The following is a 121896-nucleotide window of genomic DNA, read 5'->3' as shown; positions in this document are numbered from 1 at the left end:
GCTGCGCCCCGCTCCCCTGAAGCTTTTGCGTGGTCTAGCCCGCGGGAGGCGGAGTAGGGCCTGGGGGCTGGACGTGCCGGCCCTCCAGATTCTCTGCATCGTCTCAGAGCTGCCGCCCAAGCCTCCCCCTGGACTGGCAACCGCAGGACTGAGGAGCCCTGCACAGGGACGAAGGCCCACCCCAGGCAGAGGCTCCAAGGCACCCTTGCCTCAAGTATTCTCCGTGCCTAGTGACTTCAGAGAGGATCCCTTCCCACAGGCCCCACTCCCACCTCCGACGGGATCCCCTCCCACTGATCTTGCTTTCCTCTCCGTCAGGACCCCTCCTCCGCCAGCTCCAGCCTTAGGCCCTGCTTCCCTCCTTCTCAGCTCAGACAGGACTCCTCTCTCCCCACGGACCCTGCCCCACCCCCGTTTCTCTCGAATAGGATTCCTCCTCCAGGCCTAGCTTCCCCCATCTGACAGAATTCTCACCAGACACTCTACGTCCTTCCTCAGACGGGAACACCCTCCCCGCACGCAGATCCTGCTCCCCACTGAGGCAGGCTTCCCCTCCCTACAGATCCTGCCTCTGCCCACAGATGGATCGCCCCACGCAGACCCTGCTTCCCTCTCAGAATTTCCCCACTGTTGCGGTTCAGTCCGCCCGCTTGAAGAGCATCAAGGCCAGCGCAGTGGCGGGCTAAAATATGGCAAGGGGCGCTTGCAGGGCCAGGCGGGATTTCAGTCTCGGTGTTCTGAGCCCCGTGGGATCTATTTGATTTAGTCAGGTTTCAGTGTTGCTCATGTTAAACAATAAAAAGGTTAAAACCCCAAAGTCTAAGTCCCGGTTTAGAACAGTACTTCCTCCACGGGATGGGGACCCTTCGCCCCTCTCCCTGGGCCCAGCATCTTCCCTAGCTCTCGGCCCCGCCCCCTCTAGGGAACGCTAGTCGACGCAGCAACTGGAGACCTCCCCAGGCGGGCAAAGGGGCGGGGATCGAGGTGGAAGAACGGACTGCCGGCGCGCGTGCGGAGTAAACGGCCTGGAGCAGGGACTACAATAACGGACGCGAGCCCGGCCGGTGGACCAGGCTGCGGCGGCGACGACGCAGGTGCCCCGCCCCTGCCGCACGAGCGGCGCTGCGGGTGGTGGAGGCGGGGGTGGGAGGAGCCCGCTCAGGCGCGTGCGTACTCATGGCCTCCCCCGCCCCGGCCCGCCCCGGCCCCGCCCCCGGGCGGGAGGCGCCCAGTGCGCGTGCGCGACGGCGTCGGCGCCAGTTATTTCTGTCCCGCCCCCCAGCCGCGGCTCTTTCTGCGAGCGGGCGCGCGGTCGAGCGGTTGTGCGCGTGCCGCGTGGCGCTGGTTTCGGTCGCCGCTGAGAAGGAAGCGCGGGCGGCGGCGGAGACAGGAGAGCGGGCAGCGGCCGGCCGGGCCTCGGCAGCGCCCCGCGCGCAGCGGGCGGCGACCTAGGCGGCGCGTGGCGGCGCTAGGCCTCGCGGCGGCAGCGGCCCAGCCGTTGGCGGCGAGCGCGTCTGCGCCTGCGCGGCGGGCCCCGCGCCCCTCCTCCCCCCCTGGGCGCCCCCGGCGGCGTGTGAATGGCGGCCTCGGCGGCGGCGGCCTCGGCGGCGGCAGCGGCTGCCTCAGGCAGCCCGGGCCCGGGAGAGGGCTCGGCGGGCGCCGAGAAGCGCGTCGCCGCCTCCTCGGCCACGGCCTCGGCTTCTGCCTCGGCGGCGGCGTCCGCATCGGCATCGTCGCCCGCGGGGGGCGGCGGCGAGGCGCTGGAACTGCTGGAGCACTGCGGCGTGTGCCGGGAGCGCCTGCGGCCCGAGAGGGAACCGCGCCTGTTACCCTGCCTGCACTCGGCCTGCAGCGCCTGCCTCGGGCCCGCGGCGCCTGCCGCCGCCAACAGCTCAGGGGACGGAGGTGCGGCGGGCGACGGCGCTGGTGAGTGCGGTGGGGCCGGGGGCGGCCCCTCCCCCACCCCGCAGCCTTTGATCCCTTTGAGGCTCGGGGACTGGGGGTCGGTTCCCAGCGTGACGATGGCGGGAGTCGCCTGGGCGAGAGGATGGGGACCCGAAGAGTGGCCGGAACGTGTGTGGGCAGTGGGCTGTGTCCCGGGTACTGAGATGGGGCGACTGTTTAAAGTTCGGTAAAAGAAGGGTTTGGTTCTTTCTCCGGGAGGGGAGGGTCGTCTCGGCTCGGCAGGGGATGGAGTTTGGGGCCCAGTGGGGGGATGCGCTCACCATGCGATGGTTTTGTTTCTTCGTGTTCTTCGTAGTGGTGGACTGTCCAGTATGTAAGCAGCAGTGTTTCTCCAAAGATATTGTGGAGAATTACTTCATGCGCGACAGTGGCAGCAAGGCTGCCACCGATTCCCAGGATGCGAATCAGGTATGTCTCGCCCAAGCAACCCCCAGGAGGTCTCTGGCCATGAGTAGGGGTCACTAGACCAGAGCGCGGTACCAGCTCCAGGCTTTACTGTCCCCGTAGTAGAAAGCTTAGAGCAGGTTGTCTAGGCTAAGTAAGGCCCCCACCTTTCTTCATGTCGTATTTCTTGGTTCTAAACGCAGATTTCTTTGGTGGTTCTGTCTCTTCTGACTCTGCCTTTGCTCAGCAGTGCTGCACTAGCTGTGAGGATAATGCCCCGGCCACCAGTTACTGTGTGGAGTGCTCTGAGCCGCTGTGTGAGACGTGTGTGGAGGCACACCAGCGGGTGAAGTACACCAAGGACCACACTGTGCGTTCCACTGGTACGCAACGTGCAGGGGGCTGCCCTTGCTGTTTTCCTCTCTATGCCTTCAGTTGCTTATGATGGTAGTTGCAGATGGTGGAAGGATCTCAGGGAGTTTCTCTGCGGGGTACCAACTGAAGGGCCTGAGGGCAGAACTCAAAAAGGGGGAGGCTGGGGCTCTGGTGGGCAGTCTCTGCAGGTCCAGTGGCAGGGGAAAAGCCACAGGCAGGGAGTGGGGGGAGTTCACAGGGGATCTCATGGTGCCGCAGGGGGTGTATAGAGGGCTTGAGGAAGCTCATCAGGGAACCCCCCTAGGCAGGGGATAGGCCTCCAATGGTAGAGAGATCCGCATGTATGGATAGGGAAATGCAGGGTGTTGGGGGAATGATGTGAGGGACCTCCTGGACCAGAGGTTCCCTGGCACCTGTTTTTTTTTTTTTTTTTTTTTTTTTTTTTCCTGGCACCTGTTTTAAGCCTCTGTAGGGGAAAGTGAGATCTTTGGGCCTTGTGTCTTAACAAGCTGGTAGAGTCATCAGACTATCACTGACCAGCGAGTGCTGGAAGTGTTCTTATCATTGGGTCACAGGTATTTCACAGCCTAGCTTGGTATTTCCAGATTTTTCTGTGAGTGTGTTGGAAGTGCTATGGAGAGGGGCTTGCGCTTGGTGTTTGGCCCAGGACTCTCCATGAGTGGCGTCTTGGTAGTCACTGTGGCTGCGCCAGCCCAGAGGACAGTTTTGATGGGAAACCTTGGGTAGAGATGGTTTCTGTGGGGCATGAGGAGCCAGGAGAGAAGGGCAGGGGTCTCCAGGGGGTCCTGGGTTCCAGGCAAGAGTCAGGGTGCAAGAGGGGGCAATATCTAGAGGAGCTGAGGCTCGGTTTATTTGTATCGAAATGTTGCTGTGTCTCACGCTGGGTTGGTGTAGTAACGAGACATGATAGGGATTGGGGAGGAAAGAAGGATGGATGTTCTCGGTTTTCTAGTGGCAACAGCCTCTGGGGAGGGCTGGGGGGTCAACGTGGTGTGTTAGTCTTTGGGGAGTGTTGCTCTGAGCCGTAGGACCTTTGTCCCAGTACAGGGGCCTGACGCCTTTGCCTCTCTGAGGGTCCTGGTCTGATATCGTATCTCTCCAGCCTGAGAAGGCTTTGCAGGTTCCCCCGTGGGTCGTTAAGATGGTGTGGTCTCCTTTTAGCAGAGAAGAGAGGGGAGGTCACCAGGCATAGCTTATGAGGAAAATGTATCTGACGGTCTCTTTAAGCCCTGATTTGCATTTTGTCTGAGCCAGAAAGCAAATGTTGTGTGTGCTGGGATGCCACAGTAGCCAGAATCCCCTCCCCTGCTGGACAGAATCTTCTGTGAGCGGAGGAGAAAGGGAGCCCAGTGGCGGATGGGGGCAGGGCTTCAGAGGTGGAGGAGCTTTCTTGAGTGTCCACCTGGAGGAGGTTTCAGCAGAGGGAACAGCGGGGAGGTCTCTCCTGCCAGAGGCCGTCAGTCAGTCTACGTCAAGCTGTCACCTCCAGAAGCTGAAAGGAGAGGGGTGTGACCCTCTCGGTCAGGCTGAGGGCAGAGGGTTTTGAGAGCAAGGATCTTTGCTCCTCCCTGTCCACTGCTGTAGGCCCTCTGGGTCCTTCCGGCAGATAGCCCAGGGTTGCAGGACAGGCAGGAAGTGAGGCCCTGATCTCTGTCCGCTCCTCGAGCTGGAGGTGGTGAGGATGAGCTCCCGCTTCATAGATCCCATTCCCCAGGACCAGCCAAATCGAGGGACGGTGAGCGCACGGTGTATTGCAACGTGCACAAGCACGAGCCCCTTGTGCTGTTTTGCGAGAGTTGCGACACCCTCACCTGCCGGGACTGCCAGCTCAACGCCCACAAGGACCACCAGTGAGTCCTGAGGCTTGGTGGGTGGGTGCTGCCTGTTCCTGTGCTGGGCGCCCGGGCCCACCTCTATCTGCCCTCAGGTACCAGTTCCTGGAGGATGCTGTGAGGAACCAGCGCAAGCTCCTGGCCTCCCTGGTGAAGCGCCTCGGGGACAAGCATGCGACATTGCAGAAGAACACCAAGGAGGTTCGCAGCTCGTAAGTGTGGGAGCCTGTGCTGTGCTGGGGCGGGGGGTGGGGTGGCTCTGGGTGAGCAGCTGCCTGAGTGGCCCTGACCTCACCCACTCTGCTACCCAGGATCCGCCAAGTGTCTGACGTACAGAAGCGCGTGCAGGTGGACGTTAAGATGGCCATCCTGCAGATCATGAAGGAACTGAACAAGCGGGGCCGTGTGCTGGTTAACGACGCCCAGGTACCCGCTGCGTGGTCCTCTGTTGGCAGCTCACTCTACCTCAGGTGGAATCGTCCTGGGGTTTGGCGCCCTCTGCTGGCTGCTGATGCCCTCCTTGGGTGGGGAGAGGTTCTGGTGCTTTGTCCTTCCTCCCTGACCCCATCTGCTCTCCACCTGCAGAAGGTGACTGAGGGGCAGCAGGAGCGCCTGGAGCGCCAGCACTGGACCATGACCAAGATCCAAAAGCACCAGGAACACATCCTGCGCTTTGCCTCATGGGCTCTGGAAAGTGACAACAACACTGCTCTGCTACTCTCCAAGAAGCTGGTGTGTGCTGGTGGGCACCCAGGTGGTGGGTTCCAGGTAGGCACCTCCCAAGACCCTGGAGCCCTGTTCACTGCCCGTGTGCTCATGTACTGCCCACCCCCAGATCTACTTCCAGCTGCACCGGGCCCTCAAGATGATCGTGGACCCTGTGGAGCCACACGGTGAGATGAAGTTCCAGTGGGACCTCAATGCCTGGACCAAGAGTGCAGAGGCCTTTGGTGGGTTTTTGTCTTTCTCTCGCTGCACCCTGCCATCCCAGGCACTGCACTCACTTTCTTACACTGTTTTACTTCTTTACTGCAGGCAAGATCGTGGCAGAACGTCCTGGCACCAACTCCACAGGCCCTGTACCCATGGCCCCTCCTCGGGCTCCAGGGCCTTTGAGCAAGCAGGGCTCTGGCAGCAGCCAGGTGAGCCAGGGAGGGGACCATAGTGGGAGGAAAGAGGCACGGGGTCCTGTGGGATACCTGTCCACTGAGGTCCACTTGCTCTGCCCACAGCCTATGGAGGTGCAGGAAGGCTATGGCTTCGGGTCAGGTGAGTGATTCTGCCCCCCCAGTAGGTGGGAGAGCTGCAGTGCCCTATGTCCACCCCAACCTGTTTTCTGTGTTCCGAGCAGATGACCCTTACTCGAGTGCAGAGCCCCACGTGTCAGGGGTGAAGCGGTGAGTGTGGCTGCCCTTTGGTGGTTATAGGGACGGGGTGGCCATAGGGGTGGGGCGCTCACACCAAGCCGCGCCCACAGGTCCCGCTCAAGTGATGGTGAGGTGAGTGGCCTCATGCGTAAGGTGCCACGGGTGAGCCTCGAACGCCTGGACTTGGATCTCACGGCTGACAGCCAGCCACCAGTCTTCAAGGTCTTCCCAGGCAGCACCACTGAGGATTACAACCTCATCGTCATTGAGCGAGGTGCTGCAGCTGTTGCAGCTGGACAGCCTGGGACTGCGCCCCCAGGGGCCCCTGGCGCTCCGCCCCTGCCTGGCATGGCCATCGTCAAGGTGAGCCTGCCCAAGTGACTGTGGCTGGGAGATGAGGATCTACTGCCCAGGCCGGCAGCCCACTGAACACCCCTCACCTCCTCACAGGAGGAAGAAACAGAGGCTGCCATTGGGGCCCCGCCTGCCGCCACTGAGGGCCCCGAGACCAAACCTGTGTTGATGGCCCTGGCCGAGGGCCCCGGCGCCGAGGGCCCCCGCCTGGCTTCACCCAGCGGCAGCACCAGCTCAGGCCTGGAGGTGGTGGCCCCTGAGGGCACCTCAGCCCCAGCTGGTGGCCCAGGTGCCCTGGATGACAGTGCCACCATCTGCCGTGTCTGCCAGAAGCCAGGCGACCTGGTCATGTGCAACCAGTGCGAGTTCTGCTTCCACCTGGACTGCCACCTGCCTGCCCTGCAGGATGTGCCAGGGTGCGGGGCTGCGCGGGGTCTGTAGGGCGGAGGGCTGGGCCAGGCCCCGCGCAGCCCTCACGGTCCGCTCCCTCTAGGGAGGAGTGGAGCTGCGCGCTCTGCCACGTGCTACCCGACCTGAAGGAGGAGGATGGCAGCCTAAACCTGGATGGGGGTGACAGCACTGGTGTGGTGGCCAAGCTCTCGCCAGCCAACCAGCAGGTGAGGGGGGGGCCCACTCCCTTGGTTTGGCCAGCAGCACCCCAAGTCCCCTATGACTCTGATGTTCATGTAACGCCTGCAGAAGTGTGAGCGCGTCCTGCTGGCCCTCTTCTGCCATGAGCCCTGCCGGCCCCTGCACCAGCTGGCTACTGACTCCACCTTCTCCCTGGTGAGTTCTGGGACTTGGGAGGGGGGGAGGTGCAGGGGCTGTTTGGCCTCACCTTCAGCCTGTGGCCTCTGCTCGAAGGATCAGCCCGGCGGCACCCTGGACTTGACGCTGATTCGAGCCCGCCTCCAGGAGAAGTTGTCACCCCCCTACAGCTCCCCCCAGGAGTTTGCCCAGGATGTGGGCCGCATGTTCAAGCAGTTCAACAAGCTGACAGAGGTGAGGCTGTTGGGGTGGCGATGGGTTGGGGAGGGGAGGCTGGGGGCAGAGAGGTGGGCGACCTAGGACCCATCCACTGTCATTTGCCCGGCAGGACAAGGCCGATGTGCAGTCCATCATTGGCCTGCAGCGCTTCTTTGAGACTCGCATGAACGAAGCCTTTGGTGACACCAAGTTCTCCGCTGTTCTGGTGGAGCCCCCGCCGCTGAGCCTGCCTGGTGCTGGCCTGAGCGCCCAGGACCTGTCCAGTGGCCCTGGTGATGGCCCCTGAGGCTGGGCAGCCCCCGAGCCGCTCCAACCTGGCTCTGTTCTCTGTTCTGTCCTGTCACCCCCTCTTCTCTCTCCTCCTCTTCCTCCGGTGGCCTGGTTCCCACTCCTTGGTGGCCCACACCCCAGCCCCTCACAATATGGTTTTTACTTCTGTGGATTTAATAAAAACTTCACCCGTTACTCAAGCCTTGGTTGGTGGGGGCAGTGGTCCTGGGGGCCTGGTCTCTGGCTGTTACCGATCCCTCACCAAACCCTGTTGGGCCAGATGGGGGTGGGGCACTTGTCTCCGGCCACCTGGGTGTCCAGGGAGCGGGGAGCAGCATCCCTCCGGGGCCCTTTGCGATCTGGGGAGTGTCTGGTGGGTAGGAGGGTCACCCGGTAGGTAGGCAGACCCAGGCTAACCTGTGGGCAGGCAGGGTGAATCCCCAGGTAGGTGCTGCACGGCAGCTCATTCTCCCCGAGAGCTTCCTGGACTGGCTTGGAACTGTTTCTCGCAACCAGCTCATCAAAGTGAGCTGGGTGGGCTGGGCTAAGCGGAGTTGGGCAGTGTATCCCTGGGGGACAGGCCTGCACTCCTGGGATGCTACCAGGATGTCTGGGGAGCCTGCCTTCTTGGGGGTGCTGGGCCAGTGTCTGCTGCTCATTTTCACATCCCATGCCCTGAAGACGGGTGGGCTTGGTCTGTCCACTCCCGCCAAAACGAGAAAACCTCCAGCCCTCTGTCTTATACCCCAGCTAATGTGGCACACATGACCAAGCCCTGCCTGAGCAACTCCTGTCAGCCCTGTCACCAGACTCCCAGCCTGGCTCACATCAGGCCACTCACACAGGCCCAAGACTAGTGGCCAACTTCTTTTATTGCAGAAGGTACAATGAAAATGCTGGGCCCTCCGCTGGCTCCCTAGGGTGGCACGGGGGTGTGTCGTGTGTGCAGTCAGTCCCTTCGAAGGTTCTTGAGCCGCTCCTCCAGGTCTGCGTCTGCATCGACTAGGGCGGAGGCTGCAGCCTCTGCTTTCTTTCCACTGGCAGCCACACTGAGGGAGCCTCCAGTGGAGGGGAGGTCTGCAGAGAAGGGGGGTTAGGAAGAGAGCCCCTGCTGGAAGGAGTAATGCTGGGAGAGGGAGGGTCTGCGCGATGGCTGAGCTGCGCGCAGGACAGGGCCCAGGGTCTGGACACTCACTTGACAGCTCATCGGTCAGGCTCAACCCCAGCTCGTCCAGGACCTGGGCTACAACAGCGTCACTAGGTAAAAGAAAAAGAACTATGAGGGCCAGGCACCCGGAGGGCCAGGCATCCCCTCTGTCCCCACCCTCCTGCCTCCTGTCTCCAAACCTCTCCTCTTCATCGTCCTCGTCACCCATGGCATCGTCAATGGCATCGTTCATCATCTCCTCCTTCATGTCCATAATCTCCGCCTGCCGCTCGAACTCCATCATGATCTTCTGGATCTGGGGCAACTTCAGCTGGAAGTGGGAGGAGGGTGAGTCTGGCCCCTGAGGTTAGCAGGGGTAGGGAGGGGGATCGGGAGAGGCGCACCTGTCTGTTCATGGTGCCCATGGCCTTGGTGACGCCCTTCATGGCTTGTGCCATTGAGTTGTTAGACTTGAGTGTCTGGATCTTGAGGGACACAGCTTGGATGTTGGCCCGCATCAACACAAACTTGCGCACGTACCGCCTTGTGCGCACCAGGTCTCTTGCCATGATACGCACAGCGTCCTGCGAGGGGACAGAGGTGGCAGGGAGCCAGCCTTGGGAGTGTGCTCACTGCCACTCCACCATGCCCACTGAGGCTTTCAGGGGCTCCTATGTGCCTGCTCCCACTGGCCACTGTTCCCTCTCGCCCTCATGCCTCTTGGGTCACCACTGCACAGACTCCTCCGCGGCCTTCTCATCTCTGCTCCAGAAATGAGAGGAAGAAAGGTGGGGCCACCCTTGAGGGGTCCTTTTCTCTCCATGTCTATAGAGTCAACACCCATTCCTGAATTTCTCTCCTGGCCAAAGAATGTGTGTCTCCCTCCACCTCACACAGGCCCTCACCTCAAGTACAGGATCCTGATTCACACACGAACACTTCCAAACCTCACCTTTTCACTTCCTCCCCAGAGCTCTTCCTTGCTTTGCCCATCCCAGGAAATGGCGCCTCAACCCACCTGCTCAGGCCAAAACTCTGTCGCCCATCAAAGGTGCTGCTCCCCAGCGGTTCAGGCTGTGCCCATCTCTCTGCTCACTGGCCCCCAGGGCCAGTGCATGCCATGCCACGTGGGCTCCCACTGTGGCCCACGATTCCAAGTGGTCTGGCCCACATCCACTCCTCTGAGCTCACCCATCACTCTCTCATGGAGCATCTGCTGTTCTATCTGACACACTTGCCACTTGGATCTTCACGGGCTCACTCTCTTCCTTACTCAACGTTTGGCTCTGTTACCACCTCCACAGAGGCAGCCTTTTGGACCCTGAAACTAGGGAAAGCCCCACTCAACCCTTCATTTCCCTAGAAGCACCTCCCTGTTGGTGCTCAGCATGTCCAGTTTGCTGCAGCCCCAGTGTCTGAACAAGCAACAGCACTGGCCTGTGTCCCAGGCTGTGCCCAATCGAGCTTACCATCTGGCCCTGCTTGGCCATTTTCTTGATGTCTGCAATGATTTTCTTCTCCTGGGTCTCTAGCTTCTGTCGCTCACGGTCCAGCTCTCGCATGGCGCGGTTCAGGGCGCGCTGGTTCTGCCGCAGCAGCTCCTCCGGCGTCTTCCGGCGCCCAAATAGCAGGTCCATGGCCGCAGGAGCCCACCGGCAGGACTGGGGCAAGTGTGAAGCCTTACTGAAGAGTGGTGTGAGGCCCAAAACGAGGGCATGAGGCAGAGCTGGGGTCACACTGTGTATGGGCAGGGACAGATGGGGGCTCCCAAAATGGAAAGGGCCGAGCAGGGAGAAAAGGCGTGAATGGAAGGCCAAAAGAGTGGAGTCTGGAACTTGGGTAGCCCCAGGGACATGAGTGGGGACAACGTGCCCACCCCAACCCCTCCTCCATCACAGTGCCCCCACAGAGGTTCAAGGCTTCCACCTCGTCCTGCAGACCCTGCGATGAGGCCCTAGCGTGTTCGGTGGACTGAGACTGGAGATGGCCGTGTGTGGGCTGACGGGGGTAGGGGGCACTTGGAACCCTGAGCGCCAAGGACAGGGCACTTGAGAGGGTCCCTGACAGGAGGTGGTGGAGGCTGCGAGTGCTAGAAACAGGGTGGATGGGGGCGGCCCTGAAGCTGACAGCGTATGCATGGAATTCGGTTTGGGGCGGGGGTCCTAAATGCTGAGGGAATCTGGGCGCGGAGAATAAGGTTGGGGGGCGTTGCGGACTCCTGTACAGAGGGAGGGATGCTAAGTGTTGGGGTGCCTTGTTCACGCAGGAAAGCCTGGGGGGCCATTCGGGGTGTTGACCACTGAAGGCAAGACAGCATGGGGTCCTCTGATGATAAGGCCGGGTCCCAGAGAGGGGCGAGGCCCTCGTACGCCGCCACCCACGCGTCCACCCAGGGCCCGCACCCCAGTAGGGGCCACTCACCGGAGTTGCGACAGGGACTCGCTTCCGTTTCCGGGTCACGCTCTTCTCGCTGGGAGCCCCGGAGCGCCCACCAACAGACCCTCGGTTCTGTCGCGTCGGCGGTCGCCGCCGTTTCCGGATTAAACCACCTGACGTCACACGCCCCGCCGGCGCCCGGAATGCTGGGCGGGGACAACAGCGCGCGTGCGCACGCGCCGGGGACCAGCCCGGCCCCAGGCGCATGCGCACCAGCTTCCGTGTCCCTGCCGCAGACTCGGTGTTCCACAGGTTCAAGTCCAGCCTGAGGGAGCCGAGCCACGGCCGGAGTCCTGGTCCTTGTGGGGTTGGCGCCCTTCCGGGCAGCCACCCGGAGGCCCTGCACCCCACCACGTTACCCACTGTAGGGCCCAGCTCATCTCAGGGACCCAGAACTCTCGCTGATGTTTCTGGACCTCAGGCACCCGGTGGCACCAGACAGCGTTCTCCTCGTCAGGCCCTCCCATGGCAGAAGGGGGCAGAACAGGAGATGGTGCGGACTTTCTTGTATGTTGGCTTACTGGCCAGGAAGCCTGTGGTTACTGGATCCTGCCCCTCCTTTGTTCCGGAGTGGGATTCATCCCACCCTGCCCGAGGCCTGGGGCTTGGTCCCCTCACGACTCCCAGGGCTGCCCCAGGCACTGGGCAGCCTGCTGATGCGGGGGCGGGGGGGGGCCCCCTAACGCCACCTGTGATCACACAACTCCCACCGCGCTTGCTGCAGGAGCCCTGGTGGACATCACCTGCCCCTCCCACCCCACAAAAGGAAGAGGCAGAGGCCATGCAGTAACATTCCCCTTTAATAGCCTGGCGGGACCTCCAGTGGTGCAGGGGTGGGGTGCCGGGTGCCCAGCCACCCTTGGCCTCCCACCCCAGAGCCCAGATTAGGGGGGCTGGACAGCACCCAGCGTGGGGCTAGACAAGCCAATTCATTTCCCATCGCTGAGCGGGTCGGGGGAGGCAGCGCCGACCTCAATCACATGGTGGTTTAAAAAAAAAAAAAAAAAACTAGGAGCGGGTGGCAGGGAGGGGTGGCAGGTCAGGGCATGGGATTCCCCCACCGGCTGCCCCATGCCCCCCCCCACCTGTGGCCCCCAATAAATATTTGCAGGGGACGCCGGGGCTGGTGGCCCTGGCAGGGGTGTGTATGCGCCAACCCTATTTCAGGCAGCGCTCGAAGTAGGTGGAGCCAATATAGCCACCCCGCATGGAGCGCTGCACGTTCTGCTCAAACAGCCTCCGGTTGTTCTGCAGGACCTCGGCGGCTTCCTTGTTCAGTGGGTCTTCAGGGTTGGGCTCCTGTGGCCGGTATGGGTGGGGGTCAACAAGCCCAAGGGGCAGAAGTCCAACCTCCCCCAGCCCCAGCGCCCCCGCCCCTACTCACCAAGAAGAGATACTGCAGGCCATAAATTATGGAGTTTATCGTAAGGACTGGCTTCCAGTCCTCTCTGTGGGCAGAGAACATCATGATCAGGGGCTGGTGAGTGGGAAGCCGCCAGAGGCCCTGCTGGGACCGGACAGATCAGGCCCAGGGCACGGGACAGTGCGGATGGGAGAAGCTAGCAGGAGGGTGCAGAGAAGGACAGACCATGGAGAAAGCCAAGGTCAAGCCACGAGGAAGAAAATGTGGAGATGAAGAGACAGAGGAACACGCACCACAAGGGGTAAGGAATGGACAGAGACTGGTGTAGTGCAAGGCCATGAAGGGTGCCTGGCAGGCAGGGCTGGGGGGAGCTGTGGAGGGCTAGTGCCCTCACCTGAGAATGTTGAGGCAGACGTTGCCCTCGAGGTCAATGTTGGGGTGATAAACCATCGTCTCACACTTCACCTTGGGGGGGTCATGCGGGTAACCCTGGCCCACCTGGCTCCAGGAAAAGAGAGGGGAGGTGGATAGGTGCCCCAGCAGTGCCTGGCCGGGGCCTCAGCTGTTGCTTCCTCAGCCCAGGGAGCCACCCCGGCCCACCGAGACTCACCTTAAAACTGAACACAAACTTCCCGCTCTTGTAGAAGCCCTGTGAAGGAAGAAAAGAGGAGCTGGGATCCCATCCAGCAAGGCCTGGCAGGTGAACCAGGTATCCCTACTTGAGGTGGGGCCACCCGCCGTGCCTGGGAGTCCAGCTGAGTGTGCCCTCACCTCATCAGGACAGATAACCAGCTTGAAGTTGAGGAGGTCGTCTGGATCTGAGAAGCTGATGTCGCACGTCTTGGGCAGATTCAGCTCGTTTATGTCTAGGTTTTCACAGCAGAAAAGGGAAACAGAGAGAAAGAAAGAGGGAGAGAGAGGAGGGTGTTCAGAGCAGGTGCAGGTGCCAGCAGAGCCTCCATAGCCTCCTCCAGGACCCCAGCTTTGTCCTGGGCAGTGGGACACATCCCCAACCCTCTCCCTGCTCTTTCTGCTCCCCAGTCTCCAGGCAGGCTCTTCTGGATCTACAGAACACCACAAACACACATGTTCAATTGTGACTGTGCTTGAGCTCCTGGCCCAGGGTAAGTTCCAACTCTTCTGAATCCACAGCCCTAAGTCCCAGCACCCAACAGCTGGGTCCCCCCGCAACCCAGCTCCTAAATGCCCCCACTCCCATGTGCCCTCCAAGAGCCTCTGACTACCCCACACCCAGGATCCCTGGCCATAACCCCCACCTTCTAGAGGAGTCCCCAATTCTCTGCCCAAACTCAAAGACCTTTTTCCCCCTCCACACCCTAAATCATCCCCCCACCAATCCCTGGTCCCCAAGGTCCATATACTCCTCTTTCTGCCTATCATCCCAAACCCAGGTTCCCATCTGACCCCCAGATCTGTTAGTTCCCAGCCCTCCTACCTTACACTGTTCTGACTATAAGATTTCCAGCATCTCCAGCACCATGGTCTAAACCCAACTCTACTCCTATCTCTAATCTCTGGCACCCACTGTCCCTCCCTCCTCCTCCTGTCACCCTAAACCCCAAATTGCCATGTGACGCCCCCCCCAGACCCACGAAACCCAGGCCCCAGAACGTACTTCACCACGCCTGACTCTGATTCCCACTGACCCCAGCATAAAACACTAAATCTCCCACTCGGATCCTCAATCCTCGGCCCCCACTATCCATATCTCCTCTGCCTTTCACCCAGGTTCCCGTCTGACCCCGCAGACTCTCGAGTTCCCGGTCCCCCCACTACACTGCCACCCTCAGATTCTCAGTCCCTAATATCAGACATCTGGCTTTCCAAATACCTTCAGTGCCCCATCCTCGGCCCCCGCATCTCTGACCACTTCAGTGACTATTACTCCACCCCTGATCCCTCAATCCCCAGGCCCTGATCTCCGATCCCCACATCCGCGGCCCCCCCATTTCTGACACCTCTGACCCCTGGCGACCGCATTACCCCAAGCCAGGCCCTGACCTCCGACCTCCACCCCCATCCCGACTCCTTACCCTTCTGGATCCGCAGCTGCGCCGCCGACGCCTTCTTGCTGCTGCCCTTGGTGCCGCCCGCCGACTCCTCCTCCTTCTTCTGCTGCTTCAGCGAGAACAGCTTGATCATCCTGCCGCCGCCGCCGCTGCCGCCCCTGCGGGGCCCGGGACCCCGGCCACCCGGCCCCCCGCCGCCGCCGCCCTTGCCGCCTCCGCCACTCGGACCCGCCGCCGCGGCCTCTTCGGCTGCTGCCGCCGCCCGCCCGGCCTGCCGCGCCGCTCCGCGCCCACCGCGCGGCCCGCGTCGGCTCCCGTAGTCGGCTCCGGCCTGGCCCGGCGCCTCGGGCTCGCTCGGCAGCACTCGGGCCCACTCGGCTGTTCTCGTGTCCGCTCGGCCCCGCCCCCACCCGCCGCTCCCTCCTCCCCCTCGCCCGCCCCGGTGTCCTCAGGCCCAGCGGCGGCTGCGGACGCGGGGTCCTCAGGCCGCGCCACTGGCCCGTTCACTCGCTCCCTTCCCGAGGGGGTTGCGGCTCGGGTCGGAAGAGGGAGGCGGGGGCTGCGGTGGCGACGGCCGTGTACTGGAGGAGGGTCGGCTTCCGCGGCAGCAACGGCTTCAGCGCGGAGGTCCGCAACGGCCTCGGGCGCCCCACCGCTTCGGATATTTCCGCCGCCTGCCCGCTTCGGCTCTTTCCGCCCGGCCTGCGCTGTGCGCCTGCGCAGCCGCCGACGCCACCGCCCCGCGTTGCTCCGCGATGGGACTTGGGGATCGGGCTCCTTCGGCTAGGCTCGAGTATTTCCGTTCGCGCAGGCCGGGCCGGCCGGTCACTTCCGGGGACGCCCGCGGGTCCAGGGAGTGGGGCGGTGTTGCCGCCATCTTTAAGTGGGGCAGACGCGGGCAGCTTCGCTTGCGGTCCAACCATTCCCACTTGCACCTGTGCAGACGGCGGCGTAGGCGGGCCAAACGAAGTACTTGGCCCCGGGGGTCACAGACTGAGGCTGGGTCAGGTCAGAGCCTGAGCAAGGCAGGGGCGTTGCCTAGAGGATGCGTGGTCCAGCACTTTCGGTGTCCCATCGCAAACCCAAAGAACCCTCTCGCAGAGAGTCTGGTTGAGGTAAACTAACAAATAAAACGTGTATTGTGTCAGAGAGTAGGAAGCACTGTGGAGGTTTACACAGGCTGACACACTTCGGAAGCGGAAAGTGGGGAGGGCCACGCTCTGCGCGGCTCTACAGTTCCAGCGGAGGTGCCCTACGACCTTCCGCCGGCTGCGCGTGAGATGTGGGCGGGGCCAATCTCCCCTCCAATCACGGCTCAGCGTGCCTCGGCGGGGCGGGAGGAAGCGGCGCGGAGCGGTTCTGCGATTTCAGGCTGTCACCAAGGGAACCGTCAGGCGGTGAGCGGTGCCGCGAGGGCTGGTTGGGGCGGGGGGCCGGGCCCGTGGGGGCGGCGGGGGCTCTGTCTCTCAGCCTGCCCGCGTCCGAATGAGGCTCCTGCCGCACGTCACATCCAGTCGCTGAGGCCACGTGCCGCCATCATACGGACCACCAAGGGAGAAGTAGTCGCGGCGGCCCAGTTGGGCCCGCGCTGGGGGTGGGCAGGCTCAGTCCATGGCCTCCTCTTGGCGAACGACCCCGGCCCCATCCTCACCCCAGGGAGTCGGCTCTACGCCTTCGGGTCTTGATTTGGCGTCCATCCCGGCCCCAGCCTCCTCAGAGGCCCTGCCCAGGTATCCTCGGCGTCTTTGGGCTCCGTGGACTGATCCCAGTGGTGTCTGTGCAGCCGCTCCCCCTTTTGCCCCTTTCCATTCTCTTTCCACCATCCCACACGCCCCCCTTCAGCCCTGTAGTTGTCCTAGCTTCACACTCCCAGCTTCGTTGACTCCCCTGAGAGCTGAGTGCTGGAGAGGCGCCGGAGTGAGGATGGGAGATCAGAAGCTGCAAACGGCTCAGGTTTGGGGCTGACAAGTTGCAACCATCCCAGGGTTCTCAGGCTTCAGACATGGCTGGTCCTGGGACCCAGAGGGCTCTTCCAGACTCAATTTCCCTCTCCCTCTCCGTTCTTCTCATCCGCTCTGCTCTTGCCAATTATTTATTTTTGTACAGGACGTGAGGGTTGATGACCGTACTGTGGTTTCCAGCCAAAGTCTCAGGGGTGGTTTCTATTGGCCAGCCTGGTTCATGTGCCCATCCCCAGGCCAGTTGCTGAGGCCCTTCCGCTAAGGTCCCATCTGGGGATGGGGAATTAGTTCCCTGGAGAGGACTAGCCAAAGCTTGACTCACATGATCTCTGATCTTGTGGCTTCCCCACCGTCCAGTGGGGGAAGACTTGACCATGCAACAGAATGCTAGGCAAAGGGGGCCATGGTTTCTGGACCAGGGAGGAGGGGATGGCCTCATCCCCCTCATCCCCTCAACCCAGGGGGCTGGGTTGGAAGTGGTGCAGCTAAGCTGTATATTCCTTGTCACCTGCGTGGCCCCCACTCAAGTGGCAGAGAGGCACAGGTGGTTTTGGTGGCAAAGGTGCCTGTGGCCCTTGGGCCTGCAGCCTCTTAGGATGCAACCTAGGGCTTAGCGCCTGCAGAGGTCCTGAGGGAAGCTGGGGCCAGTGCCTTGGAGGGACTGGGCAGAACGTGGCGGGTGAGTTGTGAGGGTGGAAGTGCACGTAGGGTTGTTAGCGTAGCCTCTGGGAGCTGACGCTGGGAAGAAAGGGTCTGTTTGGGGAACGAGGGAGCAGGAGTAGGCAGGGAAGAGAGGCTGGGTGCCATGGGCCTCCAGGCTGGAGATGGACGGCTGGGATCAGAACAGTGCTGGGGGGTGGAGAGAAGTGGATAGATTCGGGAGGCTGGGCTTCTGGTGAGAATAATTGGATGGACGTGGCATGGGGAGGCTGGGCTTGAGAGTGAACAATATGGGCTCAGGTACAGACAGTCCAGGGACAGGCTGGCTGGGCACTGTTGTAGCTTTCTTAGATGACCAGTACTTAGGTATTCGTCTCCTGGGTTCCTCATATGGCTCTGGCCAAGTGGGGCGAAGTGGTCATTCTGTCCAAGCCCTCAGCCCTTGATGATAGTATGGTAACACTTGGGTTCTCGACCTGCAGCCACATGACTGGATTGCAAAGGTGTGCCTGACCAGCTGCAGAAATGACCTTTCATGGGTGGCCCTCACATAGCTGTTCATGTTGACTTCTTCTCAGAGGGTTGTTTTGGCAGGTGGGTCCATGGACTTCTCAAGGCTTCGGGTGTGGGGCCCTGGCTGGATGTCTCCATGCTTTTCATGTTTGCTGTAATTTTTCCTGTGTGGAATTTCATGTTTTTATGTAGTTGTGTCTGCATAGATTTCCCCTCATGATTAACACGAAGATGATCAAAGATGAGAGCTTTCTTGTTTTCTTTGTTTCAGATTATAAAAGTCATACAAATTTTAAAAAATAAAATATATATATATAAGCCATGTTACAGGATTTATAAAGTTCCGGCAACATTCCTCCAACCTGAGACCACTGGCTACCTCAGTGTTCATTCATGTGCCTTCCCTGATCTGATTCTCCCAGCCCCTCCCTGCCTTCCTCTCCCCTCTGATTCTACAGATTCTAGACCAGGTTTCCTAGAATCCCCTTTGTGATCAGAGAGAACCGTGAGTGCTGTCAGAGGGTCCGGGGACGCCCCACCCCTGACTGTGCCACACAGGAGTGCCCCTGCATGGGGGGGCTGCTGACTTTGCCAGACGCAGTAGATGCCAGAGTGGCTCTGGTCTTGGCTAGGGCTAGACTAGCGGGGAGGTGGGGAGAAGAGCGGAATGGGGGAGGGGAGGAAGGGGGGCTGAGGCAGGGAGCATGCCTTCTCTAGCATGTCTGTAGGAAGCCTCTGGCCCGGGCTGGCTTGTCTTTCCCTGATACCAGGGCCCAAGTCTTGAGGGGATCAGGGTCACTCAAAGTGGCAGGGGCGAGTCCAGCTGCACTTCTGGAAGAAGCTTGGACACACAGGCCTAGAAGGGCTGTTCTGGAACCTCTAGGCCAAGGGCAGGCTGACACCCTCCTAGAGTGGGGTTTAAGTCCCAAGCCAGACCCTGCTGCATGAAGATGCCCTCTTTGGAACTGCCTTTCTCCATTGTCTCTGGCACTTACAGCACCCATGGGTGGAATGGGGGACTGTGTCAAGGCCTGAACAATAGGATGGAAGGGGAAGATAGGGCAAAAGAAGCAGTGGCACAGGAAGAGGTTGGAGCGTTCCAGAGACACCGGCCCTCAAGTCTGCAGGACACTGAACTGGAACTGGCAGTATCTGTCCATCTTCATGAAAGCCGCTGCCAGCTGTGCTTCCTGTGACTAGTTACTGAACACACGATAGATACCTCCCACTGTGCGGGAGCCCTTAGGGGCTGTGCGTGGGGCCAGGGAGGGAGGAGAATGGCGCATGATGGCAATGATCACCAGAGGGCTGGGGAACTGGCCTGGGGCTTGCAGCCACCTGCGGGTCTCGGACTGGCTGGAGTCTGCGGGGAACAGAGGAAAGCCTTGAAAGAATATGGATTCCCAGGTAAAGCCTTGTAGCTTTTACACCTAAGAAATGGCTCCCTAGGTTTAAAGTTTCATAAACACATATCCTCAGGCCGGCTCTGGCATGCTGGACACCAGTTTGATACTTCAGCACCTGATGACACTGGCTGCCAGTCCACGTCCTCATCTGGCAGTTGGCTTGGCCGGCAGACGTGTGGGTCGAAGGGAACATGGGCAAATAGTACAGGAGCCGTGGTGCAAGGAGGGCACCCCACAGATGTGGCCAGGCTCTGCTAGGGGCCACATCTGCAGGGGGCTCTGGCTCTTACAGGAATCATGTGGTTGCAAAGAAAGTGGTGGACCTGTGGGGTGGGCAGAGAGGGACCCAGGCAAGTGGGGAGGAACTGAATTGGTGCAGACCCAGACGCAGGTTCCGTGTACTGTTTATTGAGCACCTACTGGGCACCGGGCCCTAAGAGGGCTGGCTTGTACCCACGTGATCACAGGCCTCACAGCATCCCCGCGAGGTAGGTGTTCTGCAGCCCCCCCCCGCACGAAGGAACGAGGTGAGGGCGGAGAGGGGGTGCAGCGCACACTGGCTACTCTGCACTGTGGACGCGCTGATGCTGGATGAGCTTGGTGCTCTGGTGGAAGCAGCGGCCACAGTCCTGGCAGGCAAAGGGCTTCTCGCGCCGGTGGGTGCGCAGATGCTGCGTGAGCGTGGGCCGCTGGCGGAAGGCTTTGCCGCACTCAGGGCATGCGTACGGCCGCTCGCCCGTGTGGATGCGCCGGTGCTGCGTGAGGTTGGCGTGCTGCCGGAAGCTCTGGCCGCACTCCGGGCAGGCGAAGGGCCGCTCGCCTGTGTGGATGCGCTGGTGCTCGGTGAGCCGCGAGACTTGCGTGAAGCCCAGGCCACACTCGCTGCAGTGGTAGGGCTTCTCGCCGGTGTGCGTCCGCTGATGGCGAGTGAGCTTCAGACGCTGGCTGAAGCGCTGGCCGCACTCAGGGCAGGCGAAGGGCTTTTCCCCCGTGTGCACGCGCAGGTGCTGCGTGAGCGTCGGCCGCTGGCGGAAGGCCTTGCCGCACTCCGCGCAGGCGAAGGGCCGCTCGCCCGTGTGGATGCGCCGGTGCTGCGTGAGGTTGGAGCGCTGCCGGAAGCTCTGGCCGCACTCAGCGCAGGCGAAGGGCCGCTCGCCGCTGTGCACGCGCCGGTGCTGCAGCAACACCGAACGGCGGCCGAAGCGCTCGCCGCACTCCACGCAGCCGAAAGACTTGTCGCCTGTGTGCACCGCCTGGTGCTCCAGCAGCACGGCGCGCCGTGCGAAGCTCTCGCGGCACTCGCTGCACGGGAAGGGGCCTGGGGGCTCCGGCGCGCCAGGAGGCGCCGGGGGTGCCGCGCCGGGGCCCGGGGGGTCGCCGTGGATACGCTGGTGCTGCAGCAGGTTGGAGCGCTGCCGGAAGCTCTGGCCGCACTCGGCGCAGCGGAAGGGCTGCTCGCCCGTGTGCACGCGCCGGTGCTCCTCCAGGCGCGCGCTGCGTACGAAGCCTTGGCCGCAGTCGCCGCACACGAACGGCCGCTCCTCGGTGTGCGTGAGCTGATGGCGCAGCAGGTGCGAGCTGCGGCTGAAGCTGCGGCCGCACTGGCCGCACACGAACGGCCGCTCTCCCGTGTGTATCTTCTGGTGCCTCAGCAGGTTGCTGCGTTGGCTGAACACCTTCCCGCACACGTCGCAGCGGCCACCTCGCACGGCTCCGGCGCCTGTGCTGGGGCGACCTCGACCCCGGCTCCGGCCCCTGGCGGCACGCCAGCGAGCGGCGGCCAGCCCGGGGCCCACGCCCTGGCGGGGATCGTACGTGGGGTCCTGCTCACCTCCCGGGTCGCTGGAGAGCACCAGCGCGTGTGAGAAGCCACCTTCGAGGGAGGGTGGCTCGAGTCGGCCCGTGAGGCTGGCCACGCCGAGGTCCCAGGGGAGGTGGATGTGGGGGCTCACAGTGTCTGGGCCAGCAGAGATGCTGTCCATCTGGAGTGTAAACCCTGCATTGCAGAAGGGGATCCACTCATTCATGACAGAGAACCCACTTGTGCCCAGAGCCACTCCAGCCCTGCAGAAACGGTGCGAACTAGAGCGACCTGAAACTGACCAAGGAGGCAGACAGAAGTGACGTGGGCAGGGGCAGGGGTTGTATCTGTGCAGGCTTCCCTAAGGAGGTGACAATAGGACAGACCCTTGCAGGAGGTGGAAGACTGAAAAGCTGGGGACAGGCTTTCCAGGTCTGACTTAAGTTTGTAAAAACCGCCTTTCTGGAAGGGCTGTAGGGCAAAGGTGGGGCAGGTGGCCCTTGCACTGTCCGGGTGGGTGATGATGGTTTCCACAAATGCAGAGCTGTGGGTGGGTCTGAGGGAGGCTGGAAGTGGAGCCAACAGGAAGGGAATAGGGCAGGGGGCAGAGGCAGGGAATGCAGGCAACCAGGACTTTTGTCTGCCGTGCCTTCCTTGAGATGCCACGGGACTCCCGAGGGACAGAGGGCACGCACAGGCTGTGGGGCACAGGAGTCGGGCCCAGTCTGCCGGGAAAGGTGAACACGGGTGCCGTGGTGTGTACATGGCCTATGGAGTCCTGGGCCTGCATGTGATCAGACAGTGGTGGGTGTCTGCGGATAAAAGGAGCAGGTTCCAGCCACGCTGTGAGCACTCCATCATTAGATGTTGGGGAAGGGAGGCGATGTGAGCACAGGCAACGGAGAAGAAGGAAGTTAAAGCAAGGAGACTGGGAGACTAGCAAGGGCTTCAGTAGGTGACAGAAGACCTATCAGATGCCAAAGAAAACTCAGAAAAATTATACTGTGTCAAAGGAAATCATCTGTGCACAGCAAAAACCCTCCGAGTCAAAAGACGAATGACAAACTGCGAACTCTCCAGAGGCAAGGGACTAAGTAACCAGAGTAAGGTGCGCCGGTCAATCAACAAGAAAGACGGACAACCTGACAAACGTGGGGAAAGGGCAGGAAAAGAAAGGAAATGTCACGGATGCTTAAATTCCGTAAAATATGCTCAGGCCCCTCCTAGGAAGCAAAGTGCGTATTAGGGCCGTGCTCGTTACCGTTTCCACAGCCTAACTCCAGGAACCCAAGCATTCGTGTGCACCGCTCGCCAGCATAAACAGAAGCCAGTGTGGCAAAGGGCATCAGAATGTCCAATTTCCCACCCTCTGATCCAACAGTTCCACGTCTAGGTACTTCTCCACCAGTTGTGTTCCCCCTGTGTGAAATGGTCGGTGTAGGAGGTTTCTCAGTTCTCACTGAAAAGTAACCCAAAGGAATGTCAGTAGGGGCCTGGATGGCTAAACAAGTGTGTCCACGGTGAGCCCCAGTGGGCTCTATGCAGCTGTCCAAAGAGGAGGGCGCTCGCTGCTGTGTGTTCAAGTGGGAAGATGCACGAAAAATGTCAGGCGTGGGACAGTGTGAAGATCAAGCATCCACCTGTGTTTTAAAAACGGGAAATGAGTATGCACCTGAATTTGTGTTTGTTCTTCTATGCAGAGAATCTTTCTGGAAGTACGCACAGAAAACCGGTGATGTTGGCTGTTGGGGTGCAGGACCATGTGATACAGGCAGGAGAGGGGCATTCCACTGTATACTCCCTTGTGCTTTCTGAATTTTCTAACACGTGAATGTCCTAGCAATTCAAACTGTTCTCCTGATAAAAGCACTGGCTGCACAGAAGATGTTCGGTTGAGGGCAAGGGGAGCAGCCAGGAGACCTTATGGGGAGGCCAAGGTGGCTGAGGTGAGCTGTGGTTGTCTGGGGAAGAGTGCAGCCTGAGGAAAGAATGGGGCCGCAGAGAAAGAACCCGCCGAGGAGCCTGGGGTGGAACTGCCGGTGTGGCTGGAGAGAGCAGAGAGACTGTGGGGCTGTGGGCTGAGAGAAGCAGGTCCAGGCTGGAGTGTCAGCTACACAGCATGAGGCAAGCCCGGCCAGCCAGCTGAAGACTGAAACAGCAGAAGGGGCATGTATCACATGCTACTCTCTCAGCTTCAACATGCGCAACTGACAGACAGAACATACGAAAAGAGCTTTCAAAATACGTGGGGCAGCTCCAAAGCAAGAAAGGACGGTGAGATTCAGGAATCCAGAGCCTGGTGCATGGTGCTCTACAGTGCCAAGGCTGTGGAGACTGAGGATGAGAGCCAGGCTCTGTCATGAAGTTGGGGGTTGAGGACATAGCCTGGGTGAGCCCAGTCCATCCATGGACCTTTTGCTTTCAGTGAGGCTGCAGAGGTATCTCCACTGAATGGCTAGGGGCCCAGATGAGCCTTCCAGTTGAGTTATGATGGACCCTGTGGCAGTCCCTCAACCCAGGATGATGCTTAGGGCAGGGACAAACAAGAAGCCCCCAGAGCTGAGCAGGGCAGGCTGTCCACGTGCACCCAGTGGGAGCATTCACACCCAAGGAAACCAAGCTAACTAACAAGGCCGGAAATAACATAAGGTACTTGCAAATTCTCAAAGGATGGATCAGTATCCACAAAACAAGGACGCTATGAAAAAAGAATGAGTTTGGATCCTTGTTGATAAAAAACAGCAAATGGGGACTTCTGGGGAATAATGGTATCTATTTAAATTTGTTTCATTGTGCAACAACATTAAAAACCACCATAAAGGTTTTGTTTTATTCTTTCAAGGCATAAAATCTACAGGGATGAAGAGAAGAAGAGAGGAAACAAACAAATCCCTGATATTTTCTACTCTGGAAAGCAAAATGGGCAAATGGTAACTGTACAGCAGACTGGAGAAGGCGAATAGTAAGTCAGCAGTGGGGAAGACTGAAAGAAATCAACCCGTTTTACCGCAGACGTTGAAAAGTTCAGGAGCTGGAGGTACCAGGTACCTCTGGCCACGCAGGTGAAGGGGCAGGGGCACTGGGCGGGCTGGGGAAGCTGTTTCAGAAGCTGAAGCTGAAGCTGGGCAGGGCTACTGCAGGGAACAGCCCTGGGTCTGTCTGCACAGAATTCTGAGGAAGCGGTGGGCAGTGCTGTAGCTGTGACTTTTGGACCTCCTCTCGCTTCCTGGCAAAGGGCTGGGTTGAGGGCGGGAGAGGACCCTGAGGGAGTCAAGGGAGTTAAGGGAAGTCACACTGGGCGCCGCGACGCTAGCCTCTCTCCCGGGATGCTGGCAAGAGGCTAGGAGTGCCTTCTTAGAACACTCAGAGGAGAGAACTGAAGATCCTCACAGCAGGGGTACCTTCAAGCAGCCCAGCCAGACTGCCCTACGACTGCTTCAGTGGCATCCACTCATGCTCCACCCACCCACTCACGTTTCCCAAGAAGTGAGTCTCCTTGGGGAGTGAACCCCTCACCCTCCCCTTCCAGCCCTGATTTGTTGTCCTGGCCGATAAGACCCTCACCCATCTGCTCAGAGCTGCCAGAGGGACCAGAGACCACACTGGGAGAAGAAAGCTTAAAAAACAAGTTATCGTTATCCTCAGAGAAATAAGGAAAGATGTTACAACTGTAAGAATAACAGAAAGTGGTTAAAAAAAATGAACGATCAGGGAAAGAAGACGCTCCTGGAAATTAAAACTCTGCTAGCAGATATGCAAATCTCAAAGGAGGGTCTGGAGGCTATAACTGAAGACATTTTCTGGAAAATAGAGCAGAAAGAAAGGGATGGGGAAATCGCAGTGAAGAGAACATTGGAGGATCTGTCCTAGAGTCCAATAACCAAGTAACAGGCATTCCAGAAACAAGAGAACAGAACAATGGAGGGGAAGGAAATCAAAGAAACAATGCAAGCCAGTTTCCCACAACTGAGAAATGTGAATTTCAAATTTTAAGGGCTCACCAACAGTGGTGCTAAAAAATGTTTTGACCCGGTTTCACAGCAATTAAAAAAAAATGTTTTGAGAGAGAGTTAATAAAAAGAATTCTTCAGCCAAAATTCAGTGTAATACAAATGTGTTTCAGATATGGACCAGAGCTCAGAACTTTACTTCCCACACCAGAGTTCACAGGAAGGTTCACCAGAACAAGGGGGTGGGACTTCCCGGGTGGCACAGTGGTTAAGAATCCGCCTGCCAATGCAGGGGACACGGGTTTGATCCCTGGTCCGGGAAGATGCACATGCTACGGAGCAACGATGCCCGTGTGCCACAACTACTCAGCCTGCGCTCTAGAGCCCGCGAACCACAACTACTGAGCCCGCGTGCTACAACTACTGAAGCCCATGTGCCTAGAGCCCGTGCTCCGCAACAAGAGAAGCCTCTGCAATGAGAAGCCCGCCCACAGCAACAAAGAGCAGCCCCCGCTTGCCGCAACTAGAGAAAGCCCGCACGCAGGAACGAAGACCCAACGCAGCCAAAAAAATAAAATAAATAACGAGGGAGTAAACCAACGTAGAGAAGGGGTCCAGGGAACAGGGAGCCTGGCCGACGGCAGACCATTGTAGGCTGCGTGGCTGAGGTGGACAGCACAGGGCATCTGGCCTGAGAGCAGGGAACCGCTCTGTCTTGCCCAGTCCCCACCCTGTGTCAAGGTCCCCCCTGTCTGACTACCCTGTGTACTGACTGCTGTCCCTCTCTGCCCCGCCCCCCAATCAGTGGGATGCAAGCCCAGAACCCGGGGGCCATCCAGGGTGCCGGGGCTGGGAGCGGACATGGGGAGCACAAGTCCTGCTCTCAGGAGGTTTTACTGGGGGCGGGGAGCAGCAGCTGGAGGGGCCATGAGGTTAGTGGGGGGCTTGGCTCTCGCGGGCAGGAGATGCTAAAGCAGGTTGAACGCTGCAGGCGATGGAGGAGCTCGGGGAATGCCGGAGTAAGGGGCCCATCTGAGCAGGGCCAGGAGTGGGATGGTCCGGGGTGGTGCTGCCCGTGTGGAGGGCCCCATATAACTCACCCGGGGAGAAGATGCTCCCAGCTGCCTCCTGCCACAGGGCCTCAGGGTGCTCCGTCCATGAGGACCCCTCAGGCCCAGTCTCACTATGGGGAGAGGCCTGGTCCAGCGCCACGCCACAGCCCTGAAACCACAGTGGTCACTGCTCGCCTGTGTCTGGCTAGGCCCAGGGAGGGACCTACCCAACCCCCACCCACTGAGGCTCCCAGAGCAGGGGCTCACCTGGGCCTCCTCAGGTAGGACAGTGGAAGTGGCCTCCTGGGGGTTGGTTAGAGGCCCAGAGTCCAGAAGCTCTGGAGAGGAAGGGTGGGGTCAGGCAGCTCCAGGGGCTCCCCACCCTGCTGCCCTCTTCAGTGGTGTGCCAGGTGCTGGGGTCCAGATGGGACAAGAGCCGGGTGTAGACTTGGGGCTGGGCATGTCGAGGGGGCTCTAAGTGTCCACACAGGAATGGCAGAGAGTGTGGGTGGGCATGTCTGACACTTGTCTGGGAGGCGGATGAGAGAAGGGAATGCTCCCCAGCACTTTGGGGTCCTCCCTCCGCTGTGCCCACCCATACTCCAGCCTTCTGTCTGCTCTCGAGCAATCGGCTAATGTCCCCCAATGGATCTCCTCAGGGAGTGAACCCCACATGCCTCCCACACCAGGAAACCCCAATAGTCAGCTCCATGCCAGCTGAGAACATGGAAGGAACCACAGTGGTGACAGTCGGGCTTGGCACGTGAGGGATAATGACGGCCACTGGCTGGGCGGGATGTGGGGACCGCCAATGCATGGGCACGTTACCTACCCTCACCTGGATCCTCTGTAACCCCAGGCTCCTCTTTCACCCATAGGCCCAGTGACGACTCCTGTGTGGCCCCACGGGGCATCTCAAGTCCAGGTTCTGGAGTCCGAGGTGTGATTTGAGGGAGGGGCTGGAAGTCGGAGGGCTCCATCTTCTCTGATAGCACCTCCTGGCCTTGCACCTGGACTGTGACCTGGGGAGGTGCCCCCCACCATCAGGAGCTCAGGTAGGGAGTTCATGGGCATCCACCCTATCTTGGGACCCCAGGGGTCCTGACTGACTAGGTCCTCTAAGGACCCATGTCCACCAGGGACAGAGCAAGGAGCAAAGGGACCACCTGCAGTTGCTCTCCTGCTGCTGACACCCACCCTCTCTCCCCACCCTGCATCCCTTGTCCATGCCTCTAGGTGATGGAGGGATGGGCCAGTGATGCTGGCCCTGGAACCCCGTCTGCCCTCACACAGGGTCTGCTGCAGGTGACCACTTCCAAACCACAAGGGGCCAGTGTCCGGCTGAGCATAGCACCTCCCAGGAAGAGGCAGAGATGCATACTGTTCCAGCCCCGACCCCAGGGCCACTGACTCACCCATCTCCGGGGCCCTCCTGGCTCCCGGCGCAGGCCCTCGACCAGGGCAGCGGCCTCCTCAGGGCTGCCTGGCTGCTGTCCCCGCACGCGGGCCTGGATCTCGGGGGGCAGCGCGCCCAGGAACTGCTCCAGCACCAGCAGCTCCAGCATCTGCTCCTTGGAGTGCACCTCGGGCCGCAGCCACTGGCGGCAGAGTTCACGGAGCCGGGCCAGCGCCTCGCGGGGACCCACTGCCTCCTCATAGTGGAAGTGCCGGAAACGCTGTCGTGCAGCCTCTGGGCCGGGATCCCATGGGGCGGCTTCACCCTCCTCCTCAGACTCCTCCAGCTTCACCGTGATGGGCCCCTCATCTTCTGGGGGTGCGTGGCCCGGGGAGCCCAGAGCTGTGGGCCTCATTGGAAAGACCAGGCTGGCGCTCTGAGGCCAGTGTCTCTCCCTGGGGGAGGAATGGGATGAGGCTGCTGCGATGAGGACAGTAGTGACAAATGCTTATTGAGAGCCTACTGGATGCTGTGCTGTTGAATCCCGAGACCTGCCAAGTGGAAGGAGGATGAGGAAACTGAGGCACAGAGGCAGTCCCGTACCAAGGAGCTGTGGGGCTGGTGAGCCCTCGGTGAGCCTCTCTAGCTGGGCCTGTGCAGAGTCTCTGGTAGCCCCCTGTTCCTGGGCTGCTTCTTAGGCCCAGAAGGCACCTCGTCTCTCCCCCAAAGCCCATGCTTCTTCTACATGCACCACCTAACCCCTGCTCTGCATCCCTCTCTCTACCAGGTGAATGCCACCTACAACATCCACTGCCTGGGCATCTACACCACTACCACCCCTCCCCCACCAACGCCAGTCTATCACTGCAGCGTCCACTCTCCCGCCTTGTCTCTCAGACCACTCCCCTCCCAGCGCGGTTTCACAGCGCAGCCTGACTGCACCTGCCCCACCCCACACCTGTGCAAGGTCACCTGTATGGCCCAGCACCCAGACACCATTCTCCCCCCATTCAGCCCCGTTCTCTGAGCCCGACTTGTCACAACACGCAATGCCCCACTATCTCCTCCGTTTCCTGATTTAGGTGGGACTAGGAGGTAACAGGGGAGTTTTCAGAGGGGAGCTACAAAGGAGCCAAGACCACTGGACTCGGAGCCTGCAAGGAAAGTCGGAGATTCTGCCCAGCCTATTTGCCACGTAACCTCGGCTTGTCGCTGTGCCACTGTGAACCTCCGTTTCCCCCACCCCCACCACACTCGCGCTGCTCCTTATGCAACTGGAGGTACAGTGCAACCTTTGTAGAGAGATCTGAGTTTATTAAGGAAGTGGATTCGATTTCGAGGGCCGCCTGATCCCGTGGGTCTAACCTTCGCTCCTCAAGGTTCCAAGTCAACCTGAAACCCCAGGAGACGGCTGGGCCTCCGTAATCTGGCCGGCCCTGCGGAGCTCCCTGAACTACATTTACCAGAAGCCTGGGCGGGCACCTTCTGCTTTAGGGAGCCGGGACAGGTCCGGGTGCCGCCATGGCAACTGGGGGCGGGGACTCCAGATTCTGTCGCCGTGGCAACGCGCAGTGATTGACGAGCCGCGCGCGACAGCGCTGGGCCCGGCCACGGGGGACACCCAGGCCCCTGTCCTACGCTCCCGATCCCGCTGGGCCGCCGCCCCCGTCCCCGCCCGAACCTTCCCGGTTGAGGGGCCCCCGCCCTCACCTCCGCGCTCAGCGGGCCGCTCCGCGCTCCTGAGCATGCGCACTCGCCGACCTTCCCTCCCCGGCCGGACTATGTCTCCCAGAACGCTCCACGCACCAGCCGGAAGCGCCGCCTTGCCCGTCCCCCACCCTCGCCTCAGTTTCCACCCTCCTCCCGCTGTGCCCCGGGGCAGCGTTGTTCGCAACGATCGGGTCACACTCCGGGCCGCGTCTTCCCGCGCTCCCAGCCTCAAATCCAGGCGTCCAGGCGCCCGTCGACGCGAGCAAGCTTCTCAGGGGGTAACGGGCGGCCGCACCGCCTTCCCAACCGCGCATGCCGCCACCAAGTCTCCCTGAATTCTCTACGGGGCTTCCGGGGATTAGCAGGGCTCTGCACCAATCACGGCCCTCGCTAGGACGCCGTCAGCCCCTGTCTCCATGGCAACCCCCTGTGGAGACCCGGCCACCCCTTCCACCGCCCTCAGGACCGCAAGCGAGCCTCTCCCACTTTCGCCTTGGAGAGAGGCTCGGCCGGCTCCTGTCCGGGAGGAGGTCAGCCAGTCCTCCGCGCGCGTGCGCGGCGCGATGACAGTTTTTTTTTTTTTTTTTTTTTTTTTTTTGCGCTCGTGGGCGGTAGGCGGGCCCGGGCGTCTTCATGGTAACCAGTGGGCCGTGCGGGCGGTTTCCAGGGCAACCTTGGGTACCGGCCGGCGTCTGAAAGAGGATGGGAGAGGTAGGCTGAGGGTAGAGATGCGGAGCGAGAGAGACAGGACAGACAGACACAGACTCGGGGGCGCGGAGAGTTGTGAGGAGAGACAGTGAAAGTAAGTGAACAGACACAGGGACAGAGACACGGGCAGGACAGAAAGAGACCTAGGTCAGAGAGTCAGGGCTGGGCAGACATGTGTGTCAGAACAGTTAACAAGAGGGAGAGCGATCAGGGCGGGATGGAGAGGAAAGGAGAGACAAAGATTTACAGCGACAAGACGTGCAGCTCGAGATTCAAGGGACAGACAAGGATCAGGAGTACAGAAGCAAGAGGGGAGAAAGGGACAGACATTAGAGATACAGTAAAGTGGATCGAGAGTTTTTAAAGACTCAGAGAAGGGTGACAGCAAGAAGAGAGAGAGACGGAGCGGGAGGGACACATGTTAAGAAAACTTATCCAAAACTTGCCATTAAGAGAAAAAAAGATGACTGGAAGAACTAGCACCGTCTCTACCAAGCCTGCTTCAGGTCATCTGATTCCCTAAGTGAAGCAACTTTTTTTTAAGTTAACTGCTTTTGATCAGAGTCCAGATACTGTGAAGTTAGATGCTAACGAGTAAAAGGTTGATAGGTTGTAAATGCTTTCTGTCCAGTAGAGAAGAGTACCCCAAGTTTTTTGTCACCCAGTAGGACACTAAGCAGGACACTAAGATGCCTGCCCACTGCCCCATGGTGCACTACCGATCCGACTTGGAGCTTTTATTTCACTGTTCGTTCTTTCACCCTTTCTGTTTTCCTTCTCTCTCATCTTCCCGGAACCACCTATGTCATCCTGCTAGTTGCCACCGGAGGTAAATAGATATTTGACGTGTGCTCACGGAGTTTGTTTTTATCTGTTTCGAAAATTATATCTTGACAGTCTGAAGGGAACCATTTCTCCGGAATGGGGGACAGACAGGGAGAAAGAGAAAACAGTGAGACAGACCCAGGAAAGGAAAGGAGGTAGCGAGGATGGTGGGAAAGAAAGAGACCAGGTCTAGGCGCGGAGGCTCCGGTGGGCCTCGCAGTGAGCTGGGCCCTGACTCATCCCGCGTGGGGAACGCGAGCCTCAGCCGGGCATGAGGGTGACCCTCGGGGCGGCTGGTCCAGTCATGGCAGACTACTGGAGGTCACAACCAAAGAAATTCTCTGATTACTGCAGGTGCTGGATTGCGGACAATAGGTCTAGTGTTGAAGTTCATGAAAGAGGAAAGAATCATAAGGAAAATGTGGCAAAGAGGATCAGTGAGATTAAACCGAAAAGGCTGGATAGGGCAAAGGAAGAAGAGAAGGCATCAAAGGAGTTTGCTGCAATGGAGGCAGCTGCCCTGAAAGAATACCAAGGGGATTTGAAAAGCCTTGGCTTGGAGTCAGAAACTTCAGAGCCAAGCATATCACCAGTAACCAGCACTATCCCATCCGCCTCTGCATCAAATCAGCAAAAGAAAAAAAGAAAAAAAAAGACCCTTCAAAGGGCAGATTGGTAGAAGGCATAACCTCTGAGGGTTACCATTACCACTATGATCTTATCACAGGAGAATCTCAGTGGGAGAAACCTGAAGGATTTCAAGGAAATTAAAAAAAGACGGCAGTGAAGACTGTTTGGGTAGAAGGTTTAAGTGAAGATGGTTATACCTATTATTATAATTCAGAAACAGGGGAATCCGGATGGGGAAAACCTGATGATTCCATTCCACACTCTGGCGATCTGCTTTCTAGTAAAGTCAATGAAAAGTCACTTGGTACCCAAGAAGAGTCCAAATCATCAGATTCACGTTGTGATTCTGATGTGGAACACCAAGCAGAAAAAGGGGGGGGGGACAGGGGGACTTCCCTGGTGGCGCGGTGGTTAAGAGTCCGCCTGCCGATGCAGGGGACACGGGTTCGAGTCCTGGTCCAGGAAGATCCCACATGCTGCGTAGCAACCAAGCCCATGCGCCACAACTACTGAGCCTGCACTCTAGAGCCCGCGAACCACAACTACTGAGCCCGCGTGCCGCAACTACTGAAGCCCGCGCGCCTAGAGCCCGTACTCCGCAACAAGAGAAGCCACCGCAATGAGAAGCCCGCGCACAGCAATGAAGAGCAGACCCCGCTCGCCGCAACTAGAGAAAGCGCGCGCAGCAACGAAGACCCAACGCAGCCAAAAATAAATAAATCGAAGAAAAAGGGGGGGGGAAGGAGAAGTCTCTACAGAAATGCAAAAGCTAGAAGTAAAGTTTAAAGAAAAAAAATAGTGATAAAGGAACTGAATCGGAAACACAGAAAGAAAAAATGCCCAAGGTTATTCATCAGGTCCAAATGAAGAAAAATCCAAAGCTCATAAAAAATCAGACCCATATGGAAGGACTTCCCTGGTAGTACAGTGGTTAAGACTCCGTGCTCCCAATGCAGGGAGTCCAGGTTCTATGCCAGGGAACTAGATCCCCTATGCTAAAACTAAGACCTGCCATAGCCAAAATAAAAGTAATAATAATAAAGAAAGCTCCTCTGTGTTTGTTTTACATTACTTAATGCTAACATTTTAGACTTATTCTGAATGTATTTTATGTGAATTTAAAATAACTCTTTTTTCGTGTGAAATTGATTTTTGTTCCTAAAATGGAAGCCTACCACATTGCATTGTAATACAGTGTATTATGTTCAGTGTCTAAAAATTGCTAATTACCTCATAATATAAGATGCTATGTATCTGTTATTTAAAACATGGAAAAGTAAGGCCGTTATTCAATTCTTACTCGTATGAATATACTTGTACTGCACTGAAAATGCATTACTTTTTGAAAAAAATATTTATTTATTTGGTCTCACCAGGTCTTAGTTGCGGCAGGCAGGCTCCTTAGTTGTGGCATGCGAGCTCTTAGTTGCAGCATGCATGTGGGATCTAGTTCCCTGACCAGGAATCGAACACAGGCCCCCTGCATTGGGAGCATGGAGTCTTATCCACTGCGCTACCAGGGAAGTCCCGAAAACGCATTACTTTTGCACACTGGTATTATTCAAGAAATAAGAATTAGACCACGTAAGAGAAGATTCACAACCTGTGATAATTCAGTTCTGAGGATCCTGTCAGAAGGCTGATGTAGAAAGTGTATGTATATTGGCTTACCTTACTCAATTTAAGGTCAAGGGCCAAGAACTGGGACTGCAGCTCAGGTCATGCTTAATATGGAATGAAAACTGGACCAAAGATGTATCTGCCTGGTTCAATGTAAAGCGGCAACCATTGCTTAAGCATTTTCACCTTGAGCCAGGCACTATGGTAGGAACTGGAGATGTAAAGGTGAGCAAGACATATCTCTGTTCTTCATGGCTTCTCATTCTGACGGAGTCCTTTTTTCCCTAGTCGTGCGCTCTGTGTAGAGGCCTTACATATACTGGAAAATATTATTTAGGGTTTATTTAAAACTATGGAGATGAAGTCTTGAACAAAAATAGTAAGTTCTCTGACTTCAGTAAAATGTTTTGGTGTTCCTTTAGAGAAATTGGAAAGTTCCCATTTCCTGGTTAAATTTCTTAAAAAGTGGAATTTTCTTATTTAATCCATTTGAAGTAGGTACCTTCCCTTTATTATTCCAAATTCTTAAAATTATATGTTTTTGTAAACTGTACAGTAGTTAACATTTGATAGTAAATATTTGTCTTTTTAAGGTTACTAGTGTACATGTAAGAAAATTATAGGTTATTAAAAACTTTATGAAAGAAGAAAAAAAAAAGAAAGAAAAGAAAGAGACCGAAAGTAGATGGCAGGAAAGACAGGAGAGAGAAATTAATAGGCGAGAAATCCGGCCTTGGGCAGAGGCGGCCTTGGGCGACCCCGCCTGGACTCTGTGCTCGGCGGCCTCGTCGCTGAACTACGTTTCCCGGTAGGCCCTGGGTGACTGGACGCAGCACCTAGAGCGCCGTCGGGGGCGGGGCCCACGCTGCCTCCTCCAATCCCAGCCGTCGCCCGGCAACCTCCGCCTCCGCCGCCAAGATGGAGGCTGGATTCGGCCGCCGCCGGGAAGCGGCGCCTGAAGCCGGAGATGGGGAGGGGCCGCAGCTCAGTCGGCCCACTTGAGGAAGCCGGCCTACGTCGCGGTCCGGAGGTGAGAGCGGTCGGGCGCGCGGGAGCCCGGGCTCCGGGGGGAAGGGGCCGAGGCGCCTATACCCTTGGTTCCCGTGGGGGGAAGGGAACGGACGCGCGCGAGGGGGCCAATCGGGGGCCTCCGGCGGCCCCGCGGCCTTCTGGGAAATGTAGTCTCGAGCCTTCCCCGTGGGCGGGCTTGGGGACTTTCTAGAGCGGGAGGGTGAAAATGAATGAATTTAATTTAAAATTGTGGGTGAGGGACTTACCTGGTGGTGCAGTGGTTGGGAATCGAACCCTGGTCGGGGAAGATCCCACATGCCGCGGAGCAGCTAAGCCCGTGTGCCACAACTACTGAGCCCGCGTGCCACAACTACTGAAGCCCGCGCGCCTAGAGCCCATGCTCGTCAACAAAGAGAAGCCACCGCAGTGAGAAGCCCGCGCACCTCAACGAAGAGTAGACCCCACTGGCTGCAACTAGAGAAAGCCCGTGCCGTGCACAGTTACGAAGACCCAACGCTGCCAAAAATATATAAATAAATAAATTTATTAAAAAAAAAATTGTGGGTGAGCAGGCGAAGGCAGGCATGTGGAGAGGGAGGGATGGGCGCGTGAGTGGTTTGGAATTTGGGGCCTCCTTCCAGGCAGGAAGCCTTCCCCATGCCCACCTCCCCTTTAAGCCAGGTGCAGCCCATGGGTCCCTGAAGGTACTCTTCCTCGGTGCCATAGACACTCCCAAAATACAAAGACCTGTCAGGTACTGTCCTTGTTTTTCACACGCATTCCTTCAAAAAAAAACTTTTACTGTTTTGATCAGGTGCTACTTTCACATGGTTTGAAATGCAAAAGGGACAAAGCGAGAAGCCTGCCTCCATCACTATACTTCATTAAATAATTCAGTCAGCAAGTGACTGTTGGATGCCTCCAAAGTGCCAGGCTCTCTTCCTGGGCCTGGAGACCCAACAGAGTGCTCAGTAGGTACAGCTCCTGCCCTCAGGCAACGTGTGATGGATGCATAATAAAATATAGGTGGGGAGGGCCTCTCTGATTAGGTTACATGTGAGCAGAGACCTGCAGAAGAGGGAATAAGCCATGCAGATTACAGGGAAGGGCCCCCAGTGGGCCAAAGAGCCACAGTATCTAAGGCCCCTGGGTCGGGAGTGCCCTTAGTGTGCCCTGAGGATGTGGTCAGGAGTACGCAAAGGACAAAGGAGGCCCTTGACAAAGCTGGTGATGATTGTGGCTTTGACTCAGAGGTGGGAGGCCTGGGAGGGCTCTGAGCAGAGGAGCCACTGTTTTGTTTGCTTTTTTTTCTTTGCCGCGCCGTGCGGCTTGCTGGGATCTTAGTTCCCTGACCAGGGATTGAACCTGTGCCCCCTACAGTGGAAGCCCGGAGTCCTAACCGCTGGACCGCCAGGGAATTCCCCCCGACTTGGTTCTTAGAGAATCATTCCGACTGCTGTGTGGAGAACCACCTTCCTCCTCTATCCCCAGGTACTCCACGGTGGTGGCAAGAATTAAGGAGGTTACCTTCTGTGTTAGTTTCCTGTGATTGCTTTACCATATTACTACAAGCTATAGTGGTTTATTTATTTTTAAATTAATTAATTAATTAGTTTATTTTTGGCTGCGTTGGGTCTTCGTTGCTGCATGCGGGCTTTCTCTTGTGGCAAGCGGGGGCTACCCTTCGTTTCGGTGTGCGGACTTCTCATTGCGGTGACTTCTCTTGTTGCGTAGCACGGGCTCTAGGCGCGCAGGCTCAGTAGTTGTGGCTCGCGGGCTCTAGAGCGCAGGCTCAGTAGTTGTGGCGCATGGGCTTAGTTGCTCCGCGGCATGTGGGATCTTCCCGGAACAGGGCTCGAACCAGTGTCCCCTGCGTTGGCAGGCGGATTCTCAGCCACTGCGCCACCAGGGAAGTCCCGACTTAGTGGTTTAGAACAACACAAATTTATTATCTTAGGGTCTTGGAGGTCTGAAATCTGAAATGGGGCTCCTGGGCTAAAATCAAGGTATTGGCAGGGCTGGTTCCTTCTGGAAGCTCTAGGCTTCAGTGGTCACATTGCCTTCTGACTGAGTGAAATCTTCTGTGTCCTCTTACAAGTATCCCTCTGATTACGTTTAGGGCCCACTGGGATAATCCAGGATAATCGCCGCCTCTCAAGATTATTAACTTAATCACACCTGCAGTGTCCCTTTTGCCCTGAAAGGTAAACTTACTCATAGGTTCCTGGGATTGGGATGTGGATGTGGGTGTGGTTAGGAGCCATTATTCAGCCTCCCACACTGATGTTCCATGTCTCTGAATAGCATGGAGATGTTTCTGCTCATCAGTGTCTGAGAGATGGGTCAGGATTTCTAGACTCTCTTTGCATCTCCTTGTGGTTGCAGGAGGTTTTCTGGGGGAAGAACAAAGTCTCCCCACAGCACTTTTTTTGGTCTCATAAGCTAAAACTAAATGAAATGCTCATCTACACGCAAAGTATGCTCGGAAGTGTGTATGCAGTGTCTTTAGCCTTAGGGAGAGAAGGGACTGGGCCTGCCTCTGAGGCAGTGCTCAGCAGGGCTGGGGGCCTTAGGTCAGAGCATGGGAAGGCCAGGCAGTGGTCCAGACTCTCAGGTACTCACACATTAATGCCCATGTGTTCTCCTCTTCAGGCAGAGGCGGGCGTGGCAGGAGAGGCCCAGAGGCCATCGTGGGCACGGCAGTAGCTACCGTGGACGGGCAGTGGGGAGAGAGCTTGTTGAGGTGCATGGCTCGGGGAAGCGGCATGAAGACAACTCCCCACCCGCAGGTGCTGGGGAAGGCGCCCCTTGGGATTGGCCTCCGCCACAGTGCCAAGCGGGACCGGAAGTCCATCACCCTGCATGTGAAGTTGGAGGTGCTTCGGAGGTTTGAGGAGGGTGAGAAGCTGACGCAGATCGCCCGGGCCCTGGGACTGGCCACCTCCACGGTTGCCTCGATCCGCGTGAACAAGGATAAGATCCGGGCCAATTCCCAGGCAGCCACGCCCGTCAGCACCACCCAGCTGACCCGCTGCCGGGGTGTGCTGATGGGCCGCATGGAACGCCTCCTGAGCCTGTGGATTGAGGAGCAGAAGCGGCAGAACCTGCCTGTCAGCACGCTGCTTATCCAGGACAAGGCGCGCCGGCTCTTTGCCCAGCTGCAGCACGAGCAGGGCAGCGGCGCCCAGGCCGAGACGTTCGGGGCCAGCAATGGCTGGTTTGCCCGTTTCAAGGTTCGCCACAACGTGCTGTTGACGGATGAGCCGGCTGTGGCCGACGCCCAGGCTGCCGCACGCTACCCCGTGGTGCTGCGCGCCATTGTGGAGGAGGGCTGCTACTCACCACGGCAGGTCTTCAACGTGGACGAGACGGGCCTGTTCTGGAAGCGGCTGCCTGAGCGCATGCTTCTGGCACTGGAGGGGACAGCTGGGCCTGGGCCCAAGGCCTCTAAGGACCACCTGACCCTGCTGCTTGGTGGCAATGCGGCTGGGGACTTCAAGCTGAAGCCCCTGCTGGTGTACCCCTCGGAGAACCCGCGTGCCCTCAGGGGCTGCTCCAAGGCCAGCCTGCCTGTGGTCTGGCGCTCCAACCGCAATGATTGGTTGACCCCTAGCATCTTCCAGGAGTGGTTTACTGGCTGCTTCTGCCCAGCTGTGGAAAGCTACTGTGCTAGCCATGGCCTCCCACACCGCGCCCTGCTGCTGCTGGACAGCGCACCCTGCCACCCTGTCCACTTGGGTGGCCTCTCAGCCCATGTGCGTGTTGAGTTCCTGCCCAAGAACACGTCAGCCCTGATCCAGCCCATGAACCAGGGTGTCATCGCCGCCTTCAAGGCCCATTATCTGCGCCGCACGCTCAGCCAGCTGGTCCAGGAGACGGCGGGTACAGACCGGCCCTCCGTGCGGGAGTTCTGGCGCACCTATACTGTCATGACCGCTGTAGACAACATTGCTAAGGCCTGGGCAGAGCTGCAGCCTGCCACCATGAACAGTGCCTGGAGGAAGCTGTGGCCCGAGTGCGTGCCCGCTGGTGCCCCCGAGCCCAACGCCCTCCCCCAGCTCCGTCACAGCATTGTGACACTAGCCAGCCACGCAGGCCTCGGGGATGTGGCTGAGGCCGATGTTGCCCACCTGCTGCAGGCCCATGGGGAGCCCTCGTCCCGCAGCATCCCCCAGGAGGTGGAGGTTGGGGGTGTCAGTGACTCTGGGCTGCCCTGTGAGGCGCGGAAAGGCTTGGCCTCCAGAAGACCAGAGTCAGATCTCATGGAGGCCATGGTGGGTGTGGAGACTGAGGAAGTAAGTGTGGGTGCACTGCGCCCTGAGCACCTGGCCCAGGCACTGTCCCACTTTGCTGCTGGCCTGCGAGTCCTCATAGAGAACGATCCCAACCGGGAACGCAGCCTGCGGGTGTCCCGGGGTGTCCACTGTGCCCTCGCCCACCTCCGAGAGCTGCAGCGGGAAAGGAGGCGACAGGCTCGGGCAGTTGCGGGGCCTCAAGGGGCCCCATGATGGTGGCAACAAAGGAGTTGGCAGAAAGCCTGCACTCACCCCAGGTGGGGCCCACAGAGGGTGGGCAAGTGGCCAAGGGCACAAACCCTGAAGGACAGACCTCTTTGGCTGTCCTGTGTGATTTAGGGCTTGGGCCTGACCTCAGATGAGCTTTGTCTGATGATGCTTTGTTTCTGGAGGGTAGACACTGCCACTTCTCACCCATGGTTCTCATACCTCATGCACTGCCATCTTTGTACAGTGGCACCCAGAGTGTCAGGCTTGGGGAACAAGAGGGTGGTGTTCTCTGATTGGCAGATGAGCGGCGGGACCCAGGAGTGCCCATCCGTGTCAGAGACACACCCTGTAGGACAGCGGTTGCCAAGCACAGCCCACCAGGGTAGCCTTCCTTGTGGTGAGGGGCCAGGGTTGAGACAAGCCTCTCCTATTTGCCAGCCCTGACCTGTCCGTGCACCGTTGTTACTCTTCGTAGCCAACTCTAGGTGGGGGTTTCCTGCTCTCCTTGCTCACCTTCCGTGCTATCCTCACTCTTTCTGGCTTCCACGGTTTGTGTTGTCTGAGGTTTCTGGTACCTTCCCTGTGCCCGAGCCTATGGGCGTGTGTGGCTTTCCTTGGTTTGGAGATGTTTTCTTCCCTGGGTTTCTGTGCCGTGGTTGTCTTGGCTTCCCTCCAGCCTCTGAGGCTGAGCCTTCTGACACTTCGATGGTCTCCCAGATCTAGAGCTCTTTGGAAAATCTCAGCCATTTTTGAGGGCTCAGTGTCTACCTCAGGGTCAGCTCCCAGCACATTGGCTGCAGCCCAGCCTCTCCCCAAGGTTAGAAACATGGCTCCAATTCCAATGGATTGGCTCCTTGGACGGTCTTGTTATCTCCGTCATTCCAGCTTGTTCTCCTGTCCCCCTAGATTGTAACAGCAAGCACACTGGGGTATCCACTTGACTCTGTAGACATACCATATGGGCCACCAAAACCCAGAGAGTCATCAAGGGAAGGAGTTCTTGTACTCCAGCTAGGAGAGCCACAGGCGGTGAGACAGGGCTGCCTGGCCTCCTGGACTCCTTTCGACACAGGTACCTGCATGTGTCCGTGAACGTGTGCGCGCGACACACACACGCATGCCAAGAGTAAAGTTGGGAGAAAGGATTCCTTCTACCTCTGTCCCAGCTAACACTTGAAGTGCTGGGCCTGCTGTCAATACGTAAAAGGGGCCGGAGGTCAGGGAGGGGTTCCAGGGTCCAGCCTTCCTGGGAGAAAGGTCAGATGAGGCCCCTTGTTTGCTTTCTTGGGGAGAGTGGCAAAAGGGATGGCAAGGAGAAGTAGAAGAGCTTTTCTTAGGAGCCTGGTGACTGACTGGATTAATAAACTGCACAAATTATAAGCACTTGTAATGTGCTAGGTGCTGGGGAGACCAGGGTGGGAGAGACTGGCTTCAAGAGCTGCCGGTCCAAAGGCTGTTACATTCTGTGTGACGACGGCTATGACGGGCGACTTGTGAGGGACCTAAACCTAGCTGGGGTCAGAGGAGAGGACATGATAGGGAAGACTTTTTGGGGAGGTGCTGCCCCAGCTTTTGGAAACCGGTCATTTCAAAATGCCAGGCATCACAGAGGGGCCTGTTTTAGACGGCCCAGCACGGTTTGGCTGGTGAAGCCCTGAGGACGGGGAAGCAGGAGCAGCCTCGATGGAGGCGGAGTGCGGCACAGCAGCTGAAAGAGGCAGGTGACCAGGTAGGAGGAAATGCCACATCCGCCGGGCGGGAGTAGAGAGGCAGCTGAGGGGCAACCTGGCACAGTCGAGCGGACGGATAGCGAGGGGAGCTGAGGTCGCGCGGGCAGGGCGTGGTGGAGACAACGCGCGGACGGGCCCATCTGGCTCCATAACTCTTTACCTCGGAACCCGGGACACCGCCAGTCGCACCACTGGCGCCCCCTTGCAGGCCCCTGAAGAACTCCATTTCCCGGCGGCGCCGAGCGCTGGTGCTCGCTGCCTTCTGGGAAATGTAGTGTCTATAGGTCACCCGGGCTGTTGCTGTGGCGGGCCAAGGACTACATTTCCCAGAGGGCTTCGCGGACAGGGCCGGGCTTGCGCACGTTCCACTTCCGGGCGCCGGACGTCGCCAAAGAGTTGCAGAAGTATACTGTTACCTCCCCTTCACCTCCGTGCGCTGGCCTGTCGTGGGGAGGTGGGTGGTTGCTAGGGAAGGGAGGGAAGGGGCGGGGTGGGCACAAGGCACCGGAAGTAGTCCTTGGGACGGACGGAAGCTCGTGGTCCTGGGGCCCCAGGGTGGTTGGTCTTTGTTCCAGCACGGTGTCGTTTGACGCCGTCCGCCTGGCTTCCTGGGGCGGTGAGTCTGGGCGCGACGCGGTGGAGGCTTCGGAAAAGCCCGGGGTAGGGTGTGCAGCTGGCCAGAGGGCGGCAGGAGAAGGGGGGCGGGGGAACACCAGCTGCTTTCCGAGGACTCCGGCGAGTCCACGGGGAAGGGCGGCGCGTGGGCTGCTGGGACATGGAGTCCGGCGGGGCTGGGCCTGCACCGGAAGTGATTCTGGGCCGAGCTGGGCTCTCGCCACGCCTCGGGGGTCGTGCACGTGCACCCGCGCTAGTCCCTTTCTCGGCGGAATTCCTGGGCTTCTGTCCACCATTCCACCCAGCTCCCCCTAAACTCACCTCCCCTGGAAAGTCTTCCTGGATTTCTGCAGCTCAGACCACCTCTTTGCTCCTGCTGCACCTGCGTGCGTCCCTCTATAAAGTGAGAGTGCGGGCGGGGTGGGGGGGACGCTCCCCGCACAGGGGGATTAAATCCAGATCCTTCCCTGGCCGAAGGCTGTGCAAGTTCGCCCAGGCCACACAGCCTTCGCATTTGCTGATTCCGCTACGTAGACCGTCCTCCACTTTAGCTGTCATCTCAGGGTACTTGGGGGTGAGAGCCGGGGGTTGGGGGCTGTTGGATGGGGCGACCTGGTTCAGGGGAGCCCTGACCAATGCTTTAAAGACGTGCATTGGCATTGAAAATGATCTGTGTTCTTTTTTCTTAAATACTTATTTATTTATTTATTTTTTGGCTGTGTCGGGTCTCAGTTGCGGCACGCGGGATCTTCATTGCGGCGCGTGGGCTTCTCGTTGCGCGCGGGCTTCTCTCTAGTTGCGGCTCGCATGCTCAGTAGTTGTGGCGCGCAGGCTTAATTGTCCCGCGGCATGTGGGTTCTTAGTTCCCGGACGGGGCATTGAACCCACACCCCTTGCATTGGAAGGCAGATTCTTAACCACTGGACCATCAGGGAAGAAGTCCCAATCTGTGTTCTTTTCTGAAGTTACAGTGGTAGCAAATGGCCGTTGGCAGAAAAATTCAGGCGCTCTGCAGACATTACAAAAGAAAAAGCAGATGTCCTCCCCCAGTTCCTTTCTCCAGAATTGCCAGCTGAGGCGTTGCTGGTTTTCAGGATCCTTTTCTGAACACTTGTAGCAGTAGCTCCTGTTTTTTGTTTTGAAATTTTAACATTAGTGGGAAATTTAACATTAGTCAATTGAGGAGGACCACAGCTTACTTTCTTGTTTAGCACTGTAGCGTGGACGTCTCTCTCACTGTCCATTGTTGACCTTGCCTAGTTGAGTTGGGCCAAGCCTCTCAGGCCCCATAGGATTGTGCCATGAGGGAAGGAAGTCCTTCCAGTGTAGGAACCAGCTCTTGCTCTCCCTGTGCGGCTGCACTGCAGCCGTCCCCACTACCATCTTGGCCTTCCAGCCTGTCCCCCACATCACTCTTTCTAGTGCCCCACAGACTGCATCCTTCACTTGCACGGACCCTCCCTGGGCACTGAGCCTCTGCAAGTTCCCGCCAGCACCTCTGCTTGGCTGCTGATGGGGTTCTCTCCACCCCTGAGACACTGGACACGTCCACGCCCCATCCCCAGGAGCAGCCCTCCTACTGGCCCAGTCTGGCCTGAACTCCTGAAGGCTTCCCTGCAGGAAGCGCTCCCTCACTGTCCTAACCAGATTCCCAGTGTGAGGCATCCTCTTGAGGGCACAGATAGGGAGGTCGAGGCTGGAGGTGTTCCCCCTGCCAGGTTGTCAGCTGGCCAGGTGTGGGGACAGTTTCCGCCACAGCAAGTGACCTTGCAGGCTATGAGTCGGTGGAGGGGTGTGGGTGGCCCATGGCCCTGATTGGTTGGGTGTGTGTCCCAGGAAGACGGTGTGTGTGGCCTGAGTGAAGGCAGAGAGGCCAGCTTCCCCAGGTTTCGCCATGGCAGCCGACCCAGCACCCATCGGTCAGGAAGAGCTCGTGATCATCAAGATGGAGGAGGATGAGGCCGCCCTGTGGGATCCTGAACCGTTCTTCAAGCCTCAGCCCCAAACCCTGTTGCCTGGGCTTGGTAGGGACCCCCGGCAGTGCTTCCGGAGCTTCCGCTATGAGGAGGCAGCAGGGCCCCGCGAGGCGCTGGCCCGGCTCCGGGAGCTGTGCCGCCAGTGGCTGCGGCCCGAGGTGCACTCCAAGGAGCAGATGCTGGAGCTGCTGGTGCTGGAGCAGTTCCTGGGCGTGCTGCCACCTGACACCCGGGTCTGGGTGGAGTCCCAGTGCCCCGAGAGTGGCGAGGAGGCTGTGGCACTCGTGGAGGACCTCGCTCAGATGTTGCAGGAGACTGGTGAGCCACGGGGGACTGGGCTTGGGGGCAGGGAAAGTGCAGGGGGACACAACTCATGACGCCGGGTCCTGAGTGCCTGCCCGCTCTGCCCAGGCCCTGTGTCCTCATCTCTGGGAAGAAGACTCAGAAGCTGTGACATGTTTGGAGACTTTTCTAGACTCTTAGCCTCCCAGAGGTGTGAGCCTGGGGTTGGCGTAGCATTTCCTCTGCTCAGGTGCACTGGCCTTCTTTCTCTTCCTTTTCTCCTTCCTGACAAAGTCACGGAGTGCGTGCCATGTGGCAGGCCCTGTGGGTCCAGCAGGGAAGGGAGAGAGGCAAGGTCCTTGGCCTGTTGGAGCCCAGTCTGGTTTGAGAGTTGGGACAGTGAGACCTCCAGTCACAAGTAGGGTGTCTTTCTTTCTCTAGAGGGGGTGGAGGCAAGAGGAGGTGGGCACAGAGGTCGGCCCGGCCAGGGGTGGCTTTGCAGTTCGTGCTGTGTGATGTCTTCACCTTGGACGTGTGCTTCCGCACCTGTGAGGAGGTGACAGCCGTGCAGCAGGGAGGAGAGATGGTTGGTTACCACCTCGGTCCACCCTGGCGTGTGTTTACTTATTTACTCGTGTATTTGTGCAGTTCCTTTTGCCTGCTTGGCCCCTTGTATCGAGGGGTGGAAACCATAGCACTTAAACAAGCAAACAAAAACCCAGCTTTATTAGGCTCTAACCCACATAATCAAAAAATTGTACACTTAGTGGGTTTTAGTATAGTCACAGGTTTGTAGAACCATCACCCGTGTCTAATGTCATCACCTTCAAATAAACTCCGTGCCCGCCAGCAGCCACTCCCCATTCTTCCCTTTCCTAGTGCCTTGGCAGCCAGCAACCTGCTTTGTGTCTCTGTACACTTCCTTATTCTGGACGTTTTATTAAATGGTATCATACATTTGCTGGAGTCATACATGGCTCTTTATGATGGGCTGCTTTCATCGAGTGTCATGTTTCCAGCGTTCATCCACAGTGTAGTACCTCAGTCATCTTTATGCCTAGTCATATTCCGTTGTGTGGTTATACCACATTCTGTTTATTCATTTATCTGTTACGGTTATTTGGGTTGTTTGTACCTTTTGGCTGTTACGATTAATGCTGACGTGAACTTACGTACACTTTATTCTCTTGGTTATATAGCTAGGAGTGGAATTGCTGGATCACACGGTAACTCTGGCCTTTTGAGGAACTGCTAACACACCAGTTGTTTTAAGAGAGGGGACTTAATGTAGAGAGTGTAACCTAGGCATTGAAGGAGTGAAAAAGTACAGAAAGAACTCTAAGGTGTCATGGCGGTAGGAACTGCAGGGAACTGTGTCCGCTCCGGGAAGAGGTCGGAATTATGACAGTTAGAGACTCAAAGGAGGGGCTGGGAGGTGGGGCTGCTGCTGGATGGTGCTGGGGTCTCCCAGGGGGACAGCATGCAGCTGGTTCTGCGCATGTTGGAAAAACTGCAAACTGGATCTAGCTGCTGCTAAAGAAACCCTTGATAATGCACGACTGGTTTTCACCCAGGCATGAACGTGAGGTGCAGGTGAGACACCTTGTACGCATGGGTCCACGGTCCTCCCAGGGTGTCTGGCTGTCGTGCTGGGCTGTTCTCTGAGCCATGGGCAGCGTTTGTCGTCTTACGGGACTGTTCTTAGGGAACTGTACCAGTTCCCAGCTTCCCACGGAACGGATGCTTAGGTGATGCACACTGTTAAAAGAGATTTTGCATCGTAAGAGTGTGGACGTTGGCAAAGCAGCCTGCTGGCACTGAACGGACTTAGGCCTGGTGCTCTCGAGGATCCTCTGGGGCATGCATGGTTATGTCCACTCAGCCCTGAAGCCGCATGGTCTCACGTTTACACGAAAACTCCTGCCTTTGCTCCGTACCCTTACCTGCTCTCAGCCTGTTGCTGGCCCCTTCGATGTCCCCACATGGGAGAGGGTAGGGCCCGGCCCTGGCTTTCTCTGGGTGGTTTTGGAGATGACTGCTCTGATGCTATCAGGGAGACCAGGATGATGTCCCAAGCTCTTCCTTGGCTGTCACTGTTGCTGTGTGTTCGGGGGTCCCAAAGACCCCCCTTAGCCTCAAGTGATTTGCTAGGAGTCACAGAATTCAACAAGGCTATTATATTCGTGGTTGTAGTTTTATTACGGTGAAAGGATACAGATTAAAGTCAGCGGTGGAAAAAGGTGCCTAGTCTGGGAGATACCAGGCACGAGATTCCGGGTGTCCTTTCCTGTGGGAGTCGTGTGGGTCGTGCTTAATTCCCACAGCAGTGATGTGCGACGACACGCACAGGATGCTGCCACTGGGGGGCTCCCCTGCAGTGACGTCCAGGATTTTTACTGGGGGTCAGTCACCGAGTTACGGAACATGACTGACCTTAGTTACTCAGCCTGAACTCCCGCCAGAGGTCAGAACTGTACAGTGTGGCCCAGGGTTACTACCATGTCACATTGTTAGCATGAACTATCTGTGTGACCCAAGAACTTAGGTAAACAAAGATGTTCTTATCAGGCAGAATCTTCCAAGGGCTTAGAGGTCTCCTCCCAGGAGCAGGTCAAGGGCCAGACTTTCGTTTGGAGTGTGGAGGGTTTGGACAGCTCAGGCCTGCTGAGTCAGCCCTTTACTGACCACCCAGCTGCAGCTGAAGGAAGCTTCTAATGACTATCTCCTTGGTGTTTCAGTGACTTGGGTTTCAGGGGCCTTGGGTGTGTTCTTGAGGTACGTATGTGTGTGTGCATCGGAAGGGGCTGCCTGTCAGCCAGGGTACGGTGTTCTCTGTGAATCAGAGGACAAGTGGTGTGTCATCTGGCTCAGAGCGTCTGGCCAGTAGGACATGTTGACCTCCGGATTGATTAATGGGCTTGGGTGCCTCACCCCTTTGTCCCCAGGGTGGGCCTGCAGACACTAACACTGCTCTTTCCCCTCAGCCCTGGCCCAGGCCCCTCCCGAGGACCAACGGTTTGGAGACCTGGCAGAGCCGGCCAAGCCCTTCACGGATGGAGCTCAGGTGAGCTGTGAGTTCTCCAAAGTCAGAGATGCCACATCCTGCGGGACCCAGCCCGCCTCCCACCCCCCCTTCACCCCAGGCCGTGGAGGGTCACATTCAGCAACTGTGCCCAGCCCCCACCCCCACCACCCCTCGCCCTCAGGCTGGGCTCAGGACCTGCCCATCACCCTCTCCCAGCTCCTGGGTCTGAGGATGGGGCCTCCCCAGGCTCACACCATTTGAATACAGAGTACAGTAAGTCCCCTACACGCAAACCTCCAAGTTACGAACTTTCAAAGATGCGAACATGCGTTCGCATGTCCAATCACGTAAGTTAGTTCACGTGTCTGGCGTACATTGTCATGTGCGTGCATCCTCTACAAGTGGTTGTGCTTTTGTGTGCTTTACAGTACTGTATAGAGTACAGTAGTACAGTATCTTTATTTCAAGCCCAGGATGTCCGGAAGCAAGCGTAAAAGCAGCGGTGATGTAGCGGGTACTGCTAAGAAGCGCCACGCGATAACGATGGAAACAAAAGTGAAAATAATTGAGAGAGTGGAGCGAGGCGAAAAGATGGTAGACGTCGCTCATTCTTACAACCTGAATCGTTCAACCATCGGCTCAATCGTAAAGAACAAGGACAAGATCATGGAACATGTGAAGTCTGCTATGCCGATGACGTCCACAATAATAACAAAGAAGCGTGGAAAAGTGATGGAGGAGATGGAGAAACTTCTCAGTGTGTGGATGCAGGATCAGCGTCAGCGTCGAGTCCCACTCAGCTTAATGCTGATTCAAGAGAAAGCCAAGAGCCTTTATGAAGACTTGAAGAAGAAACACGGCGAAGAATCAGAGGGCAAATCTTTTAACGCCAGCCGTAGCTGGGTTCACCGGTTCAAGGCTAGAGCCAAACTTCACAATGTAAAAGTGAGTGACAAGGCAGCGAGTACAGATACAATAGCTGCCCGGGAGTTTCCTGAAACGCTTCGAGAAATTATCGATGAAGGCGCGTATTTACCCGAGCAGGTGTTTAATGTGGACGAGACAGGACTGTACTGGAAGAGGATGCCGGACCGAAGTTACATCAGTAAGGAGGAAAAGTTGATGCCGGGCTATAAAGCATCAAAGGATAGGCTCACGCTGTTGTTTGGTGGCAACGCTTCTGGTGATATGAAGCTGAAGCCTCTGTTAGTTTATCATTCGGAGAACCCAAGAGCCCTTAAAAACATAGCCAAGGGCTCTCTTCCTGTTGTGTGGAAGAGTAACCCCAAAGCCTGGGTTACACAGGCCATTTTCCAGGACTGGTTTTTCCACCACTTTATCCCGGAGGTAGAGAAATACTGCTTGGAGAAGGACGTCCCATTCAACATTCTTTTGCTGCTTGACAATGCTCCGGGCCACCCCCCATTCATGGACGACTTTCATCCCAACGTCAAAGTAGTGCATCTGCCACTGAATACTACGGCGCTCATCCAACCTATGGACCAGGGAGTTATAGCGACTTTCAAGAAATATTACTTACGTCACACTTTTCGTCAGGCAGTAAAGGCGAGTGACGAATCAGGAACAACCTTGCGACAATTTTGGAAGGACTATAACATCTACAAGGCCATAAAAAACATTGACTTTGCCTGGAGTGAGGTTACGGCCGTCACCATGAATGGGGTTTGGAAGAACCTTTGCCCGAAGTTTGTTCACGATTTTCGTGGATTTGAGAAGGTGGATGAGGAGTCCAAAGAGGTCTTCAGCAACTTAGTGACCCTCAGCGAGAAGCTGGAGCTAGATCTGCAAGAGGACGACTTCATTGAACTCCTTGCCGTGCAACATGAGGAGCTCACTAATGAAGACCTGATGGAATTGGAGGCCCAGAGAAAGGATGAAGAGGGACAGGAGGAAGAAGAAGTAACTGAAGAACCGAAGAGATTCACGACGCAGGAAATGGCAAGGGGGTTTTCTTTATTTGAGGAGGCGCTGTTGGTGTTTGAGGCACAGGACCCGAATGTAGAACGGTACACGAAGGTTGCAGCAGCCGTTCAGAATGCAATCCAGTGCTACCGTGTCATCTATGACGAGAAAAAAAGAGCTACTACGCAGACATCACTGGATCGTTTTTACAAGAGGGTGGATAGAATTAAATCCAGCAAGGAACCAGAGCCTGTGCCATCCACGTCAGGCGTGAGTGAAATTGCAGCTTGCCCTCCGTCTCCTACTGCTGACGATCCTTCAGCCCTCCCATCTCCCACCTCCTCTTCCTCCTCCAGTCAGTAACTCTTCCTGCCTGTTCCCTTGATGCCAGCCCCTGGATGCCAGCTGTTGTACTGTACTACGGTACTTTTCAAGGTACTGTACTGTAAGATTAAAAATGTTTTCTTTATTTTTTGTGTTTGTTTGTTATTTATGTATTATTCGTGTGAAAAGTATTATAAACCTATTCCAGTACAGTACTGTATAGCCGATTGTGTAAGTTGGGTACCTAGGCTAACGTCGTTGGACTTACGAACACATTGGACTTACAAACGTGCTCTTAGAACGGAACTCGTTCATACGTAGGGGACTTACTGTAGTTGTCGTCTCTCTTGCACAGAGATAGAAATACAGCAGTCATTATTTATCCTCCCATTTTAAAGAAAAATTTTAAATGTATATAAAACATGTATATGCATTATAAAGTAATTCAAACCTTAAGAGAAGCACATAACGTTGAAACCCCACAGCCAGTCTTCCTCTCTGGAGATGGCCACTGCCACCCATCGTACACCCTTCCTCTTTCCTGTACACACGTGCAATTCACACACATGGGCGTGTGTATGAACGGGGCACACAGACATTTCCAAAGGAAGCCCATTAACGCTCTGCACCTCACTGATTTCACTTCGTCTTGTGTTGAGGTCCCTTCCAGTGGCACAGGCAGCTCCAGCCTTTCTTTTTAGTGGCTATCTTGGAGTCATGTGCCCAGCCCCGCTAGGGAATGTGGGCCGCTGTTGGTTTCTCATCCCAGAACACACACCCTCATCTTGGCTGCTGCCCCTCTGGCTCTTCTGCCCCTGGGCCTGCCTGTCCTCTGGGTGGCCTCAAGACACAGGGACCAAAGCTTATCTCTGTGTCACGGGGTGCCTGCATGTCTTTGATCCTGGTGGGTAACCCAGGGGGCTTCCCCAGGAGGACAGAGGGACTTGCTCACACGTGGGAAGGAGGGCAGACCAGCCAAGGAGCATGGCTGGGGTCTCCTGCCAGGTGAGGGGGGAGAGTGGACCACACCCTGGCCTTTCCCACCCTTGACTGCCATTCCTGGTCTTCCTGAGACACTGCGAGGCCTGGGAACGCCTGCGGTGGCCCTGCCTAGATCTGCCCAAGTCCGGCTCAGCCGGTGTCCTGCCGGCAACTCTCAGAGAACACCCAGGGCTGCTTTACTGTCAAACTCCCATCACCAGTCGAGAGTGTAGAGCTGGGCTCTGAGAGATGCTGCTCCTGGAAGAAACAAGGTGCTTGGCCCACCCCCCTGTGGAAGGACACTGGGAAGTGGGTCTCCTTGGCCACCTCGGGGCCCCAAGGCTGGAGGCAGGCCTGCCCCTCGCCGGGTTCTCCAGGAGCCCGTCTGGGTAATTGAACCCTGCACAAGTATTTCCTTCATTAAAAAAACCAAAAACAGGGACTCCCCTGGTGGTCCAGTGGTTAGGACTCCGCTCTTCCACGGCAGGGGGCACGGGTCCGATCCCTGGCTGGAGAACTAAGATCCCCCATGCCGCGCGGCTTGGCCAAACCAACCAAAAAATCAAAACAACACACAAAACAAAAACCTTGAGTCCTGACACCCTTAATTAATGACATTGCTCAAGGTCTTGCGAGCTCGGGGCCATGAAGCGTGTTGGCTCCATGGACAGCTCGTTCCTCTGCTTTCCCGGGTTGCCACCAAGCTCTGAGCTGAGGTTTATACACTGTGGCTGCCCGTGCCTGGGCCCGGCTATGACGTGCTGGTAATTTCTGGGTTCTGTATTTGGCCTGACATCAGTTTGTGGTGTATTACGCCACCCTGGATGCTTCAGGAGGCCGGCGAGTAGGTGACCGGGGATGGTGGTGTCAGCGGGGAAAAGTGGTAGAGGGTTTTCAGAAAAAAGTGGAAGAGTGGAAGGAAAGTGGTAGAAGGTTTTCAGAGGCTTGCTGCAATCCTGGGGGTGGAGTTTATTTAGTCCACGGGGCCAGAACTCATCGAGTGGCCGGATGTGGCCCCGAATCTCCCACCTAAAGAGAGACTAGTCAGGGACCTCTAAGGGTTTTACCCAGGCCCTTCAGCACTTCCCACCGGTAAACGTTGTCTCCCCATTTTACAGCGGGTCAGGGCTGGGGCGGCAGCGGCCCTGAAATCAGCGGGCTCAGGGCGGGAACATAAATATTCTGTTGTGGTGTCCGGAGAGAGTGATGCGGGCCCGAAGCCCCCCCTGAAGAGGCCGCCGAGGGCGGGCCAGCGCCCAAGTGCCAAGCGGGACCGGAAGGCCATCAACCTGCAGGTGAAGCTGGAGGTACTGCGGCGCTTCGAAGCCGGAGAGAAGCTCAGCCGAATTGGGAGGGCACTGGGTCTCTCCACCTCCACTGTGGCCACCATTCGTGACAACAAGGACAAGATCCGAGCGAGTTCCCAGGCGGCCACCCCGCACGCGGCCTGTAAGCTGACGCGCAGCCGCAGCCTGGTGATGGAGAACATGGAGCGGCTGCTGAGCGTGTGGATCGAGGACCAGAACCGGCGTGACGTGCCGGTCAGCGTGGTGCTCGTCCAGGAGAAGGCCCGCAGCCTGTTTGAGGAGCTCAAGCGGGCGCAGGGTGAGGGCTCCGAGGCGGAGACTTTCGGCGCCAGCCGCGGCTGGTTCGCGCGCTTCAAGGCGCGGCACGGGCTGCGCAGCCTCGGGGCCGGAGGCGAGGCGGCGCGCGCAGACGCAGAGGCTGCGCGCAGGTATCCGGCGCTGCTGCGGAGGGTGATCCAGCAGGGCGGCTACACGGCCCGGCAGGTGTTCAACGTGGACGAGACCCGGCTCTTCTGGAGGCGGCTGCCGGGCAGGACGGGCCCTTCCATGGCGGAGAAGCCAGGCCCCGGGTTCACAGCCGCCCGAGATCTCCTGACCCTGCTGCTCGGCAGCAACGCCGCCGGCGACTTCAAGCTGAAGCCGCTGCTGGTGTACCCCTCAGAGAACCCGCGCGCCCTCCGGGGCTTCTCCAAGCCCAACCTGCCCGTGCTGTGGCGCTCGCACAGGAAGGCCTGGGTCACTGTGAGCCTCTTCCAGGAGTGGTTCGTGCACTTCTTCTGCCCCGCTGTGGAGAGGTACTGCGCCCGGCACGGGCTCCCGTATAAAGCTCTGCTCGTCCTGGACAGCACTCCTGGCCGCCCAGGGAACCTGGACGACCTCTCCGACCACGTGCGCGTGGAGTACCTGCCCAAGGACACCACGGCCCTCATCCAGCCCATGACCCAGGACGTGGTCGCCACGTTCAAGGCCTGCTACCTGCGGAGGGTCTTCCGCCTCTTGGCGGCGAGGGCGGGAGGCGCTGGCGAGCGGTCAGCGGCCTCGGACTTCTGGCGGGACTATAGCATCCTGGACGCTGTGCACAACATCTTCGAGTCCTGGGAGGAGGTTCCGCCCGCGACGTTGAACCGGGGTTGGAGGAAGCTGTGGCCCGAGTGCCTCCAGCACGACGCCAGCCCCCGACCCGGGGAGGCCCTCCCGCAGATCAGGCGGGACGTCGTGGCGCTGGCGCACGGCTTGGGTTTCGGGGAGGTGGCAGAGGCGGATGTGGCTGAGCTGCTGCAGAGCCAGGGCGCAGACCTGTCCAACGAGGAGCTGGTGGGGCCGGAGCAGGAGCTGGCAGCCGGGGAGGAGGGTGAGGACAGCTCGACGGCTTCCCGCCAGCTCACGGCCAGGTACCTGGCCAAGGCCCTAGCACATTTCGATGCTGGCCTGCAGATCGTCAGGGACAACGATCCCAACCTGGAGCGCAGCCTCCGCGTCTGCCGGGGCGTGAACAACGTGATCAGCTGCTATCGGGAGCTCTTCAAGGAGAAGAGAGGCCCCAAATAGTGTGTGTTGAGGGGGAGGGGGTGTTGGGAGTTCTGAGGCCTCCGGACTTTGTTGGGGAGAGGGGGTCCTCCCTCCCCATCTTTCACATGGAAGTGACACTGGTCTGCATGTTTCCATTTCATTATATTAATCCCTCAAATGTTTTTCTGTCAGCAGATAATTTAGTGTCTCAAGTGAACTTCTCAAATACATGGTTTTAGAAGCCTTGATGAATTCTCAAGTGACTTTATTGCATCCTGGGCCCTTTTGGAGCAGTGCATCCTCGGTTTCCTAGTGGAAGCCCATGAGGAAGCCGGAGTCACCGGGTAGCACCCCTGGCACGGTATTCCTGCCACCTTGCTCACTGCGCTGAGCTCTTCCTGTATTCAGAGCTGGGGCTCACGGAGCTGAGAGGGGTTCAGAGAGGGGTTCTGCTTGTTTTATGGCCCGCTCACCCTTCAGCTGGGCTTCAGGACCTGCAGGCGGCAAAGGCTGACCCCGGATGAGCACCCAAAGAGACTCAGGGATCCAGAGAGTGGGCCTGGGTGGGAGGAGTGTCCGGCCACACACCTCCCATCTCTGTTCTCCCGGGACACTGGATGCGTCTATGTCATCCTGTTCTGTCCTCTGAAATGATGCTGTGCCCCTGCTGACTGGCCGGGGGGGAGGGGGGCCGGGAGGAGAGACTACATCCCGTTGTGGGTGAGCTGGTGAGGCAGCACATTCGCCAGGCTCCCCGGCCCCGGCGCGGGCGTCCTCACGGCTGCAGGCCCGGCTGCAGGCCTGCTGTTAACTCTCCCTCTCTTCTTGTCTCTCTCCTCTGCTGCTCCCTCTCTCCACCAGTTTCCGTTTGACTCCTGCCATGCCCCTTTGACTCTTCTTCCCGTGGACACGGGCTCATTCCAGGCAGTGGTGGCATTTGGAGACAAGGCCCCGGATGCCATGTGGGAAGACTGGGAGGCACACGATGCCCCACAGAAGGAGGGGTAAGGATGTGGGTTTTGGGGTAGGGTTGGCCTTACTGCAGGACGCACGGGTCCTCAGGTGAGTGGTCCCTGTCTCCAGCCAAGGGGCCCTGTTAGAGGAAGCCTTCCCTGAGCCTGCCTTCCTTCTGCAGGAGGTGGGGGGCAGGGGGTGGGCGGGCTAGCCCGGGAGATTGGTTGGGGGCTAAATTTGGCCTGAAGGTTTTGCTGGGGAGCCCAGGTGCCCTCACATCTCCCATCTGCTGTCCGTACACCCCGGTGTACACCTGACTGAGGTATGCCCAGAGCCGACCTCTGATCCCATGCACAAAGCAAGCACTCCCTGCTGGCTGGACCTCTTGGGCCATCGTGGGTACCCGTAGCTCTAGGTTCTCCTGGGGGTGGCCACTGTGGGTGTACCTGACCAGGGATGCTGGTCTGCTCCTGCTTGGCTATCTGCACCATTCAGTGTAGAATCAGAGCCAGAGGAGAGATTGACTTTAAAGGACACTTCTGGGCATATTAATCACGTTAAGGCTGTACACGGGTCTTCTCTTCCTGGCTGGGGTCTGGCTGGACACGGGGTGATTTCCAGCGGTGCTGGGCACGGAACCGGGCCCCGGGCGCTGGGGCCGGAGCGGGACCCAGTCCCCGGGCGCTGGGGGCGGAGCCGGGCCCCGGGCGCTGGGGGCGGAGCCGGGCCCCGGGCGCTGGGGGCGGAGCCGGGCCCCGGGCGCGGAGCCGGGCCCCGGGCGCGGAGCCGGGCCCCGGGCGCTGGGGGCGGAGCCGGGCTCCGGGCCGCTGGGGGCCCTTCGGCTTCGGGCCAACAAAGAGCAGCCCGGATACCCACGCCCACGGCTGGGCCTGCTGGTCCCTCCGTCCTTCTGTCGGGCACAGTGTTCACCTCCCCCTGCTGCCCCGGCTGGCCTGTCTCCTGTCGGGTGGTAAGCTCTTCGTCCCAGCCGCCATCTCCCGCAGCTAACACCCCTTCTCCAGCCTCGGGGATGACCCAGGACCCTCCCTGGGCTCCCCGCCTGCCCCCCTTGGTCGGTGGCCTCAGTCCCCCTGTGCTGACAGGTGAGTGTTCCCTCCAGACGCTCCCAAACGCTTCACCCCAACATCCTCCCCGGGGTCGGCCCCATGTCCTGTCGGGATGTCCCCTGTCACCAAGCCCCAACTACATGGCGAGGGCAGGCATCGGGCTTGCAGCAGGTACCGCTGTGTATCCTGCTGTATACACAGGCATGACCCTGCCCCAGGGTGCAGGAAAGGCAGCCCTATCTCAGGATATGGGGAGACGACTGACTGACTACAGGGCGGACGTCAGCTCTCGGCGCACTAGGCAAGAGCAGCCGGGTTCTCGCTCCCTGGACCCTTTCTCACCTGACTGTGACCCGGCTTTGTTCCCACCCCCGTTGTCCCTCCGTTGGCCTCGCTCTTGTGAGCAGAGCAGGACAGTGTGGTCAGCGGTCACAGGCTGAGGCACAGGGACACTGGCTGACCCGCGTGCACCCATGCTGACCCCACGGAACGGGCATTGCACCAGCCTGTGTGGTGCAGGTTCACCTGCCCACAGAGAGGCCGGGCCTCTGTCCTGGCTCCAGAGGTCACCTTGAGTCTGACGGGAGTGTCCGTGCTCCATGGGCCTCGCTCCAGGCTGGTCTGTGCTGACGGCGTGATACACAGTGGGGCTTCCTTCCCCGGGGGCTGGAGGCCGAGGTCGGGCACATGGTGGTCCTCATGTCGACATGACCGACCCCAAAAACCCTGCACCTCAGGATTCAGGAGGGCTTCCCTGGGTGGCCACACCCAAGGGACCCCCGATGCTGCTCCTGACCTCTGCCCTCGGCTGATTTTAATCTACACCCTAAGCAACTCTGTGCCAGCTGCAGAGAGAGGGGGCTTGTTCACGCCCCCCCCCAGCGCACGGGGCCCTCGTGGACAGGCCCCTCCCAGGGTATGGAGCTCACCTGGGCAGGTACCCAGCAGCCCACGGGGCCCTCGTGGACAGGCCCCTCCCAGGGTATGGAGCTCACCTGGGCAGGTACCCAGCAGCCCACGGGGCCCTCGTGGACAGGCCCCTCCCAGGATATGGAGCTCACCTGGGCATGTACCCAGCGCACGGGGCCCTCGTGGACAGGCCCCTCCCAGGGTATGGAGCTCACCTGGGCAGGTACCCAGCAGCCCACGGGGCCCTCGTGGACAGGCCCCTCCCAGGATATGGAGCTCACCTGGGCATGTACCCAGCAGCCCACGGGGCCCTCGTGGACAGGCCCCTCCCAGGATATGGAGCTCACCTGGGCATGTACCCAGCGCACGGGGCCCTCGTGGACAGGCCCCTCCCAGGGTATGGAGCTCACCTGGGCATGTACCCAGCGCACGGGGCCCTCGTGGACAGGCCCCTCCCAGGATATGGAGCTCACCTGGGCAGGTACCCAGCAGCCCACGGGGCCCTCGTGGACAGGCCCCTCCCAGGGTATGGAGCTCACCTGGGCAGGTACCCAGCAGCCCACGGGGCCCTCGTGGACAGGCCCCTCCCAGGATATGGAGCTCACCTGGGCATGTACCCAGCGCACGGGGCCCTCGTGGACAGGCCCCTCCCAGGGTATGGAGCTCACCTGGGCATGTACCCAGCGCACGGGGCCCTCGTGGACAGGCCCCTCCCAGGATATGGAGCTCACCTGGGCAGGTACCCAGCAGCCCACGGGGCCCTCGTGGACAGGCCCCTCCCAGGGTATGGAGCTCACCTGGGCAGGTACCCAGCGCACGGGGCCCTCGTGGACAGGCCCCTCCCAGGGTATGGAGCTCACCTGGGCATGTACCCAGCGCACGGGGCCCTCGTGGACAGCCCTCTCCCAGGGTATGGAGCTCACCTGGGCATGTACCCAGCAGCCCACGGGGCCCTCGTGGACAGGCCCCTCCCAGGATATGGAGCTCACCTGGGCATGTACCCAGCGCACGGGGCCCTCGTGGACAGGCCCCTCCCAGGGTATGGAGCTCACCTGGGCAGGTACCCAGCAGCCCACGGGGCCCTCGTGGACAGGCCCCTCCCAGGATATGGAGCTCACCTGGGCATGTACCCAGCGCACGGGGCCCTCGTGGACAGGCCCCTCCCAGGGTATGGAGCTCACCTGGGCATGTACCCAGCAGCCCACGGGGCCCTCGTGGACAGGCCCCTCCCAGGATATGGAGCTCACCTGAGCAGGTACCCAGCAGCCCACGGGGCTCTCGTGGACAGCCCTCTCCCAGGATATGGAGCTCACCTGGGCATGTACCCAGCAGCCCACGGGGCCCTCGTGGACAGGCCCCTCCCAGGATATGGAGCTCACCTGGGCATGTACCCAGCAGCCCACGGGGCCCTCGTGGACAGGCCCCTCCCAGGATATGGAGCTCACCTGAGCATGTACCCAGCAGCCCACGGGGCCCTCGTGGACAGGCCCCTCCCAGGATATGGAGCTCACCTGGGCAGGTACCCAGCAGCCCACGGGGCCCTCGTGGACAGGCCCCTCCCAGGATATGGAGCTCACCTGAGCAGGTACCCAGCAGCCCACGGGGCTCTCGTGGACAGCCCTCTCCCAGGATATGGAGCTCACCTGGGCATGTACCCAGCAGCCCACGGGGCCCTCGTGGACAGGCCCCTCCCAGGATATGGAGCTCACCTGGGCATGTACCCAGCAGCCCACGGGGCCCTCGTGGACAGGCCCCTCCCAGGATATGGAGCTCACCTGAGCATGTACCCAGCAGCCCACGGGGCCCTCGTGGACAGGCCCCTCCCAGGATATGGAGCTCACCTGGGCAGGTACCCAGCAGCCCACGGGGCCCTCGTGGACAGGCCCCTCCCAGGATATGGAGCTCACCTGGGCATGTACCCAGCAGCCCACAGGGCCCTCATGGACAGCCCTCTCCCAGGATATGGAGCTCACCTGGGCATGTACCCAGCAGCCCACGGGGCCCTCATGGACAGCCCTCTCCCAGGATATGGAGCTCACCTGAGCAGGTACCCAGCAGCCCACGGGGCCCTCGTGGACAGCCCTCTCCCAGGATATGGAGCTCACCTGGGCATGTACCCAGCAGCCCACGGGGCCCTCATGGACAGCCCTCTCCCAGGATATGGAGCTCACCTGAGCAGGTACCCAGCAGCCCACGGGGCTCTCGTGGACAGCCCTCTCCCAGGATATGGAGCTCACCTGAGCAGGTACCCAGCAGCCCACGGGGCTCTCGTAGACAGCCCTCTCCCAGGATATGGAGCTCACCTGAGCAGGTACCCAGCAGCCCACGGGGCTCTCGTGGACATGCCCCTCCTAGGATATGGAGCTCACCTGAGCATGTACCCAGCAGCCCATGGGGCTCTCGTGGACATGCCCCTCCCAGGATATGGAGCTCACCTGAGCAGATACCCAGCAGCCCACGGGGCTCTCGTGGACAGCCCTCTCCCAGGATATGAGCTCACCTGAGCAGGTACCCAGCAGCCCACGGGGCTCTCGTGGACAGCCCTCTCCCAAGATATGGAGCTCACCTGGGCATGTACCCAGCAGCCCATGGGGCTCTCGTGGACAGGCCCCTCCTAGGATATGGAGCTCACCTGAGCAGGTACCCAACAGCCCATGGGGCTCTCATGGTCAGGCCCCTCCCAGGATACAGAGCTCGCCTGGGCAGGCACCCGGCAGGGCTGGGCACGCAGGAACCGTGCACATAGCCCTCATTGCAGAGCACCCCCAACTCACCTGTTGGTCAGAGCTGACCCTGAGCACCTCAGAGCAGGACCTGAACTAACAAACAGCAGCTCCTGGACAGGTCTGTGACCCTGGGCTTCACTCTGTGTGGCCTCCCTCCACCGCGTCTTCCAAAGGCTTCCAGTGCCGCCGGGGCACCAGGCCTCTGTCTCCACCCACCACCCCTCCTCTCCCTGACTCCTGGGTTCCTCTCATTACGAGAGGGTCTTCTTAAAGTTGTCTCCCATTCATGGACCAGATAAAATGATTAGAAAACAGGACTTCCCTGGTGGCGCAGTGGTTGAGAGTCCGCCTGCCGATGCAGGGGACACGGGTTCGTGCCCCGGTCCGGGAGGATCCCACATGCCGCGGAGCGGCTGGGCCCGTGAGCCATGGCCGCTGAGCCTGCACGTCCGGAGCCTGTGCTCCGCAATGGGAGAGGCCACAGCAATGAGAGGCCCACGTACCGCAAAAAAAAAAAAAAAAAAAAAAAAAAAAAAATTAGAAAACAAGCCAGAGCTGCAGCCCCTTGTCTATCCTGACTCAGGAGCCCACACCTGTTCCTTGGACCTGGCCGGTGCAGCAAGGCCCATTTTCTGCAGCTATGAGCCCCTGAGGGGCGAGGATTGGCTGACCTGGGCAGCCTGACCGTGCCGGTGAGCCCTCCCCAGGTGTGCGTGGGCTGAGGTCAATATAAACACCGCTCCAGGCAGCAAGAGCCCCTGCAGCTGTGCCTGACGCCATATTCTCTGCCCCGTCAGCAGTCTCGGGGCTGGGCTGCTGGGAGGGAGTGAGGGGCCACGGATTTGTGGGTGACCCGGTGTGAGTGGGGCTCTGCTGGACTTTCTGCAGGAGTTGCCGGGCTGCCACCTGCTAAAGAAGAGGATGTGTCACCCATACCTGCCGCTGGAATTTCTCCCCGGGCAGAGGTGAGGAAAGAAAAAAGCAGTGGGGGCCGGGACAGGAGGGGTATCTCAGGCAGGGAAATGGAAAGATTCCAGAAGAGCGCCCGCGGCCAGTACCATCCCGGCTGGCCTGCAGGCACCAAGTCGGCCTGCGTGCTGTGGCTGGGGTGGCTCCACGGCCCTTCCTGTAGGCTTTCAAGTCCTTGCACACATTCGGGTGTTTTACCTGGGAAGGGTGGGAACAGTTCAGCAGCAGCTGGCCTGGGGCTCAGCTCACGTTTACTCAGAGACGCCTCGGCACGGTCCCCCAGCTTTGCAATGAGGACGCTCCTTGCGGGGTGGGGGGCTGCTGGCTGCATGCGAGACGATTCCCCACCTCTGACCATCTTCAGAATTGTTTACTGCTGGAGCAAGTGCCCTGATAGAGTTTTCATCTGTATAACTGGTGGGTTCTGTTTTTTTTTTTTCTTTTTTGGTTCAAGGTAGGTTTTATTGCTCTTTTTTGTATTTATAGATATAAGCATGGAAATAATTCATTCATATAAATACATCTATGGGAAGGGAAGAACTTTATTTTCTGTTTTATTTTTAAAATTTTATATATTTTTAAAAATTTTTAAATTTTATTTTTTTTATACAGCAGGTTCTTATTGGTTATCTATTTTATACATATAAGTGTATACATGTCAATCCCAGTCTCCCAATTTATCCCCCCCACCCCCCGCCATGGCGTTACCCCCTTGGTGTCCATACGTTTGTTCTCTACATCTGTGTCTCTATTTCTGCCCTGAAAACTGGTTTATCTGTACCATTTTTCTAAGTTCCACATATATGCATTAATATACAATATTTGTTTTCCTTTTTCTGACTTCACTCTGTATGACAGTCTCTAGATCCATCGACTTCTCTACAAATGACCCAATTTCATTCCTTCTTATGGCTAATAGTCCGTTGTATATATGTACCACATCTTTATCCATTCGTCTGTCTGTGGGCATTTAGGTTGCTTCCATTACCTGGCTATTGTAAATAGTGCTGCAATGAACATTGTGGTGAATGTGTCTTTTTGATTTATGGTTTTCTCTGGGTATATGCCCAGTAGTGAGATTGCTGGATCATATGGTAATTCTATTTTTAGTTTTTTAAGGAACCTCCATACTGTTCTCCATAGTGACTGTATCAATTTACATTCCCACCAATCGTGGAAGAGGGTTCCTTTTCTCCACACCCTCTCCAGCATTTGTTGTTTGTAGATTTTCTGATGATGCCAATTCTAACAGGTGTGAGGTGATACCTCATTGTAGTTTTGATTTGCATTTCTCTAATAATTAGTGATGTAGAGCAGCTTTTCATGGCTTCTTGGCCATCTGTATGTCTTCTTGGAAGAAATGTCTATTTAGATCTTCTGCCCATTTTTGTATTGGGTTGTTTGTTTTTTTAATATTGAGCTGCATGAGCTGTTTATATATATTGGAGAGTAATCCTTTGTCCATTGATTCGTTTGCAAATATTTTCTCCCATTATGAGGGTTGTCTTTTCGTCTTGTTTGTAGTTTGCTTTGCAAAAGCTTTTATGTTTCATTAGGTCCCATTTGTTTAGTTTTCTTTTTTATTGCCTTACTGTAGGAGGTGGATCAAAAATGATCTGCTGTGATTTATGTCAGAGTATTCTTCCTATGTTTTCCTCTAAGAGTTTTATACTGTCCGGTCTTACATTAAGGTCCCTAATCCATTTTGAATTTATTTTTGTGTATGGTGTTAGGGGGTGTTCTAATTTCATTCTTTTATATGTAAGTGTCCATTTTTCCCAACACCACTGATTGAAGAGACTGTCTTTTCTCCATTGTATAGTCTTGCCTCCTTTGTCATAGATTAGTTGACCATAGGTGTGTAGGTTTATCTCTGGGCTTTCTTTTTCTTTTTTTTTCCTTTTACACCTTCATTGGAGTATAATTGCTTTACAATGGTGTGTTAGTTTCTGCTGTATAACAAAATGAATCAGCTATACCTATACATATATCACCATATCCCCTCTCTCTTGCATCTCCCTCCCACCCTCTGTATCCCACCCGTTTAGGTGGTCACAAAGCACCGAGCTGATCTCCCTGTGCTATGTGGCTGTTCCCAGTAACTATTGATGTTACATTAGGTAATGTATATATGTCCATGCCACTCTCTCACTTTGTCCCAGCTTACCCTTCCTCCTCCCTGTGTCCTCAAGTGCTTTCTCTACGTCTGTGTCCTTAATCCTGTCCTGCCCCTAGGTTCTTCATAAACTTTTTTTTCTTTAGATTCCATATATCTCTGTTAGCACACGGTATTTATTTTTCTCTTTCTGACTTACTTCACTGTGTAGGACAGACTCTAAGTCCATCCACCTCACTACAAATAACTCAGTTTTGTTTCTTTTTATGGCTGAGTAATATTCCATTGTATATATGTGCCAGATATTCTTTATCCATTCATCTGTCGATGGACACTTAGGTTGCTTCCATGTCCTGGCTATTGTAAATAGAGCTGCAATGAACATGTTGTACATGACTCTTTTTGAATTATGGTTTTCTCAGGGTAAATGCCCAGTAGTTGGATTGCTGGGTCGTATGGTACTTCTATTTTTAGTTTTTTAAGGAACCTCTATACTGTTATCCCTAGTGGCTATAGCAATTTACATTCCCAGCAACAGTGCAAGAGCGTTCCCTTTTCTCCAGTAAATGCCTCTCCAGCATTTATTGTTTGTAGATGTTTTGATGATTGCCATTCAGACTGCTGGGAGGTGATACCTCACTGTAGTTTTGATTTGCATTTCTCTAATGATTAGTGATGTTCAGCATCCTTTCATGTGTTTGTTGGCAATCTGTATATCTTCTTTGGAGAAATGTCTGTTTAGGTCTTCTGCCCATTTTTGGATTGGGTTGTTTGTTTTTGTGATATTGAGCTACATGAGCTGCTTGTAAATTTTGGAGATTAATCCTTTGTCAGCTCCTTCATTTGCAAATATTTTCTCCCATTCTGAGGGTTGTCTTTTCGTCTTGTTTATGTTTTCCTTTGCTGTGCAAAAGCTTTGAAGTTTCATTAGGTCCCATTTGTTTATTTTTGGTTTTATTTCCATTTCTCTAGGAGGTGGGTCAAAAAAGGATCTTGCTGTGATTTATGTCATAGAGTGTTCTATGTTTTCCTCTAAGAGTTTTATAGTGTCTGGTCTTACATTTAGGTCTCTAATCCATTTTGAGTTTATTTTTGTGTATCATATTATGGAGTGTTCTAATTTCATTCTTTTATGTGTAGCTGTCCAGTTTTCCCAGCACCACTTACTGAAGAGACTGTCTTTTCTTCATTGTATATCCTTGCCTCCTTTGTCATAGATGAGTTAGCATAGGTACGTGGGTTTATCTCTGGGCCTTCTATCCTGTTCCATTGATCTATCTTTCTGTTTTTGTGCCAGTACCATATAGTCTTGATTACTGTAGCTTTGTAGTATAGTCTGAAGTCAGGAAGTCTGATTCCTCCAGCTCTTTTAATCTCCCTCAAGACTGCTTTGGCTATCTGGGGTCTTTTGTGTCTCCATACAAGTTCTAAGATTTTTTTGTTCTAGTTCTGTAGAAAATGCCACTGGTAATTTGATAGGGATTGCATTGAATCTGTAGATTGCTTTGGGTAATATAGTCATTTTCACAATATTGATTGTTCTAATCCAAGAACATGGTTTATACCTCCATCTGTTTATATCATCTTTGATTTCTTTCAGCAGTGTCTTATAGTTTTCTGAGTACAGGTCTTTTACCTCCTTAGGTAGGTTAATTCCTATGTATTTTATTCTTTTTGTTGCAATGGTGAATGGGATTGTTTCCTTAATTTCTCTTTCTGATCTTTCATTGAATGCAAGAGATTTCTGTGCATTAATTTTGTATCCTGCAACTTTACCAAATTCATTGATGAGCTCTAGTAGTTTTCTGGTGGCATCTTTAGGATTCACTATGTAGAGTACCGTGTCATTTGCAAACAGTGACAATTTTACTTCTTTTTTTACAATTTGTATTCCTTTTATCTCTTTTTCTTCTCTGATTGCCATGGCTAGGACTTCCAAAACTATGTTGAGTAATAGTGGTGAGAGTGGACATCCTTGTCTTGTTCCTGATCTTAGAGGAAATGCTTTTAGTTTTTCACCATTGAGAATGATGTTTGCTGTGGGTTTGTCATATATGACCTTTATTACGTTGAGGTAGGTTCTCTCTGTGCCCACTTTCTGGAGAGCTTTTTTTATATCATAAATGGGTGTTGAATTTTGTCAAAAGCTTTTCCTGCATCTATTGAGATGATCATATTTTTATTCTACAACTTGTTAATATGGTGTATCACATTGATAGATTTGTGTGTATTGAAGAATTCTTGCATCCCTGGGATAAACCCCACCTGATCATGGTGCATGATCCTTTTAAGGTGTTGTTCAATTCTGTTTGCTAGTATTCTGTTGAGGATTTTTACATCTATATTAATCAGTGATATTGGTCTCTAATTTTCTTTTTCTGTAGTATCTTTGTCTGGTTTTGGTATCAGGGTGATGGTGGCCTCATATAATGAGTTTGGGAGTGTTCCTTCCCCTGCAAATTTCTGAAGAGTTTGAGAAGGTTGGGTGTTAGCTCTTGTCTAAATGTTTGATAGAATTCACCTCTGATGCCATCTGGTTCTGGACTTTTGTTTGTTGGAAGACTTTTTTTTTTTAGATGTTGGGAATAGGAGTTTATTAACTTATTTATTTATTTTTGCTGTGTTGGGTCTTCATTTCTGTGCGAGGGTTTTCTCTAATTGTGGCAAGCAGGGGCCACTCTTCATCGCATGGGCCTCTCACTATTGCGGCCTCTCTTGTTGTGGAGCACAGGCTCCAGACACGCAGGCCCAGTAGTTGGGGCTCACGGGCCTAGTTGCTCCACGGCATGTGGGATCCTCCCATACCAGGGCTCGAACCCGTGTCCCCTGCATTAGCAGGCAGATTCTCAACCACTGCACCACCAGGGAAGCCCTGTTGAAAGATTTTGAATCACAGTTTCAATTTCATTACTTGTGATTGGTCTGTTCATATTCTCTATTTCTTCCTGGTTCAGTCTTGGAAGGTTATACCTTTCTAAGAATTTGTCCATTTCTTCCAGGTTGTCCATTTTATTGGCATAGAGTTGGTTGTAGTAGTCTCTTAGGATGCTTTGTATTTCTGTGGTGTCTGTTGCAACTTCTCCTTTTTCATTTCTAATTTTATTGATTTGAGTCCTCTCCCTCTTTTTCTTGAGTCTGGCTAAAGGTTTATCATTTTTGTTTATCTTCTCAAAGTACCAGCTTTTAGTTTTATTGATCTTTGCTATTGTTTTCTTTGTTTCTATTTCATTTATTTCTGCTCTGATCTTTATGATTTCTTTCCTTCTACTAACTTTGGGTTTTGTTCTTCTTTCTCTAGTTCCTTTAGGTGTAAGTTTAGATTGTTTATTTGAGATTTTTCTTGTTTCTTGAGGTAGGCTTGTATTGCTATAAACTTCCCTCTTAGAACTGCTTTTGCTGCATCCCATAGGTTTTGGATCATCGTGTTTTTGTTGTCATTTGTCTCTAGGTAGTTTTTGATTTCCTCTTTGATTTCTTCAGTGATCTCTTGGTTATTTATTAACGTATTGCTTAGCCTCCATGTGTGTGTTTTTTACGTTTTTTCCCCCCTGTAATTGATTTCTAATCTCATAGCCTTGTGGTCGGAACAGATGCTTGATATGATTTCAGTTTTCTTAAACTTACTGAGGCTTTATTTGTGATCCAAAATGTGATCTATCTTGGAGAATGTTCTGTGTGCAGTTGAGAAGAATGTGTAATCTGCTGTTTTTGGATGGAATGTCCTATAAATATCAATTAAATCTATTTGGTCTATTGTGTTATTTAAAGCTTGTGTTTCCTTATTAATTTTCTGTCTGGATGATCTCCATTGGTGTAAATAAAGTGTTAAAGTTCCCTGCTATAATTGTGTTACTGTCGATTTCCTCTTTTACAGCTGTTAGCAGTTGCCTTATGTATTGAGGTTCTCCTATGTTGGGTACATATATATTTATAATTGTTATATCTTCTTCTTGGATTGGTCCCTTGATCATTATGTAGTGTCCTTCCTTGTCTCTTGTAACATTCTTTATTTTAAAGTCTATTTTATCTGATATGTGTATTGCTACTCCAGCTTTCTTTTGATTTTCATTTTCATGGAATATCCTTTTTCATCCCCTCACTTTCAGTCTGTATGTGTCCCTAGGCCTGAAATGGGTCTCTTATAGACAGCATATATATGGATCTTGTTTTTGTATCCATTCAGCAAGCCTGTGTCTTTTGGTTGGAGCATTTAATCCATTCACATTTAAGGTAAATATCGATATGTATGTTCCTATTACTGTTTTCTTAATTTTTATGGGTTTGTTTTTGTAGATCTTTTCTTCTCATGTGTTTCCCACTTAGAGAAGTTCCTTTAGCATGTTTTGTAGAGCTGGTTTGGTGGTGCTGAGTTCTCTTAGCTTTTGCTTGTCTGTAAAGCTTTTGATTTCCCCATCGAATCTGAATGAGATCTTTGCTGAGTAGAGTTCTCTTGGTTGTAGGTTCTTCCCTTTCATCACTTTAAATATATCATGCCACTCCCTTCTGGTTTATAGAGTTTCTGCTGAGAAATCAGCTGTTAACTTTATGGGAGTTCCCTTGTATGTTATTTGTCATTTTTCCCTTGTTGCTTTCAATGATTTTTCTTTGTCTTTAATTTTTGTCAATTTGCTTACTATGTGTCTCAGCATTTTTCTCCTTGGGTTTATCTTGCCTGGGACTCTCTGTGCTTCCTGGACTTGGGTGGCTACTTCCTTTTCCATGCTAGGGAAGTTTTCAACTATAATTTCTTCAGATATTTTCTCGGGTCCTTTCTCTCTCTCTCTTCTCCTTCTGGGACCCCTATAATGCGAATGTTGTTGCGTTTAATGTTATCCCAGAGGTCTCTTAGGCTGTCTTCATTTCTTTTCATTCTTTTTTCTTTATTCTGTTCCACAGCAGTGAATTCCACCTTTCTGTCTTCCAGGCCACTTATCCGTTCTTCTGCCTCAGTTATTCTGCTATTGATTCCTTCTAGTGTATTTTTCATTTCAGTTATTGTATTGTTCATCTCTGTTTGTTTGTTCTTTAATTCTTCTAGGTCTTTGTTAAGCATTTCTTGCATCTTCTCGATCTTTGCCTCTGTTCTTTTTCCAAGGTCCTGGATCATCTTCACTGTAATTATTCTGAATTCTTTTTCTGGAAGGTTGCCTATCTCCACCTCATTTAGTTGTTTTTCTGGGGTTTTATCTTGTTCCTTGATCTGGTATCAAGTCCTCTGCCTTTTCATTTTCTCTATCTTTCTGTGAATGTGGTTTTCCTTCCACAGGCTGCAGAATTGTAGTACTTCTTGCTTCTGCTGTCTGCCCTCTGGTGGATGAGTCCATCTTAGAGGCTTGTGCAAAATTCCTGATGTGACAGACTGGTGGTGGGTAGAGCTGGGTGTTGCTCTGGTGTGCAGAGTTCAGTAAAACTTTAATCCGCTTGTCTGCTGATGCATGGGGCTGAGTTCCCTCTCTCTTGGTTGTTTGGCCTGAGGCGACCCAGCACTGGAGCCTACCTGGCTCTTTTGTGGGGCTAATGGCGGACTCTGGGAGGGCTCATGCCAAGGAGGACTTCCCAGAACTTCTGCTGCCAGTGTCCTTGTCCCCACGGTGAACCACAGCCACCCCCTGCCTCTGCAGGAGACCCTCTAAAACTAGCAGGTAGGTCTGCTCAGTCTTCTATGGGGTCACTGCTCCTTCCCTTGGGTCCTGATGTGCACACTACTGTTGTGTGCCCTCCAAGAGTAGAGTCTCTGTTGTGACTTTATGTCTCTGAGTGGAGTTGAGACTCTGAGTGGAGTCTCACAGACTCTGGGTCCTGTGAAGCTTCACTGCTTTGTGGTTGTGGAAATCTTATAGGAGACGGTCCACAGCAGGTGAAGCTAATGCTGTCAGTGGAGGTGGTGAAGCCAAAGATCTGCAGTTCAGACTAAAGGTGCCAATGTACATACAGAACAAAACCATCTCATGTGAATGTAGTTCAGGCACGTTTAACATAAATACAGTCATGTTAATGCCTAACATCTTCTATCTTGTGCCTCCCCTCAGGGACCCCCTCCTCCGTTCCTGAGGCTCCTGTAACTCATGTACAGAGGAATGGAGAGTGGGCTCTGTCCAGTCTGAGCCCTGAGTTACCTTGTGTGTATCTTAGGATACTTTGTATTTCTGTGGTGTCTGTTGTAACATCACCGCTTTCATTTCTGATTTATTTGGGCCCTCTCTTTTTAAAGAAACATACTACTATTTTATTCTTTACAGAAGCTTAATAAATGTTTGATCTACTACCCTTACTCTATTTATACTTTTTGCAGTGAGACTTTTACTTTTGTTTGTTTTCTTGTTACTATCAATAATTAGTGAGACTTCTTTTAAGCTTAAGTAAATTCCTTCAACATTGCATATAAGGCTGGTTTAGTAGTGATGAACTGTTTTAGCTTTTGCTAGTCTGGGAAACTCTTGATCTCTCCTTCAATTCTTTTTTCCCCCATAAATTTATTTATTTATTTACTTTTGGCTGCGTTAGGTCTTCATTGCAGTGTGTGGACTTTTCTCTAGTTGTGGCAAGTGGAGGCTACTCTTCGTTGTGGTGCACGGGCTTCTCATTGCAGTGGCTCCTCTGGTTGCAGAACATGGGCTCTAGGTGCTCAGGCTTCAGTAGTTGTGGCTTGCGGGCTCAGTAGTTGTGGTTCATGGGCTCTAGAGCACAGGCTCAGTAGTTGTGGCACACAGGCTTAGTTGCTCTGTGGCATGTGGGATCTTCCTGGATCAGGGCTCGAACCCTTGTCCCCTGCATTGGCAGGCGGATTCTCAACCACTGTGCCACCAGGAAAGCCCTCTCCTTCAATCTGAATCATAATCTTGCTGGTAGGGTGTTCCTGTTGTAGACTTTTTCTTTTTAGCCCATTGAATATATCCTATCATTCCTTCCTAGTCTGCAAATTCTGCTGAGAAGTCATCTGACAGTCTTATGGGAATACCTTGAACATAACTAGACCCTTTTATTTCACTGCTTCTGTGATCCCTCTTTACATTTTTAAATTTTTGGTGCTTTATAATATGTCTTCGTGTGGACCTGTTTGTCTTCATCTTGTTTGGGTCTCTGTGTTTCCTGGACCTGGATGTGTGTTTCCTTCCCCAGGTTAGGAAAGTTATCAGTTACTATATCCTCTAATAAGTTCTCTGCCCGTTTCTCTCTTCTCCTCGTTCTGGGACCCCTGTAATGCTCATGTTAATATTCTTGATGTTGTCTCAGAGGTCCCTGTACCTATAGTCTTAATTGTTTTTTCTTCATGCTATTCAGTTTGGGTGATTTTCACTACTCTGTTTTCCATTTCACTGTTCTGTTCTTCTGTATCATATAATGTTGCTTCCCTCGTGTGTGTGTGTGTGTGTGTGTGTGTGTGTGTTTTAACCTCACTTACTGTATTTTTCAGCTGTTTGGTTCTTTGTGACATTTTGTTACTCTTTGTTGAAATTCTCACTATGTCCATCTATTCTTCTCCTGACTTGGGTGAGCATCTTTATAATCATTACTGTGAACACTTTTTTTATTGGGTAGAATGCTTATCCCTGTTTTATTCAGCTCTTTTTCTGATGTCGTGTCTTATTACTTCATTTATAACATATTCCTCTATTTCGTTATGTTACCTAATTCTCTGTGCATTTCGATTCATTAGGTTCAGGTTGTTACATTCCCGGGTCTCAGAGAAGTGGCCTTATATAGGAGATGACTGATAGGTCCCAGCAGCTCATTGTCCTCTGACCAGCAGAGCCACATGCTCCAGGGATGTCCCCTGTGTGGGCTGCACAAACCTTTCTCTTACAGCAGAGCCAACTGCTGTAGACAAGCTGGTAGGCGGTGTTGGACCCTGGCCTAAATGGCTGTGAGCCCCTGTATGTGATTGCCGTGGGTGTGCTGATAACCAAGGCAGCCCTCCGTTATGGGTGGCTGTGTGGTGCTCCAGGTGCACAGGCGGACAAGGTAGGCCCCCATTGTGTCTGGTTGTGAGGCCTTCTGGTGCAGGAGTGCTATGGACATGGTGGTAAATGGGGCAGGACCCTGATTCTAATCAGTTCCAGGGAAGACTCTAAAATGTTGCTTGCCAATGTCTCAGTTCCTAGCGGGAGTCCCAGCTGCCTCTTGCCTTTTCAATAAGCTCTCTGAGAATAGCAAGTGGGTCTGACCCAGGTGTCTTTCACACTACTGGCTCTGCACAGGGACTGAGAACATGTGAGATTTGTGTGTGTCCTATGAGAGCAAAGTCTCAGTTTTCTTTAGCCTCCAGCTTTCCTGAAAGTAAGCCCTGCAGGTTTTCAAATCCAGACCTGCTGTGTTCTTTTCTTCCAGTGCAGGAACCCTGGGCTGAGCAGCCTGATGACAGGCTCAGACCCTTCCCTCCATGTGGAAGACCCATGCAATTGTGATATCTTCCAGCTGTGGGTCACTGTGCTCTAGGTGTGGGTTCCAAGTAGATTGTGTTTCCAGTCCTCCTACCTGCCTTGTGGTTTCTCCTTCCTTATATCTTTAGTTGTGGAAAACGTTCCCTGCTAGTCTTCAGAGATAATTTCCATGTAAGTTGTAATTTTGGTGTGTCCATGGCAGGAGGGGAGCTCAGTATCTTCCTACTCTATCATCTTGATACCCTCTCAAGAATTCTTTGAAAATATATGCATTTATTACTGTAAACGTAACTCTTTGAATTGCAGTCTTGTTCCTGTATTCCATAAATTTAGGTACTTTGTGTTTCCAATTTTGTTTACTTTAAGACTTTTTAAAAAATTTCTCTTTTGATTTATTCCTGTATGCATTGGCTATTCAGGAGCTTATTGTGCAATTTCTAAGTGTTCTTGAATTTTCAATTCTTTTTAATATTGAATTTCAATTTCATACCATTGTGGTTGGAAATGATCCTTGATATGATTTCAATATTCTTGGATTTTTGAAGACTCGTTTTGTGGCTTAACATAGGATCTACCCTAGGCAATATTCTACGTGTACTTAAGAAGAATAGAAAGTTTGCTACTGTTGAGTGGAATATACTGTATATGTCTCTTAGGTTCATTTGATATCAAGTGTGTGTTCAAGTTCAGTGTTTCCTGATTGATATTCTGTCCAGATGATCTATACAGTGTTGAAAGTTGGGTATCGACCTTTCTTACCTTTATTTTATTTCTGCACATTTTCCCCTTCTCGTGGGTTAATATATTCTTTATATGTTGAGAGGCTCCAAAGCTGGATACATACATATTTATAATTGTCATGATTTCTTGATGAATTAATCCATTTATCATTATATGATAAACTTATTTCCTTTGAAGGTTTGACTTCAAGTCTTTTTTGCCTGATAATAGACTAGTTATGCAAGTATCATTTTCATGGAGTATTTTTTCCCACTCATTAATTTTATGCTATATATGGATTAGAAGTTAACATGAATCTCTTGCACACAGTATAATTGAACTTTCTTTAATCCATTCAGCCACCCTATGGATTATTTAAATTGAAGTATCGTTGATTTACAATATTACATTAGTCTCAGGGCTACAACATATGGATTGAATATTTTTATAGATCATGCTCCACTAAAGTGATTACAAAATAATGGCTATATTTCCCTGTGTTGTACTATATATCCTTGTTTGTTTATTTCATACATAGGGGTATTGGATTTAGAGAAACAAACTACTGTCTTTCCCTCCCGCCTTCACTTGCCCCACCAGTAACCACTAATTTGTTCTCTGTGAGTCTATTTCTGTTTTGTTATATACACTCCTTTCTTTCATTTTTAGATTCTACAGAGAAGTGAGAACATAGAGTATTTGTCTTTCTCTAACATTTTTAAGGAGGTGTAAATATTCTAGGCTTATCCACGTTGTTGCAAGTGGCAGAATTTGATCCTTTTTAATGGCTGAGTAATAGTCTATTGTGTATAGATACCACATCTTTTTTTTTTTTGATACCACATCTTCTTTATCCACTCATCTGTTGATAGATATTTAGTTTGCTTCCATATGTTGGCAATTGTAAATAATGCAGCTATGAACATCGGGATGCATGTATCTTCTCAAATTGGTGTCTTCATTTTCTTTCGACATATACCAAGCAGTGGAATTGTTGGCTAATATGATAGTTCTACTTTTAGCTTTTTTCATGACCTGAATATTCTTTTCATAGTGGGTGTACCAATTTATAATCCCACTAACAGTGTACTAGGATTCCCTTCTCCATGTCATGAACAACATTTCGTATTTGTAGACTTTGGAATAATAGCCACGTTGAGAGGTGTGACGTGACATCTCATTATGGGTTTTCTTGTGGGTCATTCGTTAAATTTAATTTACAAAAGAAGGTGATAGGCTGGATGTGATCTCCAGGTTGAGTTTGCTAGTGCCTGGTATAGGTTAATTTGGGGAGAATTAATACCTTTACAATGTTATTTATTGCTTAAATTTTTCAGGTTGACATTTAATGATTGGTAACAGATTTAAAAATTTTTCTCCCTGAAGGATATCTGAAGTCTGTTGGTTTGTTTCTGTTTTATAAAGTTGTTCATTTCTATCATTTTTTAGACTCCACTATAAGTGATATCATATGATATTTGTCTTTTTCTATCTGACTTACTTCACTTAGAATGAAATAACGCCATTTGCAGCAACAGGAATGGACCTAGAGATGGTCATGCTTTTTAATTTCTGAGTAATATTTGATTGTGTACATGGACCCCTTATTCATCATCCATTCATCTGTTGATGGACATTTTGGTTGCCTCCATGTCTTGGCTACTGTAAATAGTGCTGCAGTGCATGTTGGGGTTTGGGTGCATTTGTCTTTTTGAATTCTGGCTTTCTGCAGATGTACGCCCAGAAGTAGGATTGCTGGATGATATGGTAGCTCTCTTTTTACTTTTTAAAGGCATCTCCATACTGTGCTTTATAGTGGCTGTTACCAGCTTACATCTCGCCAACAGCATAGGAGGGTCCCCTTTTCTCCATGTCCTCTCCAGCATTTATGGTTTGTAAACTTTTTGATGATGGACATTTTGACTGTGCAAGGTGATACCTTGTTGTAGTTTTGATTTGCATGTGTCTAATAATTCGAGATGTTGAGCATCTTTGCATGTGTTTTGTTTAAACACTGTGAGAAAAAGTTACAGTTAACATTGGGTTTTTGAAAGTCTAACTATTTTGAATTTTTGTTCAATAACTACCACAGGACGTTTGTTAAGAGCAGGTGTCATTTACACCCTGGCAGTCCTTGTGAATATTAAGTGCCCATAAGCACATGTTTTAAAGTTGCTGTTGTGGAAATGGGCACAGGTGGTAGGATTTCCTTCATGCCCCTCTCTGGTTACTTGGGTAACCAGAGCCACTGTGGAAGATGGGCTCCTGAATTGTAAATTAGTGTGGGCTGTGGCATAACAAACACTGAAAATCTTCTGTTTTGTTACTTCTTGTTTTTGTCTTAATTTAATTTTTCTTTTTTATTGGAGTAAAGTTGATTTAAAATATTCTGTTTGTGGTAGGCATACAGAACCTTGTTCAGTTATGTATATTCATATGTCTACTGATCTTCAGATTCTTTTCCCATATAGGTTATTAGAGAGTGTTGAGTAGACTTCCCTTTGTTATACAGTAGGTCCCTGTTGATAATCTATTTTATATGTATTAGTGTGTATTTTTCCCAGCCTCCTGATTTATTCTTTTCACTCACATTTCTCATTGGGTAACCATAAGTTTGTTTTCTAAGTCTGTGAGTCTGTTTATCTCTCTTTTATTTCATTTTTTTTGCTCTACTGCAAGACATGCGTGATATTAGTTCTCCCAACACCAGGGATCGAACCCATGCCCCCTGAAGTGGAAGCTCGGATTCTTAACCATGGGACCGCCTGGAAAGTCCCTGTTTGTCTCTTGTAAAGTAGTTCATTGGTATCAATTTTTAAATTTCAGGTATAAGTAGTATCACATGATATTTGACTTTCTTTTTCTGACTTACTTCACTTAGTATGATTATCTCTAATTCTATCCATGATGCTGCAAATGGCATTCCTTCATTCTTTTTCTTTTCTGAGTAATATTTCACTGGGAACATGTACCACATCTTCATCCATCTGCTGATGCGTATTTTGGTTACTTCCATGACTTAGACATTGTAAATTGTGCTGCGGTACACATATGGGTGCATGTGTGTTTTCCAATTCTGGTTTTCTCCTGTTATATGCCTGGGAGTGGGACTCCTGGATCATATGGTAGCTCTAATTTTACCTTGTAAAGACACCTCCATACTGTTATTCATAGTGGCTGTTACCACCTTAGATCCCAACAGCAGCATAGGAGGGTCCCTTTTTTCTACAACCTCTCAAGCATTTATTGTTTTTAGACATTTCGATGATGGCTATTCTGACTCACGTGGAGTGATCCCTCATTGTAGTTTTGATTTCCATGACGCTAATAATACAGGAATTAGAGCATCTTTTCAAGTGCTTTTCTTTTAAACAGTGTAAAATTTACCTATTGAAATAGGATCTTAAAAGTCTGTTCCTTTAGAATTTATTTTGCTTACCTACCCCTGGACATTTCCTGATTGTGGGTGTCAGTTACAGCCCAACAGTCCTTGTGAATATTATCTACCCATAAGCATTGTTTTTAAAGTTGCAGTTTCAGGAAAGGGCAACAAGGCAGCGGAATTTATTCATATTCAACTTGATTGCTAGGGAAAACAGAGGCTTACTGGAACTCCTCTTGCTAGGTTGTAAATTAGAGTGTAAAGTGCCAGGACAAATACCCAAAATCTTGTGTCACATAACTTCTTGTTTAATTGAATTTTTATTTCTTATCAGAGTAAATTTGATTACAATGTTGTGTTTGTTCTAGGTGTACAGAATCTGGTTCATTCATACGTATACATATATCTAATCAGGTTTAGATTCTTTCCCATGTTGGTCATTAGAGAGAGTTGTGTAAACCTCCCTTGGCATCCAGTAGGTCCTTCTTGATTATACATTTTATATGAATTATTATATGCATGTTAACCCCAACATCCTAATTTTTCCATTCCTTTCACCTTTTTCAAAGTCTGTAAGGGTCTTTCTCAGTGGAAATATGTTCATGGGTATCAATTTTTAGATAACACTAGTAACTGATATCATCGGATACTTGTCTTTCTTTTTGTGACTTACTTTACATAGTATGATTACCCCTAGGTTCATCAGTGGTGCTGCAAATGGCTCATCTTTTCCATGGCTAATATTCGATTGTGTACATGTACCACTTCTTCTTAGCCCTTTCACCTGTACATGGACATTTTGCTTGCATCCATGTCTGCCTATTGTAAATATCGTTGAAGAGCACTTTTGGGTACCTGTGTCTTTCTGAATTCTGGTGTTCTCGGGATACAGGCCCATTAGTGCTTTGGCAGGATCACATAGTAGCTCAATTGTTACCTTTTAAAGGCACCTTCATTCTGTTCTGATTAGTGGCTGTTACCAGTTTACATCCCAGCAACAGCATAGGAGGGTATCCATTCTCGGAAACCCATTCAGCATTTATTTTTTGCAGACACTTTTTTCTGATGGCCATTCAGACTATTGTGAGGTGATACCTTTCTGTAGTTTAAATTTGCATGTCCCTAATAGTTCTTGATGTTGAACCTTTTTTCATGTTCTTTAAAAAAAAAACAAACTGTGGAAACACCTCTTTAAATTGTCTTCTCCAGATTTTCTACTGTTTTGCATATTAATGTCCATTCCTGACCGCAGGATATTTTTTGAGGGCAGGTGTCATTTAAAGCCCTGCAGTCCTTGTGAATATTAAGTGACCAATAGCACTGGGATTAAAGCTGCTGTTGCGGGAATTGGCCGCAAGGCAGCAGATTTCTACATTCCCAGCTTCGGTTAGAAGGGCAGGAGAGCCTTCCTGGAAGTTGTGTTCCTAGGTTGCAAATTGTAGTGGAATGTTCCAGGACAAACTCCCAAAAGCTTATGTCTCCTACTTATGTTTGTTTTTTAAATTTATTTTATGATTTTTATCGGATAAAATTTTATTAGAGTGTTGTGATTCTCTGGGTGTACCGATTCTGAGCAATTTTTCATACATATATCTGTTCATCTTTGGATCCTGTTACCATGTAGGTTATTACAGAGTGTTGAGTAGACCTCCCTTGGTATTTGGTAGGTGTTTGGTGATTATATAATTTATATGTATTAGTGATTATATAATTTATATATTTTATATGTTATATGTTTATATATATATAACATACATTAGTGTATGTATGTTAACCTCATAATCCTAATTTATCCATCCTCCCACCTTTCATTTTGGTTAACCATTAGGTTGTTTTATACGTCTCTGATTCTCTTTTCTTTTGGAAATATGTTCATTGGTAAGAATCTTAAGATAACATCTATATCTTATATCATAGGATATATATCATACACTTTTGACTTACTTAACGTAATATTATTTCTAGACTCACCTGTAGTCATGAAAACAGCATTGTTCATTTGTTTCGAAAGCTAATCTTCCATTAGGTACATGGACCACTTCTTCTTTGTCCATTCATCTGTTGATTTACATTTTGGCTGCTTACATATCTTGGCTATCTTGAATATTGCTGCAGTACAGATTTGTCAGCCTGTGTCTCCTCGATTCGGCTCTTAGGTGATAGGCCCAGTGGTGGGCCTGCTGGATCGAATGGCATCTCAATTTTTACTTTTAAATGCAGCTCCTTTCTGTTCTCATTACTGGCTCTTACCACTTTACATCTCACCAGCATCTAGAGGGTACACAGTTCTCTAAAACCCCTTCAGCATTTATTGTTTGTAGACACTTTGCTGATGGCCATTCGACTGATGTGAGTTGAAACCTTTTCGTAGATTAGATTTGCATGAGTCTAATAATTCCTGGTGTTGAGCTTTTATCCATTTCCCTTTTTGAAAAGAGTGTGTAAAACTCACCTCTTCATATTATCTCCTTGAAAAATTTGCCAGTTGTGAATTTTTTTGGCCATTCCCTACCTCAGGACATTTTTTTTACATCTTTATTGGAGTATAATTGCTTTACAATGGTGTGTTAGTTTCTGCTTTATAACAATGTGAATCAGTTATACATATACATATGTTCCCATATCTCTTCTCTCTTGCATCTCCCTCCCTCCCACCCTCCCTATACCACCCCTCTAAGTGGTCACAAAGCACTGAGCTTATCTCCCTGTGCTATGCGGCTGCTTCCCACTAGCTCTTTTTTTTTTTTTTCTTCAGTATGCAGGCCTCTCACTGTTGTGGCCTCTCCCGTTGTGGAGCACAGGCTCCGGACATGCAGGCTCAGCGGCCATGGCTCACGGGCCTAGCCGCTCCGCGGCATGTGGTGTCCTTCCGGACCAGGGCACAAACCCATGTCCCCCCCACCGGCAGGCGGACTCTCAACCACTGCGCCACTAGGGAAGCCCTAGCTATCCATTTTACGTTTGGTAGTGTATATATGTCCATGCCACTGTCTCACTTTGTCACAGCTTACCCTTCCCCCTCCTCATATCCTCAAGTCCATTCTCTAGTAGGTCTGTGTTTTTATTCCCGTCTTACCCCTAGGTTCTTCATGACATTTTTCTTTCTTAGATTCCATATATATGTGTTAGCATATGGTATTTTTCTCTCTCTTTCTGACTTACTTCACTCTCTATGACAGACTCTAGGTCCATCCACCTCACTACAAATAACTCAATTTCGTTTCCTTTTATGGCTGAGTAATATTCCATTGTATATATGTGCCACATCTTCTTTATCCATTCATCTGATGATGGACACGTAGGTTGCTTCCATCTCCTGGCTATTGTAAATAGAGCTGCAATGAACATTTTGGTACATGACTCTTTTTGAATTATGGTTTTCTCAGGGTATATGCCCAGTAGTTGGATTGCTGGGTCATATGGTAGTTTTATTTGTAGTTTTTTAAGGAACCTCCATACTGTTCTCCATAGTGGCTGTACCAATTCAAATTCCCACCAGCAGTGCAAGAGTGTTCCCTTTTCTCCACACCCTCTCCAGCACTTATTGTTTCTAGATTTTTTGATGATGGCCATTCTGACCCGTGTGAGATGATACCTCACTGTAGTTTTGATTTGCATTTCTCTAATGATTAATGATGTTGAGCATCCTTTCATGTGTTTGTTGCAATCTGTATATCTTCTTTGGAGAAATGTCTATTTAGTTCTTCTGCCCATTTCTGCTTTGGGTTGTTTGGTTTTTTTGTTATTGAGCTGCATCAGCTGCTTATAAATTTTGGAGATTAATCCTTTGTCAGCTCCTTCATTTGCAAATATTTTCTCCCATTCTGAGGGTTCTCTTTTTGTCTTGTTTATGTTTTCCTATGCTGTGCAAAAGCTTTGAAGTTTCATTAGGTCCCATTTGTTTATTTTTGGTTTTATTTCCATTACTCTAGGAGGTGGGTCAAAAAGGATCTTGGTGTGATTTATGTCATAGAGTGTTCTGCCTATATTTTCCTCTAAGAGTTTGATAGTTTCTGGCCTTACATTTAGGTCTTTAATCCATTTTGAACTTATTTTTGTGTATGGTGTTAGGGAGTGTTCTAATCTCATACTTTTACATGTACCTGTCCAGTCTTCCCAGCACCACTTATTGAAGAGGCTGTCCTTTCTCCACTGTACATTCCTTCCTCCTTCATCAAAGATAAGGTGTCCATATGTGCATGGGCTTATATCTGGGCTTTCTATCCTGTTCCATTGATCTATATATCTGTTTTTGTGCCAGTACCATACTGTCTTGATTACTGTAGCTTTGTAGTATAGTCTGAAGTCAGGGAGCCTGATTCCTCCAGCTCCATTTTTCGTTCTCAAGATTGCTTTGGCTATTCGGGGTCTTTTGTGTTTCCATACAAATTGTGAACTTTTTTGTTCTAGTTCTGTGAAAAATGCCAGTGGTAGTTTGATAGGGATTGCATTGAATCTGTAGATTGCTTTGGGTAGTAGAGTCACTTTCACAATGTTGATTCTTCCAATCCAAGAACATGGTATATCTCTCCATCTATTTGTATCATCTTTAATTTTTTCATCAGTGTCTTATAATTTTCTGCATACAGGTCTTTTTTCTCCTTAGGTAGGTTTATTCCTAGATATTTTATTCTTTTTGTTGCAATGGTAAATGGGAGTGTTTTCTTAATTTTACTTTCAGTTTTTTCATCATTAGTGTATAGGAATGCCAGAGATTTCTGTGCATTAATTTTGTATCCTGCTACTTTACCAAATTCATTGGTTAGCTCTAGTAGTTTTCTGGTGGCATCTTTACGATTCTCTATGTATAGTATCATGTCATCTGCAAACAGTGACAGCTTTACTTCTTCTTTCCTGATTTGGATTCCTTTTATTTCATTTTCTTCTCTGATTGCTGTGGCTAAAACTCCAAAACTATGTTGAATAAGAGTGGTGAGAGTGGGCAACCTTGTCTTGTTCCTGATCTTAGTGGAAATGCTTTCAGTTTTTCACCATTGAGGACGATGTTGGCTGTGGATTTGTCATATATGGCCTTTATTATGTTGAGGAAAGTTCCCTCTATGCTTACTTTCTGGAGGGTTTTTATCATAAATAGGTGTTGAATTTTGTCGAAAGCTTTCTCTACATCTATTGAGATGACCATATGGTTTTTCTCCTTCAATTTGTTAATATGGTGTATCACGTTGATTGATTTGTGTATATGGAAGAATCCTTGCATTCCTGGAATAAACCCCACTTGATTATGGTGTATGACCTTTTTAATGTGCTGTTGGATTCTGTTTGCTAGTATTTTGTTGAAGATTTTTGCATCTATGTTCATTAGTGATATTGGCCTGTAGTTTTCTTTGTGACATCCTTGTCTGGTTTTGGTGTCAGTGTGATGGTGGCCTCGTAGAATGATTTTGGGAGTGTTCCTCCCTCTGCTATACTTTGGAAGAGTTTGAGAAGGATAGATGTTACCTCTTCTCTAAATGTTTGATAGAATTCTCCTGTGAAGCCATCTGGTCCTGGGCTTTTGTTTGTTGGAAGATTTTTAATCACAGTTTCAATTTCAGTGCTTGTGATTGGTCTGTTCATATTTTCTATTTCTTCCTGATTCAGTCTTGGCAGGTTGTGCACTTCTACGAATTTGTCCATTTCTTCCAGGTTGTCCATTTTATTGGCATAGAGTTGCTTGTAGTAATCTCTCATGATCTTTTGTATTTCTGCAGTGTCAGTTGTTACTTCCCCTTTTTCATTTCTAATTCTGTTGATTTGAGTCTTCTCCCTTTTTTTCTTGATGAGTCTGGCTAATGGTTTATCAATTTTGTTTATCTTCTCAAAGAACCAGCTTTTAGTTTTATTGATCTTTGCTAACGTTTCCTTCATTTCTTTTTCATTTATTTCTGATCTGATCTTTATGATTTCTTCTGCTAACTTTGGGGTTTTTTTCTTCTTTCTCTAATTGCTTTAGGTGCAAGTTTAGGTTGTTTATTCGAGATGTTTCCTGTTTCTTAAGGTAGGATTGTATTGCTATAAACTTCCCTCTTAGAACTGCTTTTGCTGCATCCCATAGATTTTGGGTCGTCGCGTCTCCATTGTCATTTGTTTCTATGTATTTTTTGATTTCCTCTTTGATTTCTTCAGTGATCACTTCGTTATTGTAGTGTATTGTTTAGCCTCCAGGTGTTTGTATTTTTTACAGATCTTTTCCTGTAATTGATATCTAGTCTCATAGCTTTGTGGTCGGAAAAGATACTTGATACAATTTCAATTTTCTTAAATTTACCAAGGCTTGATTTGTGACCCAAGATATGATCTATCCTGGAGAATGTTCCATGAGCACTTGAGAAAAGTGTGTATTCTGTTGTTTTTGGATGGAATGTCCTATAAATATCAATTAAGTCCATCTTGTTTAATGTATCATTTAAAGCTTGTGTTTCCTTATTTATTTTCATTTTGGATGATCTGTCCATTGGTGAAAGTGGGGGATTAAAGTCCCCTACTATGAATGTGTTACTGTCGATTTCCCCTTTTATGGCTGTTAGTATTTGCCTTATGTATTGAGGTGCTCCTATGTTGGGTGCATAAATATTTAAAATTGTTATATCTTCTTCTTGGATCGATCCCTTGATCATTATGTAGTGTCCTTCCTTGTTTCTTGTAATAGTCTTTATTTTAAAGTCTATTTTGTATGATATGAGAATTGCTACTCCAGCTTTCTTTTGGTTTCCATTTGCATGGAATATCATTTTCCATCCCCTTACTTTCAGTCTGTATGTGTCCCTAGGTCTGAAGTGGGTCTCTTGTAGACAGCATATGTATGGGTCTTGTTTTTGTATCCATTCAGCCAGTCTGTGTCTTTTGGTGGGATCATTTAATCCATTTACATTTAAGGTAATTATCGATACGTATGTTCCTATTCCCAGTTTCTTAATTGTTTTGGGTTTGTTATTGTAGGTCTTTTCCTTCTCTTGTGTTCTCGCCTAGAGAAGTTCCTTTAGCATTTGTTGTAAAGCTGATTTTGTGGTTCTGAACTCTCTCAGCTTTTGCTTGTCTGTAAAGGTTTTAATTTCTCCATCAAATCTGAATGAGATCCTTGCTGGGTAGAGTAATCTTGCTTGTAGGTTTTTCTCCTTCATCACTTTAAATATGTCCTGCCACTCCTTCTGGCTTGCAGAGTTTCTGCTGAAAGATCAGCTGTTAACCTTATGGGGATCCCCTTGTGTGTTATTTATTGTTTTTCCCTTGCTGCTTTTAATATGTTTTCTTTGTATTTAATTTTTAACAGTTTGATTAATATGTGTCTTGGTGTGCTTCTCCTTGGTTTTATCCTGTATGGGACTCTCTGTGCTTCCTGGACTTGATTAAGTATTACCTTTCCCATAGTAGAGAAATTTTCAACTATAATCTCTTCAAATATTTTCTTGGTCCCCTTCTTTTTCTCTTCTTCTTCTGGGACCCCTATAATTTGAATGTTGGTGCGTTTAATATTGTCCCAGAGATCTCTGAGACTGTCCTCAGTTCTCTTCATTCTTTTTTTCTTTATTCTGCTCTGCAGTAGTTATTTCCACTGTTTTATCTTCCAGGTCACTTATTCGTTCTCCTGCCTCTATCCGTTATTCTGCTATTGATCCCTTCTAGAGTATTTTTAATTTCATTTATTGTGTTGCTCATTGTTGCTTGTTTCCTCTTTAGGTCTTCTAGGTCCTTGTTAAACGTTTCTTGCATTTTCTCGATTCTGTTTCCAAGATTTTGGGTCATCGTTACTATCATTATTCTGAATTATTTTTCAGGTAGACTGCCTATTTCCTCTTCATTTGTTAGGTCTGATGGGTTTTTATCTTGCTCCTTCATCTGCTGTGTGTTTTTCTGTCTTCTCATTTTGCTTATCTTACTGTGTTTTGGGGTCTCCTTTTCGCAGGCTGCAGGTTAGTTGTTCCCATTGTTTCTGGTGTCTGTCCCCAGTGGCTAAAGTTAGTTCAGTGGATTGTGTAGGCATCATGGTGGAGGGGACTAGTGCCTATGTTCTGGTGGATGAGGCTGGATCTTGTCTTTCTGGTGGGCAGGCCCACGTCTGGTGGTGAGTTTTGTGGTGTCTGTGACCTTATTATGATTTTAGGCAGCCTCTCTGCTAATGGGTGGGGTTGTGTTCCTGTGTTGCTAGTTGTTTGGTATAGGGTGTCCAGCACTGTAGCTTGCTGGTCGTTGAGTGAAGCTGGGTATTGGTGTTGAGATGGAGATCTCTGGGAGATTTTCACCATTTGATATTACATGGAGCTGGGAGGTCTCTTGTGGACCAATGTCCTGAAGTTGGCTCTCCCACCTCAGAGGTACAGCACTGACTCCTGTCTGCAGCACCAAGAGCCTTTCATCCACATGGCTCAGAATAAAAGGGAGAAAAAGTAGAAAGAAAGAAAGAGGATAAAATAAAATAAAGGAAGATAAAATAAAGTTATTAAAATAAAAAATACAGAATAATTATGAAGAAAAAATTATTTTTTAAAGTAACAAAAAAACGGACGGACAGAACCCTAGGACAAATGGTGAAAGCAAAGCTATACAGACAAAATCGCACACAGAAGAATACACATACACACTCACAAAAAGAGGAAAAGGGGAAAAAATAATAAATCGTGCTCTCAAGTCCACCTCCTTAATTTGGGAATGATTCGTTGTCTATTCAGGTATTCCACAGATGCTGGTACATCAAGTTGATTGTGGAGCTTTAATCCCCTGCTTCTGAGGCTGCTGGGAGAGATTTCCCTTTCTGTTCTTTGTTCGCACATCCCCCGGGGCTCAGCTTTGGATCTGGCCCCGCCTCTGCGTGTAGGTCGCCTGAGGCCATATGTTCTTCGCTCGGACAGGCTTCGGGGGCTCTGGCTCACTCAGGCGGGGGGGGGGGGGGGGGGGGGGGGGGAGGGAGGGGCACAGAGTGCGGGGCGGGCCTGCGGCGGCAGAGGCCGGCGTGACGTTGCGCCAGCCTGAGGCGCGCCGTGCGTTCTCCCGGGGAAGTTGTCCCTGGATCCCGGGACCCTGGCAGTGGCGGGCTGCACAGGCTCCCCGGAAGGGGGTGTGGAGAGTGACCTGTGCTCGCACACAGGCTTCTTGGTGGCGCAGCAGCAGCCTTAGCATCTCATGCCCGTCTCTGGGGTCCGCGCTTTTAGCCGCAGCTAGAGCCCGTCTCTGGAGCTCCTTTAAGCGGCGCTCTTAATCCTCTCTCCTCGCGCACCAGGAAACAAAGAAGAAAAAGTCTCTTGTGTCTTCGGCAGCTCCAGACTTTTCCCCGGACTCCCTCCCGGCTAGCCGTGGCGCACTAGCCCCCTGCAGGCTGTGTTCACGCCGCCAGTCCTCTCCCTGCCCTCCGACCGAAGCCCGAGCCTCGGCTCCCAGCCCCGCCCGCCCCGGCGGGGGAGCAGACAAGCCTCTCGGGCTGGTGAGTGCTGGTCGGCCTTGATCCTCTGTGCGGGAATCTCGCCGCTTTGCCCTCCGCACCCCTGTGGCTGTGCTCTCCTCCACAGGTCCGAAGCTTCCCCCCTCCGCCACCTGCAATCTCCGCCCGCAAAGGGGCTTCTACTGTGTGGAGACCTTTCCTCCTTCACAGCTCCCTCCCAGTGGTGCAGGTCCTTTCCCTATTCTTTTGTCTCTGTTTATTCTTTTTTCTTTTGCCCTACCCAGGTACGTGGGGGGTTTCTTGCCGTTTGGGAGGTCTGAGGTCTTCTGCCAGCGTTCAGTGGGTGTTCTGTAGGAGTTGTTCCACGTGTAGATGTATTTCTGATGTATCTGTGGGGAGGAAGGTGATCTCTGCGTCTTACTCTTTCGCCATCTTTCCCCCCTCTATCTCTCAGGACATTTTTTTGAGGGCAGAGGTGCTTTACAGCCCTGAGTCCTTGTGAATGTTAAGTGACCGTTCGCTGCGGGTTTAAAGCCGCCACAAGGCGGCCACAAGGCGGCAGCATTTCTACATTTCCAACTCTGGGTTTTTGGGCAACAGAGCCTTCCTGGAAATCGTGTTAGTAGGCTGCTAGTTAGAGTGGAACGTGCCAGGGCAAACCCCCAAGAGCTTATATCTCCTTACTATTGTTTGTTTTTTAAATTTATTATCAGAGCAAATTTGATCATAATGTTTGTTTTAGGTGTACAGAATCTGATTCATTATATCTATGTATCGATCTATCCATCTTTGGATCCTTTCCTGTGTAGGTTATTACAGAGTGTTGAGTAGACCTTTCTTGGTATTCCATAGGTATTTTGTGATTATATATTTCATTTGTATTAGTACATGTCTGTTAGCCCCCATATCCTAATTCACCCATACCTTACACTTTTCCATTTAGTTAAACATAATTTGGTTTTCTGAATCCATGCGTGCCATTCTCTTGGAAATAATTTCATGGGTATCAACTTTTAGGTAACACCTATAAGTGATATCATAGGATATCTGTTTTTCGGTTTCTTCCTTACTTCAAATTTGGTGTTTATCTGTAGGTCCTTCTATGATGGTGCAAACGGCACTGTTTCATTCTTTTCCATAGCTAATATTCCATGTGTACATGGACAACTTATTCGTTGTGCATTTTTCTGCTGATGGACATTTTGGTTTCTTCCAAGTCTTAGCTATGTTAAATGTTGCTGCAGTGCAGGATTGCCAGCCTGTGTCTTTTTGATTCTGGTCTGCTCAGGTGATAGGCGCATCAAAGGGCCTACCAGATCACATGGTAGCTCAATTTTTTACCATTAAACCCACCTCCATTATGTTCTCACTACTGGCTGTTACCAGTTTATACCCCTCCAGAAGCTAGAGGGTACACAGTTCTCTAAAACCCCTTCAGCATTTATTCTTTGTAGACTTTTTTTTTTTTTTGCGCGATACGCGGGCCTCTCACTGTTGTGGCCTCTCCCGTTGCGGAGCACAGGCTCCGGACGTGCAGGCTCAGCGGCCATGGCTCACAGGCCCAGCCGCTCCACGGCATGTGGGATCTTCCCAGACCGGGGCATGAACCCGTGTCCCCTGCATCGGCAGGCAGACTCTCAGCCACTGCGCCACCAGGGAAGCCCTGTCCTTTGTAAACTTTTTGCTGATGATCATTCTGATGGCTGTGAGGTGAACGTTTCTGTAGATTGGATTTGCATGGCTTTATTAATTCCTGATGTTCAGCATTTCTTCATACCCTCTTTTTTAAAAAAAATGAAGAAGGAAAAGACAAACTGTGCTTAAAATATGCCTCTTGATATTGTATTCTTGAAATGTGGACGTATTTTGAATTTCTTGGTCGATTTACAACCTCAGGATTTGTTTTGAGGGCAGGTGTCATTTACAGGCCTGCAATTATTTTGAATATTAAGTGACTATTAGTGCTGGGATTAAAGCTGCTGTTGTGTGAAACGGCCACAAGGCGGCAGCATTTCTCCTTACCAAATCTGGTTACCAGGGCAACAAAGCCTTAGTGGAAGTCGTGTTCTAGGTTGTAAATTAGAATGGAATGTGCCAGGAAAAAGCCCCTTAAGTTCATGTCTCACTGATTCTTGTTCGTTTTTAATTTAATTTTTATTTTTTATCACAGGAAGTTTGATTACAACGGTTTCTTTGTTCCTTGTGTGTAGGATGTGGTTCTTTTACACATATACATGTCTATTCTTCCTGGGATCCTTTTCCCATGTAGGTTATGACAGGATGTTGAGTAGTCTTCTCTTGGTATTCCGTACGTGTTTGGTGATTATATATTTCACATGTGTTTGTATATCTCTGTTAACCCCAATATCCTAATGTATCCAATCCTCACACCTTTCCATTGGTGTACCATTAGTTTGTTTATTGAATCTTGTGACTGCCTTTCTCTGTGGAAATATCTTCACTGGTATCAATTTTTAGGTAACACCTATAAGTGAGATCATAGGATACGTGTCTTTCGCTTTCTGACTTACTACCAGTTGCGTGATTACCTCTAGACTCATCTACGGTGCTGCAAATGACATTGTGTCATTTTTTTCCTTGGCTAATATTCCATCTCTACATGTACCAGTTCTTCTTTGTCCGCTCATCTGTTGATGGACTTTTTGGTTGCTTCCATGTCTTGGCTATTGTAATACTGCTGCCATGCAGATTTGCCTGCCTGTGTCTTTCCAATTCTGTCTTCTTCGGTTATAGGCCCAGGAGTGGGCCTGCTGGATCATATGGTAGCTCAATGTTTACCTTGTAAAGGCACCTCCATTCTCTTCTCATTAGTGGCTCTTACCAGGTTGCGTCCCACCTAAAGTTGACGGTATGCACTTCTCCCCAACCCCTCAGCATTTTTTGTTTGTAATTTTTTGCTGATGGTTATTCTGACTGGTGTGAACTGATACCTCTTTTTGGTTGGATTTGCATGCGTCTCATAATCCCTTCAAATTGAGCTTTCAGGCATTTCTTTTTTTTTGTTTTTCAAACAGTGAGTACAGCTTACCTCTCCAAATTGTTTTCTTGAAGTCTGTGCCACATTTTGAAGTATTTTGGCCATTATCTCCTTCAGGACATTTTGAGGGCAGGTTTCATTTACAGCCCTCCAGTAGTTGTGCATATGAAGTGATCATTAGCACAGGTTTTAAAGTTGCTGTTGCAGGTAACGGCCAGAGGGCGGCAGCATTTCTGCGTTCCCCACTCTGGTAACTAGGGAAACAGACCTTCCTGCCAGTGGTGTTCCTCGGTTATAAATTAGAGTGGAATGTGTCCGGATAACCCCCCAAAAGCTGATGTCTCCTTACTTATGTTTGTTTTTTAAATTGAATTTATATTTTTTATTGGAGTAATATTCCATTGTGTACATGGACCACTTCTTCTTTGTGCATTCCTCTGTTGATGGACATTTTCATGGCTTCCAAGTGTTGGCTATGGTAAATATTGCTGGAGTGCAGGATTGCCAGCCTGTGTCTTTTTGATTCTCATCCTCTCAGGCGATAGGCCCAGCAGTGGGTATGCTTGAATGAATGGTAGTTCAATGTTTACCTTTTCAAGACACTTCCATTCTGTTTTCATTAGTGGCTCTTACCACGTCCCAAGGTATGCATTTCTCCACAACCCCTTCAGCATTTATTGTTTGCAGAATTTTTGCTGATGGCCATTCTGATTGGTGTGAGCTGATAGGTTTTTGTAATTTGCATGTCTTTAATAATTCTTAATGTTCAGTATTTTTCCATGCTTTTTAAAATTTCTGTTAAATAAAGAAAAAAAACTGTGAGTACAATAAACGTCTTGAAATTGTCCTCTTGGAAGGGTGCCCTCTTTTGAATTTTTTGGTCGATTTTGGACCCCAGGATTTTTTTTGAGGGCAGGTGTCATTTCCAGGCCTGCAATGAGTGTGAATATTTAGTGACCATTAGCACTGGGTTTAAAGCTGCTGTTGTGGGAAACGGCCACAAGGTGGCAGCATTTCTCCATTCCCAAATTTGGTTACTAGGGCAGCATAGCCTTTCTGGAAGTCCTGTTCCCAGATTGTAAATTAGAATGGAAAAAGCCCCTGAAGTTTATGTCTCATTACGTCTTGTTCGTTGTTTTACTTTTTTTAATCGGGGTAATGATTAGAATATTGTTTGCCTTAGGTGTACACAATCTGGTTGATTTGTACATTGTATATATATATTCATGTACATATCTTCTTCCCATGTACATTATTACAGAGTGTTCCGTAGACCTCCCTTGTTATATGGTTGGTCTTTTTGATATATGTATTTAATATGTATTTGTATACGTATGGTAACACTAATCTTAATTTATCCATTGCCCCCACCTTTACCTTTAGATAAGCAGTTCGTTTTCTAAGTCTGTGAGTGTCTTTCTCTGTGGAAATACGTTCATTTGTGTCAGTTGGTAGATAACGCCTATAAGTGATATTATAGTATATGTGTTTTGCTTTCCGACTTACCTCATGTTCTGTGATTATCTCTAGGCTCATCTATGGTGCCTCAAAGAGCAGTGTTTCATTGTTTTCCATGGCTAATATTCCATTGTGTACATGGACCACTTCTTTATCCATTCATCTGTTATGGAGATTTTGGTTGCTTCCGTGTCCTGGCTATTGTGAAAATGGCTGCAGTGCAGCTGTGTCTTCTCGACTCTGGTCTTCTCAGGTGAGAGGCTCAGCGGCGGGCCTGCTGAATGGAATGGTGTGAGTTTTTACTTTTCAATGCAGCTCCTTTCTGTTCTCATTATTGGCTGTTACCACTTTGCATCTCACCAGCAGCTAGAGGGTACACAGTTCTCTAAAACCCCTTCGGCATTTATCCTTTGTTCACTTTTTGCTGATGGTAGTTGACTTGCGTGAGTTGTAACCTTTTTGTAGCTAGATTTGCATGAGTCTAATAATTCCTGATGTTGAGCTTTTATCCATTTTCCATCTTTTTGAAAAAGAGTAAAACTTACCTCTTCATACTATCTCCTTGAAACATTTGCCTGTTTTGAATTTTTTTGGCCATTCACCAGCTCACGATATTTTTTGAGGGCAGGTGTCCTTTATAGCCCTGAGTCCTTGTGAATGTTAAGTGACCGTCAGCTGTAGGTTTAAAGCCGCTCTTGCGGGAAACGGCCACAAGGCGGCAGCATTTCTACATTTCCAACTCTGGGTTTTGGGGCAGCAGAGCTTTCCTGGAAATCGTGTTAGTAGGCTGCAAATTAGCGTGGAACGTGCCAGGGCAAACCCCCAAGAGCTTATATCTCCTTACTTGTTGTTTGTCTTTTAAATTTAATTTTTATTTATTATCAGCAAATTTGATAAAAATGTGTGTGTTCTAGGTGTACAGAATCTGGTTCATTATATCTATGTATCGATCTATTCAACTTTGGACCCTTTCCCGTGTAGGTTATTAGAGTGTTGAGTAGACCTCTATCGGTATTTCATAGGTATTTTGTAATTATATATTTCATATGTATTAGTATATGTCTGTTAACCCCCATATCCTAATTCATACATTCCTTACACCTTTCCATTTGGTTAAACATAATTTGGTTTTCTGAATCCATGCATGTCCTTCTCTTGGAAATAATTTCATGGGTATCAATATTTAGGTAACACCTATAAGTGATGTCATAGGATATCTGTCTTTTGGTTTCTTTCTTCAAGTTGGGTGATTATCTCTAGATCCTTCTATGGTGTTGCCAACAGCATGGTTTCATGCTTTTCCATGGCTAATATTCCATTGTGTACATGGACCGCTTCTTGGCGCATTTTTCTGTTGATGGACGTTTTGGTTTCTTCCAAGTCTTGGCTATGGTACATGTTGCTGCAGTGCAGGATTGCCAGCCTGTGCCTTTTTGATTCTGGTCTGCTCAGGTGACAGGCACATCAAAGGACCTACCAGATCACATGGTAGCTCAATTTTTACCTTTAAACGCACCTCCATTCTGTTCTCACTACTGGCTCTTACCAGGTTACATCCCACCAGCAGCTAGAGGGTACGCAGTTCTCTAAAACCCCTTCAGCACTTATTCTTTGTAGACTTTTTTGCTGATGATCATTCTGACGGCTGTGAGGTGAACGTTTTTGTAGATTGGATTTGCATGACTTTATTAATTCCTGATGTTGACCATTTTTCCATGCCCTTTTTTTTAACAAAAAAGGGAAGACAAAATGTGTGCAAAATATGCCTCTTGAAATTGTCGTTTTGAAATGTGGACGTCTTTTGAATTTTTTGGTCGATTTACGACACCAGGATTTGTTTCCAGGGCAGGTGTCATTTACAGGCCAATAATTGTTTTGAATATCAACTGACCACTGGCGCTGGGTTTAAAGCTGCTGTTGTGAGACAGCCACAAGGCGGCAGCAGTTCTCCTTCACCAAATCTGGTTACTAGGGCCACAGAGCCTCAAAGGAAGTCGTGTTCTAGGTTGTAAATTAGAATGGGATGTGCCAGGTAAAAGCCCCTTAAGTTTATGTCTCACTACTTCTTGTTCTTTTTTTTAATTCAATTTTTATTTTTTATCACAGCAAGTTTGATTACAATGTTTTGTTTGTTCTAGGTGTGCAAGATGTGGTTCTTTTACACATATACATATGTCTATTCTTCCTGGGATCCTTTTCCCATGTAGGTTATGACAGGATGTTGAGTAGTCTTCTCTTGGTATTCTGTAGGTCTTTGGTGGTTATATATTTCACCTGTGTTTGTATAACTCTGTTAACCCCAATATCCTAATGTATCCAATCCTCACACCTTTCCATTGGTGAACCATAAGTTTGTTTAATGAATCTGTGATTGCCTTTCTCTGTGGAAATATCTTCACTGGTATCAATTTTTAGGTAACACCTATAAGTGATATCATAGGATATGTGTCTTTCACTCTCTGACTTACTACCAGTTGTGTGATTACCTCTAGACTCATCTATGGTGCTGCAAATGACATTGTGTCATTTTTCTCCTTGGCTAATATTCCATCTCTACATGTACCAGTTCTTCTTTGTCCACTCATGTGTTGATGGACTTTTTGGTTGCTTCCATGTCTTGGCTATTGTAATACTGCTGCCATGCAGATTTGCCTGCCTGTGTCTTTCCAATTCTGTCTTCTTCGGTTATAGGCCATGGAGTGGGCCTGCTGGATCATATGGTAGCTCAATGTTTACCTGGTAAAGGCACCTCCATTCTGTTCTCATTAGTGGCTCTTACCAGGTTACGCCCCACTTAAAGTTGACGGTATGCACTTCTCCACAAGCGCTTCAGCAGTTATTGTTTGTAGTTTTGTGGCTGATGGTTATTCTGAGTGGTGTGAGCTGATACCTCTTTGTGGTTGGATTTGCATGCGTCTCATAATCCCTTGAAATTGAGCTTTCAGGCATGTCCTTTTCTTCTTCAAACAGTGAGTACAGCTTACCTCTTCATTGTTTTCTTGAAGTCTGTGGCACATTTTGAAATATTTGGCCATTACCTCCCTCAAGACATTTTGAGGGCAGGTTTCATTTGCAGCCCTCCAGTAGCTGTGCATATGAAGTGACCATTAGCAGAGGATTTAAAGCTGCTGTTGCAGGTAACGGCCAGACGACAGCAGCATTTCTGTGTTCCCCACTGTGGTAACTAGGGAAACAGACCTTCCTGCCAGTGGTGTTCCTCGGTTCTAAATTAGAGTGGAATGTGCCCGGATAAACCCCCAAAAGCTGATGTCTCCTTACTTATGTTTGTTTTTTAAACTGAATTTATATTTTTTATTGGAGTAATATTCCATTCTGTACATGAACCACATCTTCTTTGTGCATTCCCCTGTTGATGGACATTTTCATTGCTTGCAAGTGTTGGCTATGGAAAATATTGCTGGAGTGCAGGATTGCCAGCCTGTGTTTTTTTGATTCTCATCCTCTCAGGTGATAGGCCCAGCAGTGGGTATGCTTGATTGAATGGTAGCTCAATGTTTACCTTTTCAAGGCATCTCTGTTGTGTTTTCATTAGTGGCTCTTGCCACATCCCACTTAGAACCGAGGGTACGCATTTCTCCACAACCCCTTCAGCATTTATTGTTTTCAGAAGTTTTGCTGATGGCCATTCTGACTGTTGTGAGCTGATAGGTTTTTGTAATTTGGATTTGCATGGCTTTAATAATTCCTAATGTTCAGCATTTTTCCATGCCTTTTTTAATTTCTGTTAAGCAAAAACAGAAAGAAACTGTGAGTACAATAAACCTCTTGAAATTGTCTTCTTGGAAGGGTGCCTCTATTGAATTTTTTGGTCGATTTTCGACGCCAGGATTTTTTTTGAGGGCAGGTGTCATTTCCAGGCCTGCAATGAGTGTGAATATTTAGTGACCATTAGCACTGGGTTTAAAGCTGCTGTTGTGGGAAACGGCCACAAGGCGGCAGCATTTCTCCATTTCCAAATCTGGTTACTAGGGCAGCACAGCCTTTCTGGAAGTCCTGTTCCCAGGTTGTAAATTAGAATGGAAAAAGCCCCTGAAGTTTATGTCTCATTACTTCTTGTGCGTTGTTTTAATTTTATTAATCAGGGTAATGATTAGAATATTGTTTGTCCTAGGTGTACACAGTCTGGTTCATTACATATTCATGTACATATCCTCTTCCCATGTAAATTATTGCAGAGTGTTCTATAGACCTCCCTTGTTATATGGTTGGTGTTTTTGATATATGTATTTGTACACGTATGGTAACCCTAATCTTAATTTATCCATTCCCCCCAACTTTCCTTTTAGATAAGCATAGTTTGTTTTCTAAGTCTGTGAGTGTCTTTCTCTGTGGAAATATGTTCACTTGTGTCAGTTGTTAGATAACGCCTATAAGTGATATCATAGGATATGTCTTTTGCTTTCCGACTTACCTCATGTTCTGTGATTATCTCTAGGCTCATCTATGGTTACTCAAAGAGCAGCATTTCATTGTTTTCCATGGCTAATATTCTATTGTGTACATGGACCACTTCTTTTTTATCCATTCATCTGTTGATGGACATTTTGGTTGCTTCCATGTCTTAGCTAGTGTAATACGGCTGCAGTGAACATATTTCCAAAGAGAAAGATACTCATAGACTTAGAAAACATACTGTGGTTATCTAAAAGGAAAGGTGGAAGGAATGGTTAAATTAAGATTACGTTTACCAGGCTTCCCTGTTGGCGCAGTGGTTGGTGGTCCGCCTGCCGATGCGGGGGACACGAGTTCGTGCCCCAGTCCAGGAGGGTGCCGCGTGCCGTGGAGCGTTTGGGCCCGTGGGCCATGGCCGCTGGGTCTGCGTCTCCAGAGCCTGTGCTCCGTAGCGAGGGAGGCCACAGCAGTGAGAGGCCCACGTACTGCAAAAAAAAAAAAAAAAAAAAAAGATTACGTTTACCATACGTATACAAATACATATATCAAAAAGATCGACCATTTAGCAAGTGTGGTCTACTAAACACTCTAATAATTTAAATGGGAAGAGGATCTGTACATGAATATATATAATGTACAAAAAAAAGATTGTATACACCTAGAACAAACAATACTGTAATCATTACCCCATTTAAAAAAATTACAACAACGCACAAGAACTCACGAGACATAAACTTATGGGGGTTTTTCCTGACACATTCCTTTCTAATATACAACCTACGAACACAACTTCCAGAAAGGCTCTGCTGCCCTAGTAATCGAATTTGGGAATGGAGAAATGCTGCCGCCTTGTGGCCGTTTCCCACAACAGCAGCTTTAAAACCCAGTGGCAATGGTCACTAAATATTCACACTCATTGCAGGCCTGTAAGAGACACCTGCCGTCTAAAAAAAATCCTGGGGTCGAAAATTGACCAAAAAATTAAAAGAGGGCAACTTCTCAAGAAGACAATTTCAAGAGGTATATTTTACTCACAGTTTTTTTAACAAAAAAGAAAAAGGCGTGGGAAAAGTCTGAACATTAGGAATTATTAAAGACATGCAAATCTAAATTACAAAAACCTATCGGCTCACACCAGTCAGAATGGCCATCAGCAAAACTTCTGAAAACAATAAATGCTGAAGGGGTTGTGGAGAAATGCGTACCCTCGGTTCAAAGTGGGACGTGGTAAGAGCCACTAATGAAAACACAATGGAGGTGCCTTGAAAAGATAAACATTGAGCTATCATTCAATCAAGCACACCCACTGCTGGGCCTATCGCCTGAGAGGATGAGAATCAAAAAGACACAGGCTGGCAGTCCTGCACTCCAGCTGGCAGTCCTGCACTCCAGCAGTATTTACCATAGCAACACTTAGAAGCAACGAAAACATCGATAAACAGATGAATTCACAAAGAAGAAGTGGTCCATGTACTCTGGAATATTACTTCAATAAAAATATAAATTCAATTTAAAAAACAAACATAAGTAAGGAGACATCAGCTTTTGGGGGTTTATCCGGACACATTCCACTCTAAGTTATAACCAAGGAACACCACTGGCAGGAAGGTCTGTTTCCCTAGTTACCAGAGTGGGGAATGTAAAAATGCTGCCGCCCTCTGGCCGTTACCTGCAACAGCATCTTTAAAACCTGTGCTAATGGTCACTTCATATGCACAGCTACTGGAGGGCTGTAAATGAAACCTGACCCCAAAATGTCTTGAGGGAGGTAATGGCCAAAATATTTCAAAATGTGGCACATACTTCAAGAAAACAATTTGAAGAGGTAAGATGTACTCACAGTTTAAAAAAAAAAGGACATGCCTTAAAGCTCAATTTCAAAGACTTATTAGACGCATACAAATCCAACCACAAAAAGGTATCAGCTCAAACCAGTCAGAATAAACATCAGCAAAAAGCCAGAAACAATAAATGCTGAAGCGCTTGTGGAGAAGTGCATACCCTCAATTTTAAGTGAGACGTAATCTGGTAAGATACACTAATGAGAACAGAATGGAGGTGCCTTTACAAGGTAAACATTGAGCTACGATGTGATCCAGCATGCCCACTCCTGGGCCTATAACCTAAGACGACAGAGTTGGAAAGACACAGGCAGGCAAATCTGCATGGCAGCAGTATTACAATAGCCAAGGCATGGAAGCAACCAAAAAGTCCATCAACACATGAGTGGACAAAGAAGAACTGGTACATGTAGAGATGGAATATTAGCCAAGGAGAAAAATGACACAATGTCATTTGCAGCACCATAGATGAGTCTAGAGGTAATCACACAACTGGTAGTAAGTCAGAGAGTGAAAGACATATCCTATGATATCACTTATAGGTGTTACCTAAAAATTGATACCAGTGAAGATATTTCCACAGAGAAAGGCAATCACAGATTCATTAAACAAACTAATGGTTCACCAATGGAAAGGTGTGAGGATTGGATACTTTAGGATATTGGGGTTAACAGAGATATACAAACACATGTGAAATATATAATCACCAAAGACCTACAGAATACCAACAGAAGACTACTCAACATCCTGTCATAACCTACATGGGAAAAGGATCCAAAGAAGAATTGATATATGTATATGTGTAAAAGAACCACATCTTGCACACCTAGAACAAACAAAACACTGTAATCAAATTTGCTGTCATAAAAAATAAAATTAGGCTTCCCTGGTGGTGCAGTGGTTGAGAGTTCGCCTGCCGATGCAGGGGACACGGGTTCGTGCCCCGGTACGGGAGGATCCCACATGCTGCGGAGCCGCTGAGCCTGCGCGTCCGGCACCTGTGCTCTGCAACGGGAGAGGCCACAACAGTGAGAGGCCCACGTACTGCAAAAAAAATAATAAAAAAAATAAAAATTAAGAGTCTTTTTCCTGGCACATTCCATTCTAATTTACAACCTAGAACACGAGTTCCACTAAGGCTCTGTTGCCCTAGTAACCAGTTTTGGTAAAGAACTGCTGCCGCCTTGTGGCCGTTTCACACAACAGCAGCTTTAAACCCAGCGCTAATGGTCACTTAATATTCAAAATAATCGCCAGCCTGTAAATGACACCTGCCCTGAAAAACCTTCTGGGGTCGTAAATCGACCAGAAAATTCAAAAGACGTCACATTTCAAGAAGACATTTTCACGAGGCATAGTTTAAGCACATTTCATCTCCTTTTTCTTGTTGTTTAAAAAAAAGGGCGTGGAAAAATGCTCAGCATCAGGAATTAATAAAGTCATGCAAATCCAATCTACAAAAACGTTCACCTCACAGCCGTCAGAATGATCATCAGCAAATAGTCTACAAAGTGTAAATGCTGAAGGGGTTTTAGAGAACTGCGTACCTCTAGCTGCTGGTGGGATGTAACCTGGTAAGAGCCAGTAGTGAGAACAGAATGGAGGTGCGTTTAAAGGTAAAAATTGAGCTACCATGTGATCTGGTAGGCCCACTGATGGGCCTGTCACCTGAGCAGAGCAGAATCAAAAAGGCACAGGCTGGCAATCCTGCACTGCAGCAACATGTACCATAGCCAAGACTTGGAAGAAACCTAGATATCCATCAACAGAAAAATGCGCCAAGAAGCGGTCCATGTACACAATGGAATATTAGCCATGGAAAAGCATGAAACCATGCTGTTGGCAACACCATAGAAGGATCTAGAGATAATCACCCAACTTGAAGTAAGAAAGAAACCGAAAGACAGATATCCTGTGATATCACATATAGGTGTTACCTAAAAATTGATGCCCATGAAATTATTTCCAAGAGAAGGACACGCATGGATTCAGAAAACCAAATTATGTTTAACCAAATTATGTTTAACCAAATGGAAAGGTGTAAGAAATGTATGAATTAGGATATGGGGGTTAACAGACATGTACTAATACATATGAAATATATAATCACAAAATACCTATGGAATACCGAGAGGTCTACTCAACACTCTGTACTAACCTACGCAGAATAGATCGATACATAGATATAATGAACCAGATTCTGTACACCTAGAACACACACAACATTTTTATCAAATTTGCCCTGATAATAAATAAAAATTAAATTTAAAAAACAAACAAGAAGTCAGGAGATATAAGCTCTTGGGGGTGTGCCCTGGCACGTTCCACGCTAATTTGCAGCCTACTAACACGATTTCCAGGAAAGCTCTGTTGGCCAAAAACCCAGAGTTGGAAATGTAGAAATGCTGCCGCCTTGTGGCCGTTTCCCGTAAGAGCGGCTTTAAACCCACAGCTGACGGTCACTTAACATTCACAAGGACTCAGGGCTGTAAAGGACACCTGCCCTCAAAAAATGTCCTGAGGTAGGGAATAGCCAAAAATCTCAACACACAACAAATTTTTCAAGAAGATCCTAAGAAGGGGTAAGTTTTACTCACTCTTAAAAAAAAAAAAAAGGAAAATGCATAAAAGCTCAACACCAGGAATTATTAAACTCATGCAAATCTAACCTACAAAAAGGTTTCAACTCACACAAGTCAACTACCATCAGCAAAAAGTCTACAAACAATAAATGCTGAAGGGGTTTTAGAGAACTGTGTACCCTCTCGCTGCTGGTGAGATGTAAAGTGGTAAGAGCCAATAATGAGAACAGAAAGGAGCTGCGTTTAAAAGTAAAAATTGAGCTACCATTCGATCCAGCAGGCCCACCGCTGGGCCCCTCACCTGAGAAGACCAGAATCAAGAAGACACAGGCTGCAACAGCTGCACTGCAGCCATATTGTCAATAGCCAAGACATGGAAGCAACTAAAATGTCCATCAACAGATGAATGGATAAAGAAGTGGTTCATGTACACAATGGAATATTAGCCATGGAAAACAATGAAACACTGCTCTTTGAGGCACCATAGATGAGCCTAGAGATAATCACAGAACATGAGGTAAGCCAGAAAGGAAAAGACACATATCCTATGATATCACTTATAGGTGTTATCCAACAGCCGACACAAGTGAACATATTTCCACAGAGAAAGACACTCACAGACTTAGAAAACAAACTATGGTTATCTAAAAGTAAAGGTGGGAGGAATGGATAAATTAAGATTAGGTTTACCATATGTATACAAATACATATTAAATACATATATTAAAAAGACCGACCATATACAAGAGAGGTCTGTGGAACACTCTGTAATAATGTACATGGGAAGAGGATCTGTACATGAATAGATATATATAATGTACAAATGAACCAGATTGTGTACACCTAGAACAGACAATATTGTAATCATTACCGTGATTAAAAAAAATTAAATTAGGGCTTCCCTGGTGGCGCAGTGGTTGAGAGTCCGCCTGCCGATGCAGGGGACGCAGGTTCGTGCCCTGGTCCGGGAAGATCCCACATGCCGCGGAGCGGCTGGGCCCGTGAGCCATGGCCGCTGAGCCTGCGTGTCCGGAGCCTGTGCTCCGCAACGGGAGAGGCCACAACAGTGAGAGGCCCGCGTACCGCAAAAAAAAAAAAAAAAAATAGAACAGACAACAAGTAATGAGACATAAACTTATGGAGGTTTTTCCTGGCACATTCATTTCTAATTTACCACCTAGGAACATGACTTCCAGAAAGGCTGTGCTGCCCTAGTAACCAGATTTGGGAATGGAGAAATGCTGCCGCCTTGTGGCCGTTTCCCACAACAGCAGCTTTAAACCCAGTGCTAATGGTCACTTAATATTCATAATTGTTGCATGGCTTGTAAATGATACCTACCCTCAAAAAATGTCCTGGCGTATGTAATGGCCAGAAAAATTCAAAACAGCAAAAATTTTTCAAGAAAATAATTTGAAGACGTAAGTTTTACTCACTTTTTTTTTTTTAAATAAAAGTACATGGATAAAAGCTCAATATCAGGAATTACTGGTCGCATGCAAATCCAAACTACCGAAAGGCATCACCACCCAGCATTCAAAATGCCATCAGCAAATGTCTACAAGCAATAAATGCTGAAGGATTTGTGGAGAAATGCATACCCACTATATGCTCTTGGTTGGATATAAACTGGTGACAGCTAATAATGAGAACAGAATGAAGCTGCGTTTAAAAGGTAAAAATTGAGCCATCATGATCTGGCTGATCCACTAATGGGCCTATAACCTGAGAAGACCAGAATCGGAAAAACACAGCCAGGCAAACATGCACTGTAGCCGTATTTACAATAGCCAAGACATGGAAGGAAACAAAATGTCTGTCAACAGATAAATGGGCAAAGAAGTGGTACATGTACCCACTGGAATATTAGCCTTGGAAGAAAATGAACAATGCTGTTTTCATGACTACAGGTGAGCCCAGAAATGATCATATTACGTTAAGTAAGTCAAAAGGGTATGACAAATATACTATGATACCATTTATCAATGTTATCCTAAGATTGCTACCAATGAACATATTTCCACAGAAAAAGACACTCACAGACTTATAAAACAAACTAATGGTTAACCAAAATGAAAGGTGGGAGGATGGATGAATTAGGATTATGGGGTTAGCATACTAATGTATCTTATTTGTATATAAACATATAAAATATATAAACTATATAATCACTAATACACATGAAATATATAATCACCAAACACCTACCAAATACCAGGGGAGGTGTACTCAACACTGTAATAACCTACATGGTAACAGGATCCGAAGATGAACAGATATATGTATGAATAATTGACCAGATTCTGTACACCCAATCACAACAGTCTAATCAAATTTACTCTGATAAAAAATATAAATTAAATTAAAAAAACAAACATAAGTAAGGAGACATAAGCTTTTGGGGATTTGTCCTGGAACATTTCACTCTAATTTGCAACCTATGAACACGACTTACAGGAAGGCTGTGCTGCCCTAGTAACAAGATTTGGGAATGGAGAAATGCTGCCACCTTGTGGCCAATTCCCGCAACGGTAGCTTTAATCTCAGTGCTAATGGTCACTTAATATTCACAAGGACTGCAGGGCTTTAAATGACACCTGCCCTCAAAAAATGTCCTGCGGTCAGGAATGGACATTAATATGCAAAACACGGCAAACTCTCGAGAAGACCATTTCAAGAGGTAAATTTGCTCACACTGGTTATTTTTTCAAAAGGACATGAAAAAATGTTCAACATCAAGAATTATTAGAGACATGCAAATTTAACCTACAAAAAGGTATCACCTCACACTAGTCTGAATGGCCATCAGAAAAAAATGTCTGCGGACAATAAATGCTGAATGCTCTTCCGAGAATGGGTACCCTCCTATGCTGCTGCTGGGATGTAAACTGGTAACAGTCACTAATCAGAACAGAATGAAGGTGCCTTTAAAAGTTAAAAATTGAGCTACCATATGATTCTGCCAAACCACTAATGGGCCTATAACCCGAGAACACCAGAATTCAGCAAGACACAGGCACTCAAATGTGCACTGCAATGATATTTACTATAGCCAGACATGGATGCAACCAAAATGTCCACGTACAGATGAATGGACAAAAAAGTGGTACACATACACAATGGAATATTAGCCGTGGAAAAGAGGAAACAATGTCCTTTGCAGCACCACAGATGAGCCTAGAGATAATCATACTATGTAAAGTAAGTCAGAAAGAGAAAGACAAATATCCGATGGTACCATTTACCGGTGTTATCTAAAAACTGATACCCATGAACATATTTCCACAGAGAAAGACCCATACAGACTTAGAAAAAAGGTGAAAGTAATGGAAAAATTAGGATGTTGGGGTTAATATACATTTAATAATACATATAAAATATATAATGAAGAAGGACCTACTGAATGCCAAGGGAGGTCTACTCAACACTCTGTAATGACCAACATGGGAAAGAATGTAAGCCTGATTAGATATATGTATATGTGTGAATGAACCAGATTCTGTACACATAGAACAAACACAACATTGTAATCAAATTTACTCTGATAAGAAATAAAAATTCAATTAAACAAGAAGGTATGTGACACAAGCTTTTGGGTGTTTGTCCTGTCACTTTACACTCTAATTTACAACCTAGCAAGAGGAGTTCCACTAAGGCTCTCTTTGCCCTATCAATCAAGTTGAGTATGAAGAAATTCCACTGCCTTGTTGCCATTCCCTGCAACGGCAACTTCAAAACCAATGCTTATGGGTAGATAATATTCATATGGACTGTAGGGCTGTAAATGACACCCACAATCAGGAAATGTCCAGGGGTAGGTAAGCAAAAAAAAAAAATTCAAAATAAACAGACTTTAAGATCCTATTTCCATAGGTAAATTTTACACTGCTTAAAAGAAAAGCACTTGAAAAGATGCTCTAATTCCTGTATTATTAGTGGCATGGAAATCAAAAGTACAAGGAGGGATCACTTCACGTGAGTCAGAATAGCCATCATCGAAAAAATGCTTGAGAGGTTGTAGAAAAAAGGGAACCCTCCTATGCTGCTGTTGGGATCTAAGGTGGTAACAGCCACTATAAATAACAGTATGGAGGTGGCTTTACAAGGTAAAATTAGAGCTACCATATGATCCAGCAGTCCCACTCCCAGGTGTATAACAAGAGGAAAACAGAATTGGAAAACACACATGCGCCCATATATGCACCACAGCACAATTTACAATGTCTAAGACATGGAAGCAACCGAAATATCCATTGGCAGATGGATGGATAAAGAAGTGGTACATGTTCACAGTGAAATATTACTCAGAAATGAAAAAGAATGCCATTTGCAGCATCATAGATGGACCTAGAGATACATTCTAAGTGAAGTAAGTCAGAAGGGGAAAGTCAAATATTATATGATACCACTTATAGGTGAAAATAAAATTTGGTACCAATGAACTAATTTACAAGAGAGAAACAAGAACCTTCCTGGTTGTCCAATGGTTAAGAATCCGAGCTTCAACTGCAGGGGACGTAGGTTCGATCCCTGGTGTTGGGAGAATTAATATCACGCATGCCTTTCAGTGCAGCCAAAAAAATAAAATAAAAGAGAGAGAAACAGACTCACAGACTTAGAAAACAAACTTATGATTACCCAATGAGAAAGGTGAGGGGAAGGATAAATCAAGAGGTTGGGAAAAACATTTACACACTAATACATGTAAAATAGATAATCAACAAGGACCTACTGTATAACAAAGAGACGTCTACTCAACACTCTCTAATAACCTATATGGGAAAAGAATCTGAAGATGAATAGACATATGAATATACGTAACTGAACAAGGTCTGTACGCCTACCACAAACACAAAATATTTTAAATCAACTTTACTCCAATAAAAAAGAAAAATTAAATTTTAAAAAAACAAGAAGTAACAAAACACAAGATTTTGGGTGTCTGTTCTGGCAAAGTCCACACTAACTTACAATCCAGGAGCCCATCTTCCACAGTGGCTCTGGTTACCCCAGTAACCAGAGAGGTGCATGAAGGAAACCCTGCCGCTTGTGCCCATTCCCACAACAGCAACTTTAAAACATATGCTTATGGGCACTTAATAGTCACAAGGTCTGCCGGGATGTAAATGACACCTGCCCTTTACAAATGTCCTGTGGTAGTTATCGAACAGAAACTCAAAAGAGTCAGACTTTCAAAAAGCCAATGTCAACTGTAACTTTTTCTCACAGTATTTAAGAAAAACACATGCAAAGATGCTCAACATCCCGAATTATGAGACATGTGCAAATCAAAACTACAACAAGGTATCACCTCGTACAGTTAGAATGGCCATCATCAAAAAGTCTACAAAACATAAATGCTGGAGAGGACATGGAGAAAAGGGAACCCTCCTATGCTGTTGGTGGGATGTAATCTGGTAACAGCCACTATAAAGCACAGTATGGAGATGCCTTTAAAATTAAAAATAGAGCTACCATATCATCCAGAAGTCCTGCTTCTGGGCGTACATCTGCAGAAAAGCAGAATTCGAAAAGACAAATGCACCCAAAGCCCAACATGCACTGCAGCACTATTTACAGTAGCCAAGACATGGAGGCAACCAAAATGTCCATCAACAGATGAATGGATGATGAATAAGGGGCGCATGTACACAATCAAATATTACTCAGAAATGAAAAAGCATGACCATCTCTAAGTCCATTCCTGTTGCTGCAAATGGCGTTATTTCATTCTAAGTGAAGTAAGTCAGATACACAAATATCATATGACATCACTTATAGTGGAGTCTGAAAAATGATAGAAATGAACAAATTTATAAAACAGAAACAAACCAACAGACTTCAGATATCCTTCAGGGAGAAAAAATTTAAAATCTGTTACCAATCATTAAATGTCAACCTGAAAAAATTAAGCAATAAATAACATTGTAAAGGTATTCTCTTCAAATTAACCTATACCAGGCATTAGCAAACTCAACCTGGAGATCACATCCAGCTTATCACCTTCTTTTGTAAATTAAATTTAATGAATGACCCACAAAAAAACCTCACAATGAGACGTCACATCACACCTCTCAACGTGGCTATTATTCCAAAGTCTACAAATACGAAATGTTGTTCATGAAATGGAGAGAAGGGAATCCTAGTACACTGTTAGTGGGATTGTAAACTGGTAAACCCACTATGAGAACAATATGGAGGTCTTGAAAAAAGGTAAAAATAGAACTATCATATTAGCCAACAATTCCACTGCTTCGTATATGTCCAAAAAAAATGAAGACACCAATTTGACAAGATACATGCATCCCAATGTTCATAGCAGCATTATTTACAATTGCCAACATATGGAAGCAAACTAAATGTCCATCAACAGATGAGTGGATAAAGAAGATGTGGTATCTATACACAATAGACTATTACTCAGCCATTAAAAAGGATCAAATTCTGCCACTTGCAACAACGTGGATAGGTCTAGAATATTTATACCTACTTAAATAAGTTAGAGAAAGACAAATAATCTATGTTCTCACTTCTCTGTGGAATCTAAATGCAAGAAAGGAATGTATATAACAAAATAGAAATAGACTCACAGAGAACAAATTAATGGTTACTAGTGGGGCAAGTGAAGGGGGGAGGGAAAGACAGTAGTTTGTTTCTCTAAATCCAATACCCCTATGTATGAAATAAACAAACAAGGATATATAGTACAACACGGAAATATAGCCATTATTTTGTAATCACTTTAGTGGAGCATGATCTATAAAAATATTAAATCCATATGTTGTACCACTGAGACTAATGTAATACTGTAAATCAACGATGCTTCAATTTAATCCATAGGGTGGCTGAATGGATTAAAGAAAGTTCAATTATATACTGTGTACAAGAGATTCATGTTAACTTTAAATCCATATATAGCATAAAATTGAATGACTGGAAACAAGATACTCCATGAAAATGATACTTGCCTGACTAGTCTATTATCAGGCAAAAAGACTTGAATCAAACCTCTCAAAGGAAAGAATGTTATCATATAATGATAAAGGGATTAATTCATTAAGGAATTATGACAATTATAAATATGTATGTATCCAGCATTTGAGCCTCTCGATATATACAGAAAATATTAACCCACATGAAGGGGAAAATGTGCAGAAATAAAATAATGGTAAGAAACATCGATACCCAACTTTCAACACTGTATAGATCATTCAGACAGAATATCAATCAGGAAACAATGAACTTGAACACACACTTGATATCAAATGAACCTAACAGACATATACAGTACATTCCACTCAACAGCAGCAAAATTTCCATTCTTCTTAAGTACACATAGAACATTTCCTAGGGTAGATCCTATGTTAAGCCACAAAACAAGTCTTCAAAATTCCAATAATATTGAAATCATATCAAGGATCATTTCCAACCACAATGATATGAAATTGAAATTCAATATTAAAAAGAATTGAAAATTCAAGAACACTTAGAAATTGCACAATAAGCTCCTGAATAGCCAATGCATACAGGAATAAATCAAAAGGGAAATTTAAAAGAAATCTTAAAGTAAACAAAATTGGAAACACAAAGTACCTAAATTTATGGAATACAGGAACAAGACTGCAATTCAAAGAGTTATGTTTACAGTAATAAATGCATATATTTTCAAAGAATTCTTGAGAGGGTATCAAGATGATAGAGTAGGAAGATACTGAGCTCCCCTCCTGCCATGGACACACCAAAATTACAACAACTTACATGGAAATTATCTCTGAAGACTAGCAGGGAACGTTTTCCACAACTAAAGATATAAGGAAGGAGAAATCGCAAGGCAGGTAGGAGGACTGGAAACACAGTCTACTTGGAACCCACACCTAGAGCACAGTGACCCACAGCTGGAAGATATCACAATTGCATGGGTCTTCCACATGGAGGGAAGGGTCTGAGCCCTGCAACAGGCTGCTCAGCCCAGGGTTCCTGCACTGGGAAGAAAAAAACACAGCAGGTCTGGATTTGGAAATATGCAGGGCTTACTTTCAGGAAAGCTGGAGGCTAAAGAAAACTGAGACTTTTCTCTCATAGGACACACACAAATCTCACACGTTCTCAGTCCCCGTGCAGAGCCAGTAGTGTGAAAGACACCTGGTTCAGACCCACTTGCTATTCTCGGAGAGCTTCTTGGAAAGGCAAGAGGCAGCTGGGACTCCCGCTAGAAACTGAGACATTGGCAAGCAACATTTTAGTGTCTTCTCTGGAACTGATTAGAATCAGGGGCCTGCTCCATTTACCACCATGTCCATAGCACTCCTGCACCACAAGGTCTCACAACCAGACACACTGGGGACCTACCTTGTCTGCCTGTGCACCTGGAGCACAAAACAGCCACCCATAATGGAGGGCTGCCTTGGCTACCAGCACACCCATGGCAATCACATACTGCAGGGCCTTACAGCCATTTAGGCCAGGGTTCAATACCGCCTACCAGCTTGTCCACGGTAGTTGGCTCTGCCATAAGAGAAAGGTGTATGCAGCCCACACAGGGGACATCCCTGGAGCATGTGGCTCTGCTGGCCAGAGGACAGTGTGCTGCTGGGACCTATCAGTCTCCTATATAAGGCCACTTCTCTGAGACCCAGGAATGTAACAACATGAACCTAATGAATAGAAATGTGCAGAGAATTAGGATACGTAAGGAAATAGAGGAATAAGTTACAAATGAAGTAACAAGACACGACATCAGCAAAAGAACTGAATAAAATAGGGTTAAGCATTCTACCCAATAAAAAAAGTGTTCACAGTAATGATTATAAAGATGCTCACCCAAGTCAAGAGAAGAATGCATGGACATAGTGAGAATTTCAACAAAGAGTAACAAAATGTCACAAAGAACCAAACAGTGAACAATACAGTAAATGAGGTTAAAACACACACACACACACACACACACACACACACACACACACACACACACACACACACACACGAGGGAAGCAACATTATATTATATGATACAGAAGAACAGAACAGTGAAATGGAAAACAGAGTAGTGAAAATCACCCAAACTGAATAGCATGAAGAAAAAACAATTAAGACTATAGGTACAGGGACCTCTGAGACAACATCAAGAATATTAACATGAGCATTACAGGGGTCCCAGAACGAGGAGAAGAGAGAAACGGGCAGAGAACTTATTAGAGGATATAGTAACTGATAACTTTCCTAACTTGGGGAAGGAAACACACATCCAGGTCCAGGAAACACAGAGACCCAAACAAGATGAAGACAAACAGGTTCACACGAAGACATATTATAAAGCTCCAAAAATTTAAGGTAAAGAGGGATCATACAGAGGGGGAAGATGGCGGAAGAGTAAGACGCGGAGATCACCTTCCTCCCAATAGATACATCAGAAATACATCTACACGTGGAACAACTCCTACACAACACCTACTGAACACTGGCAGAAGACCTCAGACCTCCCAAAAGACAAGAAACTCCCCACGTACCTGGGTAGGGCAAAAGAAAAAAGAATAAACAGAGACAAAAGAATAGGGATGGGACCTGCACCAGTGGGAAGGAGCCGTGAAGGAGGAAAGGTTTCCACACATTAGGAAACCCCTTCGTGGGCGGAGATTGCGGGTGGCGGAGGGGGAAAGCTTCGGAGCTGTGGAGGAGAGCGCAGCCACAGGGGTGCAGAGGGCAAAGCAGGGAGATTCCCGCACAGAGGATTGGTGCCGACCAGCACTCACCAGCCCGAGAGGCTTGTATGCTCCCCTGCCGGGGCGTGTGGGGCTGGGAGCTGAGGCTCGGGCTTCGGTCGGAGCGCAGGGAGAGGATTGGGGTTGGCGGCATGAACACGGCCTGCAGGGGGTTAGTGCGCCACGGCTGGCCGGGAGGGAGTCCGGGGAAAAGTCTGGACCTGCCGAAGAGACAAGAGACTTTTTCTTCCCTCTTTGTTTCCTGGTGCGTGAGGAGAGGGGATTAAGAGCGCTGCTTAAAGGAAATCCAGAGACGGGCCTGAGCTGCGGCTATCAGCGCAGACCCCAGAGACGGGCATGAGACGCTAAGGCTGCTGCTGCCGCCACCAAGAAGCCTGTGTGCGAGCACAGGTCACTATCAACACTCTCCTTCCGGGGAGCCTGTGCAGCCCGCCACTGCCAGGGTCCCGGGATCCAGGGACAACTTCCCTGGGAGAACGCATGGCGTGCCTCAGGCTGGTGCAATGTCACGCCGGTCTCTGCCACTGCAGGCCTGCCCCACACTCCGTACCCCTCCCCCCCCCACTTGAGTGAGCTGGAGCCCCCGAATCAGCGGCTCCTTTAACCCCGTCCTGTCTGAGCGAAGAACAGACGCCCTCCGGTGACCTACATGCAAAGGCAGGGCCAAATCCAAAGCTGAACCCCGGGAGCTGTGCGAACAAAGAAGAGAAAGGGAAATCTCTCCCAGAACCCTCAGGAGTAGTGGATTAAATCTCCACAATCAACTTGTTGTACCCTGCATCTGTGGAATACCTGAATAGACAACGAATCATCCCAAATTGAGGAGGTGGACTTTGAGGGCAAGATTTATTATTTTTTTCCCTTTACCACTTTTTGTAAGTCTGTATGTGTATGCTTCTGTGTGAGATTTTGTCTGTATAGCTTTCCTTTCACTATTTGTCCTAGGGTTCTATCTGTCCTATTTTTTTTTAACTTAAAAATTTTTTTCTTAATAATTATGTTTTTATTTTAATAACTTTTAAAAATTTTACCTTACTTTATTTTATTTCCTTTTATCCCTCTTCATTCTTTCTCTCTCTGTCTCTCTCTCTCTCTCTCCCTTTTATTCTGAGCTGTGTGGATGAAAGGCTCTTGGTGCTGCAGACGGGAGTCAGTGCTGTACCTCTGAGGTGGGAGAGCCAACTTCAGGACACTGGTCCACAAGAGACCTCCCAGCTCCATGTAATATCAAATGGTGAAAATCTCCCAGAGATCTCCATCTCAACACCAACACCCAGCTTCACTCAACGACCAGCAAGCTACAGTGCTGGACACCCTATACCAAACAACTAGCAACACAGGAACACAACCCCACCCATTAGCAGAGAGGCTGCCTAAAATCATAATAAGGCCACAGACACCACAAAACACACCACCAGACGTGGACCTGCTCACCAGAAAGACAAGATCCAGCCTCATCCACCAGAACACAGGCACTAGTCCCCTCCACCAGGAAGCCTACACAACCCACTGAACTAACTTTAACCACTGGGGACAGACACCAAAAACAATGGGAAATACGAACCGGCAGCCTGCAAAAAGGAGACCCCAAACACAGTAAGATAAGCAAAATGAGAAGACAGAAAAACAGACAGCAGATGAAGGAGCAAGAAAAAACCCCACCAGACCTAACAAATGAAGAGGAAATAGACAGTCTACCTGAAAAAGGATTCAGAATAATGATAGTAAAGATGATCCAAAATCTTGGGAATAGAATAGAGAAAGTGCAAGAAACGTTTAACAAGGACCTAGAAGAACTAAAGAGGAAACAAGCAATGATGAACAACACAATAAATGAAATTAAAAATACTCTAGAAGGGATCAATAGCAGAATAACTGAGGCAGAAGAACGGATAAGTGACCTGGAAATAAAGTAGTGGAAGTAACTACTGCAGAGCAGAATAAAGAAAAAAGAATGAAAAGAACTGAGGACAGTCTCAGAGATCTCTGGGACAATATTAAACGCACCAACATTCAAATTATAGGGGTTCCAGAAGAAGAAGAGAAAAAGAAGGGGACCAAGAAAATATTTGAAGAGATTATAGTTGAAAACTTCCCTAATATGGGAAAGGAAATAGTTAATCAAGTCCAGGAAGCACAGAGAGTCCCATACAGGATAAAACCAAGGAGAAACACACCAAGACACATATTAATCAAACTGTTAAAAATTAAATACAAAGAAAACATATTAAAAGCAGCAAGGGAAAAACAACAAATAACACACAAGGAATCCCCATAAGGTTAACAGCTGATCTTTCAGCAGAAACTCTGCAAGTCAGAAGGGAGTGGCAGGACATATTTAAAGTGATGAAGGAGAAAAAACTACAAGCAAGATTACTCTACCCAGCAAGGATCTCATTCAGATTTGATGGAGAAATTAAAACCTTTACAGACAAGCAAAAGCTGAGAGTTCAGCACCACAAAACCAGCTTTACAACAAATGCTAAAGGAACTTCTCTAGGCAAGAAACACAAGAGAAGGAAAAGACCTACAATAACAAACCCAAAACAATTAAGAAAATGGGAATAAGAACATACGTATCGATAATTACCTTAAATGTAAATGGATTAAATGATCCCACCAAAAGACACAGACTGGCTGAATGGATACAAAAACAAGACCCATATATATGCTGTCTACAAGAGACCCACTTCAGACCTAGGGACACATACAGACTGAAAGTAAGGGGATGGAAAATGATATTCCATGCAAATGGAAACCAAAAGAAAGCTGGAGTAGCAATTCTCATATCATACAAAATAGACTTTAAAATAAAGACTATTACAAGAAACAAAGAAGAACACTACATAATGATCAAGGGATCGATCCAAGAAGAAGATATAACAATTTTAAATATTTATGCACCTCAATACATAAGGCAAATACTAACAGCCATAAAAGGGGAAATCGACAGTAACACATTCATAATAGGGGACTTTAACATCCCACTTTCACCAATGGACAGATCATCCAAAATGAAAATAAATAAGGAAACACAAGCTTTAAATGATACATTAAACAAGATGGACTTAATTGATATTTATAGGACATTCCATCCAAAAACAACAGAATACACACTTTTCTCAAGTGCTCATGGAACATTCTCCAGGATAGATCATATCTTGGGGTCACAAATCAAGCCTTGGTAAATTTAAGAAAATTGAAATTGTATCAAGTACCTTTGCCGAACACAAAGCTATGAGACTAGATATCAATTACAGGAAAGATCTGTAAAAAATGCAAACACATGGAGGCTAAACAATACACTACAATAACGAAGTGATCACTGAAGAAATCAAAGAGGAAATCAAAAAATACATAGAAACAAATGACAATGGAGACACGACGACCCAAAACCTATGGGATGCAGAAAAAGCAATTCTAAGAGGGAAGTTTATAGCAATACAATCCTACCTTAAGAAACAGGAAACATCTCGAATAAACAACCCAACCTTGCACCTAAAGCAAATAGAGAAAGAAGAACGAAAAAACCCCAAAGTTAGCAGAAGGAAAGAAATCATAAAGATCAGATCAGAAATAAATGAAAAAGAACTGAAGGAAACGATAGAAAAGATCAATAAAACTAAAAGCTGGTTCTTTGAGAAGATAAACAAAATTGATAAACCATTAGCCAGACTCATCAAGAAAAAAAGGGAGAAGACTCAAATCAATAGAATTAGAAATGAAAAAGGAGAAGTAACAACTGACACTGCAGAAATACAAAAGATCATGAGAGATTACTATAAGCAACTCTATGCCAATAAAATGGACAACCTGGAAGAAATGGACAAATTCGTAGAAGTGCACAACCTGCCAAGACTGAATCAGGAAGAAATAGAAAATATGAACAGACCAATCACAAGCACTGAAATTGAAACTGTGATTAAAAATCTTCCAACAAACAAAAGCCCAGGACCAGATGCCTTCACAGGAGAATTCTATCAAACATTTAGAGAAGAGCTAACACCTATCCTTCTCAAACTCTTCAAAAATATAACAGAGGGAGGAACACTCCCATAATCATTCTACGAGGCCACCACCACCCTGATACCAAAACCAGACAAGGATGTCACAAAGAAAATATCACTGATGAACATAGATGCAAAAATCCTCAACAAAATACTAGCAAACAGAATGCAACAGCACATTAAAAGGATCATACACCATGATCAAGTGAGGTTTATTCCAGGAATGCAAGGATTCTTCAATATACACAAATCAATCAACATGATATACCATATTAACAAATTGAAGGAGAAAAACCATATGGTCATCTCAATAGATGTAGAGAAAGCTTTTGGCAAAATTCAACACCCATTTATGATAAAAAACCCTGCAGAAAGTAGGCATAGAGGGAACTTTCCTCAACATAATAAAGGCCATAAATGACAAACCCACAGCCAACATCATCCTCAATGGTGAAAAACTGAAAGCATTTCCACTAAGATCAGAAACAAGACAAGGTTGCCCACTCTCACCACTCTTATTCTACATAGTTTTGAAAGTTTTAGCCACAGCAATCAGAGAAGAAAAAGAAATAAAAGGAATTCAAATTGGAAAAGAAGAAGTAAAGCTGTAACTGTTTGCAGATGACATGATACTATACAGGGAATCCTAAAGATGCTACCAGAAAACTACTAGAGCTAATCAATGAATTTGGTAAAGTAGCAGGATACAAAATTAATGCACAGAAACCTCTGGCATTCCTATACACTAATGATGAAAAATCTGAAAGTAAAATTAAGAAAACACTCCCATTTACCATTGCAAAAAAAGAATAAAATATCTAGGAATAAACCTAAGGGGACAAAAGACCTGTATGCAGAAAATTATAAGACACTGATGAAAGAAATTAAAGATGATACAAATAGATGGAGAGATATACCATGTTCTTGGATTGGAAGAATCAACACTGTGAATATGACTATACTACCCAAAGCAATCTACACATTCAATGCAATCCCTATCAATCTACCAGTGGAACTTTTCACAGAACTAGAACAAAAAATCTCACAATTTGTATGGGAACACAAAAGACCCCGAATAGCCAAAGCAATCTTGAGGAAAAAAAAAAAAACAAAAAACAACGAAGCTGGAGGAATCAGGCTCCCTGACTTCAGACTATACTACAAAGCTACAGTAATCAAGACAGCATGGTACTGGCACAAAAACAGAAATATAGATCAACGGAACAAGATAGAAAGCCCAGAGATAAGCCCACACACATAGGGTCACCTTATCTTTGATGAACAAGGCAATAATATACAGTGCAGAAAAGACAGCCTCTGCAATAAGTGGTGCTGGGAAAACTGGACAGCTACATGTAAAAGAATGAAATTAGAACTCCCTAACACCATACACAAAATAAACTCAAAATGGATTAAAGACCTAAATGTAAGGCCAGACACTATCAAACTCTTAGAGGAAAACATAGGCAGAACACTGTATGACATCAATCACAGCAAGATCCTTTTGGACCCACCTCTTAGAGAAATGGAAATAAAACCAAAAATAAACAAATGGGACCTAATGAAACTTAAAAGCTTTTTCACAGGAAAGAAAACCATAAACAAGACGAAAAGACAACCCTCAGAATGGGAGAAAGTATTTGCAAATGAGGCAATTGACAAAGGATTAATCTCCAAAATTTACAAGCAGCTAATGAAGCTCAATATCAAAAAAACAAACAACCCGATCCAAAAATGGGCAGAAGACCTAAATAGACATTTCTCCAAAGAAGATATACAGATTGCCAATACATGAAAGAATGCTCAACATCATTAATCATTAGAGAAATGCAAATCAAAGCTACAATGAAATATCATCTCACACTGGTCAGAATGGCAATCATCAAAAAATCTACAAACAATAAATGCTGGAGCGGGTGTGGAGAAAATGGAACCCTCTTGCACTGTTGGTGGGAATGTAAATTGATACAGCCACTATGGAGAACAGTATGGAGGTTCCTTAAAAAAACTAAAAATAGAACTACCATATGACCCAGTAATCCCACTACTGGGCATATACCCTGAGAAAACCATAATTCAAAGAGAGTCATGTACCAAAATATTCATTGGAGCTCTATTTACAATAGCCAGGACATGCAAGCAACCTATGTGTCCATCAACAGTTGAATGGATAAAGAAGGTGTGGCACATATATTCAATGGAATATTACTCAGCCATAAAATGAAACGAAATTGAGTTATTTGTAGTGAGGTGGATGGACCTAGAGTCTGTCATACAGAGTGAAGTAAGTCAAAAAGAGAAAAACAAATACTGTATGCTAACACATATATATGGAATCTAAAAAAATGGTCATGAAGAACCTAAGGGCAAGACGGGAATAAAGACACAGACCTACTAGAGAATGGACTTGAGGATATGGGGAGGGGGAAGGGTAAGCTGGGACAAAGTGAGAGAGTGGCATGGACATATATACACTACCAAACGTAAAATAGATAGCTAGTGGGAAGTAGCCACATAGCACAGGGAGATCAACTCAGTGCTTTGTGACCACCTAGAGGGGTGGGATAGGGAGGGTGGGAGGGAGGGAGACACAAGAGGGAAGAGACATGGGGATATATGTATATGTATAACTGATTCACTTTGTTATAAAGCAGAAAGTAACACACCATTGTAAAGCAATTATACTCCAATAAAGACGTTAAGAAAAAAAAAAAAGATGTGTGTGTACCTGTATAATGGAATATTACTCAGCCATAAAAAGAATAAAATAATGCTATTTAAAGCAACATGGACGGACCTAGAGAACATTATGCTTAATGAAATAAGACAGAGGATTACAAATACTGTATGATCACTTATACGTGGAATCTAAAAAAATAATACAGAAATTTTTATACAAAACAGAAAGACACTCACAAACAGAGAAAACAAACTTATGGTTACCAAAGGGGAAAGGGAGGGGAAAAGGAACAAATTAGCCTATGGAATTAACATATACAAACTATTATACATAACATAGATAAGCAATAAGGATTTACTGTATAGCACAGGGAATTTTATTCAATATCTTATAATAACCTATAATGGAATATAATCTGCAAAAAAAATCAGCATGCTGTACAAGAGAAACTAACATTATTTTAAACCATTTCTACTTCAAGAGAGAGAAAACAATTTCCCATATATTTTTATGGCTTGATAGCTTACTGCTTTAGTGCTGAATATTATTGCATTCCCAGAATATACTAGAATATATTTTTCCATTCATCTACTGAAGGACACCTTGGTTTCATTCACATTTTGGCAATATTGAATCAAGGTGCTAAAAATATCCATATGCAGATTCTTGTGGACAAATGTTTTTAACTCCTTTCAGTATACATCCACGAGAACACTTTCTGGATTGTACAGTAAGAGTATGTTCAATGTTGTAGAAAGTGTCAATCTGTCTTCCAAAGTAGCTCTATTATTTTTCATTTCCACCAGCAATGAACAAGAGTTCCTATTGCTCCACATTCTCTACAGCATTTGTTGCTGTCATTGTTCCACATTTTGGCCAGTCTAAGAGTTACATAGTGGTGTATCATTGTATTTTTTATTTGCATTTTAATGACAGCATGTAATCTGGATTATTCTTCCATATACTTACATGCAAAGTGTCTGTATTCTCTGGTGAGGTGGCTGTAAATTATGTTGGTCCACTTTTTTTTTTGGTCCACTTTTTAACTGAGCTGCTTTTCTTGTTTTTTTCCTACCCAAACTGTATTTTATTTCTTTTTTGCCTTATTGCATGAGCAAGGGACATGCTTGATTTTTAACTGAATTTAGTGGGAAAGTTTCATATTTCTTACCACTAAGCACAATGTGAGGTGAAAGTTTTTGTAGATTTTTGTTATCAACTTGAGAAAACTCCTATTTATTTCTATTTTACTGAGAGTTTTCATGAAGAATGAGTGTTGGATTTTTTAAAAAAGTCTTCTGCACCTATTGATATAATATAGTTTTCTTCTTTAGTTTGTTAATATGATGGCTGTAATTATTTGATTTTAGAATGTGGAACAGGCCTTGCATACCTGGGATAAATCCTTCTCATTCATGGTATACAATTCTGTCAAAACATTATTGGATTCAATTCGTTAATATTTTTTTGAGGAGTTTTGCATCTAAGTTCTGGAGAGATATTAGTCAGTAGTTTTCTTTACTATTCACATTTTTGTCTGAGTTCCCACATTGTGTTTTTGGTGTCAGACATTCATTTGAGGAAATTATCAGTCATTTAAAAAATATTTTCTGGGGCTTCCCTGGTGGGGCAGTGGTTGAGAGTGCGCTTGCCGATGCAGGGGACACGGGTTCGTGCCCCAGTCCGGGAAGATCCCACATGCCGTGGAGTGGCTGGGCCTGTGAGCCATGGCCGCTGAGCCTGCGCGTCCGGAGCCTGTGCTCTGCAACGGGAGAGGCCACAACAGTGAGAGGCCCGCTTACCGCAAAAAAAAAAAAAAAAAAAAAAAATATATATATATATATTTTTTTTTTCTGCTTTTTTCCTGCTATACCTATTATGTATATGTCATATCATTTTTAGTTATTCCACAATTATTATTTGGTTCTGTTGGTTTATTTCCAGCCCATTTTCTCTTTTGTTTTGAGATTTGAAGTTTTCTCTTGATAGGTACTCAAGCTCAGAGACATTTATCCTCAGCCAGCTCTTTGGCTGCTAAAATGAAATACAGAGACTTGGTAGTTTATAAGCATCAGAATATTTTATTCTCATAATGGTTGAGGCGCTGTCCCTAACTAAGGCCCTGACGCTGGTCCTAACTAGACGCTGATGCTGTCCCTAATGTAGGCCCTGATGCTGTTAATAACTAAGGTCCTGACACTATCCCTAGCTAATGTCCTGACACTGGTCCTAACTAAGGCCATGACGCTGTCTCTAATTCCCTAAGTCTGTCTTTAACTAATGGCCTACCTTTTCCCCTAATTACGCTATGACACTGGCCCTAACAAAGGCCCTGACACTGTCCCTAAGGCCTTGACATTTCCCTAAATAGACACTGACACTGTCCCTAACGTAGGCCCCAATACTGTCAATAACTAAGGCGCTGATGTTATCCCTAAGTCTCTGACACTGTCCCTAACTAACACTTATACTGTCTCTTACTAGGGGGTCTCAAGTTTTCTCTAACAGAGGCCCTGATGCTGTTCCTAACTAAGGCCCTGAAGCTGCCCCTAACTAATGTCCTGACAATGGCCCTACCTAACACTCTGAGGCTGGCCCTATTAATGTCTTGATAGTGTCCCTGAGGCCCTGACGCTCTTCCTAACTAAGGAGTTGATGCTATGTCTCCCTAAGGCACTAACATTATCTGTAACTAACTACCTGACTCTTTCTGTAACTAACACCCTAACTTTGTCCCTAATGCCCTGACACTACTCTTAACTAAGGCCCTGACAGTTTTCCTAAGTAACAGCCTGAACTGTGTCTAATTAAATCCCTCAAGTTATCTCTAACTGAGGCCTTGACATTCTCCCCAACCAAGCCCCTAATGCCATCCCAAGCTAATGGCCTGAGCTATAACTTATGAAGACCCAAACCCTGTCCCTAAGACCTTGACACTCTGCCTCATAGACTAGGCTGTCACTAAATAACACCCTGATCCTGTCCATTACTAAAGCCCTGAATATGTCCCTAAGAAAGTCTCTGAAGTGTCCTTAACTAACGGCCTGAACTGTCTCTTACTAAGGCCCTCAAGTTATTTCTGAGGTCCTGACAACACTGTCCGTAACTAAGGCTCTGTTGCTGCCCTAACTAACGTCCTGATGCTAAACCTAATTGAGGCCCTGATGTTCTTCCGAACTAAGGCCTTGATGCTGATTCTACCTGAGGCCCTAAAACTGCCTGTAACTAATGACCTGACTCTTTGCCTAACTAACACCCTAATTTTGCCCCTCATTAATGCCCTGACACTAGTTGCCTTGATGCTGACCCAGTCTAAGGCCTTGATGATGTCCCTAATAGCCTTAGATGCCCTCACCTAAGGCCTGACCCTGTCCCTAACCAAGGCCCTGACCCTTTTCCTAACTACGGTTGTGATGACGTCTCTACTTAAGGCACTAACACTGTCTATAATAAGAGCCCCAACTCTTTCCCTAACACCATGATGCTGTCCCTAATAGCCTCATATATCTCTCAATAATGCCCTGATCCTGTCTATAACTAAGGCCCTGAGTATGTCCCTAAGACCCTGATGCACTCTCTACCTGAGGCACTGACACTGTCTGTAATAATGACCTGACTCCTTCCCTAACTAACACCCTGATGCTGTCGCTAACTGAGGCTCTGAAGATGTCCCTAAGTAACAACCTGAACTGTGTCTAATTAAGGCCTGCAAATTATCTCTAACTGAAGCCTTGACATTCTCCCTAACAAAGCCCCTGATGCTGTCCCAAGCTAATGGATGGTCTGAACTATAACTTACAGATTCCCTAACCCTGTCCCTAAGACCCTGCCACTCTCCCTAACTTAGGCCCTGATGCTGTCCCTCAGAACTTAAGTGGTCACTAAATAATGTCCTGATCCTATCCATTACTGAGGTCCTAAATATGTCCCTAAAAAAGTCTGTGAGGTGTCCCTGACTAACAGCCTGAATTGTCTCTTACTAAGTCCCTCAAGTTTCCTCTGAGGTCCTGACACTGTCCCTAACTAAGGCCCTGATGCTCTTCCTAAGGCCTTGACGCTGTCTGTACCTGAGGCCCTGACACTGTCTACAATAATGGCCTGCCTCTTTCCCTAACTAATACCCTGACGATGTCCCTAATAGCTGCAGACAACTCACAATAACATCCTGACACTGGTCATACCTACATCTCTGATTCTGGTGTTAAGTCCATGAGAATATATCTAAGGAACAGCCTGAACTATTTCTAAGTCCCTGACGGTGACCCTAATAGACTGAGATATCCGACACTATCACCCTGATCCTGTCCATAACTAAGGCCTTGAATATGTCCCTAAGAAAGTCTCTTACGATATCTCTAATGGCCTGAACTCTCTCTTACTAAGGACCTAAGTTATCTCTAACTGAGGCCCTGATGCTGTCCCTCATAGCATATACTGTCACTAAATAACGTCCTGATCCTGTCCATTACTAAGGCCCTGAATAGGTCCCTAAGAAAGTCTCTGATGTGTCCTTAACTAACGGCCTGAACTGTCTTATACTACGGCCCTCAAGTTTTCTCTGAGGTCCTGACACTATCCCTAACTAAAGCCTGGTTGCTGGCCCTAACTAACATCCTGACACTGTCCCTAACTGAAGCCCCCATGTCCTTCTTAACTAAGGCCTCGATGAAGTCTCTACCTGTAACTAATGACCTGACTTCTTACCTAACGCCCTAATTATATTCCTCACTAATGCCCTGACACTGGTCCTAACTCCAGCCCTGATATGCTGGCCCTAACTAATGACCTGACACTGGCCCTTACTAAGGCCTCACCCCGGGGTTGTCCCAGGCTGCTGGGCAGTTTTCTCTTGTCCTCATCTCTAGCCAGCTGCCTGCCATTGGCCACTCTAAGATTCTGCGATGCAGTGGTCCCACGTGGGATGTGCCTGTGTAGGCTCACCTGCAGGAGGCCATGGCCACTCTGCCCACCAGGAGACTGAGGCTCAGGGTAGGAATCGCTCAGCCAGTGTCTGGAAACAGGGTTCTATGTCCTTGTTTCTTGTAAAAACCCTTGGAGTTACCTCTAACATTTTAAAAAGAGATCTCCCCCAGCATATTTATAATATAAATTATTTGCTGCATTAAAATTCAGGAATGACATTAGTAGAATGGGCAGAAAGACACAGGATGCCCCCACAATGATCTATTACTTGGAGGATTTAAAATTCTAATGAGAGAACACTCACTCTCCTCACCCTCTTGCGCATCAGCACAAGGCGGGAATCAGCTGCATCCTTTATTTATCCCTCTGATTTTCCAGACCCTTTCCTTCCAGGAGAAATCTCTGGGCTCTGAGGGAACTGTGAGTGGTGACCGTCAGGTAAACCTGAGACTGAAAAGCAAGAGGAAGAGAGACAGAGGAGGAGATGAGAATCGGCGACGGGGAGAAGCAGGGGCGTCCACGTTCAATCGCAGGCTGAGAGTCTGGGTTAGTCTCCAGCAAAGCTAAGGACCACCAGGGTCTGGCCCCACTGGCCATGTCACCTGGTGTGGGGACTGGGGACAGCCAAACCCCCATGGCCACTCTCAGAGAAATCAGGGAGGTGGGAGGGCACCCCTGAGAGCCAGATGGAAAATGGTCAAGCTGTGAAGTAATAAGATGCCCTTTTCAGAAAAGTGAAGATTGTTCTCTTGGTTCTCAAAGACTTGCAAATACTCTGTGTCCTTCTGGAGGCATGCTGAAGCCTTCAGCCTTTGAGGGCAGTAATGGGAGTGCATCTGGGCTCAAAACCATCCAGCACTCACTCCCTGAGGGTGCTGAGGATGACCCGTGTCCACCCCTCGGGTGCTGTGGGGCCTGAAATCCCCTGATCACCGAGGACGGGAGGGGCCGCACAGACACTCCCCTGGAACACCGGGGGCTTGGCTGCTGGGCTACAGTCCTTTATCAGATACGTAGTTTGGAAACATCTTGGGCCATTTTGGATGGTGGATTATCTTATTCCTTGCTCCTTTTATACACAACTGTTTTTCATCTTGAGGAAGTCCAATGCATCTATTTTGTCTTTTGTTGCTTGTGCTTTTGGTAGATCTAAGAAATCATGACCAAATTCAAGGTCATGAAGATTTACTCTCATGTTTTCTTCTCTGAGTTTTAGAATTTTGTTTCTTGCATCTAGACCTTTGATCCATTTTGTGTTGATTTTGTATACGGGATGGGGAGGGAGGTAAGGGTCCAACTTTATTCTTCTGCGTGTGGGTATCCAGCTGTCCCAGCAACTGTGCTAACTGTTTGGGATAAAATATTTGCAGATGATGTGACCAACAAGGGCCTAATTTCTAAAATATACAAACAGCTTATAAAACTGAAAAAAAATCAAGAAGTGGGCAGAAGGTCTAAGTAGACATTTCTCCAAAGAAGACATACAGATGGCCAATAGGCACATGAAAAGATGCTCCACATCGCTAATTATTAGAACAATGCAAATCAAAACTACAATGAGGTATCACCTCATAGCAGGCAAGATGGTCATCAATAAAAATCTACAAATAAATGCTGGAGGGGGTGTGGAGAAAAGGAAACCCTCCTACGCTGCTGGTCAGAATGTAAATTTGTGCAGCCACTATGAAAAGAAGCATGGAGGTTCCTAATAAAACTAAAAATAGAGTTGCTGGGGCTTCCCTGGTGGCACAGTGGTTAAGAATCCGCCTGCCAATGCAAGGGACACAGGTTCGAGCCCTGGCCCAGGAAGATCCCACATGCTGCGGAGTAACAAAGCCTGTGTGCCACAACGACTGAGCCTGCGCTCTACAGCCCACAAGCCACAACTACTGAGCCCACATGCCACAACTACTGAAGCCCGAGTGCCTAGAGCCCATGCTCCCAACAAGAGAAGCTAATGCAATGAGAAGCCCACGCACTGCGACCAAGAGTAGCCCCCACTCGCCGTAACCAGAGAAAGCCCGCACACAGCAATGAAGACCCAGCACAGCCACAAATAAAAAATAAAGTAAATAAATGTATCAAAATATAAGTAAAATAAAAATAGAATTGTCATATGAACCAGCAATCCCACTCCTGGGCACATATCCAGAAGACAAAACTATAATTCGAAAAGATACGTGCACCACTATGTTCATAGCACCACTATTCACAATAGCCAAGACATGAAAGCAACCCGTATGTCATCAACAGATGAATGGATAAAGAAGATGTGATAAATATATACAATGGGGGGCTTCCCTGGTGGCGCAGTGATTGAGAGTCCGCCTGACGATGCAGGGTACACGGGTTCGTACCCCGGTCTGGGAAGATCCCACATGCCGCGGAGCAGCTAGGCCCGTGAGCCATGGCCGCTGAGCCTGCGCGTCCAGAGCCTATGCTCCGCAACGGGAGAGGCCACAACAGTGAGAGGCCCGCGTACAGCAAAAAAAAAAAAAAAAAAAAAAAAAAAAAAATATATATATATATATATATATATATACACACACACAATGGGATATTGCTCAGCCATAAAACAAAGTGAAATAATGTCATTTGCATCTACATGGATGGACCTAGAGGTTATCATATTAGTGAAGTCAGACAGAGAACGACAAAGAACACATGATATTACTTATATGTGAAATCTAAAATGAGACACAAATGAATCTACAAAACAGAAACAGACTCACAGTGATAGAAAACAGACTTGTGGTGGCCAAGTGGAAGACAGGGGAGGGATGGATTGGGAGTTTGGGATTAGCAGATGCAAACTATCATATATAGGATGGATAAACAACAAGGTCTTACTGTACAACACAGGAAACTATATTCAGTACCCTGTAATAAACCATATGTATATATGTAATAAACAGTACATGTGTGTGTGTATATATATCTGAATCACTTTGCTGTACAGCAGAAATTAACACAGCATTGTAAGTCAACTATACTTCAATGAAATAAATTTTTAAAAAACTAGGTTGAGATTATACCATCAATTAGTTTGAAGACACTTTTATAAAGTAGGCCTTATTTTTCTTGTCCTTTCATCCTGGGTCAAATGTATAACAGATAGAAACTAACCACGATTACTCCAGTTTGTACTCATATCACACAGAACTTTAACTGTTGAACAAACCATTAATACCAATTATACCATGGGATGTCCTGATCCAATATCAAGTTTGTAAACCTTGTATCAAGCCTGCAGAATCCACTAAATTTGGAAATTCAAACTGAAATGAAGCCAACTATCCCATGACTTCTCCAAAACTAGTCATACGACAATCAATTGGAAACCATACACAATCAAATGAATGTAGACAGAAACAGCTATACCTTTCCTTTTTTTTCCTTTTAGATGAAGACGGTATTTAAGGTGATGTCTTGGGCCGTTTCAGGGTGTTACTCAATTTCCTGGGTATCTCCCATGCACATAGGAGGTACACATGTTAGTTAACTTGTTTGTGCAACTATATGAAGGTAGCTAATACCACAAAACTCTATACGTAAAATGAATTAAATGGTAAATGGCATGTTTTGTATTTTTAATGACAAAGAAACAAAAGTTTAGTGCTGATACTTCTTACAACATAAATGAATATTAAAAACATTCTTAGTGAAAAAAGCCATGCAGAAAAGGCCACCCAGATCCCATACTCATCTTGCCTGCTTCAAATCCATCAAGGTTGTCCAAATGAGGGGGAAACTCAGTAATGGGTCCAGAAAAAGAAAACTGGATCGGGAGGGAATAGGACATTTTCATACAGTTGGGACAACAGGCGAAATTTGAAGTGGGTCTGAGTATTAAATTCTAATGTAGACATCATGGTTTCCTCTTTTAGGGGTTATGTGTTGATTCCTCAGGAGAGTGTCCCTCTCCCTATCCCATGGCTTCTCCAGAACGAGTCATGGTTTTGTGAGCATTTTGTGAAGTGGCAAATGTGAGTACTTTTGCCATTACTGAAGCTTTTCTGTACATTTTCAATTACTGGAAAGTAAATTAATTTTCAAAACAAGCATGTCAGTACTATGCCAGAAAATCAGATAAGACAGTCAACAAACTTTTTTGTAGAGGCCAAGACTTACCCAGACAAAGTTCAACCAAAATTGTGACTGGTATTTCCTTTGTAGGAGTCCACATGGTATTAAGAGGCACAGTGAGAGGGACTTCCCTGGTGACGCAGTGGTTAAGAATCCATCTGCCAATTCAGGGAACACGGGTTCAACCCCTGGTCCGGGAAGATCCCACATGCCGTGGAGCAAGTAAGCCTGTGGGCCACAACTACTGAGCCTGTGCTCTAGAGCCCATGCATCACAAGAGAAGCCACTGCCATGAGAAGCCCACGTACTGCAACGAAGAGTAGCCCCCGCTCGCCGCAACTAGAGAAAGCCCGCATACAGCAACGAAGACCCAACACAGCCAAAAATAAATGAAATAAATTTGTTTTTAAAAAAGACATCATGAGAGGAGTATATTAGTAGCTACCAAGTCTTGGGTCCTGCGATTACCTGGGATGCAGTAGAAACAGTGAGATTTTAGCATTAAAAATTTTCACATTACTTCAAAGAAAATGTTAAAAAAATAAATTCAGTAAAGTTGCAAAACATGGAATCGATACGCACAAATCAGTTTTGTTTCTATACACTTAACGAACCATCAGAAAGAAAAATTAGGAAAACAA

General features: G+C 49.1%; 5 protein-coding genes, 1 long non-coding RNA gene and 1 pseudogene across 25 annotated transcripts; 4 read left to right on the top strand and 3 right to left on the bottom strand.

The window, feature by feature from the left end:
- The first annotated feature begins 1559 nt into the window (after positions 1 to 1559).
- TRIM28 (tripartite motif containing 28) lies at positions 1560 to 7750 on the top strand. 2 transcript variants are annotated; one of them, XM_060130905.1, is made up of 17 exons: positions 1560 to 1926; positions 2261 to 2373; positions 2597 to 2732; positions 4460 to 4595; positions 4673 to 4789; positions 4889 to 5003; positions 5163 to 5309; positions 5413 to 5527; positions 5613 to 5719; positions 5810 to 5846; positions 5929 to 5974; positions 6055 to 6307; positions 6395 to 6714; positions 6792 to 6915; positions 6998 to 7084; positions 7163 to 7300; positions 7395 to 7750. In XM_060130905.1, the coding sequence occupies exons 1-17, from the start codon at positions 1578 to 1580 to the stop codon at positions 7569 to 7571; spliced, it is 2517 nt and encodes an 838-aa protein (XP_059986888.1). In that variant the 5' UTR covers positions 1560 to 1577; the 3' UTR covers positions 7572 to 7750. The 2 variants fall into 2 exon arrangements, with proteins under 2 accessions (XP_059986888.1, XP_059986889.1); XM_060130906.1 differs by having other exon boundaries at positions 1561 to 1926; positions 2600 to 2732.
- Positions 7751 to 8409: 659 nt separating this feature from the next.
- On the bottom strand, positions 8410 to 11767 carry CHMP2A (charged multivesicular body protein 2A). 2 transcript variants are annotated; one of them, XM_060130932.1, is made up of 6 exons: positions 11124 to 11767; positions 10172 to 10363; positions 9107 to 9286; positions 8903 to 9033; positions 8751 to 8812; positions 8410 to 8632 (listed from the first exon to the last, which is right to left on the bottom strand). In XM_060130932.1, the coding sequence occupies exons 1-6, from the start codon at positions 11343 to 11345 to the stop codon at positions 8505 to 8507; spliced, it is 915 nt and encodes a 304-aa protein (XP_059986915.1). In that variant the 5' UTR covers positions 11346 to 11767; the 3' UTR covers positions 8410 to 8504. The 2 variants fall into 2 exon arrangements, with proteins under 2 accessions (XP_059986915.1, XP_059986916.1); XM_060130933.1 differs by having other exon boundaries at positions 10172 to 10385; positions 11124 to 11263.
- A 153-nt stretch (positions 11768 to 11920) lies between these two features.
- UBE2M (ubiquitin conjugating enzyme E2 M) lies at positions 11921 to 14742 on the bottom strand. Its single transcript, XM_060130935.1, has 6 exons — positions 14556 to 14742; positions 13273 to 13367; positions 13112 to 13150; positions 12896 to 12999; positions 12523 to 12586; positions 11921 to 12437 (listed from the first exon to the last, which is right to left on the bottom strand). Exons 1-6 carry the CDS (start codon positions 14662 to 14664, stop codon positions 12297 to 12299), a joined length of 552 nt encoding a protein of 183 aa, XP_059986918.1. The 5' UTR covers positions 14665 to 14742; the 3' UTR covers positions 11921 to 12296.
- Positions 14743 to 16026: 1284 nt separating this feature from the next.
- On the top strand, positions 16027 to 33063 carry LOC132509654 (WW domain-binding protein 4-like; annotated as a pseudogene).
- MZF1 (myeloid zinc finger 1) lies at positions 19469 to 29279 on the bottom strand. 5 transcript variants are annotated; one of them, XM_060130907.1, is made up of 6 exons: positions 28981 to 29279; positions 27290 to 27821; positions 26707 to 26896; positions 26142 to 26212; positions 25923 to 26043; positions 19469 to 21067 (listed from the first exon to the last, which is right to left on the bottom strand). In XM_060130907.1, the coding sequence occupies exons 2-6, from the start codon at positions 27683 to 27685 to the stop codon at positions 19632 to 19634; spliced, it is 2214 nt and encodes a 737-aa protein (XP_059986890.1). In that variant the 5' UTR covers positions 27686 to 27821; positions 28981 to 29279; the 3' UTR covers positions 19469 to 19631. The 5 variants fall into 5 exon arrangements, with proteins under 5 accessions (XP_059986890.1, XP_059986895.1, XP_059986892.1 ...); XM_060130912.1 differs by having other exon boundaries at positions 26713 to 26896; XM_060130909.1 differs by having other exon boundaries at positions 27290 to 27725.
- Positions 33064 to 33670: 607 nt separating the features above from the next.
- Positions 33671 to 52188, top strand: LOC132509459 (tigger transposable element-derived protein 1-like). Of its 13 annotated transcripts, none has more exons than XM_060130523.1 (4): positions 33671 to 33793; positions 36427 to 38069; positions 45867 to 45946; positions 46381 to 48299. In XM_060130523.1, the coding sequence occupies exons 2-4, from the start codon at positions 36522 to 36524 to the stop codon at positions 48191 to 48193; spliced, it is 3441 nt and encodes a 1146-aa protein (XP_059986506.1). In that variant the 5' UTR covers positions 33671 to 33793; positions 36427 to 36521; the 3' UTR covers positions 48194 to 48299. The 13 variants fall into 13 exon arrangements, with proteins under 13 accessions (XP_059986506.1, XP_059986509.1, XP_059986511.1 ...); XM_060130526.1 differs by lacking the exon at positions 36427 to 38069 and adding an exon at positions 42461 to 42918 and having other exon boundaries at positions 33700 to 33793; positions 46361 to 48299; XM_060130528.1 differs by lacking the exon at positions 33671 to 33793 and adding an exon at positions 42461 to 42918 and having other exon boundaries at positions 37639 to 37656; positions 46361 to 48299.
- A 1683-nt stretch (positions 52189 to 53871) lies between these two features.
- On the top strand, positions 53872 to 121388 carry LOC132509460 (uncharacterized). Of its 2 annotated transcripts, none has more exons than XR_009537010.1 (3): positions 53872 to 54008; positions 58496 to 58572; positions 121346 to 121388. It is a non-coding gene; the product is annotated as an uncharacterized LOC132509460 (long non-coding RNA). The 2 variants fall into 2 exon arrangements; XR_009537011.1 differs by lacking the exon at positions 121346 to 121388 and adding an exon at positions 117548 to 117599.
- Positions 121389 to 121896: the final 508 nt, after the last annotated feature.

Source organism: Lagenorhynchus albirostris, chromosome 19 (genome assembly GCF_949774975.1).
Source record: "Lagenorhynchus albirostris chromosome 19, mLagAlb1.1, whole genome shotgun sequence".
In the NCBI taxonomy this organism is placed as follows: Eukaryota; Metazoa; Chordata; class Mammalia; order Artiodactyla; family Delphinidae; genus Lagenorhynchus; species Lagenorhynchus albirostris.
This window is presented reverse-complemented; position numbering and strand designations above follow the sequence as displayed.

Excerpts from the sequence above, each read along its gene's own strand:
- TRIM28 (XM_060130905.1), top strand. The coding sequence starts at position 1,578 with ATGGCGGCCTCGGCGGCGGCGGCCTCGGCGGCGGCAGCGGCTGCCTCA. Across the intron at positions 5,310-5,412 it reads TGCTACTCTCCAAGAAGCTG|ATCTACTTCCAGCTGCACCG; the intron begins GTGTGTGCTGGT and ends GCCCACCCCCAG. Across the intron at positions 6,715-6,791 it reads GCCCTGCAGGATGTGCCAGG|GGAGGAGTGGAGCTGCGCGC; the intron begins GTGCGGGGCTGC and ends CGCTCCCTCTAG.
- CHMP2A (XM_060130932.1), bottom strand. The coding sequence starts at position 11,345 with ATGCGCCTGGGGCCGGGCTGGTCCCCGGCGCGTGCGCACGCGCGCTGT. Across the intron at positions 10,364-11,123 it reads GAGTCCCTGTCGCAACTCCG|TCCTGCCGGTGGGCTCCTGC; the intron begins GTGAGTGGCCCC and ends CACTTGCCCCAG. Across the intron at positions 8,633-8,750 it reads CCTGACCGATGAGCTGTCAA|ACCTCCCCTCCACTGGAGGC; the intron begins GTGAGTGTCCAG and ends CCTTCTCTGCAG.
- UBE2M (XM_060130935.1), bottom strand. The coding sequence starts at position 14,664 with ATGATCAAGCTGTTCTCGCTGAAGCAGCAGAAGAAGGAGGAGGAGTCG. Across the intron at positions 13,151-13,272 it reads TGGTTATCTGTCCTGATGAG|GGCTTCTACAAGAGCGGGAA; the intron begins GTGAGGGCACAC and ends CTTCCTTCACAG. Across the intron at positions 12,438-12,522 it reads GCCTGCAGTATCTCTTCTTG|GAGCCCAACCCTGAAGACCC; the intron begins GTGAGTAGGGGC and ends TACCGGCCACAG.
- MZF1 (XM_060130907.1), bottom strand. The coding sequence starts at position 27,685 with ATGAGGCCCACAGCTCTGGGCTCCCCGGGCCACGCACCCCCAGAAGAT. Across the intron at positions 26,044-26,141 it reads TCCTACCTGAGGAGGCCCAG|GGCTGTGGCGTGGCGCTGGA; the intron begins GTGAGCCCCTGC and ends CTGTGGTTTCAG. Across the intron at positions 21,068-25,922 it reads TGGGAGCATCTTCTCCCCGG|GGTTTACACTCCAGATGGAC; the intron begins GTGAGTTATATG and ends TCTGCAATGCAG.
- LOC132509459 (XM_060130523.1), top strand. The coding sequence starts at position 36,522 with ATGGCTCGGGGAAGCGGCATGAAGACAACTCCCCACCCGCAGGTGCTG. Across the intron at positions 38,070-45,866 it reads TGGGTGTGGAGACTGAGGAA|CCCTGGCCCAGGCCCCTCCC; the intron begins GTAAGTGTGGGT and ends CTTTCCCCTCAG. Across the intron at positions 45,947-46,380 it reads CCTTCACGGATGGAGCTCAG|GATGTCCGGAAGCAAGCGTA; the intron begins GTGAGCTGTGAG and ends TTTCAAGCCCAG.